This window comes from Triturus cristatus, chromosome 1_2 (genome assembly GCF_964204655.1).
Source record: "Triturus cristatus chromosome 1_2, aTriCri1.1, whole genome shotgun sequence".
In the NCBI taxonomy this organism is placed as follows: Eukaryota; Metazoa; Chordata; class Amphibia; order Caudata; family Salamandridae; genus Triturus; species Triturus cristatus.
Genome location: NC_140580.1, coordinates 550,950,114 through 551,094,292, shown reverse-complemented (window position 1 = coordinate 551,094,292; position 144,179 = coordinate 550,950,114). Strand labels below are relative to the sequence as shown.

Below are 144,179 nucleotides of genomic sequence, written 5' to 3'. Positions count from 1 at the left end.
TCAATACCAAAAATGAATCAATAATTCGAAACACCTGTTACAAAATAACTCAGAACAATCTCACCAGGTATTCGCTGAAGACGTCCGACTCTCTGTACTTTGCAATTCAGCCACTTTTCGCCTTGACCAGTTTGGAACCTCTGCCAGGGAGATCCTGTTGCCGAGGGACAGCAGTTTGGGTCTTCAGATGGCAGCTGTGAGAAACTAGTCTCATTAGCAGGGGCCTCAGCGATCCGTCAGACTTGGTCGTGTCACCTCAGCCACAGACATAAATGCTGTTGGATTTCCCAAGTAGAGGCCCCACGTTCGGGCACCATATAGCAAAAACACACCTCTTGTCCACTTTAAATTCAAAGGAGTACAGGGAGTCAGATGTAATACAGATTTGTTTATTCAAGCTTAAGCGGATGCAAGACCAACAAGGAAAAAACTGTTCCGTGTAGGTAATGAACAACCACAAAGAATTCTCCTTTCATATTTATACTATACTTCAAACAAGTCTGCCTATAGACTTCAGTTCCCTCCCCCTAATGCATTGAAAATTTCCTTCCAGTTATACATACAAAAAGAATAATTTTCAAGATAAGCGATCACAAGCCATTGCTTAATTGCAGATTGAATGGGAAAAGACCAGCATGACTTTCCATCTCAGAGAAGAACAAAGGATTAACAAAGTATAATTATTCTAACAACCACTCAGTATTTTTCCAAGGACATGGAGAGAAAAAAATACAAGAATGTACAATGTCAGAATGTGCATGAAAAATTCCTCAAGCAACGTTGTACAAAGTCAGGTGGATTAAAAAAAATGTCTGTACTCATGTTCATATTATATAACCTTTTCCTCACTCTTTCTCCATCACCATCCCCCCAAATGCCTCAGTTAAGGTGGCTAAAACCTTCAAACACTACCTTCATATATCCAAAACAACCAACACCCCACACTGCCGTAAACTGACAATTGCTAACTCTACTACGTTTAAAGGCAACATCTCTGCAACCATCTACAGAAATGGAATAGCCCTGATTCAAGTCGACTCTAACCTAGATTAATTTGAATCCTTATTCCCTATGCAACGGAATGCCATTACTCATTTGCACACTACTCATTCATACAACTCACCCTCCCCTAACCAACCTCCCCAATAGCGACATCACAAAATAAACTCACGACTCATACCAACAACTTCCTCCACCACTTTCTCTACCCCTCCACCCTCAGTTTCCACAATACCTCTTACTCAATGTACCAGTCTACTATCCCTTGCTTGCATACTAAGGACTTGTTACCCAGACCAGCTCAGAGGAACATCACTAATTTGACTCCCCAACTCCCCTGATGACACTTCCTCCATCCATCCTATACCCGCGATCCTCTTTTCTCCAGGCCGTTCGCGAGGGTGACCTTCTAACAAATACACCTGACTCCCACAACCTACAATCAGCACTCACCAATCTGATGACTGAAACAAGACAAGAGTGCCCACACCACTCGTCTACCCTACCCATCATTAACAACATAGAAACCAATGACACCGTGAGTCAAGCACTTACTGACAGACACTCTCCCTCTCTGAACTGCTTCCCACCAGACAGTTTGAAACTAAACATCCCCACCCCCTCCCCACTGAATATTAATCAGAGACTTTCTCTGATGGGAAGCCAATTAGACATAGTAATACTGAGTATAAACAAAATCTTAATGAACCTAAACATGCTTCCGTAACTTGCCTAACGCTTCGACATATCTCTCACCAGCACCAACAATAAACACCTTAGTCTTCCCAAGATATAGCCGCACAGATGGAACTCAACACATTTCCATTCTCAGAGACCGAAAAGAACAGGCACCACAATGTTTCAGAGGGAGGCAACGGATCATGCCAATTCTTATGACTCATCATCAACCAGAGACAACCTCACTTCCAAGATCCAGGTTTTCAATGGATTTGGGAAAGACCACATCCCACCGAGAAGGACGAGGCCACCAGCTCAGGACATCAATATACCCATGGCACCTCCCCGTAAGAAACTCAATATCAATAGAATGACCAACTGAATGCTTATAAACTGCAAATCAGCAACCAAACATGCAACAGAACTGGTGGAGACCATTCTGAACCACAACATTGACATTACGTTTATTACAGAAACTTGGCTGAATTAATCCTCCTACACAATCATTGACTGCCAGTGCCCCTGGGTTTTCAATCATCAAGAAAGATGGAAAACAACATTGTGGTGGTTGCATTGCAATCATCCACAACAACAGTATTATCATTACTGAAACTGACACCTTCACCTACAACACATTTGAATATCTAACCTTCACCTAATGATGAAGCACAACAAAATGCTGTGCTGTCACCCCCTTTACCACCCGCCAGGCAACACCCTCACTTTTGGAGAACATCTATCTGACCTGATAATACACTGTTCTCTCTCGAATTCCAATAACATAATCTTAGGTGACCAAAACCTTCATTTGAATGACCAGAACAATACTATAATCTAATTTTAACAACTTTTTCTCAATAATAACCTTATCCAGCACTGCAAAGATCAAACTCACCACAGAGGCTCAATCCTTGACGCCATTATAGCTCATGAAGATACAGTAATTATTGACAACAACCTTCCTGTCGACTAGTCGAATCACCACATCATTCTATTTCACATTAACCAAACAATTCATCACCTATACTGGACACACAGAAATCCCTTCATTGGGTTAGAAGCATATCACAGATTCCCCTAGCTGATCTTGAAGAAAGGATGATGTTACTTCCTCCCCCCACTTCAGATAACCAAACTTACAACACACTACAACGCAACAATGACAGCCATCCTAGACCAACTAGCCCCTCTGAAACAAAAAAAGGTCAGAAAGACCCCATCGAGATCCTAATTCAATAAAGACCTCAACTCTGAAAGAAGACAACTCAGAGTTGCTGAAAGATTTTGGCGAACTAACTCATCCGTAACCCAACTTGACCAGCTAAGAAAAGAACAAGGAAATATAAACAAGCATTGGCATAGCCAATAGGTCTCGCTTTTGGGACCGTATAAGTATTTAGTTATGCAGCACAATATCCTTGGTGCAACAACATCATGGCTAAACACTTATAAGGTCCCAAAGGTGAGACCTATTGGCTATGCCAATGCTTGTTGTTTATTACAGTGAGAGTGGCTATGGAAGTGGTGAGGTTTAGTACATGTTTCCTCTGAAGTCAGGCACTGACACTTGGGTAACGAGTTGGTAGTTTGATTGGTAGCACAAACTAGGTGGAATGAGACGAAATGAGTCTCAAGTAGGGAGCCTCTGTCATCATCACTAGTGCTACTCTTGGGTGCAACATGATGCCAGTAGGGGGGAGTCAGCTGCTTTGAAAAGAGCTACCTCTTGTCCCCGAGCCTTGATAACCTGCTGTCTCAGCAGATTCTGACAATGACAGACTTTAAGAGAAAACGGACCTATAAGTACTCCAATACTGCTGATAAAAGAGGACTCCTGCCATGGGGAGATTTTTGTGGCAAGAGGGGCTGATGTTAGAGGACTGAGATTATGAATAAGGCTCCCAGTTTCTATTTTTACAGATAAATACAGACAGAAAACAATTGTGTTTCCTGTCTGCATTTATTTAAAAGTGGAAAAATACTGAACAGCGTGGTTCTTGTGAGAGAATCTCCATGCTGTGTTTTATGAACTGTAACCAAAAGATGGACAGATTGACAACATGGGGAGTTAAAAAAACATAGGATGAGATTTTCTTAAATACCGGCATATGTTAATTTATATATGTAGTATAACACTAATATATACCTTTGGGTGTAGTGTTTTGTTATATGGGGCTGCTTAATTTGCTAAAATGCGACAGGCATCCACATTTGAGTGCACATCTAAGAGTTAAATGTGGAACTATACCATCTTGCGACTCCTCCATTTATTCTCAAAACACAAAATAAATATTGATAAATACCAATAAGATGGCCAAAAAATAAATATGGATAAAGACAGACGGAAATGTAAAAAAATAAATACCATAAAACCAGGAGCCCTAATTGTGATTCTGTCATGTCTGCAGTGAAATGTGTTCTGCTAGGAAGAGTTAGTGGGCAGCATCTGCATCATGTGTTTAGCCGCCCTGGAAAGGGCATAGTGTGGTGGGGGGGAAAACTGCATTTAGGGGTTATCCACATAACCCCTAGAAACACATTAATCTGCTTCCAGCCTTCTTTAAACCCTTCTTTAAACCGAGCCCATGTGGGAAGGCACTAACAAACCAACCCAAAGTTCTTCCTGGACATACCAACTGCAGATGTGCTCTAGAAAATAACCAGTTAAATCTACGATTCTCCACAGGGTAAAGGGTCCAGGGAAAGTGTAATATATCCAAGTTCACTCGAATTATGTGGCAGGAGAGGGATAAATTAGGCAGCAGGGTTGACTAAATTAAGAATGATGGCAAGAAAAGCCAAATTATGTGGCTTAATGCGGCACATATTTTAATAATACTAATTGAATATTTTATCATTTTAATTAAACTTGATAACACTCTGTGGGCAATGGTTTGCACCTCATTCTTACCAGTTTAACATCCAAATATAGCAATAAGCAACAGAAAGGTGACCAGTCTAGCTTTGCCAAGGGCCCTCCTCTGTGCGGCAACATTTGTTGGCACATTTTTAGTAACTTTTGAAATCTGCAGATTATGCAGCAGATGATGGATTATGTGGGAGATGCGGCAAATCTATAATTAAGAGAAAATCGCTGCACAGTTGCCTAATTCCAGTCGCCCTGAATATACTTGAGGATGATAATTCGCCCAAAAATCCCAAATTTTTGGTTACCACTGGTAAGGCCTTCTACATCGTTGAGGAGCAATAAGTGCCCTTTGGACATAAAGGGCAAAGAGCAAGAACCATACAGAGCCTGCCTCTGGTGGCAGGGCCTCTGCCACGGTTCTCCACGTGGAAGGGGGAGCCCAGGGCTGCCTGATGAAGATGCTGTGACACGTTCTCCCTCTGAAAAGTGCATTTTGTTTTTCAGCCTAAGGACAGTACAGAGGTTGGTACAGTGACATCTGCAACTCCTTACTTAGGTGCCTGCTGGTTGCTCACGCAGGACATACTGATTCACCGCAAGACATTAATATCTAGGGACCGTTAAAATGTCTGTTCATACGTGCTGCCTTGGAAAGTACCAGACATTGTAAGTACAGGCAAGGTGTCTGGGAGATAGAAGCATGGTTTCGGGTGCAAAGTGACTCTGGCTGGGAAAATGTGCTGCAATGTTCCTTAATGTGCCACTAAACAAACACAGGGAGCCGGTGCAACATAAAACTAGGTGTAGTGCATCACGCAGCCCCAGCCCCCGCACACATCCACTGGTGCCTACTCTGTCAGCGGTAGGTACCGATGTGAAGCCCCCTCATGCTTGGCGGTTTGATATGATTGCGACAGGGGCGCGCGCCGGTACGGTCATCGAGCACAGCTGCGTCAAGTAAACCACGTAGCACAAATAGGAGAAAACATTCCGTCAGGGAATTCCAGGGCCACGGCCTTCTGACCTGCCTACCCAAACAAGCAGCTCCTTTCCCTGGCCGCCAGTTGTCACGCGTCCGGTTGTTTCCCCGGTTTTTCCCCGAGGGGCGCACCTCTCGCACCAAAGGCGCAACGCGTCTCATTTTCCCTGACAGGTCGCGGGTTTACTGTTATAGCGCTAGAAAGAATGCGCAGTTTGGAAGTTGGCCGTTCTGTAATCTGCTAACCTTGCAGTTCGTTCTGGTGACCTCTGCAAACAAGCGGCCGTGAAAGTGAAAGTAATCGTGGTAAAGCGCAGCGTGCGCACCCGCGCACATGCACTATAGCTCTAAGCTGGCCTGGTAGCACTTTTTGGAGCCCTCTCAATAAGTCTCGCCAGACCAGCGCATGCGCTGGGTCAGGCGAGACCTAAAAACACATCAGGAATGAAAAAGCCCTCCTTCCGCAGCGCAATCGACAATGCCAAAAACCGTCCCAAAGAGCTTTTTCAATATCATTAAACAACAAACCTCCAAGCCACCCATAAAAACCGTGGAGGTCTCCAAAGAACTCTGTGACAATTTTGCTAATTTCTTTAATGATAAAATCACCTAGATTGAATGCTCCCTTGAAGATCACACCTAATCATCCAACGAAAGCCCACCCTCCAGTAATAAAAGAAACAACTTCCCCACATACACTCTGGACTCACAAGCATGGATCACCCGTCTGGACTTGCAAACATTGGTCTCTATACTGGACATAACCAAAGGCAGAAAGAACCAACAAGGAATGGAGGGACTAAGGGAACATTTAAAGACCAAGCGTGGATGTATTCCCCAATAGTAACTACCAAAACAATTTAAAAATCTACGGCTCTAATGAGTCAAAAAAGACTCTTGAAGCAACTAAAGACCTAAATGCCTATAATTATGTTATCATAGGCACAACCTTTAAGCAAGAAAGTCCTTAACAAAGAAAATCCTTAAAAAAGGACGGATTCTCATCACTCACCGAAGTTACATGCTTCATCATCTGGGATCTCCTCCTAGTCACACAGTAGTGTAACCAAGGGCTGCGAACCTCTTACTAAGAGAGGGGAGCTCACGGATGTTTTCAAAACAGTATAGTATGAATGGAGAGCTCTATAGGATCTCACAGATGTGAGGAAGAGTTTGAATAATAGTGATGGGCGCAGTGCATGAAAGTGAGGGTGAGATTAAAATTGGATAGCAAGAGAGAAGGATTTAATAGGTATCTTTTGTTATCCAAACTAAAAACAGGAGCAGTGTTGGCGCTCCAGAGGCACGGCGGTGCCAAGGCTATTTTCTTCAGTTGCCCCGCAGGACAGCGGGCAGCTACATCGTTGGAAGCAATTCTTGTTCAGTAGTTCCAGAAGGGGCTCCCCGGGCATGGAGAGTGCCAGTGCTGATTACTTGTTGGGGGCAAGTTTGGTTCCATTAGCTCCGGAGTAGGGGCTTTAAAAGGCACTGTTAGTACCAGTGCTTAATGGGCTTTCTCAGCTGCACCGCGAGAGTGTGGACAGCTGCAACAGCAAGGGCATTTCTTTTTTATGTCAAGAAAGGGGTGAGATACGCCCCCCGCTCCCAGTGCATTGCGCACCTAGTTCTCACTGCCCGGGGGCCCCTTGAAGGTCCTGTGAGAGCCCTGACATTTTGGACAGAGGGCATTTGAGCCCCAGTGGAAGGCGAGTTGGCCTGGGGTCAGTTTGGTGATATTGGTAGAGCGCCAGGCTCTACAAAACTGCTTAATGTGTTTATGCCTAATATGCTGGTTGCCAAATGTGTTTTATGACCATGGTCTTTATGCAAAATGTGGTTATGCCTATAACGTGATGTCTAATGTTATGCTATAGTGCTTATGTATAATGTGTTTATGCTTCTGATGTTTATGCAGAATGTGTTTTATGCCTAAGATGATATAATGTTGAGGTCATTTTTGTACCAGTAGTTACTGGTTGCGTTATTTACTACTTGTGTGATTCTGATGGTTCTGACAGTGTCCCGATTGGCCCTGTCATGTATATAATCTCCTGTGAATATTTCCTAGTGCCAGTTGGCACAGTGTATATGTGTGATTATGATTCTAATGTGTTGTGGATAATACAAAGGCTATTTTTTATATAACCTTGTGTGGAGTTTCATTTGTAGTGTGCCTAGGGTGTTGCTGCTGTGTGTGTGTGTTGCGCAAACGCTTTACACATTGCCTCTGGGATAAGCCTGACTGCTCTTACCAAGCCACCAAGGGGGTGAGCAGGGATTATCTTCAGCGTGTAACTCCCTTGCCCTGACTAGAGTGGTGGTTTCTGCCTGGCTTAGGCGCATGCCCTAGCCAACCAGAAATCCCATTTCTAACATCCTATAACTCAGCCAACACATTAACAGCAACAACTTCCAGGACCCTCACCAATTGGGCTTCAGAAAAAAGTGCAGCATGGAGACAGCGAGCCTGAATGTTATAGATGATGTATACAAATCCCTTGATGTAGACCTATGCTGCCTACTGATACTCCTGAACCTATTGGCGGCCTTTGACACGGTCGACCACAAACTTCTCCTAAACTCCCTTCAAGAAAGAATTGGAACGGATGGGGTGGACCTACAATGGTTCGCATCCGCTCACAACAAATAAAAATAAACAATTCAACTTCTGATATATTTCCTATAATACAGGGTGTCACACAAAACTTAAGTCTCTCCCCCTCACTGTTCAACATCTACATGGAGCCCCTCGCTGGGGGAACAACCTTTACAACGCAACTTTTACAACGCACTACCATTACAACGAAACTGTTACAACGCGAGTGCATTGACAACGCAGGACATTGCAACGCAAGTCTTTACATCGACTTGCACTAGATGGCGTGCTAACATTAAAAATAGTGTAGTTTACTATCCCAACACCTTCCCTACTGTTACGTGGACTGGAGTTGGAATAGTAAATTACACTTTTTTAATGTTAGCACGCCATCTAGTGCAAGTCGATGTAAAGACTTGCGTTGTAATGTCCTGCGTTGTCAATGCACTCGCGTTGTAAACCTTTCGTTGTAACAGCATGCGTTGTAACAGCATGCGTTGTAACGTCATACATCCCCCTCGCTGTAATACTCAAAAAAGCCAACATCCCCTTCAACCTCTATGCGGACGATACCCAGCTCTAACTGGAAACATGCTAAGTAGATGACATACATAGACTAAATGCCACTCTCAGTGAAGTCAAGCATTGGCTATCACACAACCACCTAACCTCATCCAAGATAAGACGGAAATCCTCCTCATATCCAGCAATGAACAGACCCCTCAAATTGAAGAATGGCCGAAATCCATTGATGCTCTAAACTGCAATCTTACCCTGGCTGACTCTGCAAAATCCCTGGGAATCACTCTGGACCCACGACTTAACATGAGAAAACGTATAAAAAAGACTGCGAATAGAGCCTTCTACAAGCTGAAACTCAACAACAAAATCAAACCCTTTCTCCCTCCTAATGATCTTAAATATGCCACACAATCTCTGGTTCTGTCTAGATTCGACTACGGGAATGCAACTTTCACAGGCACTGCAAAATCACACTTATCCCCCCTCAGAACAACTCAAAATGCAGCTGATAGGATGATCACCAGACTCAAGAAGAACGACCACATCTCACCCTCTCTGAGAGAACTAAACTGGCTCCCAATTGTAGCGCTTTCTAATTTCAGAACTGCATGTCACACCCACAATGTCCTTCATAATGGCAAATCAGCTTACCTTACGTCCAAACTCAAAAAGGCAGACCAGATGAGAAATCTTAGGAGCACAAACACCCTACTTCTCATTCCTCCCAAAACTCGCAAACAAAAAACCTTAACACGCTCCTTCACGGGAAATACCCCTAAAATCTGGAACTCCACCCTAGGCCATATCAATAAAACTTTAAAATAACTTTAAAATAAACTTTAAAAGACAGGCCAAGGATCTCTTACTCAACCAACAGCTCAACCAACTGGCTAGCACCAACCCAGCGCGACAGAGTGCCTCTGCTACAGGCATCTCGTCCAGATGATAAACAATCGCCCAACGCAAGAGGGTTTCCACACCCCTTGTCTTTTTCTCCCCTTCTATACTCCCCTACCAGCCTTAGCCTGTTTTGACACACAACAATGCTGTTTGCTGAAATAATGTTTGTCTGTTATCGTCATGATGATTGTTGTAAAGCGCTCCGATACTTTCTGGTCTGGCCAAAGCTATATAAAACTCTTGAATAAATAAATAACAAACAAGAAATATTTTTTATTCAATGCACGTAATCTCCACTTAGTTTAATTATTTAATTAAGCAGCAAACGACTCTAGGTGGTGCTCCCTTTACAGCCAGCCATCAACTGATTTTCAAAGGAACACATTACATCATTGGTAAAGAACACTCTAATACAGAACACTTGTACATAATACTTACTTAAAGCTACATAACATAATATAACACATCCTCTTCCCTTAACACTCAATATTGTAATGCTAATATGTAATAAAATTTAAAAGTAAAAATAATAATAACAATAAGGATGATAAGGGAATAATGTGGCAGGTGCAAATGGTCATTCACAAACATAATCTCTCAAATACTAGGTGGATTCCTGTGCCTATAATACTCTTCACTTCTTTCATACCTTCACTTCTTGTACTCTATCTCTTAACACTTAACCATCATTAATCATCAAATATCCACTACAACCTTCCCCTTCTCTTTCATCTTCGTCATTGAATCTATTTCTCCATATCTTCTCATATAATGCAACTCTTCGCCTGTTCCACCGTTCTCCATTTTCTAATTCCGCATACAGCTCATGTACCTCCTTCACCTTAAAGGGTCCACAAAATTTCATGCAACTCCCTTCCAACCTTCCACTTTTGACTTTGACTAAATCACCTGGTTTAAGCTTACCATTATTTTCTTTTTCAGGTACATTATCACCCTGATCATCACCCTCATTCAACATCCTTTTCATCCATGCAGGAGACATTTTTGTGTTCACATCTCACCCCCTCATGACTTTAAATGGAATTTCCTTGGTAACTCCGTTAACAGTAGTGCGATACGCTCATACTAACTCCTCCACCATCCTCTTGACATTACCTCTACTCCCACAAGCCATTTGCACAACACCTTTTCTCAAGCGTTTCACCCTCTCAACTACACCATTTTCCTGTGGGGTATTTAATGATGTGCGAGAATGACCAATCCCACACGCCTCCAAGAACATTTTCATTTCCCGATACGTTAACTGCGTGCCACTGTCAGTAATTATTTGGACTGGGTAACCTTCTTCTCTGAACCCGTCTTCTAAAACCACAATAGTCTTCTTGGTCGTGACTTTATGCATAAACTTGACAACCAACCATTTTGAGTGCAAGGGCAAACTTACACTCAGATGTCAGTACTCTCATTGGCCCAATAAAGTCCATACAAACCGTGTGCCATGGTTTATGGGGATCAGTAATTTCCCCTATGACAGATAGACTACCAATTTTTCATCTTTTCTCTCCTTCTTTACAATCCACACAGCAAGTCACCCAAACTGTAACATCCTGATACATTCCTGGCCACCAATAGTTTTCATGTAACCTTCTCTTTGTAAGGGTTGGACCTAAGTGGCCTTCGTGTGCCAGCTTAATTAGTTCCACATGTACACCTTGAGGAGAAACAAATTTGTCCCCTCTAGAGATCAGACTCTCACCACATACCGATAGTTCATCAACTATCTTACCAAAAGGGTGGACTGACACCGATACTGCACTTTCCCGTCTGACTAAAGTAGTACCTGTACCAGAAGATGTTCACATCACTCGGTGTCCGTGGCCGACTTTAGATACTTTGCTGATATTTTTATAATTTTTATAATTTTAATGAACAATGTGCATGGAACTGTATGCCTGCACAGACTTTCCCAATTGTCTAAAATGGACCTTGATTATGCACCGAATGATGTGTATAACGTGCGTAATGACACTGCAGTATTACGTCCTCTTTGTGCGCTGGATAACATCAGTGTCGGCACAATTCTCAGACGTGCAGGCTAGCGGTGGGGTTCTACACACAAGATCAACAAGATGCACGCGCCCAAGTTTTAGTGGTCAAAATGGATGTATGCATTCACTCGAAAAGTCGAAAAGAAATTAAAAGTACATTACATATTGAGTCGCTCGTCTGGGTGTAAATTTGATGGCAGCATCGGTCTTTATGAAAGCGATCCGCTCCGGTTTTCCTTTCACAAGTCGGCTTAAAAATGTTTTCACGTAATCCAGTATCTCAGCGTGAGTTCTCGCACCACCTGGCTCACAGTCCTCAAGGCTGGAATCATCGCCAAATTTTGAAATTAATGTATGTAGTCTCCACTTAGTTTAGTTATTTAATTAAGCAGCAAACAACTGTAGGTGATGCTCCCTTTCCAGCCAGCCATCAACTGACTTTCAAAGGAACACATTACATCATTGGTAAAGAACACTCTAATACAGAATACTTGTACATCATACTTACTTAAAGCTACATAACAAAATACTATCAGTACATATATAGTTACAAGTGAAAAGTCTTTACACTCTATAGGTCATGAAGGAAATCGTAAGGGTAATCCATAAACACATGTACTCAGTTATCCCCTTAAACGATACTAACAGGGCCGGCTTTAGCGCTGGTGGCACCCAGTGCAAAAATGTTTGTTGGCGCCCCCCAATGACCACCTCCACCACAGATTCCATCACTACCACTCTTTACCAGTGTCCCTTCAGTCTCCATAACCATTCTCTCTCAGATGCTTTTAATTAGTTTTATAGAGCTGCTGCCACTAATACGAGTGTAGGGTGTCAGAGCACTTTACATCACACACTACACATAGACAATCAATCATACATGTGTAAATCAGTGTATAGAAAATGTTACATAAGGCAGAGGACTACAAGGTGTAGGAGTCACATCACATGTCATCCATACTGGTAGGCAGTATAGTTTAACAGTGTTTGGTCTGGAGAGCCACAAACTCAGAATTTAAAACTTAATCAATCAATCAATCAATCAATAACATTTATAGAGCGCGCTACTCACCCGTGAGGGTCTCAAGGCGCTGAAAGGAGGGGGGGGTTGCTGCTACTGCTCGAATAGCCAGGTCTTGAGGTGTTTCCTGAATGTGAGATGGTCCTGGGTCAGTCGTAGGTGTGCGGTGAGGGAGTTCCATGTCTTGGCCGCCAGGTAGGAGAACGATCCTCCTCCGGCGGTGGTTCTGCGAATCCGTGGGACCCTGGCGAGGGCGAGGCTGGCGGAGCGGAGCGGAGCTGGCGGCTGGGGGTGTAGAACGAGAGGCGGTTGTTGAGGTATTCGGGCCCATGTTGTGGAGCGCTTTGTGTGCGTGGGTGAGCAATCTGAACATGATCCTCTTGTTGACGGGGAGCCAGTGCAGGTTTTTCAGGTGGGCGGATATGTGGCTGTGGCGAGGGATGTCGAGGATGAGTCGTACGGAGACGTTCTGTATGCGCTGAAGACGTTTCTGAAGTTTGGCTGTGGTTCCTGCGTATAGGGCGTTCCCGCAGTCCAGACGGCTGGTGACGAGGGCCTGGGTGACCGTCTTTCTTGTTTCGGTGGGGATCCACCGGAAGATCTTTCGGAGCATGCGCAGGGTGTTGAAACATGAGGACAAGACGGCGTTGACTTGCTTGGTCATCGTGAGGGATGAGTCCAGGATGAATCCCAGGTTGCGTGCGTGGTCCGTGGGTGTCGGTGCGGTGCCCAGCGGCGTGGGCCACCAGGAGTCGTCCCAGGCGGTTGGGGATTATCCGAGGATGAGGACCTCCGTCTTGTCCGAGTTGAGCTTCAGACGGCTGTGCTTCATCCATTCTGCGACATCTCTCATTCCTTCCTGGAGGTTGGTTTTGGCGGTGGCTGGGTCTTTGGTGAGGGAGAGTATCAGTTGGGTGTCATCGGCGTAGGAGATGATGTTGTGTTTGCGTGCGATGGTGGCGAGGGGGCTCATGTAGATATTGAAGAGGGTAGGGCTGAGCGAGGAGCCCTGGGGTTCGCCGCAGATGATCTCGGTGGCCGCGAAGCGGAAGGGGGGAAGGTAGACTCTCTGGGTTCTGCCGGAGAGGAATGAGGTGATCCAGTCCAGGGCCTTTCCTTGGATCCCAGTGTTGTAGAGGCGGGTTATTAGGGTGCGGTGGCAAACTGTATCAAAGGCTGCCGAGAGGTCCAGGAGGAAGAGAGCGGCTGTTTCTCCGTTGTCCATCAGGGTCCTGATGTCATCGGTGGCTGCGATGAGGATGGTCTCGGTGCTGTGGTTGGCTGGAAATCCGGACTGGGATGGGTCGAGCGAGTTGTTTGCCTCGAGAAATGCAGTCAGCTGTTTGTTGACGGTCTTCTCGATGACTTTAGCCGGGAAGGGGAGGAGAGAGATGGGGCGGAAGTTCTTGAGGTCTTTGGGGTCCGCTGTGGGTTTCTTCAGAAGGGCGTTTATCTCTGCGTGTTTCCAGCTCTCAGGGAAGGTGCCTGACGTGAAGGAGCTGTTTATGATGTTCCGGGTGTGGGGTGCGATGATGGTGTCGGCTTTGTTGAAGATATGATGAGGGCATGGGTCGGAGGGGGAGCCAGAGTGGATAGTGTTCATGACGTGGGTGGTGTCTTCAGTGCTGATGGGGGTCCATGCGCTGAGGGTGGTGTTGAGGGTCGTTGGTTTGGTGGCTGGAGGCGGAGCCTGGGGTCCGAAACTGTCATGTATATCTGCGATTTTGCGGTGGAAGAACGTGGCGAGGGAGTTGCAGAGGTCTTGCGATGGTGTGATGTCGTTGTTGCTGGCGCTGGGGTTGGAGAGCTCTTTGACGATGCTGAAGAGTTCCTTGCTGTTGTGGGTGTTGTTATCCAGCCGCTCATTGAACGATGTCCTTTTGGTGGTGTGGATCATCTGGTGGTATTCGCGGGTGGCGCTCTTGAGGGCTGTCATGTTTTCTGATGTCCGTTCGTGCCGCCAGGTTTTTTCGAGGGTTCGGCATGATTTTTTTGCGACTTTGAGGGCGTCTGTGAACCATGAGGTTTTTCTGTTGCCGGTCTTGCCTGGGGGCTTCTTCAGTGGAGCGAGGTCGTCGGCGCAGTTGGTGATCCACTGTGCGAGATTGTGTGCTGCGTCGTTGGTGTCAGGGGTGTCGACAGGTGGGTTCTGGCTCAGTGATGTGGTTAGCTGGTCTGCGGTGACTTTGCTCCAGCATCTGCGGGGGATCTGTTGCGTGTGGTGGTGGGATGTAGTCTTCTTGAAGGTGAAGTGGACGCAGCTGTGGTCGGTCCAGAGTAGTCCGGGAGTGGCTGAAGGAGACGTGGTTGCTGGCGGAGAAGATGGGGTCGAGCGTGTGGCCGACGAGGTGGGTGGGCGTGTCCACCAGTTGCTTGAGTCCGAGGTTGGCGAGGTTGTCGAGCAGGGTGGTGGTGTTGTTGTCGTTGTTTTTTCCAGGTGGAAGTTCAGGTCCCCTATGAGGATGTATTCTGGTGAGGCTAGGGCGTGCGGGCTGATGAAGCTGGCGATGGTTTCGCTGAATTGTGTGCGCGGGCCCGGGGGTCTGTAGATGAGCGTTCCTCTGAGGGTGGTCTGGGGGTCGGTGTGGATCTGGAAGTGAAGGTGTTCGGCGGTGGAGAGAGTGCCTTCGGCGTTGGTCGTGACGCTGATGGTGTTCCTGTAGATGATGCCGATTCCTCCTCCAGTTTTGTTGACGCGGTCCTTCCAGGTGATTTTGTAGCCGTCCGGGATGGCTATGGCGATGTCGGGGGCTGAAGAGGCGTTCATCAAGGTTTCCGTGAGGAAAGCGACGTCTGGTGCTGTTGTGTCGAGGAGGTCCCAGAGTTCGATGGCGTGCTTGTGGACGGAGCGGGTGTTGAGGAGGATGCACTTGAGGTGGTTGTTGTTGTTGCTCGGTTCGGCGGGCGGGGGGCAGGTTCGGAGGCAGGTGAATTTGCAGGCTTGACAGGTGAAGGGTCCGTGGGTGCGCTTCGGCGTGGCTCGGTAGCAGGCGGGTGGGCGTCCGGTGTTGAGTGCGTTGAGGGTGGCATAGTCGTATCTCAGTCGAGTTCTCAGGTACCGGCCGGGGCCAAGGGGTCTGGCGCTGGGCGCGGTCCAGGCGCGGACGGGCGCAGACGGGCTTGCCTTTGGCGTGCCAGCGGCGCACGCGTCCGCTACGCGGCCGCTGCGCGGCCTCCATATGAGGGGCAGAGAGAGGGGGGAGCAGTTGGGAGGTGGGAGCGGGGCGGCCAATGGGAGACAGTGGGCGGGGCCGCAGGGACGCAGCGGCGGGAACGGAAGGCAAGGGGACAGCGTAGGAAGGGGGCACAGAGGAAAAAAAAAAAACAGGCAAAAAGAGGTACAAAAACAAAATGGACACAGGGGCAAGAACTATGACAGTAATAATAACAGCAGAGACGCAGGCGGGCAAAAACGGGCAAAAAGGTACAGAAGCAAAATGGACACGGGGCAAAGGACAATAAATACCATACCAACAGAGACGCAGGCGAGGCGGGCAGAGCCCGGGCGGCAGTAGCAGCGAGTTACAGGTCACACAGGGGGCTGCGTGGCGGTGAGGGGAGCGACCTGCCTGGTGACAGTGTCAAAGGTCGCTCTCTCTACCGCCGCGCGGCCTCCATATGAGGGGCAGAGGGAGGGAGGAGCAGTTGGGAGGTGGGAGCGGGGCGGCCAATGGGAGACAGGGGGCGGGGCCGCAGGGACGCAGCGGTGGGAACGGAAGGCAAGGGGACAGCGAAGGAAGGGGGCACAGAGGAAAAAAACGGGCAAAAAGAGGTACAAAAACAAAATGGACACAGGGGCAAGAACTATGACAGTAATAATAACAGCAGAGACGCAGGCGGGCAAAAACGGGCAAAAAGGTACAGAAGCAAAATGGACACGGGGCAAAGGACAATAAATACCATACCAACAGAGACGCAGGCGAGGCGGGCAGAGCCCGGGCGGCAGTAGCAGCGAGTTACAGGTCACACAGGGGGCTGCGTGGCGGTGAGGGGAGCGACCTGCCTGGTGACAGGGTCAAAGGTCGCTCTCTCTACCGCCGCGCGGCCTCCATATGAGGGGCAGAGGGAGGGAGGAGCAGTTGGGAGGTGGGAGCGGGGCGGCCAATGGGAGACAGGGGGCGGGGCCGCAGGGACGCAGCGGCGGGAACGGAAGGCAAGGGGACAGCGAAGGAAGGGGGCACAGAGGAAAAAAAACGGGCAAAAAGAGGTACAAAAACAAAATGGACACAGGGGCAAGAACTATGACAGTAATAATAACAGCAGAGACGCAGGCGGGCAAAAACGGGCAAAAAGGTACAGAAGCAAAATGGACTCGGGGCAAAGGACAATAAATACAATACCAACAGAGACGCAGGCGAGGCGGGCAGAGCCCGGGCGGCAGTAGCAGCGAGTTACAGGTCACACAGGGGGCTGCGTGGCGGTGAGGGGAGCGACCTGCCTGGTGACAGGGTCAAACTTAACACCATGATTGGGGGTTGTCTTTAATCATCAGATTTGATTTCTATCCAAATGAACCCTTTTTGCAACATTAGCATGATGAAAGTCTGGGCAAAAAAATCATAACACTTTAAACTATAGCTTGCCGTTTGCATGCAGGTATTTGATGGCAGTTAATAGCTCACTGTTCTATATTAGGATTATAATGTATAAACTGCAAGTAACAAAAGGATCTCTCAGGCAAAAGCAGTAACCGCTGACCAATTTATATTATATGCACTTTGTAATCTGAAAGATACATGTTTCTTGCAGCAGGCACATTTACCCTCTGCACTACCATTGGACGAGTCAAAACTTCCACTAGACAAAACTCATCTCGCTCCAGGAAAAACATTAATCACGGAAGTTATGTTGGCATTTATATAATTGCCTGAAAATGTCTGGGGGCCAGGAACGCAGAATCAGATGATTATATAACAATAATATACTTGGAAATACTAGGGTACCCCCACCCGAAGTCAGCACCTGGTGCGGTGGCACCGGTCGCACCGCCCTAGAGCCGGACGATACTAATCCACCCACTATGAGTACATTTCTAACATACACTCGAAAGTCTGGTTAATCAAGAGGATACTAAATCATCTTGTATTCCTCTATCTCCTCTTCACATATTAGTCACAAGGAGTAAAGGTGAGCGCAAACTAACCATGATTTTACATCAAGGCCCGGAGGCCAACATTATGCATATCCCTTTTATTGCTCCCAGTCAGCAGCAACAAAAAAACACAAGAATTAGAAAACTTCCAAAATTCTTAGAACATTGAACATGTATAAACCCCCAGAACTGGCAGCCATCTTCCTCTTTTGTTGCTGCTCAGTCTAAGATAAGTTGGTTATTTACTTTGATTAGAATATAATTGTAAGGAGAGAATTGAAGAAAGAGAGATAGATGGCTGATGTTAGAATATGTGAAGGAATATTTTTGAAGGATTTTAAGATGTAGAATGTTTATTTTTATTCAATGTTTCATTTTTCTGAGCAGGAGATCTTTTTAAACGTAAACGAACGGAAGAAAGTGGGTTAACAATGGTTATGAAGAGTGTTAATGCGCCGTAATGTTTGGCAATATATTTTAAACTAGCAGGGAAATACCTTCGAATTGGTCGTGGCGGTTGAAGTTTATTGCGCGTGGTAGCGCGAGTTCTGTTGGTGTTGTGAGCGGAGTCAGGGAGACGCGTGGGAGCGTCATCGGGAAGTGAGAGCGTAGGAGGCACGAGCGCTCGCGTAATGTAACGCTAGGAGGAATTGAGGTATTTTGATAGAGAGGGGCCGCCGTACGCGTATAACGTGCGGCGGCCATTTTAGGTGTTTGGGGAGATTTGTAGTAGAAGCATGGTGTGGAGGTTCGCCATGCTTTGGGAATGAAACGGTGTCAGATTTTACTCGTGAGGGGTGAAATCTGACAGAATTCAGAGGTCGGTCAGGTGAAAGGAGCAGTTAGAGTGTTACGAATGTCAAGTGGACAAAAACGGATAGATTTGAGAGAATAATTAATAAAAGAAGAGAGAGAGAGAAAAGATATAAGAATATTAATTTAAGAAGTAATTTTAAAATTAAAGATAAAGAGAATAATAAATTTAAGAGAATGGAAGGAGTAGAGAGTAGTTTTGAGGAGAAAATGAAAAGCTATATGGAGAAGATGTTTGGAGAAATGTCATCTTCTATAGATAAAAAAATAGAAAGTACTCTGGAGAAAGGAATGCAGAAAAGATTGAGGGAAGAAGAGAGTTATTGGACTACAGAGGAACACGATGTGATTCCAAGTGGTTCAAGAGATGTAGGAAAGAAGACTCAAAAAAGGAGGTTCGGTGAGTCTGAGAAAGGAAAAGAACGTAAGGTTCAGAGGAATGAGGCTATAAAGGCCAAGGAGGGAGCCAAAAGGGCAAAAAAGGTGAAACATACAAGTGTTTCGTGTGACTCCACATCATCAAGCGGAGATGTAGAACTGACGTGTAGTTCAAGCACGGACGATTCAGATGTGGAGATTGTTCCAATTAAAAGAAGGAAAATTAAGAAGGAGATTAAAATGGAAAAGAAGGAGATTTTAGATCCTCAGGGTGAGGATATGTTTAATCCCCTAATGATACAGCATCCACTCTCTCCGCAATGGACTCCAGTGGAGCACGTTGGGAAATATGTACAATATTGGATTAGGAGGGAGATCCCGAAGGAGGTCAGGACAAAGATGCGTAGTGAGTGCCCTAGGCCAACTCTGGATAGTAAGGTTGCTTACACGCCGGAGTTGGATCAGAAAATGATGGCGTTTATAAATAAATACGGAAAAGATCCGAGGAAGGGTCTGGAAAAAGGGCTTAAGGGATGCCAGGACAGATTATTGGATGTCCTGGGTCCACTCACGAAAATATTTGATTTATGTGAGGACGCTCATACAAATAATTTTGGTATAGATGTAGTTGAGATGCGGCAATGGGTCCAGAGGGCCATTTGCTTATTGGGGAATGCTAATAAAGCAATAAGTATTGAGAGGAGGAAATCAATACTATTCAAAATAGATCCGAAATTGGCAGATTTAGCCAATAAAGAACCGGGTGAGAGGAGCGATGGCTTGCTCTTTGGGGATGAGTTCGTGAAAGACATGTCACGATATGTGAACACATTCAGTACTTTAGAGAAGGCTCAAAAGGATATTAAAAGAGTTTTTGGAGTGGCCGGGAGGATGCGGGGCCGTTTCCCCGGCCGAGGACAATTTCTTTCAAGAGCAAACTATGGAAGGGGAGGAAGGCCCTATTTTTCAAATTTTGAATCGAACAGTTATAGTACAAGAGGAGGACAGGGAGTGTTTTTCCCACAAAGACGGAGGAGTAGGGCAAGAGGGATGCGCCCTGAGAGACGAGCAAGAGGGTTCTCAGGTAAGAAGCAATCAAAACCCTTTTTCTATCCAAATAAAATTGGGCGGCAGACTAGCCCATTTTGTTTCGAGATGGAAAGAGATAACAAGAGATCCTTGGGTTTTGGAGACTGTAATGGGTTACAGGATAGACTTTATACAGAGTCCAGTTCAGTTGAGAGTTCCAAACATTTTGAGATTTGCAAAGGATATGGAGGATTTGGTGACAAAAGAAATAGAGGAGTTACAAGTCAAGGGTGCAATAGAGGAATCAAGGAGTGTCGAAGGAGGATTTATAAGCAACATATTCCTGGTGGAGAAAAAGGAAAAGGGCATGCGGCCTGTAATAAATTTAAAGGAATTGAACGATTGGGTGGAGTACAATCACTTCAAGATGGAGGGGATTCACATGTTGAGGGACCTTTTGAGGAAGGGGGATTGGTTAACGAGATTGGATTTGAAAGATGCTTATTTGACAATTACTGTGTGCGAAGATCAGAGGGATTTTCTCCAGTTCAGGTGGAAGGGAAGGTTGTGGAGATTCAAGAGTCTGCCATTTGGTTTGAGTTCGGCACCATGGTGTTTCACGAAGGTGGTACGACCAATAGCAGCATGGTTGAGGTCAAGGGGAATAAGGATGATAGTTTATCTAGACGATTTTTTGATAATGGCAGAAGGGAAGGATTTAGCGAGGGAGCAGACGGAGTTTGCTGTGAGGGTAATAGAAGATTTAGGGTTTGTGGTGAACAAAGAGAAGTCTTGTGTGGATCCTCAACAGACGATTCAGTTTTTAGGTTTTCAGATTCAGACATTGGATTGTTTGTTGAAATTGCCAATGTTGAAGGTGAGGAGGATAAGGAAGGAGGTAAGAAGAGTGATGAAGTCGGATTGGATTACTTTGAGACAATTAGCTCGGTTGCTGGGTCTGTTGTCAGCATCAATTCAAGCAATTTTTCCAGCCCCTTTACATTACAGGGCATTACAGAGGTTGAAGGCCTTTCACTTAAGGAGGGGGGCAAAGTATTCACAAAAGATTGTGCTGAACCTGGAGTCGAGGGACGAATTGAGATGGTGGATGATGAATCTGGAGGCTTGGAATGGAAGAGCGATTTTCGGAGAGGTACCGGAAGTGGAGATAGAATCGGATGCAAGTCTTCAAGGTTGGGGGGCGAGATGTGGTTTGGTCTCGACAGGGGGGAAATGGTCACAGAAGGAGAAGGAGATGCACATAAATTGTCTGGAGTTGTTAGCGGGGTCTTTTGCGATAAAGACCTTTATGAAGGACAGGGTGAAGTGTTGTGTGTTGTTAAAGATGGACATTCTGTCGGCAGTGACATATGTGAACAAGTTAGGGGGCCCCCGGTCGAGGGCTCTGGCGGAATTAGCAAAGGATTTTGGGAATTTTTGTTTAGAGAAGGAGATTGTAGTCCAAGCTCAGTATATTCCGGGTCTGTGCAACGTAGAAGTGGATTGGTCTTCAAGGTATCTCAAGGATGTGAGCAATTGGAAACTTCAAAGAGAGAGTTTTTTGATGTTGGAGAAGAGATGGGGACCTTTTCAGGTGGATCTTTTTGCGGACAGGCTGAATTGTCAGGTGAGGGAGTTTTACAGTTGGAGGCTGGATCCGGAAGCAAAGGGTTTGGATGCCTTTCTTCAGGATTGGAGCAAGGGGAGGTGTTATGCGTTTCCCCCATTCTCATTGATTCAGAGAACTCTGATGAAGGTCAGGAGAGAGAGAGCAGAGATGGTGGTGTTAACGCCATTTTGGAGGAGTCAGGTGTGGTTTCCAGACATGATGGAGTTACTAATAGAAGATCCAGTTTTGTTACCAGATTTGTGGGATATAATTCTGGATCCAGAGGGGAATGTGCACGAGTTAGTGATAAGAGGTCAGTTGAGGCTAGTGGCGTGGCTGATTTCAGGAGAGTGTGGCAAGTGTATGGTTTATCAAAAGAAGCTGAGGTGCTTATCGCTGAGTCATGGTCAAAAGGGACAACGAAGGTTTATAGGTCAGCATGGAGAAGATGGTCTGATTGGTGTATTAGGAGGAATTTGGATTCCATATCAGCACCTGTAGTTGAAGTGGTTAATTATTTGTCGGAACTGTATAAGTCAGGATTGGCGTATAATACAGTTAATATTAGTAGATCTGCAATTTCTGCAGGTCATGTTTTGGTGGATGGTATGCCAGTAGGGCAGAATGTGTTGGTCAGTAGGTTGGTTAAGAGTGTGAAGTTGTCTTTTCCACCAAAGGCAAAATATGATACATTATGGGATGTATTTTTGGTTCTAAAGGAGTTGGAAAGCTGGGGAAGTAATGTTACGTTGGATTTGAAATTTTTGTCATGGAAAATGGCAATGCTTCTTTGTTTGGTCTCTTGTCGAAGGGTTTCTGATATTAGGGCGTTAGAGGTAGACTCTAGGAGTTATCAGCCTGAAGGGGTGTGTTTTGAGATAAGGAAAAGGACGAAGTGTATGTCTAGGACTATTTTTTATCCAAATTTGGAAGGAAATGATAGTTTGTGTGTTGTTAGGTGTTTGAGGGAGTATGAAAGAAGGACCTTGTCTTTAAGACAGGGAGGATGTTCGCAGCTTTTAATTTCCTATAGGAAGCCTTTTAGACCTGTGTCAACGCCTACTCTGGCAAGGTGGGTGAGAGAAGTTATGTTGAGATCAGGGGTGAATACTGGTGTCTTTGGGGCTCATTCTGTAAGAGGGGCTATGGCGTCAAAGGCGTTTTTGAAAGGTTTCAGTTTAAGTGGTATTATGAAAGCTGCAGATTGGAGCAATGAAGTTACTTTTAAGAGATTCTATTTTAAGCCAGTGGAAAATGTATTAGAAAGAGTGTTGGATGAACTTTGAACATGCATAATGTTGTCCTCCAGGCCTTGATGTAAAATGCAGATTTTCCACATTTAGAAATGAGTAGAAAATCATGATTTTAATAAAGGCACGGAGGCTAATATTATCCCTCCGCTGTGCCCTCCCAGTGTTAATGTTTTTGTTTTGTTTATTGTGCAGGATAAGGCGAAAGAAGAAGGATTTAAAGGAAAGAGGAGATCTTTGACAAGGATATGGAGTTTTGGAGTTATCTTTAAAGAGACTTTGGGATTTATTCTTCGCAGCATACAAAGAGGAAGATGGCTGCCAGTTCTGGGGGTTTATACATGTTCAATGTTCTAAGAATTTTGGAAGTGTTCTAATTCTTGTGTTTTTTTGTTGCTTCTGACTGGGAGCAATAAAAGGGATATGCATAATATTAGCCTCCGTGCCTTTATTAAAATCATGATTTTCTACTCATTTCTAAATGTGGAAAATCTGTATTATAACGCACTCCTACAGTAATTTCATGAGAGCCCAACCTACTCTCCTCCACCACTTAAAAAAGGACATATAGAAGCCGCTAATCTCAAAAATATGCTACGCTAAACACTGAAAGCTGTCCACCTGACTTCCTTGTTTATAATAACTCTATGCTTGATTAAACTTTTGTTTCGGAAACAGACAGTCAAACTTCTGTTTCGGAAACAGTCATTGCTGAGTGAAAGTTCATTTACGGGAAATGCCACCTGCAATAGGGCATCAACTACCAGATTTGTAAAGTGCGTTTTGCGCAAATATTACGCCACTACAATGATGGCGGCTCGGCGTTTGCCGGTTACGCCCTACGTGCAAGTTTGCGTCGATAGGCTCCGCCCCTCCCCTTGCAGCTGCCCCACGTGTCTTCCTCCGCACGCTGCTGCCGGTCGAACCCGCAGAAAATCAAGGGTCCAAGATGGCGGCTCGGTGGGGAGCCCGGGCGAGGAAGCGAAGTATCAGCAACATGGATCTCTTTACCGCTGGAAGTCCAAGCCAGGTAGGCCGGAACGTGCGCTCGGGCGAGTCCTTGAATGCCAGGCATGGCGGCTGTCGGCCCGCCGTTTTGTTCATGCCTGCGCCGGGAAGCCGGTGACACGTGGATGGGCGCCGCGCCCGCTTGCTGCACCACTTGGTTGAAAGGGGCCTGTGCTACCTGCACGTCGCCTGCATCTACGGTAGAAGTTGCCCTCATCAGTGGCCTCCCAGCACAGTCTTCCCTTAAACAACACTCCGTGCCGGCAGACCAGGAAGTCTGAGGCCGGCCATGGAGATGACACGTGGAGTTTGCCGCACATGCAGGAGCTGGGCCGGGAGAAGGAAGGGTCGTGTTCCTGTGGCCTTCGGGCCCAGAACCAGCCTAAATGACACATGCAGAGTTCTGGCCATGCTGGACAGGGGCTGCAGCTACTGCACTGTCAAGCTGCTCTTAGAGTTGTGAAGGAGTTGACATGCTAATAGTTAAATGTATAATACGAAACCGCTCTTGTTATGCCTATGGGTGATCAAGTTAAAGCCTTATCAATATAATTGGCCCACTCGTATGCATGTAAACTCCTCTAAAGATGTGGAGGCTCCCTTTAAAACGACGATGGACTATCTTCTAAGTATGGTGGAAGGTTTCAATGCTAATGGGCACTGTTCTTTCTGAGTGACATAACGATGGACAGTCAGGTTTGAATATCTGAAGGAAAACCAAGTGTCCAATAATTGTAAATGGAACGTTCTGTACTGAAATCATGTACTTCTATGATAGATTGTTTTTGATTCTTGCGCTATTGCAAGGTTTCCTCACAGGAAGGGAATGAATTGACCGCTTTTAAATTGTTTTGGGGTATTTTGGAGAAGCGTGGTTGTTTGTCTGAGGCAGTAACGAGACACCAGGATTTCCTTGTAAGCAGCTGTCATGGGGAGTTTGACCCCTTTGGAGTAGATAAATTGCCTCTTACCACTCAAGAGACTTTGCACCTGGTGTGCCGTACAGACGTTATGCCACAGTGTCGACCTAGCTGCATTACATGGCAAACAGTTACACGAAGTATTAAACTGTCGTCACTCCAATAACACTGTTTTAAGGGTGGATAAGTCAGACGACCCTGTATTTGTCACGAATAACCTGTATTATTGTTAGTCAGTACAAACCACACAAACTGCTTTTGTTGCCAGATATTGCCGTGACTCTAAAGTTAGGGTAGCAGACAACCGTTATATAGTCATTTGGGGCTTCACCAGGTAGCAAGGTGTTAAAGTGAACTATTGTGTTTTAACATGGTCTTTTACCAGTACGCAAGCATTGTGGGTAGCTGTTGATTTCATTCTGCTGTTGTGATGTTTTTGTTGGAAGACAGTGTTTTTCATCATTCTCTTGGGCATGAAAACCATTTGTTAACTGGTCACGTATGTATCAGTTCGGAGGCGATTTAACATTGGAATAGTTTTTGTAAATATTATAGCTTTGTTACTTTTTTTCAAAGTGACATGCGGCCAAGGTTTGTTACCTGGAATTAAGAATTATCAGTTCTACATGTCAGGTTGTGGGTTGATAATACTTACGCTGCACCAAACCCTAATTAGCTACCTTGATGATAAAAAAAGAAAAAATGTGACTTTAGTGCTTTTGATAAACATCGAGATTGTTGTGATTGAGCTGCTGTTTTCCTTAGCCACCTTTCGCAGTTGAATGTATTTGTAATTTTGCTGGAATGGAAATATTATGCCGGATTTTTTTCTGTACTAATCGATTATCCACCGATTTCACCCCCCCCCCCCCCTCCACCCACACACACACACACACACACACACACACACACACACACACACACACACACACACACACTTAAACCTAGTGAGATTACCTTTCTTGTCTTGGAATACTCAGTCCTATATGATTTGTCATTTGGGTCCTTCCCATGAAAATTAGCCCTATCGATGTCAACACAGAAGGCTCCTAGATGTTTTATAGAAAAGTAAAATTAATACTGACGTATTTAACCATATACTAAATGTTCCTAAATACACAAAGGACAACAACCACATGACTTGACATTGTGTTTGTTGGTTAAGCTCACCTGTGTGTTGTCTGGTTATTATTAACGACAAAAGATCAAACCAGTTTTAAAGACTGCTTGTGGACGTTTCGATTGGCAGATTACCGTTGCACATGTTTGGGTGGTGTAGACAGCATTTGATTAGTTCATTAGGCTTTTCGGTTGGTACTTGGGCTTCCTTATTACTAGTCGCTTTTTCTAGTAATTAAGTCACTTGGGGGATTTTGTTGCACTGGAACTGGAGTGACGTGGAAATAAATATTCTTGCTTTTGTTTTAAATTGGGATATTGTTTGCCATTTATAGCGAAATGGAAGGGTAAGGAAGCGACCTATGTTTTTTAATCTGCTCCACGTTAGGAATTTTTCACAGACGGGGCTGCAGTATATCATAAGCCTGCAAAACTGCAAGCCGGGTTGTGAACCTAGGGTACTGCAGGGTAAGTGGAATGTGATTGGTTGGTTTGTAAAACCTCAGCTGCCCGCAAGGGGCCATAAGAGTAGTTTTCTGAATCAATCCCGAATACGTTTCTCTTATGACTAGCTTGCTTCCCTTTCACATTACGATGCGGAAATGCGCAGTGATTTTGTCCTGTTGCTCTATTCCTGGTTACTTTTTTTTAAACAAAGTTACCATTTATTGATAAATGCATTCAATCAGTTCGATACACGCGTTGTTCACACGTGAAGCTTGAACGGGAAGTCTGAAACCCGGATTTGTCAGTGACATTACAAAAGCAGAACATGCAGAAGTGAAACCCAGGGCGGTTTAGAGCTCTGGAATGCCACATTTCAAAGTTCCTTTGTCTGTGGTAGAGCTTATTGTACTTGTTAAACGTTGGGTGTTTGCGGTCCTGTTGTACGTTGTATGCAGTCGAAAAGCAGTTTGCTCTTCCCCACCCTGCATGTGCTACGTATTCTGAGAACGATGTCAGCCGTGACAAGTTTTTTTTTAAGCTTAAAGCACACACTCGTTCATTTTTCAGTGGTCTAAAATACTGTTGGTACTTGATTTTTTTTTTTTTTAGAACTGTTTTTTTTTTTTTTTTTTTGTTAGGGTATGAATTTGACTGAATAATTTTGCTATCTTTTTCTATTCCGTTCATTAAATTGCCTTGTTTAAAGCTGCACACTTTAAACATAATGTCTTAATAACCTATGTTGCATGCTAACCATCCAATGACTGCTCAGTTACTTATTCACTGAATGTGGAAACCTTGGAATGTTGAACTCCATAAGCAGTGTGTTTGGCTGAAGCATAACCTTTGTTCCATGTTTAAAACTCACTTTGATTCATGCAGTTAGGCTACTTTGAACAGATCCTGCCCATAGTTCCTACGTGCAAGTCGCTCCAAATGCACCTGAGATTCTGGTGGCACGTGCCAAGTACACTGGGTAGTGAGCCTGACTGTATGCTGGATTGAGATGCCTGGAAATATAACTGTAAAACTAGAGTTCACTTAGTCATCAAGATAGTGTTGCACGCTGGTTGGTTGTTTGAACATTTAGAAAGTCACGTTTCAAGCAAGCGTTTTTTTTTTTTTTTGCTGTGTTGATGGATAAATGCTTTGTTTATATTTGACTACACAATTGGTTGTGATTCTAGCTCTGGTTACTGCTTACTCTTCCAGCGTATATCATTTTTTTATTAATTGTTTTATAGATCAATCTTAAATCCTGTGATATTATTGATTAGATTCTTGAAAGATGGCAGCCATTATTTTCAATAAAGCTTGGGCAACAGTTATATTATCAAACCATTTTAGAGGTTTCAGAAACTTGATCCTTCAACTTAATTAGAATTTCCCATGGGCTATGGAGGTGTGGCCCTTCCACCTTCTATATCATGATTTTCACGTGCCGCACTACTACCTCATCTAGGTTGAGTATTTCTGATCCTGTCAAAAAGGCTTCAGTGTCATAGCAGAGCAGTATGTGGTTGTCCATGTCATTGTCTCTTGTTTTGCTTCCTGTTCAAATAAATAGATTTAACCTGAGACGTGCATTTGTTTTTTAGGAAAGTAAGCAATCTAGTTTGTCTGGAAAGGCTATGTCATGGAATTTTAAGGGCCTTCTGAAAAAGTTGGAATACAACTGTGGGTTCTGGACAGATCACTTGGCAACCTACTGTGGTAGAAAACTCATCTCTACTGTGTTAGCAAAACCTTTTTGAAACATGTGAGTTATCTCCATGTGTTGGTGAGTCTGTGTTAACTGGCTCTTTCACTGTGGCATTGTGGTGTATAACCCCACTCTTGGTTTGTTTCTGCAGTGTCCGAGCTTTCCACAGTTAAGACCACAATGTTGTAGTTAGTTTTGAATAGCCATGTAAATAAACATGTTTAACATTAAATGGTAACTTGCTTTATGCAATAGCTGCTTGACTATTGAACAGTGTGCAAACTTATGTTTTAACTATAGTGAAATTGATATACAGGCTTTTATAATTGCTGCTCGATAGGGTATGAGAGACCAGGCCAGCCAGCGTGTGCGCATGATTTAAGGAAACCAGCTAAATGAACGCATTTGCATTAGCAACTTACCCCATCATCTCTGTGGATCTCAAGCACAGGTCAAGCTCAATAGCCACATATTGTCTTGAGGCAAAGAAGTTGCTTGTGTGTACGTCAGCTGTTGCTTGGAAACTGGATTAAATATGCTAGAACTGACTCCAGCTGGTCAGTTGGTGTATGGACTTTTATAGCTTGAATTTAGCTACAAAGCAACAGAAGGCTTGAAGCTTCAGGAATGTATACTATTTATTGGAAGGATCGCTTGCTACACTGACCTGAGGAGATCCACAGGACTTGGAAGCAAACAATAAGTGTCCTGTTTGGTACTGGCAGCAGGAAACACGAACAGTTACAGATGCAATATTTTTACTTTTCAGCGTACTGCTGTAAGAATGACCACCCTTGTTACGCCATGGATGGCGAGCTTTATGTCCAGGATTGTCCTCATGTGAAATTGACACCCAACCCTCTATTCCGGTACTGGGTGCTAATGAGGCCTGAAAGTTCAGAGGGCAAACACCTGCTATGGTGGGTCACTGCCAGGCTGGAGGCATACTACACCTGAAATACTCTACACAAAATTCTGTTGTCCCACTCAACTGAACACATTCATTTTCTTGTCTCCATTGCTTAAGTAATACGCCACAACTTCTTGTATTGCTTTCTTCTGACGGGTCCTACAGGCACACATTGATTAACAGTTTGACGTCAGTTAGAAATGGGGACTCTAGTGGTTAGTTTGCACCCAGTCCAAGTAGGGACCCACAATCCTAGTCACGCCAAGTAAGATACGCCCTCAGAATAACCTGTGCTCACCTCCTTGGCACAGAGCAGGCAAGCTTATTCCCTAGAGGCAATGTGCAAAACATTTGTGTGTGTGTATATAAATATATATTGAAGACGCCACAAAAGGACTCCACACCAGTTTAGAAAAATAGCCAATATTTATCTGATTAAAACAAGACCAAAATAAAAAAAATAACTCCAGATATGACTTTTCAAGGCAGTGATGCATCGCTGTAGGCAGTGATGCGTCTGTTCCTTAAGAGGTTGCCAAGTCGCTGATCTTGCGGGGCGCAGGGGAGGTGATGTGGTGTTTGCAGGCACTGTACCTCTTCCTTACTGTAGTGTCGATGTTGAAATTGGTGCCCAGAGACAAGCTATCTGTGATGCATTGAAAGCAAAGTTGCGCTGCATCGATTCCAGTGTTTGAAGCTGAGTCGGAGCGGTGCATCACAGATTTCTGTGATGGATTGTTTGAGACTTGGGCAGCTGCTGTTCTTCGGAGGCACTGCAGCAAAGTCAGGTCCTTCTTTGAAAGCTGTGGCAGTTGTGCCGAACGGGAACCACGCTTCAGTGCTGAACGCAGCAATGTGTAGAGTTTTGTGACTATGCACTGATTCCGAATGGCGATGCGTTGATTTCTCTTCTTGTTGCACCAGAACTCACTTCCACAGGCCCTGGAACTGGATTTGGCACCACTTGGCAAGACTGGGCTCTCAGCAGAGGAGCCCAGGTGCTGGTAGGTGAAGTCTTTGATGCCCTGAGGCTTACCAGGAGGCAATCTCAACTCAAGCCCTTGAAGAACCTCAGGAAACAGGATCTAAAAAGCAAAGTCCAATCCTTTTACTCAGGACGGAAGTAGCAAGCAGCATGCCAGCAAAGCAAACTGCAAAGTGACAGTCCTCCCTTAAACAGCACAGCTTCTCTTCCTGGCAGAATGTCCTCAATCCAGAAGTGATCGGAGTACATGGTATCAGAGGTCCAGTAATTATTCCCATTTCAGCCTTTGAAGTAGGCAAACTTCAAAGAAAGGTCTTTGTAGTGCACAAGACCCTGTCCTTTCCTGGCTCCAGACACACAACCGGGGAAGGGAGAAGGGAGGCAAAGACTGCTTTTTTAAGGGACCGGCACAGCCCTATTCAGGTGAGTCGACCCCCACCACCACCACCATTCTATCTCGGGAAGGCCCAACAGCCAGGCGATGGGCCATGAGGCTATGAAGGGCACACCTGAGCTCCCTTTGAGTGACTGTCTAGGGTGAATGCACAAACAGCCGAACTGACATCCTGACTCGGACGTGTATTCAGAGATGGGCAAAGGCACAGAATAGTTAAAGTAAGAAAATGGCAACTTTCTAAAAGTGACATTTTCAGACTTGCAATTTAAAAACCAACTTCACTGAACAATGTTTTTAAATTGAATCCACAGACGCCAAACTCCAATTCTGTATCGGCTCCCAATTGTAAGGTACACCTGGAATATGTAACCAGGCAGCTCCATGCTAACGTATGGGAGAGAAAGGTCTTACTGCAGTGAAAAACAAAATTAGCCATATTTCACAACCAGGGCGTGTGAAACACAACAGTACATGTCCACTTTTTAAATGCACTGCACCCTGCCCAGGGGACTACCTTAGGGGGTCCTTGCATGTAATGAAGCTTTTGCCCTGGCAAGAGGGTGCACTTGCCATGTTGAAATGGCAGTTTAAACTGCACGCACACTGCACTGGCATGCTGAGACATGTTTTGCAGGGCTACTCATGTGGGTGGCACAATCGGTGTTGCAGGCCCACTAGACTAGTAGCATTTGATTTACAGGCCCTGGGCGCGCACAGTGCACTTCACTAGGGACTATTAGAAAATCAAAGAAGGAAGAAGGCAAAATGTTTGGGATAACCCTGCTGAAAAGGCCATGCCCAACAGCTTCGAGCACGGGGGTCCCCATTTAGCACTATCCATATGCTGATTGGTTGTGTTACCAAAGACCTCACAGTGAAAGTATGAATAGTGGCACCTTTGACCCCAAGTGCAGTTTATGGGTGGCACGAGACATGGAAGCCCATATTCATTTAAACTAATCCTTTCTTTGCAAGTCTAGGACCCACATCCTGCCACATCTGACTAGTGCAGCAGTTGTCAAAGGTGGAATACCACTAATGCTTTGCAGCAACAAATGATGCACCCAAATTCTGGTAGAGGACAACATCCCATATACCTGTGGTTTGGATTATTTACATAGTAATGGCAGGGTGAGCTCTAGGTTTTACCTAGGCCCGATTTACTTATCAAAATATATGCATTGGATGACACTAAAGTACCTTCAAGTCCAAATCTTTAATTGAAGAAAAAAAATCCTTCTTGGGAGTTACCAGGTCCACTATTAAAATCTTTTCAGTTTTCTAAATGGAAAGCAGTACTTTCCTTGCATAAAGTGGCAGTTCTATTGTTGATCCATTTTAGTCTGCGTTCGCTAGTGACACAGCTATGAATATACAATGCATCTTAACCCTAGTTTATTCTGTCTGCTCTTGTTGAGCCTCCTTCCAAGGAAAAAACGGAATATTTTCCTCTTAATATCTTGAAGTGCTCCAAACCTGGAAGAAAATCTGCCACTGTAGGAAACTTATTTGATGCTGATACTTCTGAGCAGGTGACAAGCATATTTTGAAGGCTTAACATGGCAAGTGCTCAAGTTAGATATATTTTTTTTTTTTTTGGACATCATGTCCAGTAAAACAGAATTGGCTTAGTCAAAATTCAAATTCAATTCAAATAATCTTTATCCGGATAAGCGGTATCCATAAAAGCACAGGTCAGAAAAATTGGCTTATTCTTTGTGGTGATCACGAGTTACATTGCTGTTTGGACCTCAGCAACTGCAACAAGTGCTTATAGGTGGATGTTTTTCTGTAGGCCAAAATTAACAAAATTTTAACTTTCTTCATAGAGATGTTAGCAGCAAAGGTGGACATATAAACTTCTTGTCAGCAATTTAGGATTTGCCCGGAATCCAAGAGTACTACAGCAATCACTGTCATGGTGGGAGTTTCAATTTTGCAGGTTGGCGTTTCTCTTCAGCTATCTCTGCATGCCTTTGATGGATGGCTCCTCTCTTTAGCAGCATCATTTGCTTTGCCAGGAAAATAATAACTTGGATGTTGATGCTTGTAATTCCTCCAAGTAAAAATGCATAACTACCCTGAAAGGGACTTACTTTTTGTAGGTATTTGATTTAAAATCAAGAAGTGGGATTGGTACTGTACGTTTTCCAGGACGGCAGTGTACTTTTTTGGGGCTCCCCGCTAAGCTCCTGCTGCCTGGCCGCCCTGTCCTCCCAAGAGGTAAATCCCAGTTTCCTTGATAAAATATAGGATTTTCGTGGTTTATTTGTCCTTTTAAACTGTGGTTCCAGAGATGAAGTTTGTAGGGATCAGTTCTTCTTAGCCACTTGCATAATCTTCTAGCCTTTTAGTGAGCAATCTTCTAGCCTTTTAGTGAGCTCTACCATGGTATCTACATCTACCGTACCAGTCCTGAAGAATGTATTCATATACGTTGGGCAGAAGATGTTCTATTTTAATGTAAGTAAAGTCACACACGGTATATCTTCTTTCGAGCCTACTATGTGTCCAAAGTTTGAATACCCAGGGTTTTAGTATTAGGATTTTAAGTGGCTTTTCTCACTTTCCACATCATGTTGTCATTGTGGCCTTGTCTCAAAGGATATGCACAAAGTTCTGTTGTCATGTGCATAATCTAATGTCTCTGCAGTGTTCTGCAATCCTAATCTTGCACATTTTCATATCAACCTATTTGAACAAGATTGGACATTGTCGTGTAAGTTACTCCATCACTGTTGCAGCTTGTAAATTTGTGTGATTCCCAAGGAGTGGTCATTCAAAATCCAATAATGTTTTCATCCCTGTGAATTTACATAACCCACAATTTCCTCATGGGGTAAATTCCACAGTTCTATTTGATTTTTTGTGTGCATGTATTCCTTGTTCTGGTGTTTTCCAACCTATATCTCAGTTTTTTGCTTTCCTTAAAAGCAAATCATTTTTTGGCCAGATCTATAGACCGTATGTTCAGGATATGCCAATTCTTGTTTATTACTGCCTTGAATTGGGTCAAAAAGCCATAGTACATAGACGCGCATATATAAATCTGTCAGTGTCTTGATTATAGGTTTCTAACCGGAATGCCCTGTTTTCTTATGGGCAGATTTTCCAGCAAGCCTCCTGGATGTAAACTCTTAAAGTAGTATGTTTTTGTCAATAGGTTTCTTCTGTCCTTCAGACTGTAAGGATTCATTTTAAAGCAGATTGGCTTGATTTGCTTAATGTACTAGTGAAACTGAAATGTGGATTTCCTAGGTTTATCCAAGATGCCAAGCTGATAGCCCCTGCAAAAAGAACTACTGATGGACAGAATGCCGAACAATGTCCTACATTCACCCCAGTACAGAGATCTGGGTCCAAATCCATCCGTTTTATGCTCACCATGCCATTCCAGTTTGGACCAAGCCATATGCAAATCAGTCTTGATCCTGTGCCCTATGGGAACAGTTCAGCCCGAACTGCCAAGCCGGGTCCTCCCTGGACTGGAAACAAGCATCCTAGGACCGGTTTCGGGGTTTCACCCCTCTTCAGCTATGTAATCAGGGCCATCGATATACTCTTCATAGTATAATACTGGAAGTTAAGGAGGAGGCAGGGGTTGTCTGTTTAAATGTTTAAATGCATGTAAAGGTTTGCTATGCTTGGAGGAAATGAACTACCCATAGATGCTCCTTTCAGCTGTAGTTTCCCCAACATGAAGTAGTTCTTCATGGCTAGTGTTCATTTTGTAAGGAATGAAATTGGAGTAATTTCAGATATCGCAGATGGCTGTAAAATCCTTTCCACTGCTTTTAGTGTTTTGTCCTGTGGCATACTTTTATGTTGGGATACTACATACACTCCTTTAAGGGTTAAATGGAATATCTTTCAGGAGACATAACCTTTTCTGTTCCCATCCGATTCACTAGAGGTCTCAGAAACCAGTCAGACTTCAGAAAGTGGTTTTAATACCAACTCAAAGCCAGGTGCTGTTGGTTGTCCTAGTGGCAAAACCAACAAGGAAGCAAAGAGAAGCTTAAGGCCAGGCATTTGACAATCGATGGTTTTGCCAAAGAAGCAGCCAGTCACGGAAACTTGAAAGAACTCTGCGACATAAGGAAACTCTGAAAGAACTGTTAAAGACAAAGCTGGGAAGGTAACGAAGGACAACAACAACGATGGCTGGAGCACTTAGAAGAGCTTATGAATCGGCTTGTGCCGCAGTCTCCACCAGACATACATCCAGCTAGCAGTGACTTGCCTATCGACTGCAGCAAACCAATCAAGGAAGAAATATGGCGAGCCATCAAACATCTGAGAATTGGGAAGGCAGCAGTAGCTGACAGCATTCCTAGAGAGGCACTGAAGACCGACATTGACAGATAAATAGAAATGCTCTACCCCATGTTTGGAAGGATCTGGGAATAGAAAAAGGAGCCTTCAGACTGGAATGAATGAATGTCTTGTATGTAGCCACAGCTACTCTGTGTCCTGGCGCTCAACATAAAAGAACAGGTGAGAAGGGGCTGAGCCCTCAAGTGTACTAAGTCCTAAAGCTTAGAAAGATGTGTTTTAAGGGCCTTTTTGAAGGATGCTTCCTGGGTTATTAATCTTGCATGATCTGGCAGCTGGTTCCACATACTACTTCTACCATAAAGGAGGTGCCCTCCCCCGATGGTTTCGGAAACGGGAATTGTTAACAGACCAGTGCTATTAAATCTTAGCAGTCTTCCTGGTCTTTACTTCTCGATTCTCTCATTTATGTAAGCAGGACCTCTGTTATAGAGGCCAAGCTCCAGCCCACCCTAAATAAGGGGTTAACCCATACAGAAGGATCTGTTTTGTCTGGGTTGCGTTGTAATTTATTAGACTGGACCCAGTTTAACAGTGCCTTCCTACTGAGAGCAAAAGATTATTTGACATTCACTGAATCCTCTTTACAAGAGCTCAGGAACTGCGTATCCTCTGCATATGACACAATCTTAATGCCAAAAAGTTAGACCTGTCAGGCCCGTGGACACATATGCACATTGAAAAGGGTGGGTCTCAGAGGAGTTCTTTGGAACACCCCATTTCAAAGATTTGGCTCTGGTGGTGGAGGAGTTCAGCGAGACATGTTTTCGAATCTCCAGAAAGGAGCTCAGCCAGCCTAGGGCTGGCCTCAACAATCCTAGATGTTCTAGTCTTTTTAATAGAATGTTGTGGTCCACCGTATCGAATGCTGCGGACAGGTCCAACAGCACCAAAGCCGAATTGAGGACGGAATCCAAACTTAAGTTTAATGGATTCTGAGACCTCAAGGAGCGTCGTTTCCTTACTATGAAGGGCTCTGAAGCCAGATTGGGATGGATGTAAAAGATTGAAAGAATTGGGGCAAGTTGACGATTTGCCACCTTTTCCAGAACTTTTGCTGCTGCTTCCAATAAGGACCCTGGTCTAAATTTTTCTGGTACTTCCCAGTCCATGTTAACCATAAGTGGGGGGGGGGGGGGGCACGTTGGTCCTCTTCCAAGAATCTGTTATGACACCTAAGTGGAGAGAGCAGGTAAACAACTCCTGATACATTGGGGTAGTATTGTCAGCGATGGTCTTCCGAATGTGAGATGGACAGGAATATTCCAGGGGCCCTGATCTGCAAAGTGTGAACATCGCCCTAACTTCATCAATCGCAGGGGGGAGAAAGCAAATCAGCTCAACTTCTGCTGAAGATCCTGCTAGACCTGGAAGGAGGGATATCTGATCAAAATCCCCAAGAAAGGTGACCAGATTAGCTGCGCAAACTACAGAGGGATAACTCTTCTAGCAACTCCATGCAAATGTTCCAACAGTCAACCTGAACAGAATGAAGGAATAAGGTAACTCTTGGTTATGAGACCCACAAACTGGCTTCTACAAAGATAGATCCTGCACAGACCAGATTGCAACACTGCATTATCATTGAGCAGTCGATGAAATGGAACGCCCTCTTCGCTCTCAACTTTGACTGAAAAGACATTTTACAGTGAGGACAGCGAGACCCTTAAAAAATGCAGCCTCTGTGGTCTGTTAGATAAACCGGTAAGAATCATCAGGAGCTCTTACAAGGGAATGACCTACAAGATGGTCCACAGATGAAAACTCGCAGTCACCTTTGAAGTGAGGACTGAATTCTGCCATGGTTGTTTGCTCTTGCCTTTTCTCTTCCTGCTGTCGATAGACTGGATCATGAAGATTAGCACAGTAAGGAAAAAAAAGAGATCCAGTGGACATCTTGGACACCGGTCGCTGACCTGGACTTTGCAGACGAGTGGGCCCTGCTCTTTCGTACCCTGCAGATGCAAGAGAAGACCGACAAAGTGATGGCCACATCAGTACAATTTGGCCTCGACAGCCACAGGGGGAAGACAAAGATCCTGAAGGCTAAAACGACCAGCACAACTGCAGTCACTCTTGCAAGCGAAGCACTGGAAGAGTTTGAGGCCTTCACCTACCTGGGCAATGTCCCAGACCCGCTGGGCGGCACGGATGCCAACATCAAGGCAAGAATCAGCGAAACAAGTGCTGCTCCCTCTCCCACATTACCTAGGAAGAATTTAACCACCATGCCAGATGCTTGACATTAACTTGCTATAGAAAGCTAGTAAAGTTCCTATGCATAGATGAATTGCTTCTATTAACTAGATATGCTGGGTGGGCAGGACATAGGTGAATGGAGGTTCTTGATAGGTTTGGTGGGGCACTCAGTTGGGATAAATCTATCCTTATTGGAGGGGTGGGGAATTGGAGAATTAACAGACCCAATTGATGATCGCTAACAGCTTTAAATAGCTGGAAATGCACATCTCTATAGACCTGAAACGGGCATGTGAATTGAATTTGGTACCTACTGTGATGTTCACCTGAGAGGATCTTCTCCTTTGGAACGCGTTCCTGATCTCGAGTACTCGCCCACCAATGAACAGTTGCACTTCTCTTTTATAAATCAAAATGCATTGCTGAAGAAAAACGTGCAAAAAAAACTCTATCATACTTTTGATACTTGAAAATTGATACCCATTGTTTTTAACTTATGAAAAACGAGTTATATTTCAGTTAAGGGTTGAATCATGACTTTTTCCTAAGTTAACGTTTTTGATTGCAAGAAGTATAATGGGTGGATTATTGAAGTCCGATCAGTAACGAGTGAAGCAGTTGGGCACATTTTAAAGGCTTGTTAAACTAAACACTAAGTTATAGAATGATAGGGTGATATAAACTTAAGTGGATATGATTTCCCCATTTAAACCACCCCTGATTTCCCCTCACATGCATTCTGTTTCAGAGCAGTTACATGGAGATTCAAATTGGGTCAGCCAAATCATAACATGTTTTAGTGAGCATACACTGGCCTTGAAATCTCCCCCCCCCCCCCCCCCCCCCCCCCCCCAAAAAAAGATTGAACACCCAACCAGAGCTTTCCGTAAAGGGGTGGGGGAGGCCTATTGTCCTATACTTAGCAATGTCCCGTTTGGCCAGAAGAAACTGAGGCTGTGCCACTATGCAGGAATTATCCCTTGACGATTCATATTATTACCAGTTTGAGGGTTGAATCAAAGATTTGGAGGACCACTGATAGTGTATGTTATTACCTTCCAGTATTGTCTAGGCTCACCCACTCTCCCATGTCACACCAAAGAAGTATCCCGTATGAATCTGGAGCTGGAAACATTTTGAGGGGAGTCTCTTCTGCCCATTTTCTAGAGATACCGTGGCATATACTTTATGCATGTATTCAAAGGTTGTTTGACAGAACCACACATGCGTTTTACCACACATGGCGGTTCCACGCGATCCTAACCAGGCAAGTCTTAACTACCCATATCCCTTTACCCCACATGCCTTTACAATGAGATATGCGTTAAGGTTTGTATGGGAAAGACCAATGCGTGCTTAAGACTTCAAGTAAGTGCTGCCCATGCCATGAGACTTAAAATGACCTCTCCATCCTGAAAACCACCCTCTCCTCCTCGACCTCAAAACATTTCCTGTCCCCCACCCTCCCCATAGCCCCAAAAGTGACCTTGCCCCTTCACGAAGACCTAAAATGACCCCTTCCTCCTGAAAACCAACCCCCTCCCCAAGCCCTAAAAACTACCCTGCCCTCACTTAAGCCCTAAAAAACACCCCAAACCCTCTCCCACTGAACCCAAAAAACTTCCTGACCCTCTGCTGTGAAAACTACCCCTAATTCCCACTTATCTCACAGCATCTTGCCTCCTCTCCCGATGCTTTCGCCCATTCCAGGCAGCAGCTAGAACGCAAACTGCTTTAACCATGCATGTGTGTGGTTATGGCATATGCGTGGCTAAGGCAAGCGTGTTAACGCTTGCGATGCTGGAACAAGCTACTCCGCCCGCGTCCTTCCGGCAGATTTCCTAATTGGATCAGGTGCCGCACGAATCTTTCACTAGCTGCCATCTTTGCATGTTGCCAGTCAGTTACCCACTGGGGTCAAATCTGCTTCCTAAGTTGCTGTGTCTCAGCAAAATTGCCTGTGGTGTTACATATGTTATAACTGAGATCTGTTGATAGGCCCAACCTCAACTACCCCAACCCCTTACGGTCCAAAAGGTAACTAGTTGTTAAATTAGCTTCTAATGGGTTGCCTTTACTCGGGTCAGTTGGGTTGTTTTGGTGTTTCTCCAGTGCATTTCTTGGCTAAAGGTACCCAAAGTTTTGAGGCTTGTGCATATTGGCCTCTTGATCTGTTGTAGGACTTAATGTGGCTTGCTCCATACATCCCCTCATTTCAACATTCCAACATCACTCCATTGTGAAATGACTGCTAGTTTCCTCACCTATGCCAAACGGGTATTGCACTAGAGAGCAGTCTTCTCAGGCGACCTGGCAGTCCCAGTTCACACACAGAAGTGACCTGGACCATTGTTCCTTTGGGCCAAAAAAAGAAAACACCAGGTGGCTTTGGGATTTGGAATGGGTAACTAACTGCTGAACTTAATCGCATGAGATCGAAATAGCTCAAGGCCAGTAGTGTATGGTATAGATCTGCTCTAATATTCCAGCGGTTGTCTTTGTTTCTCCCCGTTTAGCTTAGAACATTCTACCCTCTATGAAGGGAATTTTCAAGTGTTTTAACACCAGTTAGTCTTTGGCAGAGGTCTAGAATATGGCACAAAACCAGTTACTTTCTTGCTGTTTTAGGATCATTTTCTTAAGTCTTAACGCATTGTAATGGCAACTCCAAGGTTCAAGAAGGGGTGAAGCACAGTTGTTTTTAAGATAATTGTCAAACCATACTTATTAATTGAACCATTTGGCAATTCCAAAAAGCTCATATTTGATTATTGCGTTTGGTTGATTAGGAGGATTACCGAGTATATTTAGGTGGCAGGGAATCTGTGATGCAAGATTTGTGTTTAATTCATTGAGAGGTTGTTTGAATCTCGGGAAAACATTGCCTCTAACGTGCCTGCATCAGATGTTATTTGTTTTTGCATCATGGTAATGGCAGGCATCTGTAAAATTCACTCCAAGAGCTTTAAATAGCTGAAGTTTCCATTTACATTTTTGGGTTCTTCCCTCTCTGTAGAAAAACGAGAGCAATTGGTTGACTTTGAAGTAACACTGAATTAAATGAAAATAAAACTTGCTCACTAGATATAGCTGTGATTAGTCTCATCTTTTAAGTTTCTGATACTTATGTTTGGAAACCAATAAGCTTGAAGACTTTGTCCCATGATTTCTTTGATTTCAGTTGCTCATCTGTGGGGGTTGTTTCCAGATTCTGAGTCTTAATAGTTCCATGAACTTCATTTCTTTTGCAGTGTTTAATTCACAGGTAAGCACATTAATACACAAACAGAGGTGCAAAGTTAGTTATTCTAGTAGAATATTATCAGTGCATATCACAGGTTTCTAAAGTAGAATGTGTGGTAACGTCTTCAAGTAAACATTATGTATGTGAAGCCACATACCACATACTTTTATCCGTTATGTGCCCCTTCATTAGACTGATAATATGCAGGATGCATTTCTTACCTGATATTATTTACCTTTAGGTGAGTTGTAACAAATTATTGAACGATGTGATAAGGCATTTGGGTGGAAGGGTAATATAAATTTCTTTCACAACCACTTGATCAGTTCCTGAAATTATTTGGCTTAAGTTAACCACCTGAATCCTGGTCATTAGACGCTGTTGTCAGTCATGAGAATTTGCCACAGGAACTGAAAGCCTTACTCATCACCAAAAATGGGGGTAACGGCGCATCCATTATCTCTGAAAGATCTGATATTGAGTAACTGTACCCCAGTAGGCATTCAATGCAGACCGGCTGCTAGGGAATTGGTCCTGAAATTGGTAGGTCATTAATGTAGAGGGAATCAAAATACTTGTGGTTTTCAAAGGCGCAAATTCCCAACAGATCATGGCACCATGTGGTGTCAAGCATTGATTGGGTAAATGTTCTAAAATATCTGGGATTTTATTGTAACTCAAAATGTGGTTACATCACATTGATTTTGTAAAAACCTGCGTTTTTGTGTACTGGCTGTATTAAGATTGGATCAAATCTCGTGTCCTGCACGCACCTCTCATAAAGGCATTTCAGAGCAAATTTGAGAAACAGATGGATTGGCTCTGTTTGGAGAGAACTTCTGCAAAACTTACTTCCCTCTCATCCATGGCTCCGGCGTTTCTCATGGCTCTTGGTATCATTGCATAGAATCAGCTGAAGTGGTTGCTCGTGGTTTTTATTACTTATTTGTTTTCTGATAAGACTTGCACTGTCAGAAGCTTCACAAAATGGGGGCAATTTTTTTTCTCTGAACTCTGTAAAAAGGGTTGGGACATATTTTGACTTACTATTTGGCACAACATCCCTTTTAGGAATATTGTTCTAATAAAAAAAAATGCAAGTCTGTCGGTGCGGAGTAACATTTGTTTTCACGATATCTAGAAATAAAATGTCAATAGCTTTATCACTAGACAATATGAGAAACTATAAAGTGTTTCTCTTGATAAATCATGAAGAAAAGTTTGTGCTGTCGATGGAGAGGATGAGGACCTCCTGGGTGGGTATATCCAGGGGCAGGAACTGCATGATGTCCTACAACGCTTTAAGGATAACATGGCATTTCCTGCTCCAGCGGTCGATGAACTTTAGGAGGATTTCTTCTTACAGTACCAGCGCAAGGAGCCCAAGTCCCTTCCTCTGCATTCTTCCATTACAAAGGTTATTGAAAATGAGTGACAGGAAATTGTTAAACAGGCTTTTCCTCGGTATCTGGCCAAACGCTACGTCATCCAGGACTTTGCTAAGGAGTTCCCTCCCTCCATGAAGGTGGACTCCCTCCTGGCTGGTCCGGCCACTCGGGGCTCCATCTGAGAGGATGCTTCTCCTTCGGACCCGGTTGACAAACGGGTGGAAGCCGCGGCCAAGCGGGCCTATGTGGCGGCCAACTTTTCCATCCATGCTTCAACATACTTGTAATACACGGTCTAGTCTTTATTGAAGGACTTCCAATCTTTGGCAGTTGCTGGACCAGGGGGCTAATGTGGTGCCTAGCTTGGCGCTGATGGAGCAACAGACTCTTCTGTCGAATATCTCTTTTGATACCTTGGGGGCTGCGGCTGGTGACGCTGCTATTCAAACACTGCGCTAACTCTGGCTTTGTCACTGGAAGGCCGATGATGCCCAGAAGGTGATCTTAATGAAGATCCCTTTTTCAGGGTGGAAACTGTTCGGCATATCTTTGGGGGGGGGACATGGTTAAGAAATCTGCGGCGGTCAGGAAGTTGTTGGCGCCCATCTGTTCATCCAGCGGCTGTTTTTTTGGTCCCAAGAAGACATTCGCCTCCATGTCTGCTGCTAGGGGCAGCGTGCCCTTTCGAGGAAGGGGTCGTGGCCGTTGCACTCCGTTCAACAAATCCCAGACTCGGTCTGCGGCCTCTTCCTCCACCAAGTAGTCCTGACTATCTTTTGGTCCTCCCAGTGGGTTGTCCGGTGGGTGGACGCCTGCGCCTTTTCATCTTTACTTGGGTGAGATCCGTCGCAGATTTGTGGGCTCTCTGAATTGTCTGGGACGGTTTTTCCTTTGTGTTCTGCTTCGCTCTTCCGAACGCTTTCTGTGCCACCCCACTGCCTTCCTCTCCTGTGAAGCGGGTGGCCCTGTTGGATGGCATTCAGGATCTTCTCAGCAAGGGGGCTTTTCGGCCTGTTCAGGCGTCTCCAAGGCGAACAAGCGTCTATTCAATCTTGTTCTTGGCGAGGAAGGTCTCTGGGGACTTTCGTCCTGTTCTGGACTTGAAGCAGGTTCATTAATTTATTCCCAGTGTTAAATTCAAAATGCTCTCTCTGCAGGAGATTCTACCACTGCTGGTTCAAGGAGAGGTGATTGCATCCCTGGATCTTCTGGACTCTTACCTTCATGTGCCCGTCCACCCATCCACTCAACGTTTCCTTTGGTTCTGCGTAGGGGGTCTCCACTATCAGTTCTAGTTACTTCCCTTTAGTTTATTCTCTACCCCAATGGTTTTTACTAAGGTATTGGCCCCTTTGGTGGGTGTCCTCCAGGGGGGGGGGGGGGGGGGGGGGGGAGAGGAATCGGAGTTTTTCCTTATCGGGATGACTGGCTGATTTCTGCCTCTTTTTCCAAGGGTCTGCGAGGTTCTGTCATCCCATGGTTTCCTGGTCAACCGCAAGAAGCCTCACCTGTTGCCAACCCAGGACTTGGTGTTCATTGGGGTAGTTTGGACATGATCAAGGGGATGGAGTTCTTGCCTCTGGAACGGGGGAATACCTTGTGGTGGGGTCTGATTTCTCTCCTGGGTCTGGATTCCGCCCTGGTCCATCAATGGTTGAGGGTTCAGGGGTTGATGTCTGCTACCATCAATGTGCTGCCTTGGGTTCGCCTCCACTTGTACCCCTTGGTGAATCATCTCCTGGCCCATTGTGATCCCTGCTTGGGGGGACTACGACGTTCCAGTTTTGGTGTCTCTGCAGATTCGTGCCGACCTGGGCTGGTGGTTAGTGGAGGCCCATCTCTCCAGGGCCCTCCTTTTCCTGGTCTCCCTGTCCCGGGTGTTCACACCGAGGCCAGTCACCTCGGCTGGGGGGCAACCTTGGGTTCCTTGTCTGTTCAAGGTCTGTCAGATCAGCTTCAGGCGAGGTGCTCCTCCAACTTTTGGGAACTGAAGGCGGTTCTCATGGCGTGCCAGGAATTTGCTCCTTCACTCCACGGTCAGCATGTGTTGTTCCGGACGGACAATCAGGTGGTTCGGGGGTACATCAATCATATGGGGGGGGTGCCAGGTTCGCTCCCTTTGGCTGCTGACCCAAGAGCTGATGTCCTGGGCGGAGTCTTCGGTCTTGTCCCTTGGGTGGTGTATCTCCCGGGGCAGGAGAATTTTGTGGCGGATCACCTGAGCTGGGTGTTTCCTCCTCTGCCTGCCCTCTCCCGGAGGTTCTCGGTGTTCCGGCTTCCGGTGGCTCGGTTTGGCCGCCTGTGGATCGACTTGTTCGCGGACAAGTTCATCGCTCTCCTGCCCTGTTTCTGCATACTCCGTTCGTGCAGGTGGATGCGTTTTTCGTTTCCTTGGCCAGCCGGCCTCCTTTGTCTCTTCCCATAGCCCCCCCCCCCCCCCCCTGGTTTCCCTTGATCCCGCGAGTCCTGTGCAAGATCCGCCTGTAGAAGGCATTTGGTCCTGTTGGTGGTTGCCGGTTGGGTTCACTGTCCTTGGTTTCCTCTCCTAAGCGAGCTGGCTGTTCAGGAATGCTGACCTGTTCCGTATCTGCCTTACCCGTTGCGGGCCCCCTGCTCCCTGTGGGTATGTTGCGCTGGCTCTGTCTGCAGGCCTTGCTCTTGAGGGTGACCTTTCTGGCTCAGGGTTGTTCTGTGGGGGTGGTGACTTGCTGCAGGGTTCCCGCAGGTCTTCTACTCTGCTGTTTTATTCCCGCCGGTCTTCCTTCTCTTGTTGGTGTGAGCTGAATGGGTTCGACCCAGTCTCGTTGGAACCCCTGATGGTCCTTGATTTCCTCCTGAGGGTTTTTCCCATGGTCTGGCTCCTTCCACTCTACGGGCTGAATGGGCTGCCTTGCGGGCTTTCCGCAGTCTGGGGCTGGTCGGCCTCGATCCTCTGGTGGTTCGCTTGCTGCGGAGTTGTTTTTTGCAGCGGCCCGGGCAGTTTGCCTGGCTCTGCCCTGGGATCTCCCCTTGGTTTTGCAGGCACTCCAGGGGGACCCCATTGAGACACTGGGCTCGGTGGATTTGAAGTTTCTTACCTACCAGGTGGTGTTCTATGTGGCTATTGTTTCGGCTGGTAGGATGGGCGAACTGGGTTCCTTCCTTCAGTCTCCTCCTTTCTTGCCTGTTCACCCGATTGTCTGGTGTTGCGCCCTGACTCTCTGTTTCTTCCCAAGGTTCCTTCGGTCGTTAACTGCTCCCGTGAGGTGCTTTTGCCCTCTTTTCCTCTGGGAGTTGACTTTGGTACTGATGCCTCTGTCCCTTCCGAATGTTCGGCGTTTGGTCATGGTGTATCTGGACCGCACAGCTGCCTTCTTATGTTGTGACAATTTGTTTGTGATGTTTGGTCTGGTCCGGTCACAAACCTTCCATCTCCACGTTGAGTTGATGGATTAAGCAAGCTATCTTGATGGCCTTTTGGTCCCAGGGGTCTGAGCTCCCAGCCGGGGTACAGGGTTGTTCTACCCGGGGCCTCTTTCTCTTGGGCCTTGTTTAAGGGGGTTTCTACGGAAGATATTTGCTGATCTTTGACCTGGGCTTCCCCTCACATGTTCATGGACCACTACCAGGTGGTTTTGGGTGGTTCTTCTCCTGGGGATTTTGCGGAGGTGGTTCTCGGTGCTGGGTCCTCCGTCCCTCGATTATGGCCTTTCTGTGTTGGACCCGTGTGGTTTGTTCTGTGTATTTTTGTTCTCTGGGTTAAATCCTGTTTTGGTGTCATGGACTCCTTGTTGGTTTCTTGGTCACTATGAAGCCTATTGCAGGGATGTGGAATTCCTAATGTCCGGCGCCCGGGACATACTGTTTGGGGTCAAGGGCAACAAGTTGCCATGTGTATTTTGTCCTTGGGGCAAGTAGGCCCAACCCCCTACATCACATACCCTTTGACTGCCAGTTTATAGTCCCACATGTTGGATCAGGGAAAGCATTGCCTGCAGTTAGGTAATATTTGTTTCCATGTTTTAACACTGTTCAAACTTGTATTTATGGTTCATAAATGCAAAACCTTTATTATTAGGGTGAGCGATCTAAGTACATGTTGTAAGCTCAGACTACTACTGACAGTGGCTAAAGTCTAAAAATGGGTGCACACGCTTTCATTGTTTAGCACTGAGGCTATGCATACTGCTCCCAGAATGCTCTGATTAGATGCAAATATATGGAGACGCTTGAAAGCAAGATTGATTATTCTTAGCGTTCAAGATAAAATGTTCACAAAAAAAGCAAAAACATTTAGCTGAACTACTGTAACATTTTAGGTAGCGTTTTTCTGCAGCATCATTTAGTAAAATGTGTTGATGCATGCTAGTATTTCCCAAAAATATTCATAATGGAACATCACTGTAACCAGTTTTAATAAGATTATGGGAAACATAAAAATAAACAAGCATTGTTAAAGCCAATTGGTCTGAAATTTTTGGGCAGTCTTTTGGTTTTATCAATGCGTGACTTGTTTTGGCATGTTTTTTCGAAAACCTTATTGGTGTGGGTGCTGCTGGGCCCTCATCATTATAACAAACATTGGCAAAAGCAAAAATTGTTTCGGTCTCAAAAAGCACACACTGCCACAGTCATTCCTGGCACTGAACAAGACGACTGTGTGTCAATTTTGCTCCTTGTGAAAGAACAGAATTCCGTCATTCACAGTGCAGCTAGCCAACTTACAGAGAGACATTTTAATAAACACAACATGTCATGGTTAACACCAGACCTAATTAGGGGGCCAATTATTAACTAAAGTCTCAAAAGTGCACTTATGTCCTTGCTTTAAGTGCAGATATACGACTTTCCTGAATTCACAAGACTTTACAGAAGTAGGCCAAGAAATAGTACTCCTAGAAAATATTTGTGAACTGCCTTTTAGCATGAGCAAGTATGCATGTGTAGATTTGCTCATGCGAAAATCCGAGCGTTTGCAAGTTTACTTCCCCTCCAACCACTTTTTTTCCCAACCCAGGAAGAAGTTTTATGTCTGCCAATGTCAGGAGTAAATTTCTCAGTATGGGAAATAATTAGAGAAGAGTTGGTGAAAACCCTTAAAACATGCAAGTTAGTAGGTTAGCACAGACTCAAAAGGGCATTCCAACCCTGAAACTGTTGCTTAACTTCAGCGCCAGTATGTAGATCTGTGGAAACGTGGCAACATAAGGGAATTGCTAGTATTCATACCCCGCTATGGAAGGAGCCCTGGCATATTCAGAGAGGCTATTTCGGAGCTCTTGTATAAGGGTATTGCTGCCATAATTTGTCACCGCATTACATGGCACAAAAGGGACAAGTGGATTTTGTTACAGGACAAGTAGATTTATGAAGTAAGCTGCCCCATGGACAAGTAGATATTTTATTAAATTCCGCACCCCTGCTATTGGCTTGGGTATGTGCTCACTTTCTTTAGCATGTGGTACCGATAATCTTCATTACTCAGTATTGTCTTCCTCGCCACATGAGTTCCCATCCCTCCTTCCCTGGGGTGCTATCGGCTTCATATTTGGGTCTTGGTAGTTCTTCAGGCTGTGTGGGTTGTGTCGACCCTCCGCTGATAGAGGGGTGATATGGGTCAGGCATGTTGGGGAGGCATGGGAGGCCAACTTTTGTTTTGGAAGGTTCTGGTGTCGAGCTGAAGCTCACTTCGTTTAGCATGTGGCGAGGAAGACAATACTCAGAGTAATGAAGTTAACAGGTAAGTAACCAGGGCATCTTCAAGGTAAATGGTCTTGCCTCATTTACCTCCCAACATTAAAAGTACTTTCCCACTTAGGTTTTTGTCTCTTTCCCTCGCTCCCTAATAGTTTGAGTAAATTGTAGTTTTTATAGGGATTCAACCTTGATGCAGCAAATTGTTAGTACCTGGTCCCTGTCACACTGTTACTGTGAACTTTGCGATACTGACTCCTTAAAATTTGTGTTCCCAAAGTAATGTACACACATCACATCAAAAATGTCAAATAGTCCATTAAGTAAAAGACCCCACTCAATAAGTGAGTTCTTGATCAGAATAGTTAAGTGCTGTACAGGTTGATTGCCACGAAGGCACTCAGTTAATTGAGTACTGCAGAGAAATGCTGAAACTAAACTGGGCAGCAAAATAGAGCAAAATGCACAGCATCACTAGTAGAACAGGATAGTCTTTCTCATCTCTCCCCTCCCCCCCATTCAATTTTATACCATATTTTAACATTTAAGAAATTAACACAATTGCAGAATCATTGTGGTATGATCGAAAATTGTATATTTATAGCAATTCAGGCCAGTCTTGTAAAACATCAAATTGCCTTAGCACCCAAGCACTGTCCCACTACCTGGATAGTTATTTTGCCCTCTCTATTTTAAGTTTATCTGGAGATGCTAGAACAAACTATATACTTAAACAGTGTTTTTGTGTACATGAATAGGGTAAAGCGATCTAGAAAGAAGATCTTGAGAAATAATTACAGTTCTATGACTCAGCTGGGGAAAGGTCATCGAAGACAGCATAAACAATGACCTTGGTAATAAAATTATTCTTGACCATGTGCTGCAGAAATGACAGGCAGTGAGATGTTCCGGAGGGAGAGCAAGGGTTACCTCCATTTTGGAAAATATACCTGTAAGGCCCTAATTGAGGCATAGTTGGCGAGTCGGGAACACGAATTTCAACCCCTCATAGGACGTTTGTTTCAAAGACAACAGTACTAGTTCAGTGTATTAATGTTATAAAGTGTAAAATTGTATTATGTGCATTTTTAAAGATGCACAAAAATCAGTGCAGTCAATTTTATTTTGATCCTGTGCTGCGCCTTCTGCACATGTTCAGTAGATTTAGAGGTAAATGCTGCATAACTTTACTCTGATCTCTGCTGAGAGTTCTGCCAGAGTGCTCCTGTTATTTCCTTGCACTGCTGTAACTCATCTGTCTATTTAAAAAGTTTTTATTTATTTTCTTGCAAACAATATATGATGTTGAACATTATCACCACAGCCTTCATTGAGCCTTTTTATATATAAACCTAGCAGTAGCTTCCCACAAGTTCTCATTGCAAGTCTTTCATTGGTAGAGGAACTCACTTGTTGTGGATGCTTCCTGGCATAAGTGAACCTGTAGAGCCCAGTTACGAGTGCCAGAACGTCGGAGAGGCTGAAAATAAGCAATTAAGGAAAGGAGCTTGCAAAAGGCATAGTTGGTGGATTTCATGGAGCTGCAAAAACAGCCGCGTTTTTTGTTTTGCGTAACTTCAGGTGATCAGAGAGGTTTGACCAACAAGATCTGAGGGCCTTATGCGAGCGTTGTATCAGATGGGAAGTTGAGGGATTTTGTGCTAGATAAGTTGCTTGGTTGCCTTACCCCAGTAAATTATTCTGAAGTCTTGAATTATTGAATGGTGCATGAAAGATGTTTAAGTGAGACTGTCGTCTAATAGCTAATGCCACTTTTGTATTTTTTTTGGTCCGGATTTTCACTATGCTATTGAGTGCATGAGTTGCCATTTGTCCACTTCACTGCTGCTCCCTAAATGTAAAACAAAAAACGAACAAGGGTCCTTTCATTTGAAAGAATTGCGGCTTCAGTTGAACACACGTCAGATGTAGCTTTTTAGGTCTCGCCTGAGCCAGTGCACATGCGCTACTCTGCGGGACATTTAGTTAGGGCATTTAAATTCTAAACGCATGCTCGTGTGTGTGCTTTTTATCACTTGCTATTGGGTTTGCGTGCTGTCTTTCTAAGAAAGACAGCACACAATTGGCCCAAGGTGGGTGCATGTCCTGCCTTCTTTGGCCTAGGATCCTCAGGAGCGAGCAGCAGCGCGGCCGGGTGCCAGCTGCATACCTCGCATTCCTGCAGTGCGCGCACACCGTGCTTGTTTTTCTGACTACTTCGTTGCCTCAAGCACTAGCAAATGCCAGCTCCTTCAACACAAGTTACAAGTTTTCTCTCTTCAGAGGTCAGTCTCTGTTCCCTACGTGTTTTGTGTGAATGGGTAGTTTTGTAGCTCTCCTGCCAATGGCAAAGCGTGTCTGACAGCTTACCAATGGTCAGTGCCATTTTTCCACCCTAACGTGCAGGGCTTCTCCACCATGCTGCCACTTCTCCCTGCCACCGTCCATTCCCTCCAACCTATATCAAGTGCCTCGTGCTTCCCACAAATGGAACAAGCCGTGTTTACATATAGTGCTTTATATTTCCATGCTTGTTTTTCCTAAACTCTGTTCAGAAAAGATGTCACAATTACCATCGTAAATGTACTCACACACTCACACTCCCACAACACTGGCTTGGGGGAACCACAGGGTGCACCTGCACTGCAAACACCGCCTCCCTTTACATTTCAAGAATCACGGGATCGCATGGCGCATGACACCAAGCACTCCTCTGCAAAGCAGACGCCGCGCCTGCCTCAGGCTACGCGCACCGATTCACTCCTTCCACCCAGAGCCACAGGCCCACGCCACAAAGCACGAGGACCCTCCACACTTACTTGATGAAGTAAACAACCCCCTGCAGGGTGGAATTAATCTCCAATCCCAGTGGCAGATCTATGGCAGAGAGTAGAGAGAACAGACACGTTTTAAAAGGCGATCTATGCAGCCAGGAGCACAGAGCAGTGGGGTAGGGATGGGCGCAGTGAGATAAATCGTTGAAGAGATGTCACCCCTTCCCCATGCGCAAGTAGTATGAGTTTCCACCAGAGGCCCGCGCACCTCTCAATGCCAACTTGGTGCAGCCCTGATGTTGCAGATCTGGACTCGCATACTACTCTCCCAAAGCACCTCCATCCTGACCTGCAGCCTGCTCGCCTTTCCACACAGCTCTGCCAATGCACCTCACTCCTGGCTGGCACGGTTCGCCGATTTGTATTTCTGGGATGCACTCGCCCCCCCTGATACTGACTAGAGCAGCCATTATATAGAGCAGCCATTATATTAAGTGCTATTTATGACAAACCGCTCCGCCAAAGCAATCCAACCCTCCCAATCCCCCCCACACACACACAACTTTGGCAACACAACTTCACCCCACTCTCTGCTGTTTATCACCGCAACTCGTCCAGGCACCTTCGAGCCAGGCATGCGGCGCCCCCACTATCGCCGTACATGGACACACGCAGCTGTCGATGCTCTTAACTCCTGCCGTAGAGCGCCTCCTGCCACCCGAATACTGGAAGCAGGCACAGCTCTGCCAAGCCACCTCCACCCTGCTGGGTTGTAAATAAAAGGAAACGCTGCTACAGTAAAAAAGAGGCCCCGCAGGCCACGGAGCATTTATTACCCCCTCACAGGGGAATGGATAGGAGGTGCCACCAGGTACTTGAACACGTCACCAGGAACTGCGAGACTCCATGCTAAGTGGTACACAGCCACTGTTTGTTCATTTTTGTGGTACTTTGCAACTCTTCTGTGGCTTAAGGACGGCTAAACCGGCTCGTCCACAGTCTGTGTGGCCGCTCCTTCCCCCATCTTGCTCCAAAACTATGGAACTCGCTGCCTATCGAGCTATGGACGGTAGCTGCTCAGGAAACTGTTAAGAACATGTATATTTCCCAATTAATTAACATCTATTCATACGGATCCCTGCTCAGCACAGGTGTTCTAACCTTAGTACGGCTAGCGCTGGGAAGCCTTAGGGTAGCCATGTGCTTTAGAAATTTGCATAGTATAGTTTTACTTGAAAGGCCCATTCCTTCTCTGTCCGTGCAGCCTTTGCTGTAGCGCACCTGCATCTAGGAGATTAGAGCAGTGAGCTAACACTGCACCGTGTATAAAAAAAAATATTCCTCTGTTTTCTACCAAGGAAACCTCAGATAACCGCGAGATCCTTAGCAGCTTTTAAAAAATATTCATCCACAGATTATTTTGCCACACTTTTAAGAACCCCTCTATTTATTCCGAAGTTGTTTCATTAATGTGTGCAGACTATTTCAAAAACTTAGTAGCAATATACAAGTTAAAGCCAATTCTACTACAAATCCGCTTTACATATGGCAACATTAAGGTTGCTAGAGAAAGTAAGGGCAGTTACAAATATCTACCTCTAGGGACTAGGAAACCGGATATACTGTGCACCTAGTGCAGAACGTTGTTAGTCACACAATATGCCAGGTCACTACACTGTAAATACATATTTCAGAAAGTAAATTAAAAGCATAAACTTCTACCCATCTGAAGGTGGAAGCTTGGGATTTAATTTCAAAAACCCATGTGCGTTTTTCCATAAACCCACTCATTTTTAATTGGATTTAAGACTGCAGTTTTGATGTTTGATAAATAACCAGTGCATTCATTCATTACTTTCCCAGGATTAGCGAGGCAGTGGAATAATGGCTTTTAGGACTGGCTAGAAGGTGAATGAGTCTAGTTGGTAGTATACCACCAGGAGCAGTACTCGGAAGGCAGGATGGGCAAAGAACAGTAATAACCCCTGTGCTGATCCCTCTCCATTAATGAAGTCTGTCTGCGAAACACATCTCCAAAGAACTATTTGAGTTTGGCTAGTTTCATTCACAAAAATATGTGGAATGACTTATTCTTTGTGAGACATTTCGTTTTTGGGCCAAGAATTACCCTTCGCAGTAGTATTACATTAAATCCTTCAACGGTTTTGCTCAATTTGTCATATTTTTCTTAACATGTAATCTTTTTACTTTACTTGAACAAGGTGTGGACGTTTAAAAAAACAAACAAAAAAAAAAAAGCATTGGCATAGCAAATAGGTCTCGCCTTTGGGACCTTATAAGTATTTAGTTATGGAGCTGGTCCCAAAGGCGAGACCTATTTGCTATGCCAATGCTTGTTTAAATACCTTTGACTGTTCTCATTTGTATGTGCATATTTGCACAGTTTATGGAAAAATAGCTAAATATTGGTCTATCTCCATCATATTAAAGCTTACTGTCTTTTATCCAGTGTTTTATTTACTAAGCTTTGCTGAATTTGATTATTTTTTTTCCTTTTCTAGTGCCACGCCTTGGAGGAAGATGGGAGCTACAGTGGGATATCTGACCTTGGCCTGTCATCGTTTGACACAAGTGAACTCTTGGGTACTTTTCGTGGTTACCTTGATCCCACCATCATTTCTATCATCGAGGGTGCAGGCAGCCAGAGCGAGGTATGCTGTTTGCAGTTGTATGCTTGTGTAGGTTGGGGGGGAAAGCATGAAAAACTTAAGGGACTGTCCGTAAGCATTTTTAGGCTCACTTGGATAGCTTTGACTGTTTATCCAGCCTCGAGTTGAAGCGGAATATAAAAATGTTACATACAGGAGCTTATGGTCAGCCCTTTTTATACATCGGTCTAATCAAGCTTCATTGAACATTTTCCTTCCGCCCACCACGCGATACTGCAGGAGGGCAGTTAGTCCACTCCAGCATTTGGCTCTTGACTATGTGCGATGGGTGGCATTTTGATTATGCACTTGTGCACATTTGCCTAAAATATAGCCCACTTGAGTGCTAAAGTTGGTGTACCAAAGTAAAGCTTCCTTTTTAGGTCTCGCACCTAGCGATGCAGTGCGCAGCACTACTTGTGCAGCGAGACTTCATGTAGGGGCTTCTGAAAGCTGACCACACGCTTGTGCGTGTGCTTTTGTTTTGGTCGGCTGCAATTGGCTTTTGCGTGCGTCTTTTAAAAAGACAGCACGCAATTGGTGAAAGGCGGGTGCATGTCCCAGCTTCCTTTAGAAATGTAACCGCCCATGGCCTATTGGTGTCTGTTACGCGCAGCAGCGGCATCTCGTTTTAATTATAAACATGTGTTTATAATTAGCGCACGTTTGCTTTGCTGCCATGCTCCCTCGCCTCCGCTCCTCTGTGGTGTGCGCGCTCCACTGGTTTAGATTCTGTGCTTGTTAACACAGCCTTATATTTCCCAAGACACCCTTTATTGGCACCTCTTTGGAAACAAGTCCGTGCCCCTATGTACGGGGGTTAGTTCACACACAGCCTCTGCCCCCGAGCTCGCTCCTGCCAGGCCTCGGGGTTTCTGCCTATCTCCCTTGAACCCTTTCTGACAAAGAATGCGCTCCTCCTTTCAGCGCTCTTCATGTTAAGAAGCGGAGCTGGCAAAAAACATTCTCGTACAGAACACAAGCGCGTTTTGCATTTTGCGTTTTGGGCCACTTGGGGTAACCCGATGGCAGGAAGAGCTTTTACCTATAACTACTTTTCGCAAGGCGAATTAGTGTCGCGCACCCCGGTTCCCAGTAGCACTGAAAGTAGAAGGTTGCGGGACTGCAACACCCCCAGATATTAGGTTAGAGACCAAAAAAAATGTGACACAAAAGCACATTTTCAGGTGTTTGTTTGTTCAAAGGGCTGCAGTAAATATGAAACAACTTTCCCACAGTCCGCAGGCGGGGTGTTTAGCTACCAGATCTGGTATGGTGTTTGCTTAACGACAATATGTGGACATTTTGTAACTTCGGCGGAATGAGTCTCTGGCTTGGGCACAACACAGATTGAAATGTGGAATGAGACATGAAATGTGGAATGAGGCATGAAATGTATTAAAACACAAGCCGCACGAAGCATGCTGGGACCTGTAGTTTTCGTTTCCTTGATCCATAGTGGATCGCATGCCTGATGCCTGTGACCGAACGTCACTCTCGTGACGTAGGACCAGCTCACACCTGTGCTGGCCGGCAACTGTTTGATTAAAGTTGGTCCTTGCAACCCCCGCACAGTTCTAGATAAACAAACCTAGAATTGGGGGCTCCGTAACTGCCCCCACTATGTGACACATCCAATCAGTCGGGCTTTCACTCAACACTACTTTGCATTCTGGGACTTGTAGTTTCACTCTCCTTCATAAGCTATGTCTATTTTCCCAGGCGGACCGCTTATATTGCATGGTTGACTTGGGCTTTCGAGTCCGAAAGTGCTGTTGGGTAAAAGCCAAAAGGGGTTTGAGGTGTCGCGTGACTTGGCATCCCTGGCGAACGGCCATCCGCCGGCACGTGTGTGCTCATTTGCTCAGATGAATTTCGGGGTCTCCAGCTTTCCCCTTCAGTCTTAATTAAATAAAATCGGCTCTGTACTGGATCCCCCCCCCCCCCCCCCCCCCCCCGGCCTTTTAACTATGATGCAGAGTCTCTGTCCCAACTACTTGTGCATGAGAGGAGGGTTCAGGGTTTTTTGCTCAAAATATGAAAGCATGTTTTTAAGCACAACTTTCTGCATTGAAGACATGGGGGGCATTCTCCGCGCCCTATGAATATTCCTTCGTGCAGACCTTGAAAAGGTTCTTGACCCACCCTCGATTGTCGGAAACCTGTCTTCAGTGCCCATAAACCGGTCTGCGGAGCCAGACCCTCCACCACATGCCACAGACACATGCCCATAGGACGGTCCCTGGAGCCAGCCACAGCCCCTCCATCACATGTGGACACCGTAGGGCAGTGAATGGAGCCAGCCCCTGCCCGGTCCTCTCATGCCATCGTCCTGTCTTCAGTGCCCGTTGGACAACTCCTGGAGCCAGCCCCTTCCTCAAATACCACAGACATGTCTTCAGTGCCCACAAGACAGTGTCTGGAGCCAGGCACAGACCACCCATCTTATCCCAAAGGCCCTGCCTTTGTCTCTGCACTACAATGGACAGCCCTTCACATAGTACTTCAGAGTGTGAAAGAGCCCCCGCTGGAGGGGTCTCAAAGGGGCGTGGCCAATGTAATTAAGGGTGTGGCTTAAAACCCCTAAGCGAAATATCTGTGCTTAGCATTACATCTTTGCAGCACTGTTGAGAAGAGGCATACCTTTGTTTAAAATAAAATATGCCGCTCATTTGTCAGTCTTTACCAGTTTAGTTGATCTTCTATATTGTTGGGCTTCCTTTTCCCAGAGCTTGACACTGTCTGCCAGTAAATATCTTATCTTTTTTTCCTTGGCACCTTATGTTGATGGGTCAGGGACAAGTACCTTAATTTGGCTTTTGTGGCCAATTGGCAGCTGGTAACTTCTGTAGACCTCTTCTGATGGAACACCTTTGGATGGTCCAAGAACATCAACTTTGACTTGCTTTTCTGATGGGAACCATTGCAAGGGAACCACCCTAGCACCAACAGGGCAAATAGCGTCTGTGGTTGTTGACAGTTTTATACAGTTTTTTCTATCTGAAGACTGCTTAGGTTTTTAGGTTGACCCGTGTCTGATGCGATTCTTCCAGTTTTGTTATTTGTAAACAAGAGTAGGCCTTGTCTGTTCACTTTCCTTCTTATAAGATTGGTCTTACTAGTCCCAGTGTGCTATGTAATGTTGGAGTGGGTGGTCATGTGATTGGGGAGTGTGCGCTGCATGGCTAAAAACTTATAAGGTCCCAAGGGTGAGACCTATTGGCTATGCCAATGCTTGTTTTATTTTATTCCTGTGATACATTTTAAATGCTTGATTTTTTTTGTTGATTTTTTTTAAATATTTCATTTCTTTTCCCGATGTTGGTTGAGTGCAGATTTGTTATAGAATAGTTTAGAGCTTGAAGGTTGCCCGTACAAAGGACAAGAGACTGGGCAAGTTAGCCATGTTTGTGGATTTGTTGCTAACCTTATTCTGGTGGGTGTGGTCATTCCACTTTGTTTTTGGCTTGGTGTCACTAATCATTTTGATGTTTTTTTGGGGGGGGGGGGGGGAGATAAGTTCTGTCTGTTCCCCTCTGTCTGAATAGCAGATGTGTGGGTTATGTACCTAAAATCTAACCATTGGCCTGTATTTAATATCTATCTCCTTCCGTCTTTCAGAGTAAAAGCCGGTTTGATGACGAAAATGAGCTATCACTTTTGACTGCACTAACTGAGATTTTGGACAATGCAGATGATGAGAATCTGTCTCCTTTCGACTCTATTCCGGACACTGAACTGTTAGTTTCACAGAGGGATCGTGACAGCTCTGTAAGTTCAGCATCAAGTGTTATCTACTAAAAGTCTTTAGCTTTGTGTAAAATGTGTATCCTACAAAAAGCCTGTTTCTTTAAGGCTTATTTCACATGACTTTCCCAGTCAGTCCTTGCTTTGATGCATTTTTACTCATCTAAAGGGAGGGATGCCCATCTGTATGTTGCTTTTGTTCCCTTAAGCCCCTGCTTCTGGAAGTAGTCATGATATATTTGGTTAAAGATATCCTTACTACTCAAAACAATTTGCTCCTGCTTTGGCAGCTATTTGGGCCCCAAATGCATAATGTGTTCTTATTATCGTATAAAATGTCAGTTCTCCATATATGCAGTCTTCATGGCGGCCTGCAATGCAGATCCATTAGATTGTCTAGGTTGGTCTTAGACCTGCAATGGTATCTTCCTGCACAATCTTTGAAATATTGCATACATTGAACATGTCCATCAATCTAGATTATTTCTGAGTAATCTGGTTGCCACAATCCGCGTTTGAATGTTAAATACCTTCCTAGCAGGTGTCCTTTTCACTATTTTCTCTTAGATGTCTACAAATACATCGAACCACTAGCATACTGGCAGATGGATTGTGGAGTGGTCACATTGAAAGGATGGGCTAGGGGAGGCATGTTAAGTTATGTTTTTGGTGTATGTTTTTGCTGTGTGAGGTACAATGATTGGCAGATGGAAGGGTCTTAAGCAAGGATGAGATTACCAGTTAACTATTGGGAAGTTGTAGCTCATATTTTACTAAGGTTCATAAATTTAATCAGCAATGTGATAGTGCCTATCTGCTTGAAATTCTGATGTTTGTTTTTGTCTCATGTAACAGTTACAAAGGTTTCTTAACCTTTCAAGGTCCCCTCCAGACCACAGTATCCTTACTGTGGATGAGCATAAGCTGTTCAAGTCTAATGGGAGCGTTGCAGCCTTTGGAAAGGTAAGCAATTTGTCAAATGAGGGTAAACTTAATTAAATATGGTTGGGTACTACTTTGTTTCCATGTCTGCCAGATAGCAACACTTCAGCTCTGTTTTCTTACAAGACAAGTTGCATTAAACCCTAGTCTCTACCTTCCTTGTTGTCAGGGCTGTTATAAGGAACTACATTTTGCAATCTGTAAAAGCCTTATTGAAGTAATACTGTATTCAAAGCTACATATAATTGGCCTATATTAATGTTAATATATAGTTAACAAGAATGTATTCTCGTCTTGAATTCCATTTTTTTTTATTGATCTCGCTCTTATAGCAAGTGATCATATCATTCACCTTTCTACAAAAACACACTTCCAAACGTGTAGGTTATGTAGTTTGATTGGCACTCTTATTTAAAAACATTATTAGGGTACTCTAATCACGCAAGTGGAGATGGGGAGGTGAGAGAATCGCCATTTGTTCTGATGGACACAATCGCAAAAAGTATGGTAGCTATACAGCTATACGTGACTTTGATCCCAACTAGGAGACCAAGTCAAAGTCCTACATGGACAAAACAGAATTACTGTCTAGGTGCCTAGGGAAGTCCATCCTTATGGAAGAGTCCTCACACACATTTGTATCGTGCTTCATCATCAGTGACCTCACTCCACCCTGGTACGACAGTGCCACCAGGGCAGACTCCACCTCATGCTGAACTCTGATCAGGAGAGAGTTCTTAGAAAAAAGCTACTGGACAAAGGAGGGATCCAGATCGGAAAATTAAAACTACCTTGTGGTTCCTCAGTGTAACCCCTCTATTCATAGAGGACTAAAGGTATATCTTAAAAACAGAGGCGAGGTGGTGGGTTGATGGCAAGGGCTCGGACCATCTGTTAGGCTGACCGGTTTCTGCCCTACTCAGTAGCCCCAATGGATTTGGGGCATTCTTCAGGGCCAGGAATCCCTAACTAACCTGGTGCAATGCAGCTGAGTCTTTTATTTTTTTATACTAAAAAAAACAAAAGTTAATCACGAGAGTCTTACCTGAGTTGGGATACAGGTCAGATGAACCTATTATGATAAAGAGAAAAAAACTGAAGTATTTATTTACAAGCTTTCCAAAATGAGGCACACAAACGTTATTCAAGATAAATGGGCATTCAGGTGACCATGCATGGCATGCCCCTGCAACAATAACACGTGACATGTGAGAATGCTCGTGCAACACAATTCACTGTGAACATAATTGTTGTCACTATCCAGGTGAATATTAAACTTACATCTACACATGTCATAGAGATTATCCTTAGGCTTCCTGGTCAAGGAGGGGGCGATATACACAACACGGTGTAACCATAATGTAACTTGGGCCCATCGGAATTCACAGCAACAAATGAGTAAATACCATATGCCAAAGTGATCTTGCAGTCACACTTGTATCATGGGTAAAAACATGCTATTCTAGCAGTACACGGTTAGAGGTTACATATGTTTAATCTGTCCCTGCCACCACGTTCTTAAAAGGAATCCCCTCTCATACAGCCCACTATTGCATTACAACCTTCTTTGAAAGGGCCACCTAAGGGATTATCCTGCACACACCAATATAAAGGTCATAGTTGTCAGATATTCCGTAATGCCACTTTTCATCCATGGTTTCTTGGAGCGCACCAATCACTGCCCCACAAGGGCTTCTTAAGGATGCATAGTTCCCAGTGCAGTGTTACAAGTTGTTCCAGAGGCGTAACAGACCACGTGGTAGTAGGTTTACAGGCGGTAAACACCGCATTCGAAACTTCATGCTCACTACAGACATACCTTAATACCACAATTGCAGTCATAAAGGGTTCTTACTACCTTATAACCCTGACGACTAAATGGTCAATACACTGTTACAACATGTATTTTAGGGAAGAGTAGTGACCTCCCCCTCCCCCTTTGTTTTTCTCAGTCACCCATTCGGTACAAGTATTGCGCTACAGGAATATGTAATTGCCCCGTTTCACACACTTCAAATCATGCTCCTACAGCGGTCTCATACTCTCACTTACTACACCAAAAGGTACATTGTGTCTCAGAACCCCCCCTTGCCTCTGCTACAGGCAAAGGGAGCAGCGATCTGTTTATAAAGACCCCGGCCTCACCGTGCTGGTTCTGGGACTGGTGTGTGATTTGCCACGTGATGAAACGCGTCTTGAAATGTGGCTAGGAATTTAAGTCCCAGTCCACCTCTGCTAGTAGTACTGACTGCCAGGATGAGCGTGTGACATGCCACGTAGTTACTCCTTTCCAGGTGCGCCACCAATATCACAGCTGTGTACACTGTTTATTTAAAAAAATATATATATTACCGGAGTATTTATCAAAAAATATATTTTTGCAGCGTGAATCTTTCTGGATTCACTATGCTGTGCATTATTCCGCGATCTTGTGGTTGAGTCCGGATTCGTAGTCTTTTCTTTGGTTTTTTTTTGTTTTTTTTTTGTAGCCCAGGTGGGCGGCGACGAACCACCATTTGGTGCACCTCCCGTGACGTCGTCGTGCTTCCTGCGGAAGTCCCACCTTTGGGGCGCCGTCTTCAGATTCTTTTTTCCGCCGTTGGGTCTGAATCGTCATCGGGAAGCTCCAGAATTACACTCTAAGGAAGAAGAAAGAAAAGCGAGTTTCGTCGATAAAGACTACAGAATATCACAGGAAAGGAAGAGATTTCATCAGGAGCGCGAAGAAAGGAGGTTCAGTGCCCTTTTTCTTCGACCTTGGAGAATGCGCACTCAGAGGCCCTGAGCGCAATGGACAAGACGCCATTCAAGTTCTGCCCAAACTGCCACCACAAGATCGCGCAGAAGGGCCAGCATCCGGTCTGCAACCTCTACCTACCGGTCGAACACCAGAGTAAGGACTGCAACGCCTGCTCAGCCTTCGCGCCGAAGACGCTCAGGGTGAGAGATCGGCAGAGAAGAGCCAACGCCAGCATGGATGGCAAGGGTAAGGCCCCGTCGCTCTACGATCTGGGCCTCTCCACGGACGACGAGGACAACGTCGCCGAGACAGCCGAAAACTTCACGGTCGTAGAGACCGACAAGAAAAAAGAAGACTAGGTAAGAGAATCGTCGAGCGCAAAACAAAGTACCTCAAACACGAGGGTGACTCAAGAAAATCAGAGTAAGTCCACGAAGGGAGCCCCGGCGCCGAAAACTTCGACGACCAAAGGGGGAACCATGGACAAGAGGCCGAGCGGATCCTTAGAAAAGGACTCCCTGGTGCCGAAAGACGCCGAAAAGCAAGGGTCGTCTAAGACAACCCAGGAAACGGGCCGATCGCCGCTGAAAGAACGGTCGACGTCGACGCAAGTTTCATCGAAAAGACCCGCGGTCGACGCCGAAAGCATCTCCGAGATGGAGAAGAAGAGGCGGCTCGAGGCCGAAATGGAGAACATCCTTCAAAGGAAGGAGTTCGACGCCAAGATGAAGGAATTCAAGATTCCAACGGTTTCATCGGCGGACGTCGTCGAGGACGAATTCGACACCGAAGGCCTAACAAGGGATCTCGAAGAGGAAGACGAGACCTATTATGAGAAGCCGGGGAAGAAGACCAACAGTCGTTCTACGACTCGGCGCCATCTACCAGCCACAACATCAAATGGCAGGATCTCGACACCGAAAACCCGGAGGAGCCCGTGGACACGTACCCTTCGAGGCCTTCGCCACCAGACGACATCGGGGTGTACAATATGGTGGTCAGGAGCGCAGCGACAGCCTTCGGCGTCAAGCTCGACGAGGAGAAGCCGAAAGCCGATTTTCTCCTCTAGACCCTGCTCCCCATCCAGACAAGGAGCCAGTTCCTCCCCATGCTACAAAGTGTGGTGAATCAGGGGAGAGAAGCCTTCAAGGAACCAGCGACCTGCCGGTCGATCACGCCCAGGACAGAGAAGAAATACAAGCACTCTTCCCTGGACCCCCCTTACATCAAGGGTAGCGTGACCGCCGACTCCATCATAGCTTCCACGGCCAGGAGAAGGGCCAACGTACCAGCAACTTCGGGCCCACCACCTGATAAGGAGAGCAGGAGGATAGACCTCACAGGAAGAAAGGTGTAGAGGAACGCCGCAATGCACTGGCGCATGGCGAATTCCAATGCACTCCTCAATAGACACCAGTACCAGCACTGGGACGAGATGGGGGAGCTAGTAAAGCACCTCCCCGAAGAATACCGCCAGAGAGCCTCACACCTGATAGACGAAGGCAAGAACATCGCCAACTCCTGTATAAAGACGGCGGTGGACGGGGCAGAGACTTCAGCAAGACTCATGGCCATAGGGGTCACCGAGGGAAGGCATGCAGGGCTACGAATCTCGGGATTCAAACCGGAGGTGCAGAACAACATCCTTGGCACCCCCTTCAACGGAGAGACACTGTTCGGAGCAACAGTGGACGAGAAGCTCACCCAGCTGAAAAAAGAAAACGAAACGGCGAGGTCCATGGGGGTCCTACAGCTGAGGGGAATGAGGCGAGGCAATCCTTCGAGGAGACCCTACGGTAGGGGAGGAAGCCAGCAGGGGCCGTCGCACCAGACGTTCCAGCAGGGTCAGCAGGGTGAAAGTCACGGACAAGGTCAACAGAAGCAAAACTGGCAGTACCAACCTCGGGGCCAGTCCTTTCGCGGGAGGGAACGGACGTGGCCAAAGGAGGAGAGGGGGCGAGCAGCCCTCCTCAAAGTGACTCAGCACGCAAGAGGACGCCTACCCTCGTCATGCCCCCAAGGGTGAGGCGCAAAAAAGTAACATTGGGGGAAGAGACTATTCAAAAGCCTACAAGCATACAACACCAGTAGGCGGAAGACTGAGGTTCTACTTTCAGGAGTGGCGGCGTATAACCACAGACAAGTGGATACGGAACATCATGCAGTACGGATACTGCGTAGATTTGGAGAAAAGACCTCCAAATAGGAAACCAAAGGGAAGGCAGAGATCGGCCAAAGAACTGGCACTACTCAGAGAGGAAACACGGAAACTTCTAGAAAAGAGAGCCATAGAGGCGGTGCCGTTCAGAGAACGCAACAAAGGGGTCTACTCAAACTACTTCGTGGTCCCGAAAGTAGACGGAAACCTCAGACCCATCCTGGACCTGCGTTACCTAAACAAGTTCATCAGAACGCAGAAGTTCAAAATGACTTCGCTGCAGGAGGTACTGCCCCAAATAAGAGACGGGGACTTCATGGTCACCGTGGACCTCAAGGATGGCTACCTGCACATCCCAATAAACAGAAGACACAAGGGCCTTCTGAGATTCAACATCGAGCAGGAACACTACCAGTTCACAACCCTGGCCTTCGGATTAAAATCGGCACCAAGGGTCTTTACAAAATGCCTGTCGGCGGTCGCGGCCCACCTGCGAAGTCAGGGAATCCATGTCTACCCCTACTTAGACGACTGGCTGGTCAAGGCAAACTCACGCGAGAGGCACGCAAAACACGTAACAAACACCCTCACGAATCTGGGGTTCTCGATCCGCTGGGGGAAGTCATCGCTGGAACCGGAACAGGTGAAGATTTTCCTGGGGGCGAAAATCAACTCCCTCAACAGTACAGTAGTGCCCAGCGACAGGAGGACAGATGCACTACTGAAGGAGACGCGGCTCTACCAGAAGGGGCGAGCTCTGACAGTGCGGGCTGTGAGCAAGATGATGCGGATGATGGCGTCGTGTATCCAGCTGGTGCCGAATGTACGCCTGCACATGAGACCATTCCAGGAATGGCTACAACAGCAATGGTCACAAGCAAACGGAAGTTGGGAGGATCTAGTGGTTGTTACGCACGCAGTGCAGGAGGAGATAACTTGGTGGAACAGAGACAACATGACAGCAGGAAGAAGCCTGACACCACCAATCCCAACAATGACCATTACCACGGACGCATCGCAAAAGGGATGGGGAGCGCACATGGACAACCTCAGAGTGAGGGGTCTGTGGGCTCCAGCAGATGCGGTTCGCCATATCAACTACCTCGAGTTGAAAACAATCCTGCTAGCCCTGAAGGCATTCCAGAGGCACCTGTACAACCAGAGGGTGTTGGTCCAAACAGACAACAACACGGCAATGTTCTACATCAACAAACCAGGGGGGACACAGTCGTTCATTCTCTCCTCTCTAGCTCAGGAGATTTGGAGATGGGCCATACCTCTCAGGATAGATCTACTGGCAATTCACCTACCGGGGAAGGACAATGTGGAGGCAGACTGGCTAAGCAGGCAGACCTCGGCATCGCACGAGTGGGAGCTCAATGGCCAGGAAACGGAGAAACTCTTCCGGAGATGGGGAACTCCCACAATAGACCCATTTGCAACACGCCACAATGCAAAATGCCAAAGCTTCGCGTCCAGGCAACCAGATCAGCAATCCCAGGGAAATGCCCTATGGATAAGCTGGTCGAGGACATTTGCCTACGCCTTTCCACCGATACCCCTGTTGCACAGAGTGCTCGACAAGTGCAGAACCAGCAACATGACTCTGATCCTAGTGGCTCCGCAGTGGGCGAGGCAGACATGGTTCTCACAAATTCAAGAAATGGCACAAGGCAATCCACACAGGTTCGAGAGGAGGAAGGACCTGCTCTCCATGCAAAACGGAGAGGTCCTGCACCCAGAGCCAGAGACCCTCAACCTGGCGGCATGGCTCCTGAAGACCTAGAGTTCGCACACCTAAGATTGCCTCTGAGCACTATGCGAGTGCTACGGGAGGCAAGGAAACCAACTACACGGAAATGCTACAGTGCAAAATGGAAGAGATTCACTGTGTGGTGCAGGAAAAAGGGCCTGCAAAACAGAATGACAAGAGACTCAACAGTACTGAGGTACCTCACACACCTTCTAAGGAGTAACCTCTGCTCGAGCTCCCTAAGGCTACACCTAGCGGCAATCGTGGCCTACACCAGAGGTGAAAAGGGTGGAAGTTTCTTCACCTCGCAGGTGGTGAAGAGATTCATGGAAGGAGCCAAAAGGATGGGCCCCCCCCCCCGAAAAGGTTGCCGCCGCCGGCATGGAATCTGAACGTGGTTCTGACGGAGCTCATGAAGGCACCGTTTGAACCCATTCACAAGGCCACACTGCAGATGTTGACGATGAAAACGGCCTTTCTGGTGGCCATAACCTCACTACGCAGGGTGAGCGAGCTTCAAGCTCTAACACTACAGGAACCATACATTCAGATTCACAAGGACAGAATAGTCCTGAGAACAGACCCACACTTCATGCCCAAGGTGGTGTCGGCGTTCCACATGAATCAGAGTATTCAGATACCAAGTTTCTTCCAAAACCCGACTTCTAACGCAGAAAAGTCCCTGCACACCCTCGACGCAAGAAGAGCGGTGATGCACTACATTGAGAGAACCAAGGAACTCAGGAAGTCGAAGCAGCTGTTTGTGTCCTTTGCTACTAGCTTCATGGGTAGGCCAGTAACTAAGGGCACCATCGCTAGGTGGATTGCCCTCACTATTCAATTCTGCCACAAACAGGCTGGACAGGAGCTAGCGGAGGGGCCTCAGGCTCACTCCACAAGGAAGAAAGGGGCCACCGTGGCCTTCCTGGCGAACACGCCCATCCAGGACATATGCCTCGCGGCAACTTGGGCATCTGTGCACACGTTCACGAAACACTACTGCGTGGACATTCAGATGAACAAGGAAGCACAGGTTGGACAGAAGGTGCTTCAGCACATTTTCAACGACCAACGCTCATCTACCACCCAGCCGCCACAAAATTAGGAAAACCGCTACAAAGTCTATGCACAGCATAGTGAATCCAGAAAGATTCATGCTGCAAAACGAATAGTTTCTTACCTGTCGGTGTAGTTTTGCAACTTGAAGATCTTTCTGGATTCACTAGCGAACCCACCCACCTCCACCAGGAAGATGAGGCTGGAGGAAGAGGGGGTAAAATGGAAAAGTTCGAAAGAAATGAAAACGTACAGAAAAATGGACAAGAAGGATTAATCAATCGCCTAGGGTTTAAAAAAAAAAAAAAAGGAAAAAAGAACCCGAAGATGGCGCCCCAAAGGTGGGACTTCCTCAGGAAGCACGACGACGTCACGGGAGGTGCACCAAATGGTGGTTCGTCGCCGCCCACCTGGGCTACAAAAAAAAGAAAGAAAAGACTACGAATCCGGACCCAACCACAAGATCGCGGAATAATGCACAGCATAGTGAATCCAGAAAGATCTTCAAGCTGCAAAACTACACCGACAGGTAAACTATTCGATATATTACAGGATTGCAAAGTCAGCCCTTCTTTGCTTCTTCCGGCTGCCTCAGGGGAGAAAATGATGGTGGATCTTATCCTCTCATCTCCCATTAAGACGTTGTGGAGCCCTGACCATTACTAAGAAATGAGAGCCAGGCATTGCACGTGACACGTTGAGAAAGCCAGTTAGCTATTCAAAAGGCTGGGAGCCCACATATCTATAGTAAAATTGTCAAACCATACCTCTTACAAAGATTGGACACATTCTTAATGCCAGGTGGGCATTTTTTTTCTAATCTGTTTTGATTTGGCCAGGGAATGTCATGCAGTGTTAATAGGTGGGGAACTTAGCGAGAGTATGGCTCATCACAATGAAGAGTGTTTATCGTTTAGACAGGGGAACCTCGTTCAGCAGGACCCAGGGCAGGTAACCTCAGGGTCATGTATGTATGAGACCTCTAGTTAATTCCACAATGCAGGTACTGCTAATTATGAAATCTTAGTCTACAGCCATCCATTCTTCTGGTTGCTCTGTTATGGATTACATTAGGTGCAAGTTCCCCAAAGAACCTAGAGATTATACTGTAGTATGACCCCCAAGAGTGTCATTTACCCATATAGATTTGTTTGCAATGTGTAGATTCATCTCTGCTCAAAGACCAAGAGGGGTTTAGTGATGTCTGCACGTGATTTTTAAGTTTTTCAAAGTATGCACCAGTCCATCTCATTCTCACTGTCCTTTTTAGGTCGAGCCTGGGCAGCGCATGCTCTGCGAGGCATGCTGTATTCAGAAATGGACTTGATGCTCCGCCCACTTGCCGCCTTTCTTTTCACTTGTCTCCTGTTACTATCCTTTCTCAATCGTTGCTTTTGATTAGTAGGCTTAGTATGATTTTCTCCCACTCCACCCACGAGGTGCTTGCCTACAATGCAGAACGCCCCTCCCCTTTATATTTTTTTCAGTAATGGTGGCTAGTCTTCTTAACTATAGCGGCTGCACTAAAAAAATCTTTGGAGGTTTTATTTTTGGGTGAAAGCTAGGCCTTGAGAACTCTGCGGAGTTCCGCAAGTGGCGAAGTGCAGCGTAAACTGCAGTTTGCGCTGATCTTCCTGACACTAGAGTAGAAATTCTACCCGAGCAGCAGCTCGTACTCGCAACTTACCGTTGGCGAATGCAAGCGGGAAAAAACTCAGCTGTTCAACTTGGAACAGAGTTTTCTACACTCCGAGCTCTGCAGAGTGCAGGAAACGCCGTGAAGAGTATCCTGCCCAGGCCTAGTGAAAGTGCCCCATACCATGCTTTCACTTAAATGGTGGCCGTGCCCCTTCCTTTAGGCTCTGCTTGCCGTATTCAGGTTACAGCAAGCCTCTTCTAAAGAAAAGAGCGCGGCCGCCATTAAAGTGAAAGCATGGCATGGAGCGCTTTTACAAAAAAATGCTTGCTCACATTAATGAAGAGTAATCTGAATACTAGCAGTACCCAGGAGTGGCAGCAGAAGTGCAATGATAAAGCTGATGATGATTCTGCACCTCTCCCTCGGTGGCAGCCTTTCTCTTGGTCTGATAGCAGCCTATTCCCTTCAGAAAAATTGAAGATGTCACTTTCCCAAGGAAATGGCCATTTGAGAGTGGCATAGTAGATTGTTCTGCTTGATGATTAGTCTTAAGTAGACTTCCTTCAGCAAAGCTGGAATCTTGCTGTTGGTGAAGAAATGGTTTCTCGTGCGTATTTTGACTGCGTTCAGTAGTAGGTAGTTCTTGAAAGTGTGTGGTGGCAAGGTTCTAATGGCTTTCCAGCAAGTTCATGGTAACTGTTGTAAGTGTAGGATGATTTTTATTTTTGTGCGCAGGCGCGATCCATCTTGCTTTGGACTCCGAGTGTTCGTTGAAACCAGTCACCCGCATTTTAGTTTTGGCAATACAGTAGTCTTCTTTGGAGTTACATTTTGTGCTTGAGGATCGGTTGCATGGGTGCATTCTGTGTAAATCTGAGAATGTTGTCTACTATAGTGGATCTTTTGGCATTTGAGATTCTATTGGAATAGTGAGCTTTTGGATTATGGTAATTGCCCGGAGGCAGATGCATCAAGGAGCCTAATGTAGCAATTGTGTGCCTCATTTAAACTGGTTTTGGTTTAATGTGGGTTTGTGTTTCGGAGTAGAGTATAATTAGGTATACTCCCTCAAAATGGAAACCTTTCTCCTAGGTAGTAAAACTGCTGAAAAAGAAGCGAAATATGCAGAGTCCTAGTTCAGCTAATGTAAATTTGTGAATTCAAACCCACGACTTCACGAAAGTGATGGTTTTAGGACACGGGAACAGTTTATTACTCGAATGTGTAATGCTAGCTACTCACCGATTTGTGTTCAATTAGCCATTATTTTTGTATATGTATATGTATGTTTGTATGTTTAGTATAACCCCAACTGTTCGTTTTACTCTAGTGAACGCTTTACCTTACTTTCTTTAACTAGTCACCGTAAATGTTGAATAGGTATGTGAAAGATGTTTTTTTTTTTTTTTTTTTTTATGCGCACTCGCATCTTCTGGCTTTAAGGTTTCTAGTTCCCAAAGCATTTAACATCTCTGGTTGATGGAGTTTTTTTTCGTGTTAAGTCTGTCGTTGCAACTGAACCTTGTTCGGCAAAGATAGCTTGGAGGGAAACATTTGCTGCATGTCACCGCCATCTATTGGAGCTTGCTGAAAATACACGTTTGCATTTCCGTTCCCATTTCATCGGTTTACCACCTGTAGCCATTCCCTTAATCTTAAATTTGAAAACGGTAACTACAAAGCAGAACAAGCATTGGCAAAGGCAGGTTTCGTCTATGCGAAATCTAATGGGTTTTTGAATTTATTTTATAAAATATTTCGTAAGCACTGTGTAGGCGAAACCTAAAAAGCACAATTGATGCTGTTGAGAAAGCAGTGTTCCTTGGTGACAACGGGTAAGATATCGGCAGTGGGGCAGGCACTTGAATGCCACGTGTTAAATTCAAATAAGGGTGGTAATTTAAATCGCAAATAACATTGACGTCCAATCTGCCATTTAGTAAAAGAAGCTATGAATGCGCCATGTTGTAATGCATTTGAATGTAACTGTTAAAGGAAAATCTTCCTGAAAGGAGAAAACGGATATTTCAGATTATTCACATGTATTTAAAATCAATCATTGTGGATACAAAGCCTAAAGTGTCTTGATCGCCACAGACGGTCTGTCTATACATCCCAACTGTTTATTGTGAGCTGTAAAATAATGCACACTACGCATAGAAATACTGTTTTGACAGCTGATGCAAAGCAATCAAAGCCTGTGTTCGCGCCCCCCCCCCCCCTTCCAGCCATTCTTTTTCAGCACCCAAAAACTCGCCCAGATTCCAGCAGGGCAGCCCAGTGTCCCTAGTGTGGACGAGTGCAGTCCACACATCTCAATGAATGACATTTTTATGATTGAAAACTAGCCAGACTGTACACAAAGAGTGGTGTTCAACTGAACTCTGCTCCGAGAGTGGCAGGTGCGTGCTGAGAGTGTTGGTCTGATGGACTCTTCATGATTCCAGTGCCCCGAAGGCTGCACAGTCGAGAACTGAGCTATAAACTCTTGAGCCCAGGCTGAGTTGCAGCTGCGAAGTTTCACTCCGATTCTTCTCTCTGTAATGTTCCCTGTTGCTGCAGAACACCCCTTCACACACTCCAAACAAATCATGTTTTTTAAATTCTGGCGCAGACCACATGGGGAATTCTTCGGAACGAGACAATGTGTTCAGAACTGAGCTTTTTCTTACTCGCAGCTGTAAGATCTGAAACTGTGGCATCTGGCAGTAAAAAAATAACCGATCGAAGCAAGAGATCTTTCTTAATACGTACTTCAATTTCCATGATAAAGAAACGGGGGGTGCTCCTTGGGACACAGTGCAAGCCACAGCTGCCATACGCATACGTCTACACACTACATTTCCATTGCAGCCCCTTCTAAAAAGCATACTCCCCACACACACCCCGTGAGCAATCAGGGTTTCCATCCCGGAACCAACATCCCAACTCCTAACAATATAAGACTTAAAAGATCTACACACCCATGTTCTTGACAGTCCTCTTGGCTTCCAAATACAGAGCTTCAACTAAATTCTGGCGTGTGCTGCATTTTTGATGGGGTGGTTTTATTATGGTTTTAGAAAGTTAGGCGAAGTAGAGGGGGGGAGTAAGACGCAAACAACTGACATCTGGAAACAAATGATGAACAGCGGGGGAGACCATAGGGTTGAATAAAGCAAAGAAGCAGGGAGTGGATTAAAAAGTAGGGTGGGGTAAATTAAAAATTACGTCTGAAAGCTGACTAGGGGTGGGTTAAAAACAGCCTGCAGAGTACAGGAACCTAGCAGCTGCACCCATGTGGCATGTAAATACTAAAAACTGCAGTACGGGATGCCTTTTTGTTCCTGTCCATGTGCAGTACACGTCATGGCAAAAGTTACGTATGCGTCTGCGGTCACAAAAGTGTAGACTTAAAAAATAACAAACAACACTCAGACTGGGTTTTTGGGTTCAAGACATTGCTACTTAAAGCGGCAATGCTTGGGAAGGGGACAGGTCAGAAGTTGGAGAGAAAAAAAAGAGACTGCAGTCCAAGCAGTAGTTCGTCCAGGTTCCACGGATAAAGATGCGAAGATTGAAGCCAGGAGGAAGACTGAGGTGGAGCGGAGGCTCTGACAATAGGAAGCAAGGAAATTAGTGCCTTTGAGACAGCAAGTGATGAGTGAACAGACGTGAGAGCCACATGTGGGCAAGGCAATGGTTAGTAAAGGTAAGTAATGGGTGGGTACTAAGCCCTTTTTATTTCATTTGTTTTAAATGCAAGACATTTTGCAAAACCTAAAAACTGAGTCCTGTAGGTCCACCTTGGTGTTTTTGTTCTGTCTTCTTCAGTTTATAACCAGCTACTGCAGATACTGGTGGGTTCCTAGATTGTCTTTTGTTTGCTGCATGATTTAGATTGCTACGAATAGTGTTTTCTTGCATTATAATTTTTGGCCGTTGACTATTGTGGCATTTTATGTGATAATCTGTATTTTATACCGTGTAAACCTGGAAGATTAAACTTAGGATGTATTTGCCTGTCTGCAAGGTGTAGCAATATCTGTAGCTAACATGGTAGACTGATTTCTCCTGAAATGTGTTTTGTTTTACACTTTTAGGGTGAAACCCGAACTGAAGATAGCTGGGACATGTTTCCTGATTGCCTCAATTCGACTCCTGTCCGGCATAACCAAGTCAAAAGTATAAGGAAAAGTGTCCAGAAAGTGAGAGAGGTGCCCCTACAATTAAGTGATGGCGAAGAGAAGATCTATAGTCCAGAACATGACACTAGCTCTGAATCCAGTATTGATTGTGTGGACTTGGGATTAGACTTTATTAATGAATTAAGTAGTGTCAGTACTCTTAGACCAGAAGAAACCAAATCGAAGCATGGAACACCCTACATCATAAATACTGCAAATGTTTCCCTTGGTGATTTAGTGAAATACATGCATTCTTACTGTATACCTAGCAGAACATTGTGTGTGGAGCCTGTGAATACTGAATTGGAAGAAGACTTTTTAAGTAACGGGGTTGTGCTAGAAATAGAGGATTGCTTTTCAGCGCCTTCACTTGTGAAGGACTCGATACCAAAATTTACTGACAAACTTTCAATAAAAAATATTTGCTCTGTAAAAAAAGAGGATTCCAAGATAACTGTGAGCACTCTTGGTATAAAGGAGTGTCAAATGGTAGAAGATGCATCCATTCAAGAGAGGGCTGAACAGAGCCAGGACCTGCATAGTGGTGATGGAATGAAGGAGGTGGAACCAGATGGAAATAAATCTACTTTGCAGAGTGAGATTAGAATGGAAAAACCAGTGAAGAGTAAAGAACTGCAGGTTGAGTTTAAAATGGCGTCCGCTGATGACCAGAAACTGCCTCTGCAGGGTGAGCTTGTAGTTCATGAGTCGGCTGAGAGCAAGGAACGGTCACTGAATGGTGAACTTGGAATAGCAAACCAAACACTTGAATTGAACATCAGTATTCCAACCCTGCAGCTTCAAAGTAAAGACCAGGCAGAGAATAATCAAGATACAATGCTGGGTGCTACTCATACGACTGAATCCGAAGGAGCAAACCAAGCGTACATCAAATCCGCTGAACATAAAGGTCAGGTTGAGGAACATGAAAAGGTAGATGGGGCTTCTATGCAAGATTCAGAAATGGAAGAGACTGAACCGAATTTTGTAGCTGATAAATTATCTCTAAATTGTGAACTTGGAAAAGACGAGAAAATGACTGCACAATACACTGATCCAGCATGTCCAACTATGCATTGCATAGTACAAACCGAGGGCACACTTGAAGAGTCTGCGATGGGTGAGGTTAGTGAATTAAACCTGAAGGATCTGGCACCTCTGGAAAATTCAGTATCTCAAGTCTTTTGCATGAAAAATGTTCTGCAGACGGAGTCTCAACAATCAGAAGCTGCAGTCAAACATAGTATTGAAATGGCACAGGAGTCACCGTTGCAAGATTCAAGCACTGAAAATCAAACCATTGGTGGACAAGAGTCTAGTATCCTGCAAGCAGAGGGTGCAAATGGGTTTGGGAATTTGTCAGATTCACTTAAAAAGCTGCCGGAAAATGTTGAGACTACTGCTACAGATTGTACTCTGACTGTCAAGAAAAAATGTAACCTTCGTAAGCATGCAACAAAAATGTTGAATAAAAGCCAGAAGAAAAAAGAGAGCCAAAATGTCAGCAAGCAAGTCTATGTTCCCCTAAAACCTTCTCCTACTGCACAACTACAAGAAACTGCATGTGATGAGAATAAGCTGCAAAAAACTGGACCACATCAAATAAATTCTTTGAGCAATCCTTCTTTGAAAGAGTCTGACTTGCTAATTAAACAATTGGAACAGGCTAAAAAAGAATCCCAAATGGAGCTGAAATTACTAAAGGCATCCCGGGTCATGAAAAGCAGGGCTAGAAGTAACCTTGAGAATTCATCTGGTTTAAGTTCTCTAGATAAAAAAGCTAGTCCTCTGAAAGGGAGAGATATTGGACTATCGCCAAAGGAGGAGAATGAGGGGGTTCAGACACCAGTGGTCGATGCTGATGCACTAGGACCTTCTGAAGAAACTCTGGGCAGCAAGGAGCACTTTGAACACACACATTCGAACACAGTGATTGAATCGTCAAATATCTCTCATGGAGATATAAATAGCCTAACACCTTACTTATCAGATGGTCAAGTAAAATCTGATTCTTATGCTGACCCGGTTGCAAATTATACTTCTGAGGTTGAAGGGGAAAAGAGTGCTTCTTTTGAGGTAGAAGGGGAAGACAATACTTCTGTAGAAGAGGAAACTGATCAAAATCACACAAAGGATGTCAAACCAAAGTCTCTCAGCCTAAAAGAGTATAGAATGCGAATGCAACAACGCAAGGCAAGTGCAGACGATAAAAAACAGCATGAGAATTTAAGTAATAAGTGGCCAAGTCTACCAGAGCTCCCAACTGAGTTGGCAGAAATTCCTTGCTTAATGAAACCTAAGATACCTACAGTGTCCAGGTCTACGTTAGCTAATATTAAGCTATGCCAGGAGCCAGACGTGCTGGAATCCCCAGAATCTCCTGCACCGGAATCTACTGGAAATGCCTTAACAGAGGTGCCTCCTGCAGACTATCTCAATACCCAAACACCACCCCCTTGCCTTCAACATTCACAGTCCATAGAGTCTTATCCAACAATAGGAGTTCCCCAATCAACTCGCCCTCTGTATACTGAGCCCCCGCCAGCCCTGTGGCCTCCCATAGCATCCCAATCTGTAGGGTACCCATTTCCACCACCATTACCACCTCCACCGGGTCCCTGTGTATCATCCAATGCTTTTCATACTGTACCTATCCCACCAGCACCAATATTGTCTTGGCCACCGCCTTTCCCACCACCTCCTATTGGTTCTGGCCCTTTCCATACCTATCCTCCTGGATGGGGTGCATGTCTACCACCACCACCGCCCTCAGTTCCTCCTCCTCCTCTTCCTCCTCTTCCTCTTCCTCCTCTTCCTCCATCCTACTGGCCCAGTGTCCCCTTGCCTCCGACAATACCCCCTCTGATGTACTGTGATAGAGGGCCACCAGCACATGGCCCTTCAGGAGTTTCATTTCCTCCCAGTGTGCCAAGTGCTCCCATGCAGAGAGTTGAATTTCCATCAACTAATCAAACTAATCTAAATCCATCATTGTTGCAATCAGTGGAGCAGAAGACTCCTAGCATCAGTTACCAGGAACTGGCTGATGTTCTTCAGAATGTTCACAATATGACGACACAAACGAATGGACAAACTCCTGATCTGTTCAAACCTGCAGATCACGTTCAATCTGGAATAAACCTCATGGCGCTTAATCATGGAAAAACTGAGTCACCGGCATCTGCCCAATCAAGTTCAGACAAAATAACATATCTCAAGAAAACGGGTAACCAAGTTTTCAGCAGTGACACGCCAGCAAAGCAAACTACTGCACAAAAGGCACAAAAGTTATACCCAGCTGAATCAGAGGTTCCTGCTAATACAGTTTCACAAACCCTACCAAACACTCAACAAAATATCAGAGGGGAAGTTGTAAAACAGAAGATTCCTCAGTCAACAAATGAACTTGTTTTGAAAATATTTGAGTTGCTGCGAAAGGCACAAAAAACATCCTGTAGTCAGGACAAAGTTTCTGATACACCTAAGCCTCAAATTGACACACAGAAGCCTTCATTACCCATGTCAGACTCCCCAGTCCGGGTAACATCCCAGTGTGTGTTGCAGACGTCGGATGTTTTCCAGTCAAGTGTGCGTTCTATGGAAGCACGACCCCACTCTGTCCGGGAATGTATCGATTCAAAGCCCCTAAAGCAGTCCTCTGATGAAGCGGTCACATCGATGACTCTGAAACCACAGTCTTCCCATCAAACTGTTGGAACAATGCCCCTGAAAACCATAGCTATCCAGGAGTCTGCTCTGGCTGTGATGCAAAAGTCACTGTCTGTGGTCCCTCCAGATACACTCCGTCCTTCGGTTCCCATGGCAGATTCAAAGCACCAGAATGTAGTACCTTTGGTGGAGAAGCCCCAGGGTTTAGTCCAGGATCCTTCGCCAGTACAGAAGCCCCAGGTTGCGCTTCCCAATCCTTTGGTGGTGGCAAAACCTCAGTGTGTGGTTCAGGAGCCTTTCGAGGTGCAGAAGTCCCACGGTGTAGTCCAGACTCCATCATCATTGCAAAAACCCCAAGGAATGGCCCTTCCAGCAGCACCCAAGCCCTCTTCAGCAGTGCAGAGACCCCAAGGTGTGGACCCAGCCCTATCGGCAGTGCAGGGTGCACCTCCTGTCCACCATGGTGTGTTACCGACCTCCATGCAGAAGCCACAGTCTGCTGTTCTGGCTACCTCAGCAGTGCAGATGCCTCCGATAGCAGTCGGGTCACCATTGGTGACGCAGAAGCCCCAATGTTCTGTCCAAGCTTCTTCATCGGTACAGAATCCCCAGGCAGTGATCTCAGTTGCTTCAGCAGCTCCGAAACCAGAGTTGGTGGGCCCTTCAGTGGCACAGAAGCCTCAGGCAGTACACCTTGCAACTGGGAGATCCCAGGTTACCCCATTGACGATCCCAAGTGTTTATGAAAAAAGTAAGATGAAGAGATCCAGGGACACCACCAACAAGAAGGGAGTTATTGGAAAAGAGAAAGGCAAGTTGTGATTTATTTTATGGTAGCGAGTGGGGCTTATCTCTTGTTTATGGCTGCACTGGTTTTAGGTTTCACATTTGTTAGTCATTCATGCTCATTTTGTTCTTCAAAGTTGCTTTAACGTTCCCAGATTGGAGACTCCACCATAGTTGGAAGAATATATAATACAATGCTTGATATTGAGATTTAGTAACTAATAAAAGGAACAAGAGTCATTCTAATTATGTTAAATCTGCTAAAATCCATTGGAGGAATTGGAGAGCCATGCTCCAATGTAGCCTTTGATTTGAAAAGGATTCTTCCATTTTAGCAAGTCTACGTTAAATGTCTAGTTAGGCTGTATAGCTGACTGAGAATGTGGGAGTCAATGTGGCACCCTCGACTCTTCGACTTTTGTGAGATTCTGTGTAGCGGGTGTGCAAAAAATCAAGAGGGATTAGTTTCTTTTGTGTTCAGCTTTTGATTTGTGAGAAACGAAAATGTAACAGTCTGCATGTGATAAAAATTAAGCAATTATAATACTATTTTAGAAATGCTGATATATTTTCAAATCAGAATGGCTGTTGTAATTGTACCCCAGGGACGGAGCTAATTTAGATGTCGGCCATTTATTCGTATTTTTTTTCTTGTGTTTTGGATTACCTGTGGGGGAAAGTGATCACTTTCTATTTTTATTTTCCCTACTGTTCATTTCTGGGGTCATTCATGTAACTCCATTAACTCTGGCGCTAATAATTCTTTTGGTGCAAATCTTTGACCACCATGACTCTCCATCTCGCCCAAACCAAGGAGACCTTTCCTGTAATGTTTTCATTGTATTAACCATTTAAACCTCAATGCAGCCAAGATTCCTGAATGAACGGCACGCCTAAAACAGTTACCCTCCAAGGCTTCCCTTTAAAGTAACCAAATGTGCATTTCTTTAAATTAGTCACTTGTGAAATATCAAATGCAATTCTCGTTGAAACCCTACACAATGCTTTTAATTCCGTTCTGGTATTTTAACAGCAGTGCATGAAAAAGGTTGTTTGCTAAGAATTTACATTCTCCTGATCTAATCTTGAACACATACAGCCAAGCCAAAATGCCTTGTTTGCTGGCATGAAAGCTGGCAACAGGGCCTTACACTGGCAAATGTAAGCCTTCATATACAGATTTCTGCTCTGGGATGTGTACTAACCACCTTATTGTGTAGTGCAGAAAAGTGTATTCCATTGGACTTTGAACCATCTGAAGCGAGTTCTGTCCCCATGAGCTTAGACATGACAAATCCTTAAAACCTTTTAATGAAAACCGCATGTGGCAAGATATTACTCTCCTGTGTTTGAACTATTGTCCCCAACGTAAAATACATTAACTTCACTTGTCTTATCTGGTTAATGTTGCTGATTGTGTGCAATGTGCCCTCAGGAGCAGTCTGTAAGTTAAGGCGCTCCAACTGACTTCAATTTGCTTTCCTGCTTGGCTGCCCTTCCCTCCTCTGTGTGGGGCACGTTTATTCTCTCCCCACCCCCTTGCAATACTGAAAAGAGGACTAATTCCACCAGAGGTGGTGGTTTTGTCTAAAACATCTAGCTACACAATGAGCTCTGTATTCATTAGCAATATTTAGGAATTATTGGGCAGAAATCTCTTATGTCCTTGGTGCCATGTCCTTTTATTAATTTCCCACGTCAACACCTTCAGACTTTCTGCTTGAGGCACTAGCTGTTATTTCACCATGTTCAGAACTAGTTACACGGATTTATTTTATCAGAACATTGGGTGGGGGGAGTGAGGCTTGTGCTTTACCATTTTATCAGCTGGGAAAATGCGCTCAATTTTGGTTTAGATGCAACGTTATCAAGTGAAAAAGGCCTCACCCCCGGCTACACACTGCTTTTAGGGAATATTCATTCTTTTGCAGTTATTAGTTCGGTGGTTTACTGATTCTTGCTCATTTTTCATGATCGATAATCTGACTGCACATCTGTTTGGTACTACACTTGTCCTAAATGGCAGTGTTGTGTATGCTTGTCAGTCAAGAATACTTTATTCGACAACTTGATGCCTTAAAAGTGATCACATTAAACAGCAATACATATCAATGACAAGGTAAAAAAAAAATAGGGCTAAAGTATTCCTGGTATCAGTCCCTATGACCAATCTAAAAATACAGCAATATAAGAGCTTTATAAAATACAATGTGCAAAAAAGCAGAGTCCCTGTATAAGAGTTACTGGACTCAAACCAATAAGCTAAAATCTAGTATTTTATAAAATACAGAACTTTATAAAATATTATAAAGTGCAAGACACAGAAAAGCATTCCCGATGACGGGCCAGGAGATCGCGAGCTAAAGTGCAAAGTACTAGGGAATGAACTCATGATTCCAAGGGCTATACATATATACATACATCAGTTTTTAGGCAGGTAAAAAATACAATCCTGGATAAGACCCTGGCTAAGAAGCATCACCCTCCTTCTTTCGCGAATTGCCCAGGACCAGCTCAGGAACTTTACCACCCCAATTATAATGGTGGAATCGCTGCCATTTTTCAGTAAACCTTTAGCGATCAATGCTGAATTCGTACCCAAGTTTCTACACAGGGGTTTAAGCCACACACTTCTGGGTAAACGGTAGGCAGGGCAAACATATAAAAGATGGTCAATATTTTCAACAAGGTCTAGGCAAAATGGACACTTGTCTCCCTTACCGGTTGACCAATTGCAGGTAAATTTCCTGAGCGGGAGTGTTTCTACTCGAAATTGATGAAACAACCTGCGGTCTCTAGGTTTCGTGATCAAATCCCAGTAGCCTTCCATCCGGGGGTCATCTTTAAAATCCAAAAAAACTCTTGTCAGTGGGGAACCACCCGTGATGGAGTGCCTCCGGTTTTTGATCAAATTCCAGAAGTCCGCTTTATACCATACTTTCATTGGGAATGCAGCCGACTCGGGAGACACCCATAAGTCCCTCATCCCCATCTCAGTAAGAAGGGTTTTAATTTTGGAGAGCCAAGGGATCTTATTAGAACGATCCATACCCCTTATTTCAAGTAAAGCGTTGGCAAAAGGGAGTAATTCTGGGACCGTCCAGAGCCTTCTCCAAAAGCCAAAATTCTGAAATGAACAATGCCCTCAATAGCATTGCAACCCAGGTCAAGGAGAAGGGGAATACGGGGGGATGATTGAGGGAGGCCCACAATAGATCTTAAAACTTATTTTGGGCCAATGTTAAATCGGTTAGGTTACTATAACCCCAGATCTCAGCACCATAGAGAATAGCTGGTATGATTTTCAGGGTGTAAATTTTAACAACTGGAGCTATAGGCTTGGTCTGGGAAAGCCTGTGTTCCGTTGTCAGTGCCCCCGCTAACTGAGTGTTTCAGTACAAGTAGCTTCACCTGGGGGGACCAGCTCAATTTTTAACCTATGGTGATACCCAAATAGGTGAAGACATTGGCCTGTTCCTGGAGCTTCCCGCTCATGTAGACTCTTGCAGTTACAGGCCTCGACCCGTGGAGTACCATAAATTTGGTCTTACCCACATTGATCGCTAGCTCATGGTCGCTGCAGAACTCCTCAAAGCGAGACAGTGCCAACTGAAGGCCCTGCCTCGTCTTGGATAAAATCAGAGTATAGTCGGCGAACATGAGCAGAGGTACCCTTTGGCCGTCCAGCATGGGCGCGTCTGTGGGGAAGTTGTCGAAATACTGTACCACCCCATTGATAAACAGTGAAAAAAGTGTTGGGGCCAGGACACACCCCTGGCGAACACCCTTCCCCACACTAAATCTCTCAGTAACCTCACCTGGTTTCCCCCACCTAACCTGTGCATAGTTAGAGTTATGGAGTTTAATCACGAAGTCCACCAATTCCTTGGGCATCCCACAGTTTGGATCTGGGAACAAGGTCAAATGCAGATTTTAGATCTACGAAGGCTGCAAAGATCAAGCCCTTACCTAGAATAACCTCCCTCCAGTAGAGCATGACAAATCTGAAAACCTGATCTAAAGTCCCCATGTGAGCCCGGAATCCTACTTGTAAGGGAGATAAAATCTTTCCATTAGACATCCAGTTCTGGATCCTGCCCAAAAGGACCCGGGCTATGACTTTTTGCCGAGCGACGATAAGGCTGATGGGCCTATAGATGGCCGGGGCGGAGCGATCCCCCTTCTTATAGATCGGGATGATTTCTGCCCCGGACCAAGAAGGTGGGAAAGGAGTTTTAGCTTGCGATTTGTTCTAATCGGCTTGGTGTTAATAAAATACATTTTCAGCTTGCTAAAGAGCTCAGTGTGAATTGTTGGGAGTGAATCTTTGAGAGTCTCCTGCGGGCCACAGTCATTAATTTTCCTCAATGATCCTTTCACTAATTCCCTGATTTCTAGCACGCTTGTCTTTTCCTTGCACAAATGCAACTTTACAACTTGGCTAATAAACAGTCATATATATATATATATATATATATATATATATCCCGTACATGGTTATTGATACCGCGCATGTCACTTCTATTTGAGAGTCCTCTAACTACAAGCTACCTTGTAAAACTGTTCGGCATTTAAACTATGATCCATCCATAAGAAGGCTTAATCCGTATGGGCTCAATGAAAGGATTTTATTTATCTTAATTTTACAGCCAAGCCTGTGTAGTTTGCCACTATATAAAGTGGTTTATGTAAACAAAATATAATCAAGCTAGTTTAAAAGGCAAAGAATCCGAACCCTGGTCTTAAATGCTGCAGTACCGCATAATGTCTTGAATGATTAGTAGGTTGCATCAAATCAATAGTACATGAACTGTTGTAAAGAAAAGTACGTACACTATAAATCCGAACATGTTAAAATAACCATGTAGTGACTGTCATTGGGTCTTTCGTTTCCAGATGTTGTATACCACAGCAGGCAGAACTGTTTCAGTTAGAGATTTGAATATAGTATGAAATTGACTGGCTTCCCTAACACATGCAAACCTCTCGCATTCAACTGCAGGACTAGTTGGAAATAGGCTCTGTAAACTTTAAATCTCTAGCTTCACAGCTCTTAAACCCCATTACATCCTTGCTTGTAAATTATGGTGGTTGGCATATCAATAGTTGCAAGAATGGGGCTAATCAAAAACTACTAATTGTGTAGCCGTGTAACGTAAAAATGCAGGTGCCCAAGGCAGCAATCTGCTACTTATGACATGCGGGCACCTTGGCTGGATCAAGTCAGGCGAGCACTGTAAAAATGTGCTTATTAAATAAATGTTTTTCTTACTGATAGATGGAACACTTGTAAAGTTGAACAAAGTTGTTAAAACCCACTGGTGAACTGCTGTACCTGTCCTACAATTTTATGATGAAATGAACAAAGGTTGCATAGCCACACAAACTTGTGTAATTATTCTAGGTCACATTTCTGTCTGGCCCACGACCTCTATTTTGGTAGTTGTTGTATTGGTCATAACTGCCACATTAGTTATGAAGCCAGAGAAGCTCCAACCTACTATTTTTCTGCATGCTAAAAAGCCAAAACAAATTGAAACAAACTGACATTGCATTTATATAAAATATTCTTGCTAAACCTCCCACTAGCCTTTACTATGAAACTGTATTGCAAGTCAGTAACGTTTTTTGCCTAGACTCCGGTGAGAATACATTCCAGTTCTTGATAGGGTATTGTTAGTTTTTTATGAATTTATTAACTTTTTACAGATTGCTTAGATAACTGTCAAAATGTGCATACAGAGCCTCAAGTTCTTTACTAGGTTATTTTAAATCTTTCTTTTTATTTGCCTACATAGTCATTGAAGCTTCAGATTTAACCAGCTTGCTGGAGCAGTTTGAAGAATCTCAAGGTATGTGAAGTTTAGCATCAAGTATTGCATGATCATTTTTCTGTTGGACACACTTTCTTATGAGTTGTCCTTTATGTCCCTTCATGTATACACTTTGCTATCAGATTAGTAGGCGCACATGGCAGCCACTGATTATAGGTTTTAGTGTAGATGGCATTGTTTGGAATTGCACTAACTAAAAATTAAATGTCAGAAGTGAGATGCGAGTGGGTTTCTGTAGCCTTACATTGCCAATTTTAGTCAGATTACAAAGGGTGTCTCCTGTCCCCGTTGCGAGCAATATTCTCAGTCAGAAAAAGTTACTTAGATGAGGTTTGTTTTAGTAACGTGTGATATTTGGCTTTATGAATTTAATGCAACCATGGCTGATCAACCTCCAGGCATGGGGTGATGAGGTGAATGCCTGATTACCATCTAATTCGAAAATATCGGAGTTGAAGCAGATTGGTTTATGGGCCTCTCTGCCAAAGTGTCCTACAAACATTTTGTTTCTTTGTAGCCCATAGATGTCTAAAATGGCTGTAAGCCTAAAATGGATGTAGGCCTTTTGCATGCTTGATCTGTGCAACTCATTTTTAGTGGTGCTTTTTTGGCTAAGGTAGCTATTTTTAGGTTGTGGCTAGACAGAGCATGTGCTGTCTCTTCGAGACATTGGTTTACCTTCAGTGGGCTTAAATCCCATCCATTGCTTGCCGTTGGTTAGCTTCATTGTCACTTTCATATGCCTACTTTGATGCGTTCTGCTTGTGACTGCTCAACTTCATGTTTGTCTGCTGTTCCCTCCCATGGAACATGGCCCAAGTACTTGTGTCCTTCTACTGCTTGTCTTGTGCGATCTGCTTTTTTCTTAAGCTTTAAACAGTCTTGCAAATGCATGTTGCCTATGTCCAGAGTTTTAGCTTGTTTTTCTACTTTGGCAGTTTATTTTCAAACTGTTTTTCTTGCAACCAAAGGCAGCCTATAGCTTTGTTTATGCTTTATGGCTTACTTTTTATGTACACACCGGATACTTTAGTTCTTCAGAGTGCATGTTTTTCTTTCCCCCATTTGCTGAGCTTTTCTACCCCCATTGCAGTTTTTTTTTTTGTCCTAGTATAACCTCCCTTTATGTACATGCCAGATAATCACTTTACGCCGCTCCACTCTACATCGTTCTGTGCCATGTCCTTAACTTTTAGCCGTGCTGAACAGCAGCCCCTCTGCTGTGCAGCATGACCCAAAAACCTTGACCAAGTCATAAGCTCTTACATAGGAGAGACATATCGGCTTTGCCAATGCTTGTTGGAATAAAGCTAAATGATACCGGCTTAATCACTTTACCAATAGCTTTGAATCTTGACAAATCTATATTATTTTGCTTAAAACTATGACCTTATAATTATGTAAAAGAGCTCTACTTGGTGAGATCTAGCATTATTCAAATAAAACTTCTCCATTCACATGCTGTGTTCTGTAATTTAAACCCCCATCAGATGTACACACTGTTTTGTGTAGAGCACCCAAGGTTGTAGCTGCATCTGCTTAAAAATGAAAATAAAAATACCTTAATCTTTGGCAATATGCTCTCCTCCCTAATTGCAACTCTTTCTCGGATTGCACCTGGATTTTCGAAACTTGTAGAATGTAGGTATTAAATCTTTCAACTCTTGACACCAACCTATGTGCTGTCCACTCTGTGCATGCTGAGTTGGCACTCGTCAGCAGCTGGGGTGGTGTGCTAGAGAATGCAGGCCTTTGATCCCTCAGAATATTGATTCTTGTAGCTGTCTGCCTCATTAGATACAATAGTCAACAGTATTCTCTCACCGCCTCCACTCAATACAAATGTCCCAGACTAATTTTTCAAGTTGTTAAAATCCTTCCTCTGACTCTAACCCATCCTCCACATTCAGCCCTATTGTGGGGTCCCTCCTCTTTAATATCAGACTCCCGGTGGGCCTCCCCATCACTCCATCCTCACTGTATATCTAACCTAATGACCTGCAGATATTCCTCTGTCACTGTAGTAGCTCAATTTATATTTCTATCCAAAAACCTAAAATTCCCACTTTCATGGAGGGGTCAAAATAAGATTACACAAGTTGTAAAACTGAGACTGTTTGTTGGCTGACCTACTTAAACTTTGATCATTCCCTCCTAAATTCTGTTATCAAATTTACCTTTAACCTGGTGGGTGAGACAAAACCATCTATTGGGATGCAGAACTCTGCTTTTACACCCAGCTTTGGAGAAAAACTGAAAACCTGTTTATTCAGACCACTAATTTTTTGACCCTGCTGGCCAGATATTCTGATTTTATTCTGCCGTGTATGCTCCCATCCAGTTATTTAACTGTAAATTGTCAATCGTGAAATGACTTGAAGAATGTAGCCAGATAAGCCTGGCTAATCTGTGAAGGAGGCGTTGCAGCGCAGGCCATCTGCTCCTTGTAAAATATAACCTTTTTCTCTTTAACCCCTACCATGCGACGGACGACAAGGAGCTATCCGCCACAATGCTAAAGTGCGGACTGTTCCCGGCCATCCACTTCCATGGTACTTAAAATCACTTGAAATCCCTCTAGTGCCCACACCAGATGTATTTCTTTCTGTCCAAAACAGTTGGATTGCTACAGTTTAATGACTATCAGAGTGCACTTCTCGCTGATGATGATTCATTGAAACCCAAATTAAATGAGCCGATTTCAGTTTCACTGCCTACATGCTCAGGGAGCCATCTTAATCTATCCCCCACCCCATTTCCCCCTCCCCGAGCACGTAGGCAGATGGGAGAGGTGATGTTGGGAAGGGGAGAGTCGCCAATTTCCTATGGCATCCCTCCCAAGGGGGATCGCTGCAGGAGGGCGATCCTCAAACGGGGATCCACCCACTGGACACCAGAGAAGGGGGAGCGGCCCCATTGGCAAGGAGCTTTGGATCCCCCCCAATTTGGGGGCATATTCAGTCTCTTCAACTCACCTTCTCCTGGGGGCAGAAAAGGGCAGTAGACCCTAATCTGCCCCCCAGGGAGGCAGAAAGCGCACTAGGGATTGTTTTTGGGTTTTTTTACACATAGAGGTGGGGGCAGCCCAAAATGGGCGTGTCAATGGCCCCACAACCTACAAAATTGTCTACAGGCATATGTGGGCAGTACCTCAATCTGCCCTTCCTATGGGGGTAGAAAGCACATTAGTCACAAGGGATTTTTTGTGTGTAGGGGTGGGGCTGCCAATGCACCGACCCACAAAAGAAATTAATTCTTTCTGCCCCGCCTCAGGAGGCAGATGAGGGCAGAAAGCCCACTAGGCACCATGGATTTGTTAATGGGCATGTCCAGGAGAAGCCTCCTAGACCAGGGTCGCTCCACTTATTTTAGGGCCACATTTTGGCTGTTTCAGTGATTTTTAGTGTCCTCTGCCCCAAACGGGGGCAGAAAATCACTAAAAAACAGGAATAGTTTGTGTGAGAACTGGAGTTTGGCTGGCTGCCTGCGTGTACTGCCCTTTGTCTGGCATTTTACTGGTGGTGTGTGGACCTGCACTTGGCTAATGGTGTGTGTGGACTTGTGCTCAATGACAGTGTGGGTAGCTTGGTGCTTGCTTAGTGGTGTGCGTGGACTGGTGCTTGGCTGGCCGTGTGTGTGTGGACTGGTGCTTGGCTGACTGCGTGCGTGGATGGCGCTTGGCTGACGGTGTGCTCGGATGGCGGTGTGCGTGGACTGACTCTTGGCTGGCGGTGTCGCTTGCATGGATCCTGGAGGGTTTGCTTACCCAGAATACCCCGCAACCCTCTAATTTACCTACTCCCATTTTCCTCACAATTCTGTGTGGGTACTTTGTAGGATCACGGCACAAATTTCCTACCACCCAGCATTCCCCTTGGTCTCCCAAGAAAAATGATACCTCACTTGTGTGGGGGCCCAAAGTAGCGTCAGCCTAAAAACGTATAAACAATCAGCCCTTTTGGAGACGCTTTGGGCCCCCTTCAATCGCTAAACGTTTTTGGCCCTTCCATGTCATTGGCACTTGGCCCATCCACACAAGTATGGTATAATTATCGGGAGACTGAAGGGAATGCTGAGTGGTAGGAAATATGTGCTGTGCGGTGATCCCAAAACTTTCCCACACAGAGGAAAATGTGACGTTTTAGCAATAAAAGGGCTTAGCACAGGGGCGGGGGAAGGCCTAGCAGCAAAGGGGTTAGAGAGTCCTTTGGCTTGGGTATGCACCAAGGGTGCCACAAACAGATATTTTGACATTTATTTTAAGTTTGCATGTTAAACCATTTCTTGTTCCAATGTTAAGGTTTTAAATGGAGGGTCATGGGGCTCAGACATTTTAATCCATGCTTTTGGGGCCTAAACTTTTTTCTTTCCCCCTTCCCTTGTGATTTCTATGAGCTTTTGCAACTTTTTATTCCTTTTTCCCTGCTAAACATTGAGCGTTTGTTAGCCTGAAACCTACTGCATTTAATAGTTATGAAAGGTGGGAGCTTGGGCCACCCCAATAAAGTTATTTGAGAGCCCTGTAGTTAACTATAATCGGTGCTCCTGATTTTATGGTAATTTTTAACATTTCCGTCTGTATTTTTCCATATTTGTTTTGGCCATCTTATTGGTATTTATCCATATTTATTGTGTTTTGAGAATAAATGGAGCCGTACAATGGTATATTTCCACGTGTATTTAACTATTTGACGTGCACTCGTACATGGATGCCTGTCACATTCTAAAAAATTAAGCAAACACGTATAACAAGACTTCACTTACTGGTACATATTAGCGCTATGTTCACATATGCATGTATTTAAGGAAATCTCAACCTGTTTTTTTTTTTTTTTTAAATCTCCTTGCTGTCTATCTGCTCAGCTGTTGCCTGGAATTCATGAAAGAGCGCATGGAGATTCTCACAAAAAGCACCAATTTCAGTATTTTTCCGCTTTTAAAAATAAATGCAGACCAGAAACACTGTTTTCTGTCTGTATATACCTCTAAAAATCAGTAAAGACGGAAACCCGGAACCTTACATTTTAATAGTCACTTTCACTTGCTCTGCTGTTCTCACAACCCTGAGCTCATCAAGTTGGTATTTAGTATACCTCTTAGCAGAAAAACATCCCTGAGCTCCCCCCTCAGTTGAGGGGGTTGTAGCCTGTACAGTGAGTAGCCATCATGGTACGAGGAGGTTCCCAATGATGAAGCATGCCACCTACAGTGCATGAGCGAAACTGTCCTATACAAGTGACTTTCCACGTCGGGTTTCCAGCTAACCTACAAATGCTCATAGACCAAAGGGTTCCGTTCTGGGTAGGGGAGTTGAGCCTTGCAGGTCTTTAAACCTCCTCTGGCCCTCCTTAGTGTTAGAACTGCAATATTATGAGCCAAAGAGATAAAGAACACCGTTTTGGAATGCCTTTAATCCAGGAAAATGGGATCCATTCCTCTTAAAAAAATATGCTGCTTCAGTTACTTTGACAATCTGTCAGATTTCAGACCGATCACGAAGTAGTTCGCACTACTCTATGGATTTGTTTTGCGATTTACCTTTACTGACTTTCTTTGCTAAATGTTTCAAATGTTTATGTATTCTCACATTTTGGGCTTGAACGTGGCTTTGTCAAGGAGCGGGGTGATCATTTTTTTCCGTCAGTAAGGGACTTACCCATTGAGTAAGCATATGTTATGGATGTTTGATTTGGTGAAAGAGGTTCAAAGCTCAAGATATGGTCAAAGGCACAGTCCGAAACAGCTCTGCACATCAAATAGACGCTTGATCTTGCTTGATAGCTTTATCAAATCTTCCACTTCATCGGTTTTGAAGGTAGTTGCAGGTGATCAGTTAAAGGTAAAATGGAATTGGAGCCTGTGGAGTAGATGAGTGTTATCCACTTTCCTAGAGTTGATTTGCTGATCCTTGCAGTATTTGAGTCGATATCTCTGGGAAATTCTCATTGTGGTATGCTTCTGCCTTGCTTGTGGGCCATGGGCTGAAAGCAGCCTTAAAACTGCCTTCATTCATTCCGTGCAAACAAAATCTAATGTTATGCCATAATACTTGAGTTTATTTTGACACTACCACACTTAACATTTTAACCTTATTTAAGGTTCTGGGGATGGCTCAATTCATTAACCCATTGGCCACCGTAGATGGCTTTAGCAATTAATTTTCTCTTTGAATCTCTGAACTTGACCACGTTTTAATTGACAGCCCCATGTTATCATCAAATGTTTGCCTCAAGGGCTCGAACATTTCTCATGATGTAAGACTGCTTCCTTGCGGGTCTTGACTTGATTTTGTCTAACTCTGGAAAATAATTGAATCCTTTTCATAGCATATTGGTAAATTGTAACTCTTTTATAAGAATTGTCTTAAAGACACAGCTGATTTGAGCTGTTGAGAGCTAGACTACAATAGTGTACTTAACCTGGTTTGGTCCACGATACAACTTTAAATTGATTTACAGAAATGTATGGTGGAGTCTATTAAACACTGTCTAGAGGCTTGTTCCACATCAGATCTATTTTAACTAGTACCAGATCTGTCTTAGACCTTTTGATTATATTTCCCTCCCTAACTTGCTCTCAAACTGTCAATCGATTGCAAAGACCACCTCATGGAAGAGAATATATAACTTAGCAAGTAATACTATTCTCCCTTTCAAATCTAGTATGCAGGATTCCACCACTGTCTCTTTATAATAATAAAATCACTTCTAAAGCGCATGGCTACTTAACACCAACGTTTACCAGCTCTAGTTAAGGTGAAAAAGATCCTCAACACAGTAAGCTATAATTAAAACATGGCCCATTGGGATAAACCATACAGCCAGGTTTTTAGCTTTTTGCGGAACAGTGGTTATCGAGTATTAGGGTATCTTTCATAGATTCACATGCCTGAATCATTCCCGGTCGTCGGGATGGGAGTCACCGGTAAATAACAAAGCAATGTCTATAAGACATATAGAGTAACAGGCCCCAAAGGGCCCTAGCTTAGAAAGCTATCCACGTCCTTATGCAAAAAGGACCAAAGTTTGGCCAGTAGCCAATCAGCTAGCACCACCTTCTAGAACCCTCCTGGAAGGAGCCCTAGTACCTCAGATTTTCTACCGCACGTTGTGCTAAGGGAGTCTCCACTGAGCTCTGCTCATTGCTTCTGGTTTTCCAGTGTTTTCTACTCGGATTTGTCATGGCTGATACTCCTAAGAAAGGACTCTTCAGATCCTGTGCTTCCTGTGGGACGAAAAGGCTCCACGTGGATGATCAGCATAAGGACTGCCTTTATTGTCTGCACCCCAGCCACAGTGCCAAGGATTGCAAGGTATGTCGTACCTTTTCATCCAAGACCCTGAAGGACAGAGAAGGGCGCCTTTTAATCTGGCTACAAAGGCTGAAGGACAAGGACTCTGTGGTGTCTTCTGAGGAGAGTGAGAGTTCTATTATATCTTCTCACTCCTCACGCAAGCGACCAAGGACGTCCTCTCCAGGCCCTTCGTCGCAGCCACCTCCTAAGAAGCCACACAAAAGGTCTTCCGAGGTTCTGGACTCGTCTATGCCAGGAATCACCTCTCCTCCAGATGTCCAGGTTACATTTAAGAAGCCAGTTTCTGCCCCGTCGCCGACCTCGTCGACGGTGGCTTCATCGATGAAAAGACATCCATCGACGGCAGTCGTAACTTCGGCGACGATATCTACGGTCATATCCCATTCAATGACCACCATCGTCGACGGCTGGTAAAATGATCTTGTCGACGCTGAAAATAAAAAAGTCCTCGTCGTCAGCGAAGCCGCCGACGACCTCGTCGACAGCGGGATCGTCGACGACAGCGCCATCGTCGACAGCAGGATCGTCGACGAAGACACTGTCGACGAGGCCGCCGTCGACGACGACAAGAACAAGAACACCGTCGGCGAGACCAGTGTCGTCGACGTCGTCGAAGAAACAACTCTCGTCTTCCTCACTGACGACGACACCGCCATCGCTGTCCTCGTCGACGCTGTCTCATAGGCCTATTACACCGCCTACACCTCTACTGTTGACGGGCCCGTCGACAGTTATTGACTCTGAGACGCCAAATACATTTGTGCACCTCAAAATCACCAAACGGGCACTAACACCGGCCCTTACATCACCCAGTCGGATCCCTACTTTGCCACCTGCTCAGCTTTTCGAGGAGGAAAATTCAGAGGAGGATAGTATGTTCCCAGCTGCGACAAGCCCTTCACAGCTACATGTCAAATACCAAGATACATCTGATTATGAGGACTTGGACCAGGATTACCAACCGGTTCCACCTCCACAATATGTGCAGCCACCACCTTCTATGGTTTGTCTGCCTGCATCACTGGTCACGGACCTCCAATTCCTGATCACGGACTACAAACAGAGGTTTCCGACGCCGGCGCCTCCAACACCAGTTGCGCCACCAACACCAAGGGCAAGACCGCCACCATTAGTGCTGCAATCAGAGCCTATTGCCACGCCACTTCCTCCCACAACAGATGAGGAAGAAGAGGACGAGCCCGAAGAGGGAGAACTTCAGGAGATCCATTCTCCCCAGGACGAATGGGATGATTATGTCCTTCCCTGTCCCGACTTCTCCTGCCCCCACCACGGCCGACTCGCCTCCAGAGGATATTGGCGGCTTCCATAACATTTTAGAGAGCGGCCCAGCGTTTTCAAATTCCGATGCCCTCGCATCAACAAGACTGCTTCCTTTATGACTTTAAGGAACCCTTTAAAAAGTCCGTGCGAGCGATACCAATGATAGACTACATTTGGGAACAGGGAGTTAAAATTATGCAACATCCTTCCTCTGTTCCCCCAGTGTTACCACGCCTGGACAAGAAATATAAAGCGCCGGACACAGCTCCGGTCTGTCTTACGGGCCACCCGAAGCCAGATTCGGTCATTACGCAGGCCGCACAGAGGAGGTCAAGCAACCCGGCTGCTCTACTGACGGCTCCTCCTGATAAGGAGGGCAGGCGCTTAGACACCATTGGCAAGCGGTTCTCCTCCATGTCGGCCTTGACGGTGAGGGCCTCTAACACCCTGGCTCTTTTGGGGCGTTACAATCGCCAAATGTGGGCAGACATTGCACCATACATGGCAGACCTGCCAGAGGAGTCCAAGGAGGATGCAAAAAAGATCTTGCTTGAGGGAGAAAGATCGGCCTCAGAAATAATTGACTGTGCAATGTATATTGCTTCTACTGGCTTCTGGCAATTAGCGGGCGCAGCAGTTCTCCGACGCCAGGCTTGGCTAAAGGCAACCTCCTTCAGACCGGAGGTCCAGACTAAGGTGTTGGACATGCCTTACGATGGCCAACTGCTTTTTGGCACCCACATTGATGAGGCGTTGCAGGGGATTAAAAAAGACACGGATACTGCCAGAGCATTGGGTGCTTTGCAATTCCGGAACCCTTCCTTTCGGGGCCCCAAGGGAAGAGGTCAATCCTCTGGTAGGGGAGAATTCCACCAACGTTCTTCTTTCTCCTCCTCCCAGCAACACCGGCCGCAATATCAACAGCGGCAACAATCCACATACACGAAGTCCTCCTTTCGTGGTAAAGGTGGAAGGCAAAGGGCACCTCCAGACGCCAATGACTTACGACGGCCGGCCTCCACCTTCTCGCCACCCTCCAAGATTGGCGGCAAAATTTCCCACTTTCTCCAAAATTGGCGAAGAATAATTACGGACCGTTGGGTCCTACAATTAGTACAATTCGGCCATTCCCTGGAATTTATACAAATCCCTCCTCCCACCCCTCCCCGCCCAACACTTCACAAAAACCTACGTCTGTTACTCTTGGAGGTGAAGACTATGCTCCAAAAAGGGGCTATAGAGCGAGTTCCCACAAATCAACGGGGAAAAGGGTTCTACTCCCGCTTCTTCCTTATCAGGAAAAAGGAGAAGAAATGGAGGCCGATATTGGATTTACGGAATCTGAACAACTATCTGAAACAGCAGTCGTTTCGTATGGTCACCATTCAAGAGGTATTACATCTGCTCAATGCGAACGACTATATGGTGTCGTTAGACCTGCAAGACGCCTATTTCCATATCCCAATACATCGCAACCACAAGAAATTCCTACGATTCGTGGTGGCCGGTAGACATTATCAGTTCCGGGTGCTGCCGTTTGGCCTCAAATCGGCACCCCGCATTTTTACCAATGTCTAGCTCCAGTGGCGGCCTACCTACGCTATCACCATCATCAGGTCTTTCCCTATCTAGACGACTGGCTAGTCAAGTCTCCATCTCTTCAGGGCGCGTCCAGGTCTTCAAACGCCTGTCTAACGCTCTTCAATTCACTAGGCCTAACGCTCAATCGAGAGAAGTCTGTCCTTCAGCCGTCTCAGCGCATGAACTTTCTGGGCGCTACTCTGGACACTGTGCTACGGAAAGCTTTTCCATCGAAGGAACGGAAGGACAAGCTGCAGGCTTTGGCTCTCAGGATAATGTCCGAAAGGACGCTGTCGGTGCGTCTCTTCAAATCCCTTCTCGGGATGATGTCTTCTTGCATTCTCTTGGTCCCGCATTGTCGTCTCCATATGCGACCCCTTCAAGAAGAACTGTCGGATCAATGGGTACAGTGTACAGGATCCTTCGACGTCATCCAAGTCACACTCGCGATCAGGAAGGCCTTACAATGGTGGGTGTCTCCCCAGAACCTTTCAAAAGGCTTGCCTTTCTTGCTTCCTGCAGCACCCCACATAATCACCACGGATGCTTCCCTGGAGGGCTGGGGAGCCTTCCTTCAGGAGCTGCAGATAAGCGGGAAATGTTCCCTACAGAGAGGGCACTTCATATCAACCTCCTGGAGCTGCGCGCCGTCTACCTGGCTCTGGTGGCTTTCCTCCCAAGAATCAAGAACTCCATGGTGCTTGTCAGAACAGACCACACAACGACAATGCACTATTTGAACAAGCAGGGAGGAACACGCTCGCTGACGCTCTCTCGAGAATCACAAAAAATCTGGAGTTGGCTACTCACTCACAACATCTCTGCGAGCAGATTATGTGCCAGGCGTCCACAACGTGTTGGCAGATTCCCTCAGCAGACGGCAGTCAACTTGCCACGAGTGGGAACTGGACCAACAAGTCCTCAACAGCATCTTCGTTCAATGGGGCACCCCTTCTCTGGACCTATTCGCCACCCAGATCAACGCCAAATGCCAACACTTTGCAAGCTGGCATCCCCAACAAGGGTCTCTGGGGAATGCCTTTTCGATAGCATGGTGCAACGTCTTTGCGTACGCCTTTCCGCCGTTTCCCCTAATTCCCAGGGTGTTACGGAAGATGAAGGTGGAGCCCTGCACTCTGATATTGATAGCCCCAGCTTGGCCACGGCAGCACTGGTTCACGGAGCTTCACATCCTCTCCCTGGAACCTCCAATCAAACTGCACCCGTTTCCATCTCTGCTAACGTTGCACAATCAACAGGTTCAGCATCCGGATCCAGCGTCTCTCAGGTTATCGGCATGGCTCCTGAGTACAGAGAATTCCAGGGCTTAGACATTCCTCCGGATTGCAGACAAATCCTAGCTAGAGCTCGAGCGGATAGCACCAACAAGACATATTCACTGAAATGGAAACGATTCTGCATATGGTGCAAAACAAACGGGTTGCACCCTCTTTCTTCAACCCCGGAGCAGATTTTACCGTATCTCCTGCATCTCGCAAAATCCGGTCTAGCCCATGCCTCCATCAAAGTACACCTAGCGGCGATATCTCGCTTTCGGAGGTCCTCCACAGGTCCATCTTTGTGGTCTCACAGGCTTATCAAACAATTTCTTAAAGGGCTGTTTCGAACTTTTCCTCCAGTGAAGCCTGTACCACCGGCTTGGCACCTTAACACGGTTTTGGCTCAGCTCATGAAACACCCGTTTGAGCCAATCCACAGAGCAGATCTTAAGTATGTCTCCTGGAAGCTTGCACTCCTGCTGGCCCTTACCTCAGCAAGACGGGTTGGAGAGCTACAGGAGTTCTCAATCCAGGACCCTTTCATTCAGTTCAAACGGGACAGGGTCATTCTTCGGACGAATCCGAAGTTTATCCCTAAGGTTCCGACTCAGTTCCACCTCAATGAACCTATCATACTACGTTCATTCTTCCCGAATCCACACACAGGGGCAGAAAAGGCTCTTCATTCATTAGATGTTAAGCGCTGCCTCAAGTTTTACATTAAAAGGACTAAAACATTTCGGAAGTCTAATCAACTTTTTGTGGCATACAGTAGGCCTAGAAAAGGACTACCGCTCACCAAACAGAGCATTTCCCGCTGGATCTCTTCAGCCATAACCTTCTGTCACCAACAGGCAGGACGTCCACTGCAATCAGCAGTTCGTGCCCATTCTACAAGGGCGATGTCTACTTCCATGGCACTGTTTGCAGGAGTGTCCATGGTGGATATTTGTAGAGCGGCCACATGGAAGACGCCGCATACATTCACCAGGCATTACTGCCTGGACACGGAGATCATGAAGGATGCTGCAGTGGGGCAAGCTGTACTCCGTCATCTATTTCAATAGAGGTGAGCCCTTTCCTTTTTCATCCCACCATCCTGGTCTCTTTACGCACATTTCACACTTATGTTGGCATTACCTGGGTTATGGTTCTTTGATACTTTATCTTTCACATGGATATGTTATTATCTAGTGACTGTATATTTACTGTGCCTGCCAAAATGTGCTTTGTATTGCTTACTATTCTGATTCAGGCATGTGAATCTATGAAAGATACCCTAATACTGGATAAGGAACGCGTTACTTACCTGTAACTGCGGTTATCCAGTATTGGTATCTTTCATAGATTCATATGCAACCCGCCCACCTCCCCTGGAAGGGCTCTCTTGGATCTCTCAGTGATACAACTAATTAGCACTGTGCTTACGAAAATCTGAGGGACTAGGGCTCCTTCCAGGAGGGTTCTAGAAGGTGGTGCTAGCTGATTGGCTACTGGCCAAACTTTGGTCCTTTTTACATAAGGACGTGGATAGCTTTCTAAGCTAGGGCCCTTTGGGGCCTGTTACTCTATATGTCTTCTAGACATTGCTTTGTTATTTACCGGTGACTCCCATCCCGACGACGGGGAATGATTCAGGCATGTGAATCTATGAAAGATACCAATACTGGATAACCGCAGTTACAGGTAAGTAACGTGTTCCTTTTGACTATTCCTGTCTGATTGAAAGAGGCAGGGAAACTCTGGACCCTTCCTCCTAAGGATCTTATAGCAATAGCACATGGCTTTGAAGGGAAGACTTTTCTGAAGCAGTAGCCAGAGCAATTTTGAACAAGCATTTTCGGTGCAAAAGGTCTTGCAATTGCAAGATTTTAAGCAGTTAGCATTGTAAATGATGCCTTTCATTTGTGTTTTTCAAAGCAACACCTACATGAAAAACATTTTCTAATGCTAATAGCTCAAACTCTTGCAAATGCGAGACCACTTTAATGGTGACCGCGCCCCTTTCTTTATACGCTGCTCGCCATATTAAGGTTACAGCGAGCAGCATCTAAAGAAAGGGGCGCGGGCAACATTAAAGTGAAAGCACGTATGGAATGCTTTCACTCAGTGTATAAAAAAAAATTGTAGCACGGTTGCTAAAGTGGAAGCGGTTGTGCTGTAATTTAAATAAGCGTGGCTGCTAAAGTGAATGCACCCCTTCTCTGTCAATTAAATAAATAAGCACAGCCGCTAAAGTGAAAGCAGACCACGCCATACATTAATTGAATAAGTGTGACACTATAGTTAAAGCGGACCGCGCTGGAAAATTAAAAATACATGACTAATCACAATATAAAAGGTGGCGGTATGCTGAGACATGGGTGGAATAGAGATCATTAAAGAAAATAGTGCTCACCGCCTAGATAAAGCAGGCCGTGTAACACAAGTAAAAATCCAGTCGTTATGGAAGGCAACAAATGCAGACAAGGCGGTACCAAGGAGGGACTACTGAGCCTATTCACGAATGAAAAACTATTTTGAAATGACAGTAACAGAAGCCAATTGAAAAGATGGGCGAGAAATGGGCTGAGCTTCCATGCCATACCTTAATACAGCTGCCTCTCAGAGCAGCACGTGTGCTGCCAAAGATCGACCTAAAAAGCAGGTCCCAAAAAAGACCACCTAGGGAGGTTCAGTAGCAGATCTGCTGTGTTTTGTACGTGCTGGAGTCTCATCAACGGAGACTGCGTAACTCCAAGAAAAATAGCATTACAATAGTCAAGCCATGAAATAAAAAACTGGACTACTGTCTCTGGTGGCCACTGGGAGGAAAACCATGTGCGTGAATGCACAAGTACCCAAAAATGTATCGATTTGCCATCTATCGTGGCATAGGGGCTCGCAGGGAAGCACCTACCCTGTCATACATGGCAACCATTTAGAATTAAGATCCACAAAAAATGTTAGGTTAGAAACGGTACAGCAATAGCCTCAAGTGTGGAGCAGTGGGAAATACGAACATGTGCTGAATGATAGTTACTGGGTGAGTAAGTTATTCTTTCTCAATTATAAACCAAAAATTTCTTTGGAATAAGTGGATTCTCAAAAATGTGCTGAACCATGTTTTCCTAAACCAGTCTTCACTGTGCACTTGGTTAACTTGGCTACTTTTCAAACATTGGGTGTTACTGCACTTACTGGTGGTTTGATTGTAGTATTTAGTGCACGACTAATGCTTTTTTATATTTCCAAATGTTGCCATACTCGAAATTGCGAATTATCTGCATTTATGTGCTACTTAATTTTGCTGGCAAGTTCCTGCTTTTACTAACACTGAGCACAAGGATCCTTTGTTCCGCTTGGGGTGGGAGGTAACAAAGCGCTTTATAAGATTCCTTAATTGTCTCCTCGCGCACCATTCACCAGCTCTTGCAGTCCATTTGGCTTGTAGCTGTTAACACATCCGGTTTCTTTTCAGCAAAAGAGGAAAAGCACTGTTCACAAAGTCCTGGTGATAACCTGGCTGTAGGAAACTCTAGGTGAGTATAGACATGGGTTACCCTACAGCTGCATACTGATCTTGTCAAGTGCTCCTTGGAATAGGCTTGAACGGCTGCTCAGTTCTGTTCCTGGGTAGAAGCTTCACTGCATAGTGGAAATATTGTCGAATTATCACCAGTTTAGACATGGCTGTGCTGCATCTCAGTGTATTTAAGTGCCGTCCCACATGCCGAGACGTCTCTTGGCATAATAGCATGGTATTGGCAGCAGTAGTGAGTATGAAAATAGTTTTCTTCTTCATAAAACAATCGTTCTGATCCTTTGTCTGATTTTTTTTAAAGTGACTCAATATATTTTAAATAAGGGAACATGGAATTCTAGAATTCTGGATCACGGTTTTGGACTGATTGTCCACACAAGTGTATGGCCTTAAGAACAGTAAACAGCTGGTTAGAGCCTGAACAGGAGAAGTTTCAAATTGGACAACTATGGGACATTCTATCAGTTTAGAAATGCAAAAAAGCTCCCCTAAAAATCTACGAGCTTGTGCTTACAGCTCTATGATGAACGTATTCAGTATGTAGGTCTACGCCCACTTCATGAAGTAAGAAAGGCGTACAAAGCCACAATCTGTTTTAAAAAATTGTTTACCTTACTTGTGTATGTTGCATTTGTTTTCACATAGTTGAAATTTTCTCCAAGAGTAGCGAGGTTACAACCAACACTCCAGAGATGTGATCTTTGGGACACAGTTCCCTGCTCGTTTGTACTACATTTCCAGAGCATGGATATTTATGCAACAATCGGGAACAAAATCCTGTGGCAAGGCCATAGGTGTATTTTCCCAACTAAATGCAAATTCTTATCTTTTCACTGCTCTCTAGCGTGGGCCAAATCAATGTTAATTGCAGTTCACTGGAGATAAGCCTATGAATTGAGCCCCAGGTGTTTCCCAACTTTGAGGGTGGTGGGTCTATATTTAAGAAGTGATAACCATTTATATAATCAAAAATGCACTGTGTTAAATGACCGGTTTAATACGAGGGATGGTAGTGTGCCAGGCTGCGCATAAAAGCTTCAGACAGGCCACATTGGACTATTTCTGTTGCCTTTAATGCATGGTCATGCTCCGAAGCGGGGGATTTGGGGGGGGGGTCGGAGATTGTTTACCAACTTTTTTCCAATTGTCTCCCAGTTGCTGTGAAGCCTTGCAAGAGCAGTTGCTGTGACATAAATGAGTGTATGAGAGTCTGGCTCCGAGTCTGGCACTTTAAAAAAAAATGTTTTGTTTTGTTTGCCAGGTTTGAGGCTGCAGTGCAGAATAAACCTTTGGACACCTTGCTAGCTCCAGGCTTTGGCAGCACTGCAGGTAAGTGCCTATAACTTTGAGAGAAATGTAATATTTTTGGACTTCCATATTTGATGTGAAGCATTGCAGTTTTTATGAATCATTAGTTTGTCCATTGTGAGAATGGCTCTAGCTTTAATGATTTGCTTTTAATGATTTACGTTAATGATATGCCCCTGAACAACCTAAATGGGCAAGTCCTTTTTTGACAAACCTCTGCAATGAAAGTGAGTGTACCTATCTGGCCTGCCTCAAAGGTGCAAGAAGTAACTGTCTAAAAGGCATGTAATTGTTTTGGTTCATAGCATTAAGTTATACATTTGTACTGCTAAAGGCTTTTTAGAACAATACTATGAAATCTAGACCGTTAGTCACTGGCATTCCAATGTTAAGCTTATTTATAATTTCCTTAAACCTGTAGAATTGACACCTCCTGCAACTCCACCACACCAACCGCTTTCATCAGTCACCCTCTTGGGAAAACCCAGCATTCTAAATGCAGCTTTGCAAGAAGGGACCAGCAACTCTCCTTTCAAGACAGTCAAGCTTATTGAGGCGAAGCCATTGCCTGTAAGCAAGCTACGCAAGCGGAACTCTGCGATTGATGTGCCCCAAGCTCCTACAGTCCATGTAGGATATGGTGAACATGATTACTGTTTCCTGAGTACTTCCCAGCCTGAAAGCAGGCTTGATGCTACACAATTGAAGACAGGACCAACACCTCTACAGACTGCTGCCTCTGCTTCAGAAGGTTCCCGTTGGAATGTAAAGCATCACCAGAGTATTGTAATCAAACCGATTATCTCAATATCTAAGCGGTCCCAAAATAAAGACTGTCCAGTGCAGGATAAAGGATCTGGGACGAGCATTCCCTGCAGTCCTCTCAAGTCTCTGTTGCACAGTGACAGTGTCCCAACTAAGGACTGTAAAGACCAGTTGGATCATAGGACTTGTGAAACAAATAATGCAAATATTGACTGTTCCTCCACATCAGTGTTAATGTCCCCAGAAGCATCTCCCTGCAACAGTGATGGCGGGGAGTCGAGGACTCAAGAACAGCGGGGTAATGCTGCTACCTCCAAAAGGTCTTTGCGGTGCTATAGAAAACATAAGGACTCTGCAAGCCTCCAGTCAAGTGGCTGGCGGCGCCGAAGGACCCATACTAGTCGTTCATGCAGTTCTTCTTGCTCTAGCAGTGACGGCGAGGATTCTTCATCTGTCTCGTCCTCTTCCTCTTCCAGGTCACGCTCACGATCTGCACCACCAAAGAAACGGAGAAGGTAAGCTTGGCATTGGATGGATAGTGTTGTATGATTTAGACTATTGGCAAACTTTCATTGTTATAGTACTCAGTATTTCAGAATGCTGTGATCCTAATAGTAGATGGCAATATGTTATAACGTTGCAGAGAATGGCAACTGCAAGATACATCGGTGTGGAATTTTAGAGGACACCTAATTGTCCAGGGGACTGAAAGTTTCATGAATCATATTGCCCCATCCCATTTGGTGCCATATTTTGAGAGGACTATGTATACCAGCATTCCCATATTCTGAGCTCTGATAGCGTCCTCTTTATTTTGCCAGGGTTTGTGTCCGTTACCAAGTACCTAGATGAACTTGGAGCCCACCCATTGATTAGCATTGGTTAGCTTTCCGTGTCCCTCACTTGCCTGCTTGTTTGTGTCCCAGCTTGTCATCTTGCAACTGGCTGGCATCACTGCTTTTTCCTTTTGTGTGGAGCAATGTTTTCAAGCTCTCTTGTGTACATCATTCACCCCTTACACTGTTGCTCTGTTGCCAGCCTTTATCTCCCCGCCCTCCTCCCTCTTGCGCTCACCCAGGTGCTTCTCCCCAATACGTCCCCCCATTATGTCCTGTGTGCCCCAAGCATTTGCTCCAGCCCTCCCTGTGCTTTTGAATATCCTCCAGGACACCCCTGCACTTTTGCCCCCCTCCCTTATGTTCCTCCTGTTCACTTGCTTTAAAAATGCGTTTGCACATTTTTCTAGTTACCAATCAATTTCGGATTAGTAACTAAAGAAAAAAGCACCCTTGTCATTTTTAAGCTACTCAAGGTTGACTTATTGCCTTTACTGATGCTAGTTTTAAATGCTGTCATGCATCAAACAAGTTTTGATTGAATAATCAGAAAAGATGTGTTCGAGGCATATGAGCTGCAGATTATACACTGTGCATTGATCGCCATCTGGTGTTGGGCCCGGATGTTTGCAGTTTGTTTTTCTTCTTGGACAGTCTTTGGAAGTCACGAGTTCGGTGACTCCTCCTTTGGTCCGTACTGCGCATGGGCTTCGGCTCCATCCTCAGATTGTTTTTTTCCGCCATCGGGCTCGGATGTAATACTTCGTGCTCCGGCTTCGAACCTTTCCAGTTCGACCTTCGACGAAAAATCCTCGTCCATCGAGATTCTTTAGACGGAATCTACTTCATCTCTCTTCGGCACTTCCTCGATTCCAGACATCGGCAGCGGCCTTCGGGCCTATCTCGACTCCGGTCTCGGCCGATGGAAAGGACTCCCTTCAAGAAGTGCCCAAAATGTGGGTCTAAATTTCCCCACACCGACCTCCATCAGGTGTGCAACCTCTGCCCCTCTCCCGAACACGAGGCCCGAGACTGCCCCGCCTGCAAGTCTTTTCGATCGAAAAAGACTATTCGGGATCGACTAGCTCGACGCACCATGGCGCACTCATCGACCTCGGCTCCACCTGACATCTTCGGAGAAGACACCGGAGCTTCGGGACAGCAGCACACCGAGCAGGAGGAAGATGTCGTCAGCGCTTCCGAGGCCGACTACTCCGACGTGGAGGAGATCCCACCGGCGCAGAGGGTCGTGAGTACTCTACCCCCTCCCCCGCCCATTCCGAAAGACTCCGGTTACCCTTTCGCCTCCGGGCCTAGGGAAAGCCAAGCATACTGCTTCCATCACCCCACCTTCGGGCCCGGTGAAAAAGCATCACGTCTCCCGGCGGCTCGGGCTCGAGCCAGCCTCTTAGCGGCGCCGACAAACATTCTTCGGCGCCGAAGAAAACAAGTTCCGTTCCGAAGCCATCGGTGTCGAAACCTGGCCTCTCGGTGCCGACCAAACACAAATCCCTCGGCACCGACGCTTCCGTGTCGAAGCCTGCCTCGGCGACGACCAAAAAAATCTGACACCCCGAGAAAGCATGGCGCGAATAAACAGACGAAGCCTTCGGTTCCGAAAACATCGGCACCGATGGACGAATCGGTGCCGGAGGAGCTTTTCGCACCGGATCCTCTTCAAAAGACCTTAACAAAGGATCCAAGGACTGGACATTTAATTTTGTCTTCCAAGAAAAGACTTTTGGACAAACCAACTCCTCCTTCACCACCAAAACGGAAGGACTCTGCCACATCCCCGTTCAGAGTACCCTCCCCACCACCTCCTCCTCCTCCTCCTCCTCCACCACCTCCTCCACCCCCTCCATCTCCGCCCCCACCTTCTCCACCCTTGCCTCATCGGTCTCCAACCCCGTCTCCAGACCCTGATGACCACGGAGATCCATTCTATGATCCCACAGATGCCCCGCAGGACCCCACTCCTCCGGGAACACCTGACCCATGGGAGGATTATCACAATCCCGATGTCCCAGATGTGCCTCAGGATGATCTCTATCCATCCAGGCCGTCTCCACCAGAGGACTCCCTGGGGTTCCACCACCTCTTACAACGGGCGGCACATTACCATGGGGTGGAATTACACAGTGATCCAGTTGAGGAAGACTTCCTACGTGACACATTTGACATAGCAGATAAATCCACCGCTATATTACCCATGCTTAAAGGGGTGACCAAGCATGCCACAGAGGTTTTCAAAGACCCCGTCCGAGCTAGGGTCTTAAACCCCAGAATAGAAAAGAAGTACAAGGCAGCCCCCACGGATCCGGTCTATATTAAAGGACCTGTGCCCCTAGACTCACTAGTGGTTTCCACAGCTAGGAAGCGCTCCAACTCTGTCATCTGGTGAGGCTCCACCACCTGATAAGGAGTCCAAGCTTTTAGATGTGTCATGTGTCAGGCAAACGCACTGCCTCGCAAGCTGCCAATATGTGGCGCATCGCCAACACGCAGGCGCTGCTGGCGAGGTACGATAGAGCGCACTATGATGAGCTGGAGGCTCACATGCAGCATCTCCCGGAAAAATATAAGAATAAAGCCCATGAGCTAATACAAGAGGGAAAGATTATTACCAACACCTCGATTAAATGTGCACTTGACGCAGCAGACACGGCGTCCAGGGCTATAAACACCAGTGTCCTGCTTCGCCGTCACGCCTGGCTCAGGATTTCAGGCTGTAAACCAGAGGTCCAAGCATCTATATTAAACCACCCTTTTGACCAACAATACTTATTTGGCCCAAAAGTAGACGAAGCCCTGGAAAAAATGAAGGATACAGATACAGCGAAGTCTATGGAAGCCCTGCAATCACAAACCCCTAGACGCTCCTTTCGCCGTTCCTCCTTTCGAGGCTCTGGCAGAGGTTACTCTTCCGATAACGCCGCCACTTCCTACAAGTCCCCTCCTCAAAATACCTTCTCAAAGGGCTACCAAAGAGGTGGATATCGAGGAAACAATAATAAAGGCAGGGGCAAAACCAAAACCGCCCGTTCTGCCACACCGCCCACACAATGACTTTCCCCCGCTCCCCCCCCCCCCGACCATTCCACTCCGGTCGGGGGCAGACTACAAGACTTCCTTCAAACCTGGGAGGCCATAACATCAGACAAATGGGTAACCCAAATTATTCGGTCAGGGTACTGTCTCGAACTAACTTCTACCCCCCCAAATATTCCACCCAGACACCGTGCGATGTCACAAGAACATACCACACTTCTGAAACAAGAGGTACTCTCCCTCCTGCAAAAACACGCGATAGAGCAGGTACCCGTCGATCAGCAAAATCTAGGGGTCTACTCTCTGTACTCTCTCATACCGAAGAAAGACGAGACCCTACGGCCCATTCTAGACCTCCGGCCTCTAAATGCATACATCCATTCAGACCATTTTCATATGGTAACTCTTCAGCAAGTTCTCCCACTCCTCCGTCAGGGCGACTTTCTCACTACACTGGACCTGAAAGACGCATACTTTCATATCCCAATACACCCTGCTCACAGAAAGTACCTCCGATTTCTGGTGGACGGCCAACGTTATCAGTTCAAGGTTCTCCCCTTCGGGGTCACAACCGCACCACGGGTGTTTACCAAATGCCTGGCAGTAGTGGCAGCACACCTCCGAAGACCAAACATTCACGTCTTCCCCTACCTGGACGACTGGCTCATAAAAGCCGCGTCCTACCACCAGTGCGTACAGAATACAAACACTACCATACAGCTACTCCACCAGCTAGGCTTTACGGTGAATCACCAAGTCCCACTTAATACCGTCTCACACAAAGCAATACCTCGGTGCCACTATAGACACCTCAAAAGCTATAGCCTATCCCAACTCAGCCAGAATCGCAAGCATGCAAGCCCTGCGCCAAAAGTTCCTTCTTCAGCACTCTCTCCCAGCAAGAGTGTTAATGAAACTAATGGGGATGATGGCGTCTTGCATTTTCATAGTGCCTCATGCAAAACTTCACATGCGTCCACTCCAAGAGTGCCTGGCACGCCAGTGGAACCAGGCCCAGGGTCAGCTGACGGATCTGGTGTTGGTCGACGGCCGCACCCATCGATCTCTGCAGTGGTGGAACACCACAAACCTTTCTAAAGGGCGACCGTTCCTGGACCCGGTTCCTCAGGTGATTCTAACAACGGACGCATCGCTCTCCGGCTGGGGAGCGCATCTATTACACCTCACAGTGCAAGGTCTATGGACGCCACAACAGAGGTTACTCCGCATCAACCATCTGGAGTTATTGGCGATCTTTCTAGCCCTGAAATCGTTTCAGAAACAAATTTCAGCCAAGGCAGTCCTAATTCGCATAGACAATATGACTGCAATGTATTATATTCAAAAACAGGGGGGGACACTCTCCCCAGCTCCCCCGCTTAGCACAGAGCATATGGAGATGGGCAATTCCACAAAAAATCTTTCTCCTGGCACAACACGTCCCAGGCGTACAAAACACCATGGCAGATCTGCTCAGCAGACAAACGCAGCAAATGCACGAATGGGAACTGCATCCACAAGTTCTTCACCCATTCTTCCACAAGTGGGGGCATCCTCAGATAGACCTCTTCGCCACCCACGAAAACAAAAAATGCCCAAGCTTCGCCGCCAGATACCCACACCCATTGTCCAAGGGCAATGCGATATGGATGAACTGGTCAGGCAAACTTGCATACGCCTTTCCACCTCTCCCGCTAATTCCATTAGTGGTAAGGAAGCTACAACAGCACTCCCTCAGACTCATTCTGGTAGCTCCAACATGGGCCAGGCAGCTGTGGTACACCACACTACTACAGCTCTGTGGTACCACACCAAAAGCTGCACCTGTCCCCATGCCTCCTAACCCAGAACCATGGAGAAATCAGGCACCCGGACCCAGCTCAGCTCAACCTAGCGATCTGGCTCCTGAAATCTTAGAATTTGGATACCTTAACCTTCCTCCTGATTGCATGAACGTTATCAGGGAAGCCAGACGTCCTACCACTCGAGCATGCTATGCCGCAAAGTGGAAGAGATTTGTTGTTTACTGCCGTAACAATACAATCGACCCCTTAGATGCATCCATACAGCACATCATATGCTATCTGCTCCATCTTCAAAGGTGTAACCTGGCATATTCATCCATACGTCTACACCTAGCAGCAATTGCTGCTTACCTACAAAACAGACAGCATTTATCACTGTTCAGAGTGCCTGCTATTAAAGCCTTTATGGAAGGCCTTAAAAGAGTAATTCCACCCAGGGCACCACCTTCCCCTGTATGGAATCTAAACGTAGTTCTTACAAGGCTAATGGGTCCGCCTTTCGAACCAATGCATAAATGTGAGCTACAGTTCCTCACTTGGAAAACAGCTTTCCTCGTAGCTATCACTTCCCTTAGAAGGGTTAGTGGGATACAAGCGTTCACTATACAAGAACCCTTTTTACAGATACATCACAGCAAGGTGATACTTAGCACAAATCCAAAATTTCTGCCCAAGGTTATTTCCCCCTTCCATCTTAATCAATCGGTGGAATTACCGTTTTTTTTCTCGCAACCCCAATCTGTTGCGGAAAGGGCTCTACATACACTTGATGTTAAAAGGGCTTTACTGTACTACATACAAAACGCAACCCTTCAGAAAGACTAAACAGTGGTTTCTCTCCTTCTCTCCACCGCATAAAGGCAACCCCATCTCAAAATCAGGGATAGCTAGGTGGATTGTAAAGTGCATACAAATTTGCTATCACAAAGCAAAAAGAACATTATCTGTTCCACCTAAAGCCCACTCTACAAGAAAGATAGGGGCTTCTATGGCTTTTCTAAGGAACATACTCTTAGATGACATCTGCAAGGCAGCCACATGGTCAACACCGCACACCTTCACAAAACATTACTGTGTAGATGTGCACTCCAAACAACAAGCTAGTGTGGGCCAGGCTGTACTAAAGACACTGTTTCAAACTACTGCAACGGATACCGGTGGTCGCCGCTAGGGTTGGGTACTGCTATATAATCTATGCAGTGTATAATCTGCAACTCATATGCCTCGAACGGAATATGCTACTTACCAGTATGCATCTGTTCTTGGCATGTAGAGCTGCAGATCTATACACGCCCACCCGCCTCCCCGGCTACCTGTATCCGTTCCAGTCTATCTTATTTAGATACAACACACATGGGTTTCTTACTATTATTACTACGCTCCATCTTTTCCCTGCTGGCGAAAAACAATCTGAGGATGGAGCCGAAGCCCATGCGCAGTACGGACCGAAGGAGGAGTCACCGAACTCGTGACTCCCAAAGACTGTCCAAGAAGAAAAACAAACTGCAAACATCCGGGCCCAACACCAGATGGCGATCTATGCACAGTGTATAGATCTGCAGCTCTACATGCCAAGAACAGACGCATACTGGTAAGTAGCATATTCCTTTTTAAAATTGTGCTTTAAAACAGTGTAGCAAAACTGTCTGTCCATCTGTTTTCGCAAATATAATTTGGGCACATTTTAACTTGAATAGTCTCCAATTATGATCTTATTTTTCTGCATGTATTGGCTTCCACTGAAGGAGCAATCGGGGAGCATTATAAACCACAAACTGATCATTTGCTAAAGAAAAACTTGCATATCTTTTGCTAGCAATATTTCCTGTGGATAATATTTACCTTCAGATTCCTCACTCATTGAATTCATTGAATACTCCTCCAGGTGCCAGACTGGTCCCGAAAACGTTTGTCTATAGCTGTTTCCTGGCAGTAGAGGGTATCCAATCCATTTTGCGGCAGGACTAACATCCCTGTAACGTTCCTGACCATTAAAGCGCCCCCATCATCTTACTGGCATCAGTTTCCCTTCCATTTTTATTCTGCACCACAGAAGCAGCAGAAGTAGTGAAACAGTAAATTGGAACCTTATGTTGATCTGTAACCATCCAATGGGAGGGGAAGATCAGTGACGAATCTCAAGATGGAGTATCCACCAGAAATATTGTTACTGAAGGTAGGTAACTTTTTCTACTGATGGGTGCTTATACCTGCAGATTGCTCACCCCTTCAATAGAATATCAAGGAGTACTGACTACCGGATGGAGGGCCTTGATGGATGGTTACACCAGCAAGTCCTGTATCACAGATGGGCAAAATGCTCATCCCTCTGCACTTACAAATCCAGACATTGTTTATCAAAGGTGTGAAAGGATTATCAAGTGGCTGCTCTGCAGATGTCATCTACAGGAACTCTCTTTACCAAGGCAGATGTTAAGGATTTGGCTCTTGTGGAGTATTCCCTGATCCCCATTGCATAGCAGTTTTTAACACACTAATCTACCTAGATAAGGGCCTTTTCTGCAGAGTTTCCTGTTCTGCTCCCTATACACCCTTTGAAGTGCTGGTTCTGAGGACCAACTTGTGAGAATAAAATGTAGTGAAGGAAGCTTGACCATCAGTGTTTGTAACTAAAGGACATGCCTGGTCGAATTTAACCCTTTTAATTAAGTGCCCAAAGAGCCCATTGTGAAAGGGCACAAACAAAACTCCCATCAAACAGTAAGAACCAGGCTCCATTCCCCCTGTGGCATAACAAAAGAATTATCGGGAAACAAATTGATCTCCCCTTTCAAGAACCGTGAAAATGGGGCACTTGAAAAGGACCAGTTGATCCATTAGTTTAAAAAAATGACTTTTAGATAACCCTTTACTGTACACACGCCACATCCTTCTTGGGCCAAACAAATTGCAAACTTGAGAATGTCAGACGCTGTGCTTTCAAGGGGTCAATCTGGTGATCGCACCAATCGACAAACCTGTGACACCTTCCGAAGTAAAGAGATTTGGTAGACCAACGGCGGTCAGATAAGATCACATCCACTACTTCATCAGGCAGCTGGAAGGCAGTCCAGTATCTCTGATCAGTCTCTGCACAGGGTCTAGACTGGAGATTTGGTTGAAGGGCCTACATCTCCCTCTGGGACAGAAAATTCAGCCTGAGAAGTCTCAGCAGGGGACACAGTAAGAGGTGCAGAAGGTCTTGTGTGCCACACCGTTATCTGAAAATCCAGAGCCGCCAAGATGACTTGAGGCACAGTCTGGATGGAACTTCCTCCGGACCCAAGCATGTGGGAGAAAACAAGAGGCGTTCCATTTTAACCGAAGTTAGTCCCATTTATATTGAAACTCTGTTCTTCGTGAGGCCAGAGGCCTCGGATCACTGCTCCTTTACATGATCCCCTAATGCATCTGCCCCTACTATGACCACTGTCAGAGGCTTTTGGGGGAAAAATCCCTTGCTAAAGTTTTCCTACCAGGCATGCTCTGCAGCAGTGTCCTCGTAGACCCAGATGGAGTCTGCAAGTTCTGCACACTCACTATGCTGGAACCACTGCCTGAGGAGACACCACTGGAGGGCCCTCATGCCAGTGGGCATGCATGATCAGGAAGATGCAAGAAGCTAGTAGACTGAGAAGGTGAAGGACGCTCAGAACTGTAATCCAAGCACCTTCCTGGAGTTGGGGTAGCAACATGGCGATGTCCTGTGTCCACTGCATAGGGGGAAAGGCTCAGCCCCATGTATTTGGTACTAACTCTTCGAAGATGTGGTTAGAGGGCTTCAGGTGAGATTTCGTCCATTTGATAAAGAAAAAGCCTAGATCGTTCTGCAAGGGTGCCGTAGACTGCTCCGTCTGCAGACTCTTGGCCTTCAAAAGCCAGTTCTGGTATAGAAAACTGAAATCTCAGACTTACTGAGATGGGCTGTCACTACCGCAATCACCTTTTGTATGACAAATTGGGGTTCCAGTGTGGGGCAGAAGGAAAACTGATAATTAGTTGTGCCCATCACCCAAAGCAGGTATTTCCTGTGGGACTTAAGAATCTGTATATAAAAACATGTGCTCTGTAAGTAGTGGCATCCAGTCAAGGGATGGACCACTGTCTTCCTTTGGGATAAGGACGTAATGAGAGTAAAATCTTTAACAGTCAACAGCTCTTTCACCACCTCCTCAGCTCTCTTCTCAAGCAAGGCTGCATCCTCTTGCTACATTAGGGGTTTCTGCGAAACGTTGGGGGTGCCAGCTAACGTTAAATGTTGAAGGTGAGGTCCCTGTGACAATGCCCAAGGCGCCGCCACCCCTCCCCCGTCTTGCAATCATTTTTTTTCAACCATGCAAGGAAGTCTAGTTGTAAGCCTAGCAGGGTTGTGGCGTGCAGCAGGAGCTTAATTTCATTGCATTTCCCCTCTCTGCAGGACTGCATTCATTGCGTGCAACAAGCAGCAATGCGTATTCATGAAAACGTAGGCACTGATCCGGGGGAAAAAAATAATCAAGACTTTTCTCTGCGTGTTTGGCTCGTGTCTGGAGGAGGAAGTGTTATGTGGCATTGTTGAGATTGCACACAAATGAGAACCATCTCTCTACCACCCTCACTAATCTAAACAACTCTGCCATATACATTCAGCACTACCTACTTCCACCGCCATCTGCTCAACATGGTGCAGTACTACATTCACCAGTACATCCACCCTACTACACTTTGGCATAATCACAACACCACCGCTACCCACATAATACTCCATCAGAGTGCTTTAGCTATTCTCAAATTTACCTTTTAATTAGGATGTTTGAACAAGCATTGATCCACAAAGGTGTGTGTGAGTTTCTTACATCGATAGCGATTGTTCATTTCAAGTGGGCCAGAAGATCACAGCTGTTAAGGAAAGCAATAAACTGCACATGTTTTTCAAAATGCTCTTAGCTACAGTAAGGTTGTGTCCTGGTTTGTAAATGAGTATGCAAGGCAGTCTTGTGCTGTATGGCCAATATGCTAGTTCTATACTGAAGGGGGTTAATTGGGATTCGAAAATGTCATGATTTCACCAAGACTAGCTGAACAGTAGAGAAATAAGATAACTTGACGAGTGTGTCACACAAGGTAAAAGGGCCTTTCATATCTAGACGTTCTTTACAGAGGAATCACTGTGCCTCCTGTTCTTGTACACACCAACCAATGGCACCACTCTAAGCCTTCATTTAAAGCCTCTAGCACGCTTCCCTTTTGATGAAAGCATGACTTTGTCTTATTGTTATACTATTAGTTTCATCCTCTCCTTCTAAAACGATTGCATTGTAATTGCATTTATATGGAGCTTACTACCCCAGACTGCGTTTTGGCGAGTAGCACGCTACTTTGGAACCCAAAAGGGATTAGTGGTGGATTAGTATAGTGACATTTGAGTTCATCTGAGCAGTGGACATGCAAGTCTGTTAGTTGGATGGAAAAGGAGATGGGGTGGGGGGGGGGATAGAAGAGGGAAGAGTCTAGAAGTGTTTATTGGAAAATCATACTAGCAAGGTGAGGTTTGAAATGAGTCAAAGGAGGGATATGCAAGGTAAGAATTTATGATTGCTTGCACTTGCAGTAGCTGCAGTGAGCATAACTTTTACTTTACTAACTTAACTTTGCCTGTTAGGGATAAGAAGCTTATTTGTAAGCTTGATCACTCTTTGCTGAAAAACCTGGCACTACCCACAAAAGCGATGCCTAGCCTTCATTGCTTCATTGGTTTGCCCATCTCAGCTGGCAACTTTGATTTGACCACTGCATCTTCAGCAAGTGCTTTAAGGTTGACATGAAACCCAAGGCAAACCGCTTTAATCAAACTGCAAGACCACACTCACCTGCTATCACACAATTAAAGGGGTTGTATACTCTTACTTCGTACATGCCGGTGATTCCCTTGTTATTTTTAATCCGTCATAGTACTTGCCCAGTACAACAAGTATGATTTTATAACCCCTAGTTAGATTATGCAAGTAGCCACAACCGATATCAATACCATTTCAACCGATCTCAATACCATTTCAACCGATCTCAACTTCCACTTGGTGAGTTTCTAAACAAAGGTTGCCCAATATTGGTCCATGAGGGCATGGTTGACACCAGATTTTTACAACAACCACTTATGTAAATGGCTCCCATTGAGATTCATTGTATGTAAAAGGACCCCATGTGGATGCCACACGCATTCACCTTGTGTGGACCAATGTTGGACACCATGAAACTAAGATGGTCACAGAGGCCACTGAGCACCCTTTCTTGCTCAGAACTTAAGAGAAGATAACGGAAAACCAGTCCCCATCTGCACAACGTCTGTTGCAGTTATGGTTGGGTGCCCGGCCAAGTTCCGCAGTTAAAACACTTCTTTGTAGTGCTTCTCATCTATGGGTGCTTTAATGGCTTGTTAGAATACATTTCTCACCCAAGCTTTCAACTATTTGAGCATCCTCTCGGCTTCAGATAATTGGGGGGGGGGGCACGGAAACAAGACATAAGCTGTAACTATTTCCAACCATGGTGCCCACATCTCGTTAGACTCAGTTTAAAGCTGGTCTGACTGAACTACGATGTGGTCTTGCGATGTACTTGCCTGTGCTTTTGATTGTAGGGAACACTCTATGCACTTAAACATTTATACTTGTGTGTCTGAGGTAGGCTTGATCTGTTGATTAAGTGAGAACCTATGCACTGTTGCGTTATGAAAATGCTGAACTATTGGCTTAATGAATGCTTGATTTTTTTTTTTTATTTCCCCCTCCAATTTTGTTTAAAAAAAAAAAAAATACATTTTTAACTGTTTTACTATTTGGATGAATTGTATTGTCTGTTTTTCCTTGGTGCGGGTAGTCTTGTCCAGGAGAACATAGCTTATTTTCAGCCGTGCCTAATTAGTGTATCAAAAGAAATTAAATAAGACAGTGTTAGAAAAATAATTGTGTGATCCTCCAAAGAAAGTATGTTTTGTCATGAATAGTTTTACCCAAGTACGTTATTTTGTGGTTCACACACAGCGCCTTTCACTCTTCAGGATGCCTTTGGAACTTATGTAACCTAGTGGTTGGAATAAGTTTACTACTTAAAGGAAAATGGTTAACTATAAACTGAGTTTTTGTTGCACTAAGGTTAATTGCAGGCCTAACTCAATTTGTGATCTTCAAGCGTTTGCTCCATGTGGAGGATATTTCCTTGGAACCGGTTTGTGTGCTTTATTCTAGGCAAGTGTCTGTCTGACTTTCATAGTCCTACAAAGATCAGATGCATTAATTTTGCAATGTGATTACTTAATTTATTTGGTAGCTTGGAGCCATTTTCCGAGTGATTAATTATATTTTCTAAGAATGTTCATTGCCATCGAATTGGACTATCCTTTTATAGAGACCAAAATAAACTATACTTTCTGCCCTTTCACCGGATATGGGCTCTGAGCCTCACGTCAATATTGCAGGGCAGTGAAAGCAGAACCCGAGATTCTGCCACAATAATTAACTTGCAGCTTTACTGCATTTGCCTGATCTTTTAAAACTGAAGCAGATTTTCTTTTTGCCATATTCTGGTGTTCTTGATTGTAAGTTTAATAGTGTTTGGGGGTGAGTGTCTTCATTTTAGGCTGCTTTTCTCTAACTGGAGCTGAAATGGAGGTGTTGAAAATAGCTTCTGTAAAGATTGATAATAAAGTGCTAGGTAGTGTCCCCTTTAAACGCACCTTTTCTAGAGCCAAAGCACACCCTTCACGTTAACGATTATAACGTTTTTCGTTGAATAGTACCACACAGCAGTTCTTCCTTCACCAAGTGCATTAAAAAACAGCTGCTACCGTTACACAATTTACTGACTGCGGAAGGATGGAAGACTGATCAGGTTTTACCTGGGTTCATGCTTGCTACTTTAATTTCACACGTCTCAGTAAGTGAACATTTAACTCCAAGCCCTCTTGCTGGTTTAGAAGTCTTGGACTGATTACAGCCAGGTGCCTGCAGACGTTCATGGCTCCAGATGAGCTTCTGTTCCTCTAGACATCCTCCATGCATAGATAGCTGAGATTTTCTTTTAGTCCTCCATTGTTGGGCAGCTGGATTCTACTGATGGGCTAGGCATGGTTCACAGACTTGGGCTGTGCCCATCCTCTGTGCATCAGTACATTGTCTTCTGCTGGCTTAAGTCAGCCAGTGAGTGGAATGGATAAAATGGTTCAGCTGCTGGCACATATAAGGAATGTATTCTCATCCCGGTCGAGTGCATGAATTCCTGCATGGTTTAGAAGGGTTGAATCGCATTAAGTAGTGTATTGGAGTGATGTTGTTCAAGGTTTGGCAACATGCTGCCTGATGATCTTGCGAGTCTCCTATGAGGCTCTGATGCCTATGCTTGAAGTTTGTGTGTTAGATGGATGCGTATGGTTATATTAAGTTTTCCTCTCTGAAGGTGTTGCAGTGCTCTGGGAGTCTTTCACTCTAGTGGCTCGTGATTGTTTGGGAGGTGATGTGGACGTTAAGGTTGGTAGTTCATGGACTTTACGTTAGAGGTTTCTTGTAGAGTGCATGGGTATGCGGTATCTGGATGAAAGCAATTTCTTCTAAGTTTTGTTTTATTCTGGTGTTGAACGGTCTTGCTTTTGTGGCTGAAGGTATTCAGAAAGTATGTCAAGATGTTGGTGGCTAATCATACTTCATAAACAAATAGTGCATCAGTCTCTGAGTCCAGTAGCTCATTGTCACATATGGTGGATATGCTTTTGCTGGCGACTTTGTGCGATTAGTGAGATGTGGATGAGGCTGCAGATGGTAGGGTGACCGGAGTAATTAGGGTGTGTAGTGTATTTGCATCTAAGTGAATAACCATAGGAACATGATTGTGACCAGGCATAAGTTCTTTGTTTTGTCTACAGTTACCTTGTAAGAAAGAATGGTGAAATATTTCTTCAGCTATTTAATTGGCTTGTGTGGGGAGAGAGATGGGCTCAAACCGTGCTGGCTGTGGAGGATTGGCCATAATAATTCTGTTCTAGATTAATATCCCATGGTCCCCATTGTCCGAATGCAGTGAGCATTGTTGGCTTCTTGCAATTCTATCCAGCTAAGTATGTCTATGGTGGTAGTGCTGCTAAATTTAGCCTTTTGTAGAGGGAAGATTAGTTTCAACCCTTCATCACTAAATCAGTTGCTGCTATTGTTAACGTAAATTTGCGTTGGCCTGCATCCTTTCGAATGTGGTTTGTTTAAACCAGATAGAATGTGGCCCATTTTACCCTTTTTCCTTTTACGTCCTTCATAAACAACCTTCTGCAGGTAAGACTTACTCAGTATTTGTCGCCTTGCAAAAGATTCCAGTGTACCTGACAAGTCTCAAGAGCCCTGTAAAATAAATGCTGAAACTCGCTACTCAGTCTTCTCCTTTGTTTCAGTTGTGAATCTCTAGAAATCCTGTCGCCTTTCCCACTGGCAGATTCTGTTTGAGAAAACCAGGCTCCAACTTTGAAATTCTAAACTCAATACATTGCAATTCTTCTGGAAGCCTTTTACATTGTATAAGAAACTGATTGCCTTTCTGCAATGTTGGAATTTTAATTCCACTCATGGCAAGTGTTTCAAGCCGCCTTTTGGTGGCGATGAAAAAGTAGGTATATGCTCTATGCAACCTGCTACATACACATTTCAAGGCTGCTAGTTTTAAAACACTTCAGTTTTGTGTAAGGCCTTGTGTTGAATGTTTTCTAAATATGCAACGTTTTTCTGACATGTTTATTAGTTCCTGTCCTTTTCCCTTAGATGAAATGCTTTTCTTTCAGGACTGTCTGACTTTACCACATTAGCCCCTATAATTTGTGGTATTAGCTTAAGCATAGTTTGGAAAATCTGTTAGAGCGCATGTCTGGTGGACTGTTTCTATGGATAGTGTTCATTGATGGCATTCCATTTAGGATGATTCTGAAATTGTTTTCTCGTTTTATATTTCAGATACAATTCGAGAAATTCGCACAAATCTCGATCTTCCTCCAGATCAAGTTGTGGTTCATGTGGTAGATCAAGGGGAAGGTCATCATCTGCATCTACAACTTATTCGTCTAGATCCTACTCTACATCCTACAGCCGTTCAAGGTCGCGCTCTCGGTCACGATCTCCCTATTCTCGAAGGTAAAAGGCAGGGTTGTTGGTCCTCTGGTCTGCTTATGAAGTTTTTCAATTTTTTTTAAATTTTAATTGAAACAAGGAGTGAACTGTTCAGTAATTGCAATTATCACAGAAGCATTTCTGTTGCTGGGTAAGCTTGAAGTTGCATGACTTGAAGCTTTTTGTTGAGAGAGGTCTTGACCGGAGGATACTATTTTGTTTGCTTCCTGGCTGTTTCAGTAGCAGGATGATGGTTTAATTCTGACCTATTCGGAATGTGTGATTCTGGCCTGAAGGATTTTCACATGCCCTTAGCTTTGAGTAGTGGATGTGGGCCCAGTAGAGGATAGCCCTTAAAACGTTGCTTTCCTTCATGAACAAAACAGCCAAATGTTTTGTTTACTTGTTATAGAGGATGAACATAAACCTTTTAACAATGTTGTTTTTTGTTTTCTTACGATTGATTTGATATTTTACTTTAACAGATATGAGTACTATGATAATCGAGCCAACTATCGTAAACGAAGAGTACCCCAGCAGGAGCGTGCAATAGTGAGTATCTAAGAATCCATTGGTCTGGATATGGACTGTTCATTTTGGGACTTGTATTTTGAAAGTTATGTAGGTGGTACCTTAGACTTCTATAAAAACAAAGCATGGCTTTCCTTTTTCTACTTCAAGAGTCTAGAAGGATTCCTTGTTTACACTAGTTAAGAACTGTTTTGCAAAATATTTGGCATTTTCAGGAGCCTGAATAATATAAACTTGGAGATGAGACCACAATAGCTCTCATACTGGAATTGTGTGTCCCGGCCAGCCAATTTGAAATGGTTACCAGCAGACTTATGCTTATTGCCTGAAAGTGCCTACTCCTACCATATAGTCGGGGCCATTGTGATTTTGCGGCCACGATTTTCAGACCATTATAGATTTGCCTCATAATCCATAATCGGTCTCATCTGTAGATTTTAACAAAAACATTGTTTCTAATTCAGACGGTTGAAAAGTTTAACAAAATGCAGCGACACGTGATGCGCAGTGGAAGGACCTTTGCAAAGCTGGACTGATCACCTTTGATGCTTATTGCTATATTTGGGTATTAAACTGGTACTGAGGACGTACAACCAATGTCAAGGCAGTGTTATCCAAGTTTAAAAATGACAACATAATGAAGTAATACTATTGCAAAGTGTTCAGCACTATGCGGCATAATTTGCATTTTCTTGCCGCATATTTGACCCAACCCTGCCACATAACCTGGCCTTCTCCTACCGCATATTTCAAGTGGCCCTACATATAGTTCCCATATATTTATCAACTTGTTAGTTAACTCGCGTTTGCCTGACTTTTCAGTTACATCCAGAATTCATGTAAAAGTTTGTCCATTGATTAATTCTAGATTAGTTCTTGTTTATTCCTCCCACATCAGTTCATGCACGATGATTTTGTGGACTTGGTTTGTGTGGCCACATGAAAGAGAATGGGTTTCTATTAGGCCAATAAGGACATAGATTGCACAAGTCTCAAGAGACTGAGACCTGATGGATGCGTTTCTATAGGAAAGCTATTTTATTGATAGTTAACTAATCGCACCTAAAATATCAAAAGCCCTATATAACGACTGAGGCTTCAAAACCCATAACCAGAACTTGATGGAGGAATTAATTGAGTTTATTTATATTTCCATCAGGTTAGATGTAATATTGTGGTTTCTTGGTTTAAATCTTTAAAACTGCTTACCAATTGCAAACACCTAGCAGGTGCAGTGTACATTGAGAAAATTATATCCTTGGGGTAGGCTGCACTCATGTATTTGGGAACTTGAATGTCTTGGTCTGGGAGATAATGTGGCTTCTTTTGGTGTTCTTCTCCTTACATCAGGAATAACATGGCACAAACAGCTGTATCTTATCTTTTTTATGTTTTTATTACTTTGCTTTATATCTTGCATCTGTTTCAATTATACAGTTGCAAGCTACACACAATTAAAATGTTATTTATATATGCCTCCTTGCCTCTGTTTAGTCCACATTTTCAATTGGCCGAAATGTTTAAAGAACTTCAGATTTTTCATAATCTATTTCCATGCTGCCATTCCTGAACTTTCTTTTTCTTTGCAGGAGGAGCGCCGTGTTGTCTACATTGGTAAAATCCCTGGTGTAATGACACGAGCTGAACTAAAGCATCGCTTCTCAGTATTTGGCACTATAGAGGAATGCAATATTCACTTCAGGGATCATGGGTAGGCAGGTTTTTCCTTTCAGTTCTGATGGAGGTTAGGGTCCGCATTAAGTTTGGATACTGAAAGTTAGTTGATTAATTGTCCTTTTAATGGTGCACCTTGCATAGGCTTGTCTTAAATCCGGAATGTTTCTATGTTGTCTAATTGACTCTGGCCCCCACAAGCATAACTGAAATATTAGGCACAGAAAATATCCTACCTTTTACTTAAATTTTATTTAAAGAGAACAGTTCCTGCTATGCAGGAGAATCATGTAAGAACTCAGATGTTCAGCATCATGTTGAATCTTTTGATGAGGCCTTGTGGTGGGTACTGTTTTTTTTCTGAGCACAGTGGATTGGCAGCTCATTGCTTATATTACACTTTACTGCTTATTCAAAGTACATCTATGCTCCCGAAAAGGATCCATCTTTTTATTTCAACTTCAAGGCCTGATAGGTCTTTAAAGACAGTTCTCATTTGACTGAAGAAAATGGAAGTGCTACGTTTTCCCTTCCCTTTGCCTTTTTAAGTCTTTCCCCCCCCCCCCCCCCCCCGCCTACTGACAGTTGTGGAAAGACCCCTTGTGCACCATGCAATGGGCTTTGTGCCAGACCATTGCCATTAGTTTTCTTTCTTGTCACTCATGTGCTTAAATTACTTTTCCTCCTTTTCTAGTATGTGTTCTTCCTTTGGGGCATCGCTTATTACCATTCTTTTAAATGGATGAATTGTATCCTCCCACCACTCACAATCGGAGAACTACTTTAAGTCTTGCCTAAGATAGCGCATGCACTTTGTTGCAACATATTGTTAGCCTACCAATGGTTGCCTCATTGTCACTCATTTGCATTCTTAGTTTTCACCAGCTTCTGTAGGCATTATTCCTCATGTTAGTCCCTCTCCTGGAGCATCACACATTACTTATATCCTTCCACTGCTCGTGTCTTTTCAAATACTGCACTTTTTGTTTAAGCACTGAGTGTTTTCCAGCTGTCCCCTTTGTGTACTTCTCCATTTTCTAGGTTCTTGCTCACTCCTTGTCGTTGCTTCCTATCTGCACTCATTCCCTTGATCTTCATGATTCCCCCGTTTGTGCTTTCCCAGCCTCGCTAAGACTCCCTATATTGTCCCTTTGCTTTCCTCCCACCCTCCGTTGTCAGATTGCTACCCCACCCCTTGTAATCTTGCTGCTGCAGCCCCTCCCATCCACCCACAGTTGTGTATGCTTCCCTGTTGATCATTGCATGTCCTCTCCCCCACGTATTATCCTCTCCCACCCTCCCTCTGTTGCCTTATCCCAAAACTACTCCCTTTAAAAAATAAATTAGGTTAATTAGCGCTGGCTGCATCATTTAAAAAAACAACTATTTTTACTCATGCTTTGCAGCATGGCTGAAAATCCTTGCTATAGTCGTTGGCTGTCATAGGCAAGACTTACTGACGTTGCGCTTTTCTTCAGTTAGCACTTTTTTTAGGTTCGAGGCATGTGGGCTGCTGAATTCATATCTGTGCATAGATCGCCGCCTAGTGTTGGGTCCGGATGTTTGCACGTTGTTGTCCTGGAAGAGTCTTCGAAGTATCCTTGGATAGGTGACTCCTCCCCTGGACTACAGTGCGCATGGGCATCCTCTCCATCCTCAGATTGTTTTTTTCCGCCATTGGGTTCGGATGTGCTATCTTAGCTCAAGTTAGGAAAATATTTTTTCGAGGCCAAAAGGCCTTTAGTTCGCGTCGGTACTGTTTATCGATCGGGTTCGATAGAATTTGTTAGTCTACTAACTTTCAGCACCGACTGCTTTCGCATTTACCTGTCCATCGACTACTTCGACGATGGAATCCAGGACGCCATTCAAAAGGTGTCCGGTATGCAATGCGAAGTACCCACACATCGACGTCCATCCGGTGTGCAACAAATGCCTTTCGCCGGACCACGACGAATCAACATGCATGGCCTGTGCCCGGTTCCGCTCGAAGAAGACTCTGCGGAATCGACGAGCGGCGAGACTCGAGGCGCAGCACGCGGCACCGGCCCCAACAGACATCTTCGGCGAGCCCGAAGACGTCGAGGAATTGGAAGTCTTGCCCTCCAGTCCCGTTTCCGAACACTAACCCGGATCGGACGAGGAAGACGAGTCACTCTTCCTCAGAGGTGAAGACGACACCGAGGTAGGAGACGACGAGGAGGCCTTCGGGGCCGAAGAAAGTAGCTCCAATGATGAACAAGGCCTACCTGTTCAAACCGTTCAAACACCAGTGCCACAGCCTATGGCTCCGGTCGAGGGATCGCCTTCGGGCCTTACCCGAGACCCATCCCGCAGTTCTTCGGCCCCGCCCTCGGGCCCGGCCTCGGACGTTCAGCGGCAGCCATTACTACATAAACAGGCTGGTTTCCCTACCACAAAACCGAAAGCTGCTCAGGTTCCACCGAAACTGAAACTGAAAGTAGCGCTGGTCGGATCGAGGCCTTCGACGCCAGCGCACCGCGTCGGCACCGACCGCACCAAGAGGGACTTCGGTGCCGAACTTGAAGCGGGCGACGTTGGAGTCGACAAACGGAAAAAAGCCATCGGCACCGACAAACCTGCTCGGCTACCGGCACCGACGACACCAAGGGCCGTACCGCCTGCTGTGTCTCACATCGCTCCCTCGACGACACCTAAGCCTCAGGTATCGAAGACTTCGACGGTGATCTCTTCACCCCGACTCGATGACCCGCCGGCACCGAAAAAATCTACGGCCGCCTCTACGAGCCTGGCCGGTGCCAAAGCCTCGAAGGCGCCCCAAGTACGACCTGGTGTGACGCAAGGCAGCAAAACCACACCTGTCCTCCAGGACACGTCGGGCTCCGGTTCGGTCGGAGCTCCCGCAGCCTCTTCGGTGCCGACCAACATTACCTTCGGCTTGCCTCGTCAACAATCCCAAAAATGTTCCAACTCAGGACACGGGTCACCCAACCTACGGTCACACCTGCTGAGACGTCTCCGGCACGTATCATCGACGCCGGCACTGGCAGGATGATTCTCCAGGACCGAAGGATAACTTCGGAGCCGCCATCGGACCCTTTCAGGATCCCACTAAAAAGGAAGTTGCCTGCAGAATCGGAACCTCTCCTTTATGAACCCTTCCATTCATCCTACCAGGATCCACACCGGTTCTCTTCCAGGGGATCCTCATCAATAGTCATAAGCATTAGAATATTCCCGCCCATGTGCGGGATCCCGGAAACAGTATATTATATGTGCCCCACATATACATATCCATACATATATACCTATATGTATACACAAGCAAATGCAGCCCCTAACACCCTAGAGCTGAATCATGCTGTAAGGAATTTCCACTACACATTAGAAAAAATAGCATTATAAACATGAGAAACAACATTATAACTTGTTTGGAAACTGTTTTAATGCTTAGAAAACAGCAGAAATTCTTAGAAAACACTGAAAGCATAGGAAGCTCCCAGGCTGCATTGCAAATACCCAGTCTAAAAAGACTGAAAAGCTAACTCATAGCTGTATAGTAAAAACTGACACCGTGCCTTTAAGGCACACCTGACCCCCACCTTCCCATCATGCCTCAGGGGTGACAGTTAGGTCAGTTGTTCTTTCCGGCTCCTTCTAGAAGGATCCTGGCAACAGAGCTCCACTTTTTTCTGAGTTTGTCAGAAAATATTGTCTATTTTTTCAATTCTTTTTCCCTTACTTCGACGTTTCACAGCTAAGTCAGTAAGAGGCTGCCTTTTTTTAGGCTTATTTGGGCATTTTTTCCACTTCAAATGCCTTCTCTTTTCGATCCTTGCCCTGCCTGTGGCAAGAAAAAGGCCGCGACTGACTCTCACAGGGTCTGTATCCTGTGTCTGCCGGAGGACCATGATTCCAGCACATGTCCTCACTGCCAGGGCCTGTCCAAAAGAACTTTGAAGGACAGAGAGCGAAGTCGCGCTTATGGCCTGGCACAACCATCTAGAGGCCGATCTCCGGTGAAGAAGGGCTCCAAGAGGCATAAAAAATCATCTAGAAGCAAGTCCTCTCGTCCTTCCGCCTCAGCGTCGGGCTCGGCGCTGGGAAAAGATGTTCCGGTAGGTCATATTTCGAAAAAGAAGTTCTCGACAGCGGGTTCGCCGTCGAGAGCAGGTACGACGTCGACGTCGAAGTCCAGACCGCCATCGTCAACTCGGCGACGATCGGCGTCGAGATCCAGAGCGGCGTCGAGATCCAGATCCTCTCCGCCGTCGTCAACCCGGCGACGTTCGGCGTCGAGAGACACCCCCCCTCCGCCGTCGTCAACCCGGCGACGATCGGCGTCGAGAAGCAGGGAACCTCCGCCGTCGTCAACCAGGCGACGATCGGCGTCGAGGAGCAGAGAGCCTCCGCCGTCGTCAACCCGGCGACGATCGGCGTCGAGGAGCAGAGAGCCTCCGCCGTCGCCAACCCAGCGGCGTTCGGCGTCGAGGAGCAGGGACCCTCCGCCGTCGACATCTCGACGTCGATCGGCGTCGAGGAGCAGGGACCCTCCGCCGTCGTCAACCAGGCGACGACCGGCGTCGGAGTGTCACCCCTCCGTCGTCGAGGGCACCATCCCCACCGTCGTCGAGGCTTCATCGACGTTCGACGTCGAAGCAGCAGGATCCTCCGCCGTCGTCCTCCAAGCGGCGTTCGGCGTCGAGGTTGGCATCGGTATCGACGTCGAGAGTGGCAGCATCTCCGCCGGCGTCCCCGCGGCGTCCGGCGTCGAGGGAGAGAGAGCCTCCGTCGTCGGCTTCACATCGCCGCTCGACGTCGAGGCGGCAGGCTTCGCCCACGGAACATGGCCGCCGGTCCACGTCGAGACGGCGTTCGACGTCGAGAGAGTCCCGGCGAGACAGGAGAGGACACCACGGATCGTCGTCAAGACCGCGCTCGACGTCGAGACAGGCCTCAGACAAGTCGGTGGTCCTGGTTACGGAGTCGGCTTCTCGCCACTCCTCCTCCCACTCAGAGGCCTCTCCACGACCAGCAAAGCCACGAGAACCTGCAGCTCAACCCCGTAGGTCTTCTCCTCAGACTCAGACCGTTACTCTGTCGCCCAGATGGCTACTACCAGCACATCATTGGCTAGACTCAGAGCCTACAAGGAGGATGCGGGAATACATCAGCCCAGTGCATGATTCTCCGCTGCAACGCCTGGTGGCGGCTGTGGACAGAGCTAGTCCCCCCAGGCCAGCGCGTCCGAGATCTCCGGACTACAGGCGACGCAGATCGCGCTCCCCCAGACGGGAGGAGCGTTCACCTGGGTCAAGGGCGCGTGATCATCACCGGAAGCGCAAAAGGACTCCATCATCGTCCTCTTCCTCGTCCTCCAAGTCCTCCATCAGAAACTATTCTCCCACGCTCACGGACAGCCCAGTGTCCAGGGTCTCTCCCGTAGACGACATCAACACCTACCAGGAAGTGTTGCAGCGGGGAGCACTGAAGCTGGGGATTGAGATGTCAGTCCCCCAAGTCACAACCTCGGTGATTTTTGAAACACTTCACCAAAAGTCTGCCTCTCGTCCGCTGCTACCTTTGGTCCCAGGAATCATGGAACCAGTCATGGACACTTTTCTCACCCCGGCGACTGTCAAAGCCGTTCCGGCTCGTATCCTAAAAAAATACAAGCCAGCTACCTCTGACCCCGTCTTTGTAAAGACAGACCCACCTGCGGACTCCGTCATAGTGGCAGCTGCCAGGAAGGGTCAGACGGCGTCGGCCTCCTCCTCCGTCCCTCCAGACAAGGAGAGCAGAACCCAGGACTCATGGGGACGCAGGACCTGCTCTTCGGCGGCGGCAGCCCTCAAGATCTCCAGCGCGGCGGCGCTTCTGGGCAGGTACGATAGGGCCCTCTGGGATTCGATGGAACGTTTCAAATCCAAGCTTCCCAAGGAGGACCAAAAGGACTTTGAGGAGATTGTTACTGAAGGGGCACTGGTGGCTAATCAGTCGATTAGCACAGCGGCGGATGGTGCGCTAATCTCAGCCCACTCTTATACACACGGCGTCTGCGCCAGGAGGTCGTCCTGGTTGCGTCTGACAGGGCTCAAGCCAGACGCACAGCAACGGATTTTAAACCTCCCGTTCTCTGGCAACTCCCTCTTCGGCACTCACACGGATGAGGAGATGGGGCGCATGAAAACTGAGCTGGACACTCTCAAAGCCGTGGGCTTGGAGAAGAAAAAGGAGTTCAAGCGCCGTTTTCGACCCACCCAACGCAAGGGGCCTCAACAGAGGGTTCAAACCCCTCAGTGGTCTCAGAGCAAACCCCAAGGGAAAACCCAGTTTCGAGGCGGAAAGTCTGGCAGAGGCAGAGGTGGACACCAACAACAGTCCTCCACTGCCACAAGAGGAGGAAAGTCATGAGCTGTGGCTTCCTCTACGACCGTTGCCCACTCCAGTGGGAGGAAGTGCGTCGCAACATCTAGCAGAGTGGGTCAGCATCACAAAAGATCGCTGGGTGCTGAATATACTGCGTCATGGATATGCGCTACGTTTTCGAGCGCTTCCCAGAGACATCCCGCCAAAGAGGTCCCGTCCTCACCACCTAAACCTACTCAAGCAGGAAGTGAGGTCCCTTCTGCAAAAGCATGCCATAGAAAGGGTTCCTCCTTCACAAGTCGGAAAAGGAGTGTACTCCCGGTACTTCCTGGTGCCCAAGAAAGATCAAGAGCACAAGTTTCGGCCGATTCTGGACCTTCGTCTCCTAAACAGTCATCGTCAAGGAGAAGTTCCGTATGTTGGCGCTTCACCAAATATGTCCACATCTACAAGTCGGAGATTGGATGTGTTCGGTGGACCTCCAAGATGCGTATTTTCACATTCCAATAGCAAAGCATCACCGCAGGTACCTGCGGTTTGTGGTAGGAGACAAGCACTACCAGTACAAAGTGCTTCCATTCGGACTCAAGTCGGCCCCGCGAGTCTTCACCAAATGTATGGCAGTGGTGGCGGCCTGCCTACACAAGCAGGGTCTCTTCGTCTACCCGTACCTGGACGACTGGTTACTGAAGGCTCCAACCCAGCAACAGGTGAAGAAAGACTTCCAAATCTGTCTAAGGCAGTTGCACGCTCTCGGCCTTCACGTCAACATGGCGAAGTCCGTGCAGCGGCCTACTCAGTCCATCCACTACCTTGGCTCCGTTCTGGACACAAGCGTGGGAAGAGCGTATCCTTCGGAGGAGAGACTGTCTTCAATGAAGAGAAAATGCAGGCTTATGCAGCAGATGCGGAGGCCGTCAGTTCGGCAGGTAGCATCTCTGCTGGGTTCCATGGCGTCCTGCATTTTTCTGATTCCCCACGCCAGGCTGCGGATGAGACCTTTGCAGCAAGCTCTGGAGGATCAATGGGATCAGTCCACAGGTCGTTGGGGAGATCGGATCTCTCTCCCCCAGGTAGCGAAATCTTCCCTAACATGGTGGACTCGTCAGAACAATCTGTTGGTGGGAGTCCCGTTTCACCAGCCACTTCCGGTACAATCAGTGGTGACAGACGCGTCGCTACAAGGATGGGGAGCCCACATGGGGTGCCTCCAGATACAAGGTCAGTGGTCTGCAAAAGAACAGGGCTACCACATAAATATGCTAGAGCTTCGGGCAGTCCACCTTGCTCTAAAAGCGTTCCTCCCAGCAATCGAGACCAACTCAATCCTGGTGCAGACCGACAACACCACGTTTTACCTGAACAAACAGGGCGGGACTCGGTCACGGCCCCTCTCCCTGGAGGCGCAGGCGATCTGGCACTGGCTGCTTGCCCGGAACCTCTCGGTGGTGGCAGTACACCTTCCAGGGGAATTGAATATCAAGGCAGACGCACTCAGCAGGCATTTCGAAGATCAGCCCGACTGGGTGCTGCACGACGACGTGGTGGCGGACCTGTTCCGTTGGTGGGGTCGTCCAGACATCGATCTGTTTGCAGACGACAAATTCAAAATGCCACGCCTTCGCGTCCAGATTCCACCGTCCAGGGACCAGGGGGAATGCTCTTTTGATGGACTGGTCAGGGACATTTGCCTACGCCTTTCCGCCCCTGCCTCTGATTCCGAAGGTGGTATCCAAGCTGCTCAGATCCGACATGAAGATGATCCTCATAGCTCCGGACTGGCCGCGCCAGTGGTGGTACCCGGACCTTCTTCATCTCTCGGTTCGACCTCACAGGCGGCTGCCTTGCAGGCCGGACTTGCTGTCCAAGATGGGCGGGAGGATTCTGCATCCCAACCTTCCCTCACTGAACTTAACGGCATGGCTCCTGAGGTCCTGCAATACGGACATTTAGGTCTACCTCCTGACTGCATGCATATTCTCAAGGAAGCGAAGCGACCCTCCACAAGAGCGTCTTATGCGTTTAAGTGGAAGAGGTTCTTCATTTGGTGTAGGGAGAATCACCATGATCCTACAAAGGGGCAGGAGGACGTCATCCTTCCGTACCTCCTTCACTTAGCTAGATCAGGCTTGAAGTATGCATCCATCAGGGTCCATTTGTCTGCCATTACAGCTTACAGGAGGTCTCCCAGTCAACCTTCTTTTTTCCAGATGCAGGTGGTCAAGGACTTCTTGCAGGGGTTGAAAAAAGTTTACCCCCCTGTTCGAAACCCTTCACCTCCGTGGGAGTTGAACTTAGTGTTATCCAAGTTGATGGGCCCACCTTTTGAGCCGATCCACAAAGCTTCTTTACAGCATCTGTCGTGGAAGGCGGCTTTTCTGGTAGCCATTACATCGGCACGCAGAGTAAGCGAAATCCAGGCTCTGTGTACTAAAGAGCCGTACACAGTTTTTCACCAGCACAAAGTGGTCTTAAGGGCACATCCATCCTTTCTCCCTAAGGTAGTGTCTGATTTTCATATTAATCAGTCCATTTCTCTGCCTTCCTTCTTCCCGAATCCAGCGACCCCGGCTGAGCGGTCGCTCCACTCCTTAGACCTCAAAAGGGTACTTAAATTCTACCTGGCAAGTACCAGAGGCATTAGGAAGACGGACCAGCTGTTTGTCAACTATGGCGCCATGAGAACAGGCTTCCCAGCAGCTAAGCGATCCATTTCCAGATGGATTGTTTCTTGCATTACCCTAGCCTACCAGCTGGCGAAAAGGCCCTTACCTTTGGCCCCTAAGGCCCATTCTACTAGGGGGAAAGCGGCCACAGTAGCTTTCCTGCATGACGTTCCTATGGCAGAGATCTGCAAGGCGGCCACTTGGAAATCGGTCCATACTTTTACCAGGCACTACTGCCTCGAATCCGATTCCAGGGCGGATGCCCAAGTAGGCCAAGCCTCCTTGAGGAACCTGTTTGGGTAGCTGAGCTATCTGAGCATACTGTCCCTTCTCTGTTTTTTTCTTTCCTTTGCCCGCAGGGAGATGAGGTGAGGCTCGCTATTCTATTCTAATGCTTATGACTATTGATGAGGATCCCCTGGAAGAGAAGGATTAGTTACTTACCTGTAATCCTAGTTCTCTTCCAGGGGTATCCTCATCAAAGTCATAAGCAACCCTCCCGCCTCCCCGGGCAAAGGTGTGATAGTTTTCAGAGGTTATTATTTTCTTTGTGCCATGACTTTTCAGTCTCCGCAAAGAACAACTGACCTAACTGTCACCCCTGAGGCATGATGGGAAGGTGGGGGTCAGGTGTGCCTTAAAGGCACGGTGTCAGTTTTTACTATACAGCTATGAGTTAGCTTTTCAGTCTTTTTAGACTGGGTATTTGCAATGCAGCCTGGGAGCTTCCTATGCTTTCAGTGTTTTCTAAGAATTTCTGCTGTTTTCTAAGCATTAAAACAGTTTCCAAACAAGTTATAATGTTGTTTCTCATGTTTATAATGCTATTTTTTCTAATGTGTAGTGGAAATTCCTTACAGCATGATTCAGCTCTAGGGTGTTAGGGGCTGCATTTGCTTGTGTATACATATAGGTATATATGTATGGATATGTATATGTGGGGCACATATAATATACTGTTTCCGGGATCCCGCACATGGGCGGGAATATTCTAATGCTTATGACTTTGATGAGGATACCCCTGGAAGAGAACTAGGATTACAGGTAAGTAACTAATCCTTCTCCCCCACACGCTCCGATACAGACGCATTGGAGGACTACATGGCTGACCAAGTCCCCTACCAGGTAGACGCGGACCCTGATGACCAGCAGGACCCTGATCAAACTTGGGGCGACCCTGCAGACCCCAGTGCACCTCTCGATGCACAGGATCCACAACTCTATGGGGCAAAGACATCTCCTACGGAGGATACTACGGCGTTCAATGCTCTTATCGAACGTGCTGCCAATAACCATGGGGTGCAGCTTCACTCTGATACCATCGAAGATGACTTTCTAATGGACACCTTTGCATCCTCAGAAAGACATGTAAAGACTCTGCCAATGTTGAAGGGGGTCCTCAAACCAGCCAAGGACATTTTCAAAGAGCCCACCAGGGCACGAGTGATAAACCCCAGGATTGATAAAAAATACAGATCAGCACCTGGGGATCCTACTTACATCAGAGGACAATTACCACTCGACTCCATCGTCGTAGCGAATGCACGCAAGAGGGCACACTCGCAAACAGGTGACGCTCCTCCCCCGGACAAAGAGTCCAAGGTGTTCGAAACCTCTGGCAAGCGAGTTGCCGCCCAAGCTGCCAACATATGGCGCATAGCCAACACTCAGGCGCTCCTTGCTCGCTATGATAGAGCGCACTATGACACACTTGAGCAAATATCCCAACATCTCCCTGACCAGTTCAAGGAAGGCGCAGAAATGCTCATCAGAGAAGGACAGCTACTAACGAACGCTTCCATCAAATGCGCACTAGATGCTGCGGACACGGCTGCCAGAGCCATAAACACAAGCGTCATGTTGCGACGACATGCCTGGCTACGGATCTCAGGATTCAAGCCTGAGGTACAAAACAATATACTGAACCAGCCCGTCAACCCAGACTATTTATTCGGGCCAGAGGTTGACACCACCCTCAAAGATAAAAAAGGATACGGACACTGCAAAGTCCATGGGCGCACTACAAACTCAGTCCTTTCGGAGCGGCTCCTTTCGTCGCCCCGGAAACAAGGGAGCAGGTAGAGGACAGGGGTCACAACAAACATATAACAAAGGCAATACACAGACCACCTATGATAAAAACACCCGAGGTGGATATCGTGGCTCCAGCACAAAGGGCAGAGGACGCGGCTACGGCAACACCAGGTCCTCCCCCAAGAACAAGCAGTGACGCCCTCTCCCTTCCTCCCGACCACATAACACCTGTCGGGGGAAGGCTACAAAGGTTCCTGTCCACGTGGAATTCCATCACCACGGACAGGTGGGTCAAAGATATTATAAAATACGGTTACTGTCTGGAGTTAACCTCCACTCCACCCACAATACCACCAAGAAGCCGTCCTATGTCCTCAGAGCACTTAACGCTCTTACAGCAAGAAGTGCAAAGTATGCTTCTAAAAGGCGCTATAGAGGTCGTACCCATCCACGAGCAGGGTGCGGGAGTGTACTCCCTCTACTTCTTAATTCCAAAAAAGGACGGGTCGCTCAGACCTATATTGGACCTGAGACCCCTGAACCAGTACATTCTTTCAGAGCACTTTCATATGCTCACTCTACAGCAAGTCCTTCCGCTTCTCAAGCAGGGAGACTTCCTAGCCACACTGGACCTCAAGGATGCGTACTTTCACATACCCATCCACCCCTCACACAAAAAATACCTCAGGTTCACTGTTCAGGGGCAGCACTATCAGTTCAAAGTCCTTCCCTTCGGCGTGACAACAGCGCCCAGGGTTTTCACGAAGTGCCTAGCTACGGTGGCAGCACCTCTACGGAGGCAGCATATACACGTCTACCCCTACCTAGACGACTGGCTCGTTCAAGCGAAGTCAGCCCAGCAATGTGCAAGCCACATGTCCCGCACCATTCACCTTCTTCACAGTCTGGGATTCTCACTGAATTATCCAAAGTCCCATCTCCAGCCCGCACACGTACAAAAGTACCTAGGTGCGACTATAGACACTCTGGCGGCCACAGCTCAGCCAAATTTAGTGAGGATCAACAGCATACAACTGCTGATCTCCAAATTCAAACCCAATCACTCACTTCCAGCGCGAGTGTTTATGCAGTTGATAGGCATGATGGCCTCCTGCATCTTCATAGTCCCGCACGCGAGATTACATATGCGCCCACTTCAGGAGTGCCTAGCACGTCAGTGGAATCAGGCTCAAGGACAGTTAAAGGACCTAGTGTTGGTGAGCGGTCGGGCATACAACTCTCTGCATTGGTGGAATCCACAAAACCTTTGCAAGGGCCGACCGTTCCAAGAGCCTGTCCCACAAATAGTACTGACAGCGGACGCGTCTCTCCAGGGATGGGGAGCTCATGTACTCCACTACACAGTGCAAGGACTATGGACAACACAACAAAAGAAGTTGCACATCAACCTTCTGGAATTGATGGCAATCTTCCTAGCCATGAAGGCATTCAAAGTACATCTATGCAACAAGGTCGTGTTGATCCGGACGGACAACATGACCGCAATGTACTACATACAGAAACAGGGAGGCACACACTCTCCACAGTTGTCTCATCTGGCTCAGAGCATGTGGAAGTGGGCCATTCAAAGGAACATGTTCCTCATGGCGGAACACCTCCCTGGCAAGGACAACCAGATGGCGGATCTGCTCAGCAGACACAGCCACCAAATGCACGAGTGGGAGTTACACCCATCAGTACTCCAACCGTACTTTCAGCAGTGGGGTCATCCGGAGATAGACCTATTCGCGACAAGCGAAAATGCAAAATGCCCAAGCTTCGCCGCCAGATTCCCACATCCGCAGTCGCAGGGCAATGCGATATGGATGAACTGGTCCGGCAGATTTGCGTACGCTTTTCCCCCAGCGCCATTGATACCGCTAGTGGCCCGCAAACTCCGACAACACTCCCTGACACTCGTCCTAGTTGCTCCCACGTGGGCACGCCAGCCGTGGTACACCACCTTCCTCGAACTTTCCGTGGTGCCGCATCAAAGGCTGCGGATCAAACCCGCGCATTTGACGCAGAACCATGGAGAGGTTCAGCACCCAGATCCGCAACAGCTGAATCTGGCGATCTGGCTCCTGAAGTCCTAGAGTTTGGCTATCTCAACCTGCCACCTGACTGTATGGACATCATCAAGGAGGCCAGGAGACCCACTACCAGAGCTTGCTATGCAGCCAAATGGAAAAGGTTCGTCATTTATTGCGGTAATAATGACCTCAACCCGCTGGACGCATCCATCCAAAACATCATCTGTTATCTCTTACACCTATATCGATGCAATCTGGCGTACACCTCTATACGTGTCCATTTGACCGCAATATCAGCCTATCTGCAAACCAGGCAGCACCTCTCTCTATTCAGAGTGCCTGCCATCAAAGCATTCTTGGAAGGGCTCAAACGAGTCATTCCACCTAGTCACCCACCGGCTCCAATGTGGAACCTCAACCTGGTCCTCACACGCCTGATGGGTCCACCCTTTGAACCTCTACACTCATGCGAGATTCAATTCCTTACCTGGAAAGTGGCCTTCCTAGTAGCGATCACTTCCCTCAGAAGAGTTAGTGAACTCCAGGCGCTAACCGTTCAAGAGCCATTTATTCAGGTTCACGCCAACAGGGTCGTACTACGTACCAACCCCAAGTTCATGCCCAAGGTAATATCGCAGTTCCACATGAACCAGACTATTGAACTGCCCGTTTTCTTCCAAAACCCACAAACTGTTGCAGAAAGGGCACTACATACACTAGATGTACGGAGGGCCCTCATGTACTACATCGACAGGACTAAACCATTCAGGAAGACAAAACAACTGTTCGTTGCCTTTGCCCCACACCACAAAGGTAACGCCATCTCCAAAGCAGGGATAGCCAGATGGATAGTTAAGTGTATTCAAATCTGTTATCAAAAGGCAAAACGCACATTAACTATTCCACCACGAGCCCACTCAACACGTAAGTTGGGGGCTTCCATGGCCTTCCTAGGAAATATTCCCCTGCATGATATATGCAGAGCAGCCACATGGTCCACTACACACACATTTACAAAACACTATTGCGTAGATGTGCAGTCAAAACAGCAGGCAGCTGTAGGACAGGCTGTTCTCAAAACACTTTTTCAGACCGCTGCAGCTGGCACGGGTAGCCGCCGCTAATAGAGGGCACTGCTATGTATTCTATGCACAGATATGAATTCAGCAGCCCACATGCCTCGAACTGAATATGCTACTTACCAGTATGCATCTGTTCTTGGCATGTAGGGCTGCTGACATTCATATCGCCCTCCCTCCTCCCCGGCGCCTGTCGCAGCTGCAGCTCTCAGAATTACTGCAAGCATGGTCATCACTTTCTGTATCTACTCCATCACTGCCACAATGGCGAAAAACAATCTGAGGATGGAGAGGATGCCCATGCGCACTGTAGTCCAGGGGAGGAGTCACCTATCCAAGGATACTTCGAAGACTCTTCCAGGACAACAACGTGCAAACATCCGGACCCAACACTAGGCGGCGATCTATGCACAGATATGAATGTCAGCAGCCCTACATGCCAAGAACAGATGCATACTGGTAAGTAGCATATTCATTTTGTTTGTGCTGCTCTACCCCCCTCAAATTCCCACCCCTGGATCTCCCAAGAATGCTCCCTTATCACCAGGCTTGTCTAACTTCACAGCAACGTAGATGTTTACCAGGCTCTGACTAAAGAGCAGACCTAAAAGGTTTATCTCCCGTATTCCACGTTTCAGACAGAGGTATACACCTTGGAATATAAAGCCTCATCGTGTTGCGGAAGAGTAGGACTGCTTGCACTCGTGCATTTGAGGCAGAAAATGTCCTTGAAATGAGGTATTTTACTTGATGTCCATAATTCTGCTCCTTGTGCTACTGCTAAGGACCAAATTGCTGGAGCGTTTATTTCAGTTCTGAATGTGGTCCTCAGCAAGCATCATCTGTTTAAATGTTGACACTTCCTCATTGCTTAAATTATATTCAAAGTTTCCTTAGTGAACAGTATCTAAAAATACTGTGCCATTTATTAAGATTAAATCTAGTGTACAGTTTTGAGGTCTCAATATGGCTTCCTCCCAGTATTTTTAAAGTGGTTTTTGTATGTACTTTATAAGGTTTAGAGTAGACCGCTTTAGCTGTTTCTCAATCCATGTTTTCAATAAAATTCTAATAAAATAAATACATTTATATATAGATAATTTGACTTTAATTCAGCCCTCTTCTCCCATTGGTCTTTTAAAGTTTCATCCATACATGAATTCCCACCACCTCCTGTGAGTGATGGCATTTTGCTCTTGCACATGTGCTTAAAAAGTAGTCCACTGAAGTACCAGGGCTGGTAGGCCAAATCTACTCTAGTTTCATGTTTTTTATCTTTGCATCTTTGGTTTTATCTTAGCATTTTTTAGTATATTTTCAGTTTTTTTTTCCTGTCATTATGCCACCCTTATACTTTAACAGTTGCATACACCCGAAGACACCAAAGGACTATACGAACAGGAGTAAGCCTTTTTAACTTTCGCACAGTAAAAATCTCACAAGGAAAGGAATTGAAGTGGAGCGTACCAGAGAATGTTTAAATGGCCAATATAAGTTTGATAGAGAGCTTAAGAATAAACCAGTCTGGTCCTGAGGAGAACCCCAAAAGAAATGGGACGTTCGAAACGCAGTGACTATTTATTGGGAGTTATTTGTAATCATTGTCACAACTGCATGTAGGCAATCCTAAACAAATTGGTAGCCTACCTAAGCGCGCTAGATAACCCACATAGCTGGATTTAGACAAATCGGTCATGACGGAAAGTAATAATGGAGATCTCACTACCAATGAAATCATTTGACTGGTGCAAATGTAATTTGAATGTAAATTTATGTTCATATTGGATATATATATTAAGATGTTGAATGTGTTTTTACCCATAGTTTGGGTGCACATTACTTAGTTGTTTCGGAAATGTAAAGTGCAGCCATAGAGTGCTGCAGAAATGTATCTCATGCAAACGTGGTCCGATTATGAGGTGTTTTTGAAATATGCATAAACTATAAAGCGAGAGAATCACTGAAAGATTAAGAAAATTAAATTACTTAATCGTATAACAGTGTTGTATGAATAATTTCAGCTAAGGAACTTTGACAGTTTTTCGATTTTATAGTGGCCCATCCCAACAGACCCAAAGGCCCGCCCCTTTCTATGAAAACCGTTATACTGCAGCAGTTCTGCATTTTTTTCCCCCAAGAACTTAACACTTATTGTGTATGTTTGCAAAAAAAAAAAACGAAAAAAGACATGCCAGGACCAGACCTGTTGGCTTTGCCAATACTTGTTTACATTTTCTCATCAGTGCCTTACTTCATTTTGCTGTGAACATGCTGGACCAATGTTTTTTTTTTCGCTCTTCATGGTGCATGGGTAGTTTGCTTATTTACTGTTGAAATTATTCTACATATACGATAAACTAACAAGGCACACACCAGTTTGAACATTCTAAAGCATGCTAATGGATACAGTGTACTACTGAAGAAATTGTACATTAAACTTTTTTTTTTTTGGCAGTGACAACTATGGGTTTGTTACTTACCGCTACACTGAAGATGCTTTCACTGCCATAGAAAACGGCCACAAACTAAGAAGGCCTGATGAGCTTCCTTTTGACCTCTGTTTTGGTGGGCGGAGACAGTTTTGCAAGAGTAACTATGCAGATCTTGGTATGTATCGATTTTGTTTTGTCACTGCCCTTTGTATCATAAATCTTTTAGTAACAAAAGATGACTGTCCGTTTATTTGAGAGATAGTATAAGGTCACGTTTCAGACTCTTCAAGGCATGGGCTAAGTGCTGTCCCCATAGAAAGTAAACGTTCGAGGCATATGAGCTGCAGATCACACACTAGCATAGATCGCCATCTGGTGTTGGGCGCGGTTACTTGCACGTTGTTGTCTTGGAAGAAGTCTTTGTGGTCACGAGATAGGTGACTCCTCCCTTGGACGATAGTGCGCATGGGCATCAACTCCATCGTTAGATTGTTTTTTTTCCGCCATTGGGTTCGGATGCAACTTTTCCGCTCTGGTTGGAAATCTCAATTCCAAACTTCTCGAAGCTCAAAAATTACAGAAACCATTGAATCACCTTGGACATCAATTTCATCGGCTCGTTTCCGGACGTCGACGCGGGCCGCTGGGCCTATCCACGCCGTAAGGCCTGCGGCTCATGGAAAGGAAGCCTTTCAAAAAATGCCCCCAGTGTGGAGCAAAATTTCCACACAGTGACCATCACAAGGTCTGCAACCTGTGCCTATCACCTGAACTCGACGAGTCCAGCTGTCCAGCCTGTGCATCCTTTCAATCCAAAAAGGCCATTCGAGATCGATGGGCTCGAAGACGCATCATGGCACAGAGAACAGCTCCAGAACCAGAGGACATATTTGATGAAGGCCCCGATGTCCCAGAAGAAGATTCCGAGAACCTCAATCATCTCCGAGGCAGAGGACTCAGACAACCTCATCACTCCTGGGCAACCTGTGAGTACTATTGCCCTTGCCCCAACTCCTCCAAAACCAAAGGCAGTGGTCAAGACTTGACCTGTTGGCCCCAGTCGAGACCGAAACATCCTTCAGAAGCCCCGCCTCCGGGCTCGGCTCTGAAAAAACACAAGCCTTCAGGGATCTGGACCGAGCAAACCGCATGTCATTGTCCCACCGGCACCTTCGGCACCGAAGCCAAAAGAACACTCTGTGCCGAAATCGGCTCAGACGCATTTGACCACCAAAACAAACGGCTAAGGACTCTAATACACCTCCTAAAGCCAAAACCTATACGGAACAACCACAACCTCGCTTGGAACCGAAAAAATAGGCTCTGAAAACTGCTACGGAGGAACAAGAACTTTTTCACCCAGATCCCATCGATCCAAGGCAGAAAAAGATTTATATCAACTCAAAAACTGGACATGTCATGGCTGTGCCATGTAAGAAGCGAAAACTGGACACACCATCTGTTCCAGTTCCTGCACTCAAGAAAGACTCTGCAACATCGCCTATTCCCCCTTCTTCTCCTATACTGCCTTTTAACCCACCTCCTCTGCCTACACCACCCCTACCTGTAACTTCTCCACCACATACACCACCTCCGGATGATGATGATGATGACGACGACCTAGGGGGTGGGGGCGATCCTAATGATCCGTTCACAGATCCAGATACCTCACCACTTGATGATTGGGCATTCCCTATTCCAACAGACCTACCAGACCCACAGCCATATCCCTCAAAACCATCTCCCCCAGATGATCACCTGGGGTTTGGCCAATTAATAAATAGAGCTGCACTTTATCATGGCGATGCAATGCACTCCGATGCACCAGAAGATTATTTCCTCTTAGATACTTTTGAACAATCTCAAGTCAGTGCAAATCCTACCTATGATAAAAGGAGTCATTAAGCATGCGCCCAAAGTATTTAAAGACCCCGTCCATGCCAGGGTTCTTAACCCTAGAATAGAAAAGAAATATAGGCCTGCGCCTGAAGATCCTACTTACATCAAAGGACAGTTGCCTTTGGATTCTCTGGTCGTTTTCAATGCTAGGAAACGCGCCAACTCCCAGACCTTTGGAGATGCACCACCCCCGGACAAAGAATCCAAACTGCTAGACTCTTCTGGCAAGAGTAGCAGCACAAGCCACTAATCACTGGCGTATTGCCAACACCCAAGCACTACTGGCATGATATGACCGGGCACACTACGACCAGTTCGAAAATCTTACATCTGCCTGACCAGTATAAAACCCAGGCAAATGACCTTATCCAAGAGGGCAAGCTCATTTCAAATGAGTCAATTAAATGTGCACGTGACGCAGCAGACACTGCCTCTAGATCAATTAACACCAGTGTGCTCCTTAGACGACATGCCTGGCTCCGCATTTCAAGCTTTAAGTCAGAGGTACAAACGACCATACTCAGCCATTCAACCAAGAAAAGCTATTTGGGCTGGCTTTAGACACTGCCCTTGAAAAAATGAAAAAGGACACCGAGACTGCTAAGTCCATGGGAGCATTACAGTCCCTTTCGGCGCTCCTTCTACAGAGGAGCCTCCAAAAATATGGGCGCAGACACCTCATCTACATTCAAAGCCACTACACAAACATCCCCCAGTAGAGGATATTTTAGAGGCGGATACAGAGGGAACAACAACAAGGGACGAGGTCGAGGTAATAACACTCGCACCTCCCCTGCCACAAAACAGTGACTTTCCTCTGCTCCCCCAGACCATTCCACTCCAGTCAGGGGCAGACTAACACAGTTCCTACCTGTCTGGAACTCCATCACAACAGACAAGTGGGTAAGACAAATTATCCAGTGTGGTTACTGCCTGGAACTTGCAGCTACCCCCCCACACATACCACCCAAACAGTGTCCATGTCCCCAGACCATCTTGCGCTCCTCAAACAAGAGGTTCTCACTGCTTCAAAAGCACGCAATAGAACCAGTCCCCTTAGAGCATCAAGGGACAGGGGTATACTCACTCTACTTCCTAATCCCCAAAAAGGACGGGACTCTGAGACCAGTTCTCGGCCTCAGACCCCTAAATCTGTGTATACACTCAGATCATTTCCATATGATCACTCTTCAAGTGCTCACACTGCTGCAGCAAGGCGATTTCCTTGCCACACTAGATCTCAAGGACGCCTACTTCCACATTCCCATACATCCTGTTCACAGGAAGTACCTAAGGTTTGTGGTGGACGGACAAGACTACCAGTTCAGTCCTTCCATTCGGGGTAACAACTGTGCCCAGAGTATTCAGAAAATGTCTTGCAGTAGTAGCAGCACATCTCAGAAGACAACAAATTCATGTCTTCCCATATCTAGACGACTGGCTAATAAAAGCCAAGTCGTTAGACCAATGTGTTCTACACACTCACCAAACCATCCAACTATTACACAACTTAGGGTTCACTATCAACTAACCCAAGTCTCATCTCCAACCCTCTCATATACACCAATATCTAGGAGCTACCATAAACACCTCCACAGCCAGGATAGCCAGTATACAAGCTCTTGTCACAATTTCAAAACCAACACTCTTTCAGCCAGTGTTCATGCAGCTCATAGGCATGATGGCATCTTGCATCTTCATTGTGCCTTATGCAAGACTTCAAATGCGTCCCTTACAGGAATGTCTAGCACGTCAGTGGAACCAGGCTCACGGACAACTCCCAGATCTGGTGTTGGTGGACAGCCGCACACATCGCTCTCTACAGTGGTGGAACATAACAAACTTGTCCAAAGGGCGACCGTTCCTAGAACCTCTTCCACAGATAGTGCTAACAACAGACTCATCACTCACAGGATGGGGAGCCCATCTGCTCGGACACACCACTAAGGGCAAATAGACCACTCAACAGAAAGTGCTCCATATCAGTTACTTAGAACTACTAGCAGTATTCCTAGCACTAAAAACCTTCCAACTACATGTACAGAACAAGGCTGTCCTCATCCGGACAGACAACATGACAGCCATGTATTGTATACAAAAACAAGGGGGCACACACTCTCTGCAGCTGTCCCAGCTCGCACAGAACATTTGGAGATGGGCCATTCCTCAGAATATATACCTACTTGCAGAACATCTTCCAGGGGTTCACAATCAGATTGCCGATCTGTTAAGTCCGCAGACACAACAAATCCACGAATGGGAACTACATCCCCAAGTCCTACTGCCCTTTTTCCAAAAGTGGGGCCAACCAGACATGGATCTGTTCGCCACACACAAACGCGAAATGCCCAACCTTCGCCGCCAGCTTTCCCCACCCGGAGTCAAAGGGCAATGCGATATGGATGAACTGGTCAGGCAGATTTGCGTACGCTTTTTCCGCCTCTCCCACTCATTTCACTAGTAGTCCGCAAGCTCAGGCAGCAGTCTCTCAAACTGATCCTAGTAGCTCCCACATGGGCACGACAGCCGTGGTTCACAACACTACTGGAACACTCTAGTTCCACACCAAAAACTGCATCTCTCCCCGTCCTTAACCCAGAACCATGGAGAGATCAGACATCCAGATCTCAGTCAACTGAATCTGGCGATATGGCTCCTGAAGTCCTAGAGTTAGGTTACCTTAACCTGCCACCAGACTGCATGAACATTGTAAAAGAAGCCAGAAGACCTACTACTAGAGCTTGCTATGCTGCAAAATGGAAAAGATTTGCCATTTACTGCACTAACAATCTACACCCACATCCATCCAGAACATCAGTTGCTACTTACTACACTTGCAGAGATGTAATTTAGCATACTCATCCATACGTCTCCACCTAGCAGCATTAGCAGCTTACTTACAAAACCGACAGCACTTGTCACTCTTTAGAGTCCCTGCGATCAAGCCTTCATGGAAGGACTTAAAAGCATTATTACTCCCAGATTACCACCCTCTCCAGTGTGGAATCTAAACATTGTTCTCACTAGGCTCATGGGACCCCCATTTGAACCTCTGCATAAATGCGAACTACAGTTCCTCACATGGACAGTAGCTTTCCTTATCGCCATCACATCCCTCAGAAGGGTAAGTGAAATCCAGGCTTTAACCAACCAAGAACCATTCTTACAATTACACCGTAACAAAGTGGTTCTTAGAACAAATCCAAAATTCCTTCCAAAAGTCATATCTCCTTTTCATCTTAACCAATCAGTAGAGTTACCAGTGTTCTTGCCAAACCCAGACTCTGTAGCGGAAAGAGCTCTTCATACCGTAGATGTTAAGAGCCCTTCTTTACTACATTGACAGAACCAAATCCTTCCGCGAAACAATTGTTTGTAGCTTTCTCACCACCACATAAAGGCAACCCCATCTCCAAATCTGGGATTGCTAGGTGGATAGTTAAATGTATCCAAATATGCTACCAGAAAGCTAAACGCAAACTAACCGTTCCCACTAGAGCGCATTCCACACGCAAAATAGGGGTTTCCATGGCATTCTTAGGGAACATTCCCTTAGACATTTGTAAGGCAGCCACATGATCTACAACACACACCTTGACTAAACACTATTGTGTTGACGTGCAAGCAAAGCAACAAGCTTGTGGGCCAAGCTGTCCTTAACTTAATTTCAAACTGCTGCAACCGATACAGGTGACCACCGCTAGGGGAGACACTGCTATATAGTCTATGCTAGTGTGTGATCTGCAGCTCATGTGCCTCGAACGGAATATGCTACTTACCAGGATGCATCTGTTCTTGGCATGTAGAGCTGCAGATCCACACACGCCCACCCACCTCCCCGGGACATGTATCTGTTACAGCATTATCTTTCTTGTCTATTACACATAGACATCTCTCTTCTAACTCCTTCATTTCGCATCATGGTGAAAAACAATATAACGATGGAGCTGATGCCCATGCGCACTATCGTCCAAGGGAGGAGTCTCCTGTCTCGTGACCACAAAGACTTCTTCCAAGACAACGTGCAAGCATCCAAGCCCAACACCAGGTGGCGATTTATGCTAGTATGTGGATCTGCAGCTCTACATGCCAAGAACAGATGCATACTGGTAAGTAGCATATTCCTTTCTTTCGAACTCCTGTATATTTCTGTATCTCAACTGTCAAGGTATAATTCATTACTGTTAGACAACGTAGGCCTTGACTAGGCAGAAAATGAGTGGTAAAATTCAGAGTTAGTCCAAACAGGTGTCTCCCTCCCACCCCTCCATACTACTTTCCTGGGGCATTTAAAATCCTTAAGATGACACTTCACATTTAGCTAAAAAAGGTGTTTTTGTTGTGTTTATTTTTGTTCTCTACGCTAACCAAATTGGAGACACAAGCCGATTTTATTTTTTTGGGTTGTTTGCAAAAAATCCTGGTCTGTATAAGTAATATTTAAAATGATTTGCCCTGTTTGTGTACCAATGCTGCAGTGCTGAACAATGCCCCCAAGTCCAGTTTTAAAACAAACACTTGCAAGTACTACCAAACAAGACACCAGGTGAATCTTTCAGTATTTGTTACTGCTGTTTTTTTAGTTTACTGCTCAAAGCCATTTCAACAGAGAATGTGGTCACTGTGATCATAAACAACCATACTACTTTTGTATAATTTTTACACACAAATTAAGAAATATGAATGTGGCCATACGGGCAGAGCTGCTGACTTGGGATTGGGGAATCTGGTTTGATTCCTGGTGTTGGCTCAATATCCTTTGAATCTGGACAAATCACTTAATATCCTGTGCCTACAATGAAATACATCTTAACTTGTGTAATACAATCTTGTGCTCATCTGAAGTGCTCCAATGCAGTTGAGCCCATATTCCAGTCACTCAAGAATGCACCACTGGGCCTCGTTTTAGATATGAGATTTTACCCTATACTCTACTACGGAAGTGGCTTCTCAAATTTGCTATAGTCACTGGCATCTACACCAAGATTTTTCAGAAGACTTGTAATTTTACTGAGCGGATGCTACAGGGCAGCAGTCCATTCTGAAACGTGTTCCAACTCCAGTGCAGTTCACCATCTACCACTTTAAAGGACAGATCCAATATCTTGGCCACAATCTGATAACGAAGGGCGCAGGCATGATGTTTATAAACCATTATTAAATTAAAAATCAAGTTGAAAGGGTCGTGAAGGTTTGTCGATATAAAAATTGGGTCATGGTTCTAAAATGTCTGGGAATCCCTCTTAAAACATGGAGCTTTTGAAAATGAAATGGTACCAACCCACTACTAATTTCTGAGTTGTAAGGGCATTGTCCAAGAAATGGGGGTTGCATTTGTTAGAAGCTATTCCCGGCCCCAGAGTTTAATGTTCATTATATTTTTGTCCAACTATATCAAGTATTCTATTTCCCACCCAGTTTAATTTATTTTGTCTTTTTATTACCAGTCTGGATTGTCAGTATCTTGTTCCTCCTTAAATGTGGTTCCATCATATTTTAGCAGCAAAGTGCATTGTACTACACAAACGTTCTTTCAGACTATCAATCATTTCATCTGCTATTTCCACATGGTGCTATTTTTGGACTCTTCAAGCTAGCTGTCTGTTTCTTCACTGAATTCATTACTCCGTAGCTCATTGTGTGATCTTGGATCACTTACAGGAATTAAGACACAATTTTTATATTTTTCATTAGGACATACAACCCTATATTGAAAATATAAGTAACTTGCATATAAGTAACTTGAAAAGAAAAGTGTCTGAAGATATAGATGAGGAGCATGTACTTACCTTCACCTTATTGTGGCAATCACTATTCTGGCTACAATATTCTTCAAGAACGATATTAAACTTTGATTTTTGGTAGTTACCCTATATAGAAGCAGCAGCCTTTCCTAATGTTTGTTCTTTAAAATGAAAAGTCGAGACAACCCAGCCTTAAAAAGAAAAACATTGCTTGACGCCTACAGACTGACTCTGCTATGCCATGGCATGTTGCATTGGCATTTGACCTGCAGTATATATGATATGTGCACAGGTATCCAAGAGCATTGGCCTTTGACATTTTGTCCTTATACTTTCCAAATATTTTTACATACATTTTAAATTGGCATTTACTGTAGGCCGCTTATGAGTTCTTCCTTAATGCTTTTGTTACCATTCCTATGATTAAAGATTTTTAAGTGTTTAAGGTCTCTCCCTTACTTTTACAAAACCCATAGCCTCTTGTTTCATCACAGCCTTCTCGACCAAGCACAAATCTTTTAGTGCATCTTTCTTGAAAGGTTGGAGAGTTCAAAGCAGCGAGCCCTACAGTTAATTTTTTCTTTCTTCAATTTCCATGTCCATTGGCTTATTTTACTAACAACCAGTCATTCCATATTCATCCTTTTCAGAATCGGTCAAAAGGATTCTTTAGTATTACGATAAAAGATTAGAAAGTATATACTATTTTTTCAACTATCATCCACCCCTAGACGAAGGTGACATCATGCAGTGCATAGGCCACTGGATGTTAATCTATATGGTAACTCGCTACCAAAATGGATACTAATTATCTGGAAAGCCTGTGGCCTGCTTGACAAGAGAAAAAAAACGCCACTTCAGCCATGCCCAGAGCTTTCTAGATTATAAATTCTACGGTGCAGGTATACTAACAAATTAATCCACAGTATGAGGCACTATACTAGTACTTTACCTTTGATTCCAGAACAGACGCCCAAGTGTAACCAGTTTTCGCGTAAAACTGTATTCTTTGCATCATTGAACGGGTGTCTGGCTTTTGGTCAATGCAAGAAGTATCACAACCATGCAGAGCACTATCTGTTTAGCTCCTACGATGCCAGTGAGCTTTGGGAGTCACCTGATGCACTTGTCATCCCACCCTACAGGAGAAATCTGAAGGCTAGTTTTGGAAGGCTTCTCCATTTCCCTTCTTTCCTGAGACCTACTCCTCGTCCACTAGTTTGTCAACATCTAGTGGTCTGTTAGTCCAATGTATTTGCACGTTCTCTGTGCCTCACTGAACTGTATTAAAATATTCTAGTACAGCGCCATTTCAGTTTTTTTTATTTCATGTATTCTCCAATTTTTTTAATCTTAGAACAAGACTCTGCACACTGGTTCTCATTCTGTGATCTCTTCACTGAATGCAACATTTAGATCCTGCCCTAGAAGCATGCTGAATAGTCATATACACAAGTTTTAATCTGTTCAGCAGCAAGTGAAAGAGCCACGCTCATAAGACAAGGACTGTGTGAGGTGTAGACCTGGCAAACTATTAGTGAAGTTGGCAGCCTAATGTACTGTTTCATAGCAATAGTGTATTTTTCTAAAGATAATTCCTCATTTTCATCTTGGTACAATTATCTTGTGTTTCTTTCCAAGACCTTTATTCAGTCCTTTTGGAGATGTGCTTCACAGCATGTATGCAAATGGTCAACAGTTTCCATGTTACAATTGGAAGCATCATGCTGGCTGTCTTGGAATATTGTATATTCTGGTAGGAGAGCTGTGCTTTATAAGCGAGAAATATTTTTACAAAGCAAAAATGTCATGCACTTAAAATCCCCAATGAATTGAGTAATTTATCAAAACCAAAATAAAATTGAATGGGTGCAGAGTAAGAATCTGTGGCGTTCAGTCAATTACTGGTGTTAAAATAGTGCAGAGCCATAGTTAAGTTTACGTCTTTCCCTTGTGTTTGAACTGTTCTTTTGATTTTACTTTTTGTTAATTTGCAAATTTACCTATTTTTCCAATTACAATGGTCCGACTCACATGACTTATTTGTAGTCTTCTAATTAATCTGGTCTACTACTCAATTGATGGTGGCAGTTTTGTTTCTGGAAGAAGTTTATTACAGATCAGAAGATTATATAGCCGAGTGCTGCTAGAGGTTTAGCCTTCCTCAAATTATTTTTGGGAGGAGCAGATAGAAATTGATACACAAATACCTGCACCCTCTAGTTACAGTAACCAGGTTGCATGACAATTTAGAGCCTTGATTTGTACTTTTAATTGAAGGACAATTTTTTTTTATTCAGCCTTACATTTTTTGCATTGTTTGTAAGCTTTTCATTTTAGTTCCATTGCTAGCCGACTTCATATAATTTTCGATGTATAGATTCCTTATTTCCGGTATTGCATCTTTAAGTCTGCTCCTACATTTCAACAGCTGGTTTGTTAGGCAGTACACCCAGGATTACAGAATTTGCTATGGCTATTAAATGTTCACCCCAAAGGCATACTCTAATCATTGTCTGGTAATAAACGTAGGGTATTGAATGCTTAGTGTACTAAATCTCCTTAGTAATTCGCAGTGTTTTATTTTTCAGACTCAAACCGGGGTGATTACGATCCTGTGAAAAATAAATTTGAGTCTCTTGACTTCGATACCTTACTAAAACAGGCACAGAAAAGCATTCGGAGGTAACGTTCAACAAAGACAAGCCTCCGAAATAAATGTAATAAATATATATTAAAGATTTATTTTACCTCAAAGGAGTTATTGGTGAACACCTTCCACTATGTAGAGAAAAGCAAAGCTGCTCGACGATGCAAGTGTGCAGGTTTATAATTAAAAAAAAAAATCATAAAAATGTGCAACAACAAATCTTTTTTTTATTGTCGGTTTTGTATTCTATTTAACAAGTGTTAATTTGCAGTCTCAGAATTAAATTTGAATACAATCGTGTTTACAGCCAAATACTGTACATTAAAGGAATCACTATGCAGATTAAAACAATAAAATATAGCAAATATTATTCCGACTGTTTTCCTTTTGTATTTGTTTTTTGCTTTGTGTTCTCAGAATTCTTTTTTCTTTCGGTTGTACGATAAGTGTTAAACTCAACTGCCAAGGTTGATGGTATGGACGTTTGTCAACAATTCCGCTAGTTTGTTTGATTTATTAGTTATTGGAGGCCCAGATCTTCTCATCACCTGGGATTTCCTATTTATTAAGACCCTTTATAGACTTGATTGAATTGCTCTTTTTCAGCTTGTACTAGGATATAGCCCCATGTACTCTCCTGTGTACAAAGGTGATCACTGCTTGAATTAATGTAGCAAAACTGGAAAGTTAAACCAGACTCATGTTTGTTTTATTGTACTATTTATAGTCATTAGGTCTTGTAAATAGCTGGAATGTATGCAATTGCACAAATTCCTACTATTTTAGGAGTGGTTAGTAATGAGCAATTAAGAGTCCCTTATTGTGCTTCGCATCTTAATCCGTTTAGTCTCCCAGACTTAGTTATCTGAAGTCGGGTAAGATGGAGACCCAATCCTTCAAGAAGCAGTTACGCAGATGGGGTATATAACATATAGTGCCACCCTGACGTTACAGGGGCAAAGTCTACTTGGAGGTATGGATGAGCCTCCAAGGTGTATCACAAATATCTACCTAGAATTTATAGACTCCTATCGCAATAAAATTTGGTCTTCCAACCCCACTAAGCAGGAGTACCACAAGAGTCCATCCTTGTATACGATGTTCGGAAATAAAACCTGCAGATGGGTAACCGGATAGCAGGTGTAAGAAGTGGGCAATAGCAGAAGGGTGTGTATTAAGAATTGAAAAGTGCAGTTGCCAACAGAAGAAACAGATAGCGAAC

General features: G+C 45.5%; 1 protein-coding gene across 1 annotated transcript; it reads left to right on the top strand.

Moving 5' to 3' along the window:
• Positions 1-23,610: 23,610 nt before the first annotated feature.
• Positions 23,611-143,327, top strand: PPRC1 (PPARG related coactivator 1). Its single transcript, XM_085606421.1, has 14 exons — positions 23,611-23,774; positions 52,368-52,517; positions 56,136-56,285; positions 57,117-57,224; positions 70,632-75,195; positions 80,969-81,022; positions 95,922-95,982; positions 97,246-97,313; positions 97,714-98,572; positions 113,712-113,888; positions 114,350-114,416; positions 115,985-116,106; positions 132,688-132,839; positions 142,899-143,327. The coding sequence occupies exons 1-14, from the start codon at positions 23,694-23,696 to the stop codon at positions 142,994-142,996; spliced, it is 6,711 nt and encodes a 2,236-aa protein (XP_085462547.1). The 5' UTR covers positions 23,611-23,693; the 3' UTR covers positions 142,997-143,327.
• Positions 143,328-144,179: the final 852 nt, after the last annotated feature.

Coding starts and splice junctions, on each gene's coding strand:
- PPRC1 (XM_085606421.1), top strand. CDS start 23,694: ATGGCGGCTCGGTGGGGAGCCCGGGCGAGGAAGCGAAGTATCAGCAAC. Junction 75,196..80,968: donor AGTTATTGGAAAAGAGAAAG/GCAAGTTGTGAT, acceptor TTGCCTACATAG/TCATTGAAGCTTCAGATTTA. Junction 81,023..95,921: donor GCAGTTTGAAGAATCTCAAG/GTATGTGAAGTT, acceptor GTTTCTTTTCAG/CAAAAGAGGAAAAGCACTGT.